Consider the following 142280-nt stretch of genomic DNA (forward strand, 5'->3'; position numbering starts at 1 on the left):
GTTCTATTTCTAGAATGCACGCGTTTTCCACGCGGCTCGTGCCGCGCCTGAGACGCGCGTCTCACACAGGCAGTGTGCAAACTCTAAACTGTTAACATGGATGGGAGCCGAAATAAAAACGGACACGCCACGCAGCTGAGACGCTTACGCCACGCATCCAGTGTTTCACCGGCCTTATCCAGCGGATGTATGGATCGCCTCACATTTGCGTTTGAATAGCGCGGTCTCCGTAGGCGGAGTCACATTAAAACTTAATTAGCTGAGATGAGAACTACTGACATCTCTCTCTTTACATACATATTATATAAACTGTGAATATTTGTTTTTTATAAAAAATACTCCATTTAAAAGAAGAGAATTCAAGCTTCATGCCTGTGTGTTTGTATGCCTGTTTGACTGAGTATTCGCTGAGTTACAGTTCATTTTCGGACGCGTTTCAGAATTGACTTCACTGACGGAGAGTAGGCAGAACTCGCATCATGTTTATTTTTCTTTATTTGGCGAAAAGCACAACACTTTGTTTTTATTATGAGCACACACAAAAAAAATACACACTAAACAGGATCGATTGATGTATAACACAAGCATATAAGATAAAAATGAATTTTTTTTTTTTTTTGCATTCATACGGAAAAAAAACGAGCCTATCGCGCCGGCGCGATAGCCGACCCCAGGGGGTTAATGATAACAGTATTTCTAATACTGAAGTCATATGATAGAATTTATTTAATTTTGTTGTTTAAATAAATTGTTACAAACAGATATGAGACTGTGTTGAATAAAAGACAACACAACACACTCTGACTAGTGACCATTCAGGGCAATAATGTTGTATCAAAAGCATTTGTACAGAAGAATGACACTTATCAGGTTAGCATGACAAATGATAAGTGTGGTAAAATTATGCTGCCATGTCAATTATTCCTTCAGCTATTCTACCTAATTTTCTTACTGTCCTTCTTTTCTTCTTGTTTTTTGCCAACGTCTTCTTGTATGCTTTGTTAATTAACCCTTTACTTGCCATAGTAGCCACTTTCCCGGCTGCAGGGACTCCATAAACAGTGCCCACTAAACCCGCAGCTGCTATTGCAGTGACTGCCAATACAACACCGGTTCCCTTTGCAGCCTGCTTCACGACCTTCTTACATTTTTTCTTCATCTTCTTCTTTTTCATCCTCTTCTTTTCCTCCCCTGTCAATTGCCGTCGCCGCTCTTTTTGCTCGGCTTTCAATGCAGCCTTCTTCAGATTCCTCTTCCGTCTTTTCTTCTTCTTTTCTAATCGCCGTCTCCGCTCTTCCTCACCCTCATTCTCCTCTTCTTCACATGTGGGTGATAAAAGCAAGATAGCAGAAAGTTTTGTGAATAAGACTCAATCTATAGCGAGCTTAAATTATATATAAAGGAAGCAGTTTGTGCTGAAGAGACTGACAGCGACTATGTGCCGGTCCGATTTAACACTTTACACTAAAAGAAAATTTAGAAACAATTTTCACTCAGAAATTGCTTGTAAATTTTGCAAACAATTACAAAGAAAGAGCAAGCAAGCAACACATTCAATCAAACATAAAATGTTGAGATAAAAAAAAAAACTGATAGTTGCACGTTTAAAGCTCCTCTAAGTGATGTTGGGTGACGTCACTTCTTGTTGAGGTTCGATGTCGTTATCAAACAAAACGGAGGTTAGCTCGACCCTCCCTCCACCTCATCTCATCCCCTCCCCCTTTCACTAGTTAAAATGATAATTTTTGATATCAGGAATTACATTTCAACTAGTAAAAATTTCCATCCTTGATATCAACAATTGAATTTTAACTAGTAAAAACTATCATTCTTGATATTAACAATTGAATTTCAACTAGTAAAAACTATAATTCTTGATATTAACAATTTATATCCTGGGAATGGCAATATTCAAGCCGTTTTGACTTTTAATCATTCGCAGGATATGAATTCTTGATATCAACAACTAAATCTTCACTAGTTAAAATGATTGTTATTGATATCAGGAATTAGATTTCTACTAGTAACAATGCCAATTTTTGATATCAGGAATTACATTTCCACTAGTAACAATGCTAATTCTTGATATCAGCATTTACATTTTCACTAGTTAAAATGATAATTCTTGATATCAACAATTTAATTTCAACTAGTATAAACTATAATTCTTGATATCAAGAATTATATTTTCACTAGTGAAATGTCACCATAGGCTGCCATTTAAAATCAATTGTTGATATCAAGAATTGATTTCTTACTTACTAGTTTCATCAGAAATTCCAGTTTTATGGCAAGCCGTTTTAGCTTAAATTGTACCAAGCGTTACTTGTCGTAATTGCATTTTTACTAGTAAGAATTCAAGTAGAGAGCTCTACAATTCAATTCTTACTAGTAGCAATTACAATTAGAGAGCTCTACAATTCAATTCTTACTAGTAGCAATTACAATTAGAGAGCTCTCTAATTCAATTATTACTAGTAAGAATTACAATTACAGAGCTCTCTAATTCAATTATTACTAGTAAAAATAACAATTACAGAGCTCTCTAATTCAATTCTTACTAGTAACAATTACAATTAGAGAGCTCTACAAATGAATTTTTACTAGTCATATATCTCCATTGACTTCCATTCATTTTTAATTACAGAGCTCTACAATTGAATTGTTACTAGTAAGAATTACAATTAGAGAGCTCTACAACTGAATTGTTACTAGTAAGAATTACAATGAGAGAACTCTCTAATTCAATTATTACTAGTAACAATTACAATTAGAGAGCTCTCTAATTCAATTATTGCTAGTAACAATTGCAATTAGAGAGCTCTCTAATTAAATTCGTACTAGTAAGATTGCAATTACAGAGCTCTCTATTTGAATTTTTACTAGTAAAAATACGAATTAAAGATATGTATATTTGCAGAGCTCTGTAATTGAATTAAAGAGCTCTGCAATTACATTCTTACTAGTAACAACTGAATTAGAGAGCTCTCCAATTGGAATTGTTACTAGTAATAATAGGATTAGAGAGCTCTCTATTTAAATTGTTACTATTAAGAATTGAATTAAAGAGCTCTGCAATTGCATTCTTACTAGTACTTACTTACTTACTTACTTAATACTTTATTGTCAGACTGAGGTCTGAAATTTTTCTTGCATGACAGTATCCATGTTTACCACAACATTTAACATACATTCAACATTGACATTCACTCTAACCACACAATTATACATTCAATACAACACTTATCCATCAACCCCAGCATCCCAATACTCTTGATCTCTGATTAGGTTTTTTTGTTCAGCGCTAGAATTGCCTGATGCACAAAAGAGTGTTTCAGTTTCACCTTATTAAATTTGGGAACTCTATACCTCCGCTTTGACGGTAGTAGTTCAAACTCTTTGTGCAAAATATGCATGGGATTAGAAACTATATTGTCAGCCAACCTGAGAATATTATTGTGATAAGCTACTATAGTAACAATTTAATTATAGAGCTCTCTAATTGTAATTCTTACTAGTAACAATTTAATTATAGAGCTCTCTAATTGTAATTCTTACTAGTAACAATTCAATTGTACATCTCCGTAATTAAAAATGAATGGAAGTCAATGAAGACATATGACTAGCAAAAATTCATTTGTAGAGCTCTCTAATTGGAATTGTTAGTAAGAACTGAATTAGAGAGCTCTGTAATTGTTATTCTTACTAGTAACAACTGAATTAGAGCGCTCTCCAATTGTAATTGCTACTAGTAAGAATTGAATTGTAGAGCTCTCTAATTGAATTCTTACTAGTAAAAATGCAATTACGAGTAACGCTTGGTACAATTTAAGCTAAAACGGCTTGCCATACAGTTTCCAGTTTCACATATCAGAAATACAATTCTTACTAGTAAAAACATTTATTTTTGATATCAAGAATTCAGTTGTCACCAGTTATGGCAAGCCGTTTTAACTTTTATTCATTTCCGGGATATGAATTCTTGATATCAACAATTCAATTTTCACTAGTTAAAATTATAATTCTTGATATCAGGAATAATGTTTCTACTAGTAACAATGGCAATTTTTGATATCAGGAATTACATTTCAACTAGTAAAAATGTTCATTCTTGATTTCAACAATTTAATTTTAACTAGTAAAAACTATCATTCTTGATATTAACAATTGAATTTCAACTAGTAAAAACTATAATTCTTGATATTAACAATGTATATCCTGGGAATGGCAATAGGCAAGCCGTTTTGACTTTTAATCATTCGCAGGATATGAATTCTTGATATCAACAACTAAATTTTCACTAGTTAAAATGATTGTTATTGATATTAGGAATTAGATTTCTACTAGTAACAATGGCAATTTTTGATATCAGGAATTACATTTCCACTAGTAACAATGCTAATTCTTGATATCAGCATTTACATTTTCACTAGTTAAAATGATAATTCTTGATATCAATAATTGAATTTCAACTAGTAAAAACTATAATTGTTGATATCTGTAATTGTATTTTCACTAGTGAAATGTCACCATAGGCTGCCATTCAAAATCAATTGTTGATATCAAGAATTGATTTCTTACTAGTTAAAATTCCAGTTTCACATATCACAAATACAATTCTTACTAGTAAAAACCTTTATTTTTGATATCAAGAATTCAATTGTCACTAGTTGAAATGTCTATTCTTGATATCAACAATTTAATTGCTACTAGTAACAATGTTCATTTTTGATATCAATAATTCCATTTTCACTAGTGACAATGTTAATTTCTGATATGTAAATGTAAATTCTGTTAATTTCGTGTTCAGGGGACAGGCAGCGAGCGGATAGTGAGGAGATGTTTGCCGGATGTGACAAAAAATGTTTTGGCCTAAAAAAACGTGTGACATCGCTAAGAGCACCTTTAATCATTTGCATTCATGTATCCACATACCATCATCATCTTCTTCATCATCTTCGTCATCGTAATTGAAATCATAATCTTCACCATCATCATCATCATCATCATCTTCCTCATCATCGTCATCGTCATCATCATCATCTTCTTCCTCATCATCATCTTCTTCGTCGTCATCATCTTCATCATCATCTTCATCATATTCATCATCATCATCTTCATCATCATCATATTCATCATCGTCGTCATATTCATCATCATCTTCATCATCATCTTCATCATATTCATCATCATCATATTCATCATCGTCGTCATATTCATCATCATCTTCATCATCATCTTCATCATCACCATCTTCTTCTTCTTCATCTTCTTCTTCTTCATCTTCTTCTACTTCTTCTTCATCTTCATTTTCATCTTCATCATCATCATCATCATCATCATCATCATCTTCTTCTTCTTCTTCTTCTTCTTCTTCTTCTTCTTCTTCTTCATCTTCTTCTTCTTCTTCTTCTTCTTCTTCTTCATCACCATAATCATCACCATAATCATCTCCTTCAGTGTCCGACATTTCCTCTTGATTCTATAAATATAAAATTTGCACAGTCAAAAAATCAAATGAAAATGGTTAATTCATAAAGTGTTTGTCCATTTCACTTCTGTTTTTTTATTTCATTCAACTTAATTTTGGATTGACACTGGTTTAACCCTCTCGGTCTGAGGGTGTTTCGGGGCCCTTGAGATGTTTTGACATGCCCTGACATTTGTGCTTTTTTCAGTGGCTAATAAACATAGTAATGGAAGAAGTGTCATTTCACAGATTCAGCAAAAACTAGGCAATAAGCGAGCAACATGTATGTACATCCCAGTCAACACGTTGATCTCACAGTGATGTCACCAACAAGGAAACGACATTAAACAACCTCAATACACACCTCAAATCATCACTTAATTAATTACTTATTTTATTTAATTAACTTCAACACAGCTTTAGTGTCAGTTTTAATGCTCTGTAGAGTGAATTTAACACTGGGCATTTTGCTGAGTAAGCCCCTCAATGACTGGGCAAGAGCTTTTGGACCCGTGTTAATATTAGAAAAGCTTTCCAGCACTAGAGAGAGTTAAGTGGGAAGGCCTGGAAACAGACGCAAATGTTGCTTTGATTCGCTCCACACATGAGTAACACTAGGTTTGAGTCATTGTGTGTCTGGAGCTTCTGTGCTGTTGGCAACTTACAACCAACTCTTGTTTGTAATTACTATTGTGTACTGTGTGTTTATTTTTTTGTGTTTCCTTGTCATTCGTTCATCATATGTGCTTTATTTTTAATATTTAATATTTTGTTGCACTTCTGCTATGATAAACAGACATCTACTCTCGGATTGTGTGTGTAACGGAGGCCAGTCAGTGAGAGTCGCGTTCAAGACTGCGTTAGGATTGGAGCGTGAGTTTTGGAGGCGGAGCATTGAAGAGACGGGTGTGTTTGTTTGGGTTGATTTCAAATATCGACAATGTCCAAGTGTATCCACACTGAATCAACATCACTTTTGCACCCGCACTCAATGCTTTGTGTCTGTGTGTGTGTATATAAAAAATAAAGTAGTTCAAACAGTTTTAGAGCAGAATCTCATGCTGTGACATCACAGGGCAGCTGTAATCAATCATGTAAAATGAACACATCACCCATATAATCAGAGACTGATATTAGAATGATATCAGCCACTAAAACATAACACCTGAAGACATTTATTATGTGCTTTTTTTTCTGCATACCAAAACAACTGTTTTATAAACACAGTTACTAAAGCTAGATTTAATCTAATATTATACAATGAAATGCCAAGAACCAGAGGTGGGAGTAAGTCACTAAATTCAAGTCTCAAGTCAAGTCCAAGTCTTAACATTGCAAGTCAAAGTCAAGCCAAGTCATTCTGTTGTAAGGGTCAAGTCAAATCAAGTCAAGTCAAGTCAAGTCATACTCTTTGTCAAGTCAAGTCAAGTCGCAACTTAGTCATCAAGTCATACCAAGTCACACACAGGCTTGTTTTACAGATTTTTTAACTCTGGGACTTTTATTTCTTATTTAGACACAGAGGGCTGATGGGTAAAAAAAAAAAAAAAAAAAAAAAAAAAAAAACTTGTGTGTAATAAATAAAATATTGTTAAGAAGCACATTAAATTCTCTAAAATAAAAATAAATTAAATGAAAACAAGTAAACAAGAATTAATAAAACTTTTCCCATCTTGTGCTAGCCCTACATAGTTATTTTGCTGTGATGTCCTCTATGAAAGTGTAAACGAAACAAAAACATTAAAAATGTCAATTTAATCCAATTAGGCCAACGTGAACACACTCAAAAAAAAAAAAAAAAAAAAAAAAAAAATGTCTAAACATAAGATTTATGTATTTAAATTGCATATAGAATTTCCATTCATTTGGATTACATAGTTTTAACATAAACCAATTAATAATCTGAATGTAATTCATATTTTTAAGTCACATATAAATGAAACAGATAAGAATTATGTAATAGTACACAGAAAAACGCCCATGTTAAATTAACACTTCTCAGTGTTCATATGTGTGCACACTACAGAGTTAAAGTACCATTGAAGCAGTGTTGAAGTTAATGAGATAATTAAGTGATGATTGAGCATTAATTATGAACACCTGCTGTTAACTAGCAGAATCACTGAAGAAGAAAGTCACCATGATGGTGGTTAGCATTTGCTTTAGTTGGACTCTTGACCCTTAACTTTTTAGTATTACATTTTCTTTGGCTGCTACATTTGTGTGTATATAAAGCACATTTGTTGAGGCAAAAAAAGCCATGAGAAGATTAGATCAGGTGATATTGGATGTTTAATCATCATGTAATTGTTTGAATCTCTGATCTTATTCTGTGTCTAATGCTTTGATTATATACGAGTTGTGTTTGTAATGTTGTTATATAATAGAAGCCATGTTAATTTACAGCATGAGAGCAATGTTGATAGTCAAATAACATTTAGTGCATTAAACTTTTTTTCTCTACATTATTACTTCAAGAATCAGTGTATGACTCTCAACAATGGTGACAATCAATGAAATGTTTCATGCTGCAGTGCATGCTGGGTACCACCAATCAAAACTCACCCATATCTCCCAGCATTCATTGCGACATTAATACATTATGCAGCTGGATTTTCTGGATACTTTGTTTGATTGTCACCATTGTTGAGATTCATATGCTGTTTCTTGATGTCTGTGTTTGTCTAAGTAATGCCATAGATTCAAGTTTTTGTGCACCAAGTATTTTTTTTAAAACCTATTTTAAATAATAGGTATTTGATGAACAACACTGCTAGATATACTATAAAATCAAATGACTTCTATTATGAATAAAACAATATTAAAAACACAAGTCCTATATAATCAAAGCATTAGATACTGCATAATATCAGGGATTAAGGAAATTACATAATGATGACGTTTTCATCATCAATAAACAACCAACATCATCTGATCGCATGGCTTTCTTAACTACAACAATTGTGCTTTAGAAACACACAAGTATAGCAACCAAAGAAAAGTTTACATTAAAGAGTCAAGGGTCAAGAGTCCAACTAAAGCAAATGCTAACCACCATCGTGGTGACTTTAAAATATAACTATTGATTTAATTCAAACGGAAATTAAATAAAGTCAATCTGGTTACTAATAGGTGAAGCTGGTAAAGCTGTTTGAGTTGTTTAATCCTCCTCTGCTGAGATCTTCACAGATTTAATGTCTTCTTTTCTCTTCAGTTGATTTCATCTAAGACTGTGTCTGAAGTCAGTTGTAGTTCTTGTGTTTCTCTGTTCTTCAGTGATTCTGCTTGTTAACAGCAGGTGTTCATAATTAATGCTCAATCATCACTTAATTATCTCATTAACTTCAACACTGCTTCAATGGTACTTTAACTCTGTAGTGTGCACACATATGAACACTGAGAAGTGTTAATTTAACATGGCCGTTTTTCTGTGTACTATTACATAAATCTTATCTGTTTCATTTATATATGACTTAAAAATATGAATTACATTCAGATTATTAATTGGTTTATGTTAAAACTATGTAATGGATGGAAATTCTATATGCAATTTAAATACATAAATCTTATGTTTAGAATTTTTTTTTTTTTTTTTTTTTTGAGTGTGTTCACGTTGGCCTAATTGGATTAAATTGACATTTTTTATGTTTTTGTTTCGTTTACACTTTCATAGAGGACATCACAGCAAAATAACTATGTAGGGCTAGCACAAGATGGGAAAAGTTTTATTAATTCTTGTTTACTTGTGTTCATTTAATTTATTTTTATCTTAGAGCATTTAATGTGCTTCTTAACAATATTTTATTTATTACACACAAGTAAATTTTTTTTTTTTTTTTTTTTACCCATCAGCCCTCTGTGTCTAAATAAGAAATAAAAGTTAAAAAATGTGTAAAACGAGCCTGTGTGTGACTTGGTATGACTTGATGACTAAGTTGCGACTTGACAAAGAGTATGACTTGACTTGATTTGACTTGACCCTTACAACAGAATGACTTGGCTTGACTTTGACTTGCAATGTTAAGACTTGGACTTGACTTGAGACTTGAATTTAGTGACTTACTCCCACCTCTGCCAAGAACCCAACTAAATCAAACACTGATCTCCATCATGGTCCATCACCTCCAACATTTTGACTCTTTCTCTTACTTTAACACTCTGTATAGTGGGACCATATGTGCTCTGAGCAGTGTTGATTTAACAATGGAAAAACGTACTGGGAACACAAAAAAAAAAAAACCTGTAGCTGAGAACGTGACTAGAGCAAAAAAAAAAAAAGAAAAGTATCAGTACTAACTAGATATACTATGTGAGTGTCATATTATGTTATTTAGTTTACACTGACCTGTATATCTTGATGTCGTTGTGTCTTTTGCAGTCACTCTGAGTCTCTCAGCATTTGTCTGACTGTATGAACTGAATAAGAGTAACTGAAAGTGTCACACATGAAATATGAGGAAATGCCTCTCATAGTTCAGAGCACATATATGAAGCAGTGTTTTTGTCTATAACAACAAGAGTATGCCAAGAGTTCACCAGAGTTTAGCTTCAGCTTCAGAACAACATGAGGGCCAGCATTCATAACCACTTAATGATATTCATCTCAATGTAATAATGTAACTTAGAAATACTTTTACTATTAAACAAGAGTCCAATTAAAGGGATCAATTTAATGCTTCATCCTTCATCATCTTCACTGATACTGATCAACTGTCTTTAATTACATGTTCTGTACTCTGCGTTACCTCTTAACACTTATCTCTTGTTGTTTTTTTGTTTGTTTGTTTTTTTGTGTTATGTTATGCAAATAAAGTTGCAGCCAAATACTCAAAAATAATGAAATAACAAATTATTTTAAAACTGATTAGAGAGAGATGAACTGAAAATGCCTTTCATTCATTTCTGTAGGTTTTAGGAAATGAAGTCTCACAACATTCTTGAGCTTTGAGGGTTTCAACATATGTCTTCGACTTTTGTCAGGATGTTTCATTTGATGATCTGCTGTCACGGTCGTGTTCATTTCTTTAGGTTTTGCTTTTCTTTCTTTCTGCCATCCACTGTCACTCTCCGCCTGTATTTGTGATATTGTGAACACCTGGTCTGGATGGGCGATGGGTTTTCTTTGCTTTTCATTTCGTAATGTTTTCCCCTATAAATACATATTTTGCAACCATGTCTACACTCTGTATTTTGTCTCGTTTTCTAGTAAAATAATATTTTATATATAATTTTCATAAAAATATCTAAACATTCTTAAATCAAGACGCACTTACTTGAGAAGCAAAGTGACCTAAGATATTAAGTCTAGTTTTCTGAAAAAAAAATGAATCAAATGATGTGAGTTTTTGCTGTGCAACCGATCTCAGGACTGATGTAAAGGTGTTTCTTATCAAGTGACACACATGCTGCAGTGCATGATGGGTACCACCAGCTTACAAAACTCCTTCATGGCTCCCAGCATGCATTGCGGCACATAATAAAATAATGCAGCTGAATTGTTTTGTCGATTGTCACCATAGTTGAGGTTTTTATGAGTATGTTGATTAAATCATTACAATAATTATGGATTTTTTTTTTTTTTTTTAATCATTAATGCTTCAACATACTAATTATTTAGGTCAGTAGTGAAACTACAGAAAAAACAGCTTTTTAAACTACTTTAATGTAGTCATTTAATTGCCACTGAAGCAAGCATCTGCTTTTTCATCAGTCTCTCTTTATCAATCTGGAAATGTTTCCTGAAAACACCATTGAATTGCTGAAAGAACGTAAACTAACAAATGTCAAGGGTCAACTAAAGCAAACACTGATCACCATAATGGTGATGTGAAATGAAACATTCAATAAATCATTAACATCTAAACTAATTCTCAATAAGAACTTTAGTAGACGTCTGACAGAAATAAAATCAAACGTTAATCATTAAATATCTTCAGGGTTGTAAAATTTTCCATTCTATTAATTTGTAAAGATTTTATTTTATTTTTTCTTTATAGGAGGACTTTATTGTGTAGAATATTGAGTTGTTTATAAAATTTGGTGAAAATAAAGCTTCAGGAACATAACCTTGAAAATTATTCCACTGACATTAAGAAAGCGGAACATTTTAAATAACCAACACGGAAAGTTTGGAAAACGTTCTAGAACAAACATTGGTCAGCTGGGTTTTTAAATACATCCCTGAGAATATACATATCAATCAGCATCATGACTCGTCAAGTTCTACAAAGATTTTCATGTCGAAAGTATTTGAATTTTCTTCTAAATAAGATGTACTTGTCAGAGCAAAAAAACACTTTCTGTCCTGAAGCGATGTGTTCAACATGCGGTTCGACCTGTTCGGTCTTCGGAAATTTTGCTTTTCTTAAAAACGGCTGCATTTTCCTAATTTCTTGTAAGTTTACATATTCTTACATGCACCTACATGATTGTTCAATATGCAGATATGTAAATACATAAATATTATTGATCAGTTGACCCTAAGCTCCGCCCTTTAGTTACTGTTGATAATTTAGACAAGCCGTACAGAACATCCCATAGGAATGAACTGGAGATCTCCATGAATCGAACTGCATTATTTTCAGTAAAATGTGCTCATGAAATGATAAAAATAATTAAATAGATACTGGTTCTTTAAGCACCAGAATATGATGTCCAAAAGCATTTAATGAGCTTCAGTATTTCATTATTCTTGTTTCAATCATTCAAAGATACTTTCATCCATTGAATGCTCAAACAAATCTTTTGCTCCCGACAGAGATATATACGATGATGGCATTTTGACATCACATTCATTCATCACTAAGCGATTTCATAAATGTAGAAAATATTGCAGACAATTTGGAAAATAATCCACTGCAACTAGTGTTAACCTGCAGTTGTTACTTTAACAAGGTATTTCTACCTGATTTAACCCTTATAATGTAGTTTCCCTGGTACGAAATTAAGTATTTAGGTTGATTCAGTGACTTTACATAATATTTTTGACTTGAATAATATGATTGAATTTAGATGTTTCTATGTATTAGGTTACCATTTTTTTCCAGTGTACATGTCTGTGTGGCTGCAGAGAGGATGATGCTTCTGAAAGAAACCATCATGTTTCATATACACAGTTTTGGGCAGATGTATTTTATGCTAATTTTAGTTGTGTGAGAGCAGTGGATTGGCTGCATGAGCTCAGAGCGCTCCTGTAGGGCCGTACATATGCAAATCACAGTCTGATCACACAAGATAAAGACTGGTGAAGATCTGATGTCTCCAGATCATCTCGCCGGCTGAAACGAATCAACAAGCGATGGACTCTAATAGAGGCAGAGTATCCTGCAGGAGTTGCTTTCAGCGCTGCAATTACCAATGCAGATGCACTTGTCATAGAAGTCGAAATCCACCCAGAGTGAGAGTGAAAGTCGACACAAACAATGACACGTCAGGCTCGAACGGTGATGATTGTGGCTGTTTAGGAGACATTTTAGACTGCTGTATTCTGTGAGAATTTGTAGAACGTCCTCAGACAGGTGAGAAACGTGTTTGATTGAGAAACATTCGCTTCCTAAAATGTGGATTTTCTTATTTGTTCTGCAGATGAAACTTTAATCAATGTTTATTGTAACAAAAGCAAATTGTGTCAAACATGCTTACATGTGCTCTAGTCACAAAAAATCTAATAAAACTTACTGTACTAACACTTTCTACTGTCCATATAAATAGGCAAGAATCAAATTAACAGGGGAAACAGATGTACACTGCAGAAAAAATGTGCTTAATATATTTAATCTTTCAGCAGAAATATCTAAACATATTTAGAAATTACTTGCATCCTTAAGGAGGATCGTTGATTTGTTTCTGGAGGAAATATCTTGAATTAATTATATTTTTCTCATCCCATTGTTATTAATATTATTATGTTGTGTTACAGTTTTGACTTAAGAAAAAAAAAAAAAAAGCTGATGAAGTAAGAATACAAAACATAATTATATTGATATATTCTCAAAAAAATTTTTTTAGAAGTAAACTAACTTTGTGAAAGGATGCAAGAAGTGAGGATGTGTAGATATTTTTACTAGGGAAATAAAACAACAGTATTTAATGTTAATCTATGTTTTTTTCCTGAAGTGTGTCCGGAGTGAATGGATTTGTGGAGACGCCGCGGCGTTCAGAATGAGTTTCAGATCCAGAACATCATCAACACAAACACAACACAACTACAAACTACAATCAACATCAAGACGTCTTTAGTGTCATTATGAATGTTAAACATAATAAAGACAATGTTATCCATACATACAAAAACATCCAAATAAACTAAATAACAAATCAATGAAAAGATGAAAATGTCTTACAGTAATGTCTCAATATAACTCTAGAGAGAGTGTGTGAGAGGAACTAAAAATGTTTTGAAGGCCAGAATTTCCAAAGAAAATAGTTCACATGGTATTATAGAGTTTCACATGAAAACGAGTCTGAAAACATTCTTTAGCTGTAGTGAGAAATCAATGTCTTCTTCTTTCTCTCCGTTTGGTGGATGTTTCATTTGACACAGATATTTTTTTTTTTATTGTTTAGTTAGTCAAATGTTAGATGGTGTGTGGTATCATTGATGAGCAGAATTCTGCTATAATTATGATAATTTTGAGTTTTCCAGGATAACAATGATATTAAGAGACACTTTTAGCGGATTTGGTGGTGGTCAAATGATGGACAGATGCTGATCAACTCCTGTAAACTTTTATCTGGTGCTGGTGTTTGTATACATTTGCATAAGTGACTTTCATTAAACAGTATGAATTTATTGTTGGTTAATGGCCATTTGTGTGTTATATTGGTTTGCAGAAATAGTATACATACTGTTTGAGTTTAAATTAGCCCATTTTAACCTTTACTGTATATTACAGTGTACCTTGACATTCCACTAAGAAAAAAAATAGTCCATAATGTACATAATTGGCCTATAAACAAGACGAAAACTGATTATATTACATAAAATATCTGGTGTAATTTTCACTAATAAAGATCATTTGTTTGTTTGTGGTGCTGTGGCTTTATTTTTGTTGCGTCCACGAATAGACTCTCGCGGGACGTATAACTTAGATACTCTGTTCTTTCATTCATTTTCAAACTGAGGATAGTTGCTTAATTTATTATGATAGATCTCCACAATATGAGGATGGCTCATATTGTGTAATGGCAAAATTATGTAATGGTTATAAGAGGAATTACAAGACAATTAAACTCAGTATGACCTTTTGGATTTTAAAAGATCAAATTTATTCTCACAGTTTGTTGGTAACATAAAATAGTATTAGGGCCTATATGCCTCATTTCTGTTGCATGACATAACAAACATGTATACTCAAAACAAGGGTTTAATTTGAGTGTGCTATCTCTTTAAGTGTTTTTCATAATGTAATTATGAATGTTGTTTCTCTTTCCTTTGGTGATTCTGCTTGTTAACAGCAGGTGTTCATCATTAATGCTCAATCATCACTTACATATTCACTTAATTATCTCAATAACTTCAACACTGCTTAAGTGTTATTTTAGTGTGCACACATATGAACACTGGGCAGTGTTAATTTAACACTTGAGATTTATAGTCAATATAAGAATATTATATTGTATATATATTATAATATATATTTCCAGTGAATGGTTTGATATAAGGATTTGTTTGTTCAATTAACTGTCAGATTGGATGCATTGTTTGGTGAATATTTACCTTGTTTGATGAAACTGTAGCCTACATGAGATATCTAAAATACTTAAATGTGTTTCTGTATTTAAAGCAATGTAGTTTACATGTCAAACTGCAGGATGGACAGTAAGTTTAAGGAGTCAGGATTTGAGAAAACCCAGTTTAAATGATTGTCATAGTGTAGTGTAACATCATTTAGTTTTCACCTAAAAATATGAACATAGAATCATAAACTGTTATAGAAACCGTTAGAGAAACATGCCAATCATCTATTTGACCTAAATGTAACATTCTTATAGCACTAAATACACGTGATATTATTGTTTATGATCTCTAAAAGATGTTCTTCAAATCAGTCTCGGAATTAATTTACTTTTTGTTCCTTCTTCTCTTTCTCTTTCTCCTTCACTTGTGTTTGTCCTCAGCATTCATCTCACGATCTTCATCCTCCTCCTCCTCATCCTCACTACTTCTGTTTGTTCTTCCTCCATTTGCCCCAAAATAAATGACATTCCCATCCCCAACAAAACCCCACAGCCCACTGTATAGATGAAGCTTTCGGCTTCTGCCTCCTGTTTGGCTCTTATACTTCGGGCCGTTTCTGCTGCTATGGCCTCTGCTTTGGCCGCTGCTATGACCGCTGATATGACCGCTGATATGATGGCTGACACAATTGCTCCAGTTACTCCTGCTACGGCGACCGCAGAGACACCGTTCACACCGGAGATCCACACCACTGCAACTGCTGCCACACACCCGACAGCCGGTAATGCCATCACAGCCAAACTGCCTCTGAAGACGCCCACAGACTGAAGCTCACTCCATAGTAGTGAAAGTCCTCTTTCCCCATGTGCACCATAAGCCAATCCAGCACTGACACCCAGTAAAAGCACTGGAAATCCAATGGCACTTAAAGCTCCAGTCGCCTCAATTACACCGGGAAGACACTGATCTGCCATATCTGTAGCTTTTCCAACAGTTAATGATGATTTTGTCTCTTGTGTCTCTCTTTTCCACCCGAATGCTTCTGGTTCTGGAGCGAGAGTGCGTTCTCGTGTCACTTTTCTGTGTTGTTTACCTGATTAACCTGTTAAAGAGCAAATATTGCCTGTCCCGGTGTTTGTGCAGGCAGATTCTAGAGTACCGATAACTCTCATAAACTGCTGTTGTACTCTCTACTCTCTATTTCTCCTTGCTACAGAGCCATTGAAACTGAAACCGCTGATTCCCTCACGCTGGCCTGCATAGTTTTATATATTTAGACACACACATGGCAGTGGCGCAATGAGGCTACTCGACATTAATGCAGATTATGATTTTGGCTGAGGCACCCTGAGTGTGTACAATTGTTGTAATTTGTAACTCATCAAATCACATTAAACTTATATTTACATTTTGCCATGCCACTGTTACAATCTAAACTAAACTTTTACGGGTAGCTTCTTCCTCCAAAGTTCTTCTTTTATTATATTTTCTTTCCGTAAGGGCTGCCACTGTGTATCTATTTCACATATTCTTTTGAAACGCTCACATTATCACTCACATTGCTGACCATTTGAAATGCATTTTCCTGTTTCTATTATTGATTCAAGTGCTTTACTTTCACTATTTAGCTGGAAGCATTTCAACATGGTGTATGCTGTGGTCATCTGCTGGTCAAAAGCATGAATAGCACCTGCCAAACTGTTGCGTCGTTACACTTTGTGATTAATGTGTCAGTATATCAGGCTTTTCCCAACCGGCTTTTTAAGAATCCTTGTGGACCATAGGCCCTGTCCCAAATGGCACACTCCGGACTTGTGGACTTCCTCAGAGTCCACACTTTGGTGACGTCATGTAGTGCAGACCTATAGGGCCCTTGGCGCGAGTCCACGAGGGCGCATTGAGAGGTATTTTTGGGACAGACTCGATCGTCACGCCAGAAATAACGGTCTGGTTGCTGTTGGACAGGAGAAATCACATTTTTGCACTCCGACGTCTTATCTCCATGTCAGCGACACAGCCTGCTTTTACAGTTCTATATTTTGATATTGTGCATGCCACCTGGGCTTGTTTAAATGATTTATACAGTTGTACATAATAATACATAATGTTCCATTTGAACTAAGATTACAATTTTAACACATAATGAAAATGTGCATGCGTTTCAGATGAATTTACAGGTTTCAATATTCATACTATGTTTACATATGACTCAGTAAAGCCCTGACATTAAGGACTCGTAAACTCGGCGAGCATGTGCAATTTAAGTCCACGAGACCGAAAGTCCACATGAAGTGCGCCATTTGGGACAGGGCCATAGTTGTAAGATCAGGATGGTCCTCTTGAATGTTTATTGCATCAATACCACTAATACCTGTGTTAGCACTGAATGTATTTAGTGATGGGTGGTTGGTTTTAGTGTAACTGAGGCCAGCTGGTTGCGCAGTGCAGTAAACCTCACCTCTGACCTTGAGGCGCACTGTAGATCTTGTTAGTAGCCCTCCTTCTACACTGTAAAATCTAATTAGTTAGACTTACTTAAAAAAAAAAAGCATGCAAACTGATTGCCTTCAAAAAACGAGCAAAGTGAAATATGAATAGTATGTTGTAATGACAAGTGCTTAGTTAGTATAGTTCACTTATGCAATAGTTCTAGTAACTAATAAAGAACTTTAGAGAGTACTTGATAATTGACTTTAGATTTACTCTTGACTTATTGTTACCATTGTTACCATTATTGTGTTTTGCATGCTGAATGTCGAAGTCTGTATGTGATTTAAGCAAAAGCATGATCAACTGCAACATATTGTCATACATATAGAGGGATTGCATCAACCTAATTAAAAGATTCACAAGGTGTTTATGACACGTGCTTACAATAAAATGTTAACATATGATTGTTTGACATGAAAAGTAGTTTAGTTAATGATTTAGTCAGAAGTTAAATTACCTTTTTGAAGCAACCTATTTATTATTTCCTTCAAAAACAAATATCTGTGACTTTTAGCTGCACCGCTGAATCGATAGGAAGAGAATTACAATAATATTAATGAAGGTCAACGTGACCAAACAAAGGAACCATGATCACCATAATGGTGAGTTCAAACTAAAACATTTTTGGAAAACAACATCAATTTATGAAGTCAGCTTATGTGATGTTGTAAAGACCACCCATTGGCCCAAAAACGGGGTCCAGCTGTCTGGGTGAAGGGATAATGTGTGTATGTATTTTCAGCGCTCCAGTGAAGTTCACTTAATTTATTAGAATTTAGTTTCAATATTACTTTAGCTCTACACTTAATCTGACTGCAATTTCACATGATAATCAAATTTAGATTGTGTTTCTTATTTGAAAATAATCATAAATTTTGATTATGATTTAATTTAGATCTTTGATTATTTTGAGTATCAATATTTTCAATTATTCTTTCATTATGGATCCAATGCCACCCAGAGTCACACGCCCCGGGTTTACGTGGATCTCACGGACACAAACTTATCAGTTCTGAAATAGTCAGAGGGTGCAGGGTTTGCTAATGTCTCTTAAGTCGGTTGTCTACTGCTCACTCATACAAACAAGTGTAGTTTATTTTAGACACTTCTGTACAACTTGCCAAGTCAGTGATAGACAGAAATCAAAAGGTCTTCAGATGATGTGCCTACTGCTCCGTTCATATGTGCCTTTAGTTTGACCTACCCTAACTAAGATTTGCGGTAGCACCAGCCTCCTCATAATCTACTAAAATAATGATTTCAGGAGAGTCCAGACTAAATCAAGATGTAACATTTATTTTGTCAGGTAAAAATGTATCATGCCAATTACACAAGTAAATGATTAAATTCAGAAATAATAAATACATGACAGCAATTACTCAAAGATGACTCTAAAAGTAAGCAATGCATTCCTGACAGAGACACACAGGGGTGTGTGAGTGTGTTTCAAGTGTAAGACTGGGGAAAACACTGAAACAGTCAGCTCTGTCACCTACCCTTAAATACCCAGACTAGAACAAAATGGTTATATCAATATTTTTTTTAATTGTTTTGGGTCAATTCATGTACCCCAGGTGGTAACACCTGGTTTCGGGAGATATCTTGAAGAGACATCACCCAAAGAGGAGAACAAGTCTCCTTAGTTTTCAATCTTTCTCATTAAACCAATGACAGACTGCAATGAAATTAAGACCATTTTACCAATCACACTGAGACATTTAAAATAATACCAAACATGAAAAGGAAAAACAATAGATTCACAAGATACATCATATGTGATATATAGACATTCTCAGTGTACTTTTAGTGACTTGAGGAGGGAGAGGGGGATGCAGAGATAAAGATAAGTTTGGACAAGACCAATGTCCTGTGCTCTTTCTTTGTGATCTTCTGTCCAGGGTGCATTTTATTGCTTTTTTGCAAGGGTCAATTTTACCTCAGCTTTTGTTTTAGCAGGAAAATCAGTTCTTACAATGTTCTCTCAAATCTAGACCATTCAAGCAGTCTTAACTTGGGTTTTCCGAGTAAGGCATAGTATACTGTAAAAAAAAAAAAAAAAAAAAATCTGCCTTCAATTTTTAAGTACAATCAACTTGGATGTTAAAGTTGTTTAAATTTAAATTACATTAAACTGTCTTAATAATGAATCTTGTATAACATAAATTTAAAAAAAAAAATGCTTAGCTTTGAGTTAAAGCAATGTAAAAACATATGTTGGCATAACTTATTGACATTATACTTTTTTTTACAGTGTATGAGAATAGTACTAGATTTTACAATTAAGATAAGCCATTAAGTAAAGTTAACTAAAAAGTGTTAGTTAAAACAACTGTTACAGTGTTTGATTAACATGATTAACAACTAACATTCATTATGACACTAAAGCCGTCCTGATGTTGATTGTAGTTTGTAGTTCTGTTGTCTTTGTGTCGATGATGTTCTTCACTGGAGCTGAAACTCGTCCTGAACTCTGCAGGGTCTCCACAAATGATTAAATAAAATAAAATAAAATAAGAATAATTAATAATAATAATAATAATAATAATAATAATAAATATAAATATATATATATATATATATACTCTAAAAATGCTATGTTGGCTTTAATTAACTTTTTTAAAACTAATATTTTTACATTCAACTAAAACAAATAATGCAGTTTCATGAAACTGGATTGTTTTGGGTGAATGTAAAAAAAAAAAAAAATAGGTACTATACGGTTATCCGGACCACACCTGACCACACGTGACCACACCTGACCACAACCGCTCTTGGTTGGTCGTAACGGGTAGGTTTAGGGGCGGGGTTGGGGTAGGTCATCACATGTGGTCCGGATAACCGTATAGTACCAAAAATTATTCAACTAAACAGCATTGGATTAACCTTATGTAATTAACTTAAGTTAATAGAAATAAATAATGTTACATAAATCCAATAAATCCAACGTAACTTAGTTACGTGGGACCTGTTGACATAACAAAGTTAATTAAAGCCAACATAGCATATTTTAGAGTGTATATATATATATATATATATATATATATATATATATATATATATATATATATATATATATATATATATATATATATATATATATATATTAAATATTGTTGTTTTTTTCCCCTATGTAACAATTTCATTCTTAATCCCTTCTTACAGTACATTCTTTCACAAAATTAGTTTACTTGTTCAACTTTTTTTCATTTAATATCAATATAATAATTTCTTGTTTTAATCATAAATTTGACAAAACGCAGTAATGTCAATGCCAAGGGTGTGACAAAAATGGTATATATATTCAAGTTATTTCCTCTTCCTTTTTTTATAAGGATGCCATATGGATGTTAAGATATTTCAGCTGAAAGATTAAATATATTTAGCACATGTTTTTGTACATCTGGTTCCCCTACTAGTTTAAGTCTATTAGTCTATTTAGATGGACAGTAGCAAGTGTTAATACGATAAGTTTCAGTAGATTTGGTCTAGTAATGTAAGCAAATTTTTCTCACCTGCTTATTAACATCCTGCACACACTCACTGAACATTACATCATTCGTCTCCACTGCAGGAAGGTTCAAAAGGTCCACAGCATTCCAGAAGTCCACAACAGCATCTTAAAAATCCACAACAGCATCTTAAAAATCCACAACAGCATCTTAAAAATCCAGAACAACACCCTCCAGAATTTTCATTTTTGCCTTCACTCTTCTCATTGTTTGACTCAGACTTTTGACCTTTGCTAGAATCCATCGCTTGTTGATTCGTTTCAGCCGGTGAGATGATCTGGAAACATCAGATCTTCACCAGTCTTTATCTTGTGTGATCAGACTGTGAATTGCATATGTACGGCCCTACAGGAGCGCTCTGAGCTCATGCAGCCAATCCACTGCTCTCACACAACTAAAATTAGCATCAAATACATCTGCCCATAACTGTGTATATGAAACATGATAGTTTCTTTCAGAAGGATCATCTTCTCTGCAGCCACACAGACATGAAGCTACACAGTAAATTCCCCAGTGTTAAATTAACACTGCTCAGAGCACATATGGTCCCATTCTACATGGTGTTAAAGTAACACTGAAGCAGTGTTAAAGTTAATGAGACAATTAAGTGATTAATTGAGTGATGATTGAGCATTATTAAAGACACCTGATGATAACAAGCAGAATCACTGAAGGAGAAAATCACAAATTGTAAGCCACCGTTATGGTGATGGGTGTTTGCTTTAGTTGGGCTCTTGACCCTTAAATTATTCACTTTAATTTTTGTTTGATTGCTGTATCCGACTTACAACTGCCAGATGAACAAAGAAAAAAAGTGATCTGATGGTGTTGGTTATGTTATGACAATCATCATTTGAACTTTATGTTTTTGATTTATGTTGTTGGTTACAGCATAACTGTGATTCTGCATAAATATCCAGAATTTTAGATATAATATAAAGGATTTCTTAAAGGTAAAAAAAAAAAAAATCTTTCTTTTAGGCACACACAGACATAAAGATTCAGTCTATGCATCTCAACAATGGTGACAATTGGGAAAAGTAAATTACATAGACAATTCAGATCATAATTTATTCATACCGCAATGCATGATGGGAGCCATTAATGAGTTGTGATTGGTGGTAGCCACTGCAACATGCTTTATTATTGTCACCATTGTTGAGATTCACAGGCTGATTATTGATATCTGTGTTTCTAAATTAATACATTTGAAAGTGTTTTGATCAGAACAATGTTTATTAAATATATTGGATTATAAGAAAAATGCTGATAATCATATACTGTAGAATCACAGAGCTGCTGCTAACAAGTTACATCTAACTATCTCGATAAGTTTCATTTTTGGATCACAGCTTGATTATGTCAAAACATAACCAACACTATCAGATCACACTTTTTCTTTGTTCATTTGACTGTTATAAATCAATAACAGCAGACAAACAAAGTCTAAAGTTAATAATATACAGTAAGGGTCAAGAGCCCAACTAAAGCAAACACCCATCACCATAACGGTGGCTTACAATTTGAGATTTTCTCCTTCAGTGATTCTGCTTGTTATCATCAGGTGTCTTCAATAATGCTCAATCATCACTCAATTGATCACTTAATTATCACATTAACTTTAACACTGCTTCAGTGTTACTTTAACACCATGTAGAGTGGGACCATATGTGCTCTGAGCAGTGTTAATTTAACACTGGGGAATTTACTGTGTATCATTCTCCAATTGTAAATTGTAAAAGTACCATTTCGGCAACCAGAACGTTTCTGAGCCAAATGAAGATAAAGATGTGTTCTGTTGACTGGCGTGTTTATTGAACCACTCAGATAAGAGTAAACCTAGAATCAGCGAGAAGCTCATTTGATTGGCTACATGAAGAAGCTGGACCCAGCCTCTTCGCGCTTGCAAAACTCAATGAGTGAGAGAATCGTGCCAAAACTGGAAGCGCAGGTAAAAGAAAGACGCAACTGTACAAATCGGGTTATTTCGGGAACTTTTTTGCTCCATGCACACATTTAGACATTTGCAACAGTTTATTTTTTTACACAAAGTTTGATTTTACGCAGTGAATCTGTTTTGCAGTTCCTAACTCTGTTGTTTTCTGTCGCAAATTGCTGTTCACAGGCCTGCAATGCTTTTGGCCGTATTTGTGCGCAAAAACCGTGCCAAAAGTGTAAGCGCGGAAAAATGGAAGTCAGAAGAATACAGACCCTATTTATTTTGCGTTAGCATGAAGCTGCAGCTTCACAATACATGAATTACACTTACGAATAACAGTTAAATGCTGCAAATATTTTTTTCTTACACTTGAAAGGTGATTTACACCTTTACAAATCTTCTCTTGCGCATGCAAATTTAATTTACGCTTGCAATCTTATGTACACTTTCACAAATCTTACCCTGCGCATGCAATTCATTATGACATCATATTACCTTCATACACTCCAGCCGTTTGTTCCTGAGATATTTGAGTAAGTTTGCTATGTGCGCCCACTGCGCTTGAAAATGGCCGGTGGGCAAGCTAACACTTCAAACAGCTGCTTGGGTGGGGAGACTACTAGAGCAGCGAAAATGTACATTTCAATTTAATTTAAACTTTTCACAGTATTAGTCTTTATTAAATGAATATTATGTTATCACAATTTGTTAAATATATGACCTTTTTGTTGATTAAATGCTTTGAAATGGGATTTTTTAAACAATTGCGGGTGATGACTGTTTGGCGCCGCTCTGAGGTAAAAAAAAGGCAGCACGTCTGTCAGGACAGACGCGGTTTGCCCATCATCCTGCGTGCAGTGATGTTTATTCATAAAGGGTCAATTAAGTTATTGTTAACATAACTTGTTACATTAATTATTTTAACATTATTCAACAAATTAAACATTAACTAAATCTACTATGATGTTATTTCATAGCCAACTTTTCATAAAATGTAACATGTTATTTAACATTCACTTAAAAGTTAACGTTAAACACAATGATAGGATATTCACACATATTTAATAAGACTTCATACATCAAATGATTGTTTATAAATTGTTTTTATTTACACAGTTGAAACATAAATGATATATATTTTGAAGTGAACGTGATTTTAAAAATGTTATAACATATGATAATTTTAAAGGAAACTTAAAAACCAAGAGATGTCAGGAAAGATGTCAGGAAAAAAAATGCTGTACACAAAGGATATCTTAGTGCAGGCAGTAGAGGAAGTGAGAGCAGGAGCAAGTTTGAGGGCCACAGCAAAAAAGTATGGCATTCCCCACACCACTCTACAAGACTACAAAAAAAATAAATATTCCCACAACCCCCATCCTAATTCGGCCCTGACACCCACAGAGGAAGACGCCCTTATTTCTTTTATTTTCTGGATGGCGGATCATGGCTTCCCAGTAACAAGGTCATTAGTAAAAATACTTGTGACTGGGATAATTAAGGAGAGTGGCAGAGCAGACAGCACCACTGTCAATTTAGAGAAGGGACCAAGTGATGTCTGGTGGTCCCGTTTTAAGGCCCGCCATCCGGAACTGACCTCAAGGACGGCAGACTCCCTTGACAGAGCTAGAGTGCATGGTGCTACACCAGAGGCTATTGAGGTTTTTTTTTAAATATATGAGGCCCTTTATGTGACGCACGGCTTGGATGAAAAGCCACAGCTCATCTTCAATTGCGATGAGACTGGCTTTGGGGACAAGCCGCGGTCTAGGGAGAAGGTCCTGTGCCAGACTGGGAGGAAACACGTCTACCAACAGCAAACGACGACCAGGGAGCACATCACAGTGCACTGCTGTGTGAATGCAGCCGGGGACAGCATTCCACCTTTCATTATTTACCCCGGCTGCCTTCCAAGCACTGCATATAGGCTGGATGGGCCCCCCAACGCCCTCTATGGAATCCAGGATAAGGGATATATGGATTCGGAGCTATTCCTGAAATGGCTCCACCATTTTATCCTGTATGCCCCTAAGGAGAGACCACTGATATTAATCATGGACCAACACGAGACACATGTATCAAAAAATGTAATCATGTTCTGTAGAGAAAATGAGGTTGAAATTATTTGCCTTCCTGCCCACACCACACACATCCTTCAGCCGCTGGATATTGCGCTAAAGACTGCATTCTCCACCTTGGCTGCCAGGCTGGGTCTGGTCCGAGGGGATCTAGTCGTGGGGAAGAAGCAGTTCTCTTCTCTCCTCAAGAGTGTGTACCCCACTGCTGTGACAGCCCAAACCATTAAGGCTGGGTTCCGCAAGGCTGGAATATTTCCTTTGTCCAGGGGTGCTGTGGACACAACCCAGGTAATTTTAACATTAATACAACGATAATTAATCCTCTAAGATACATGCTTTTCTTTTAAGTTTGCTAATGAGTTTTACAAATGTTTTACTTTCTTAGGTGGTGAGAATTCTCCCATCTGCAGATTCATCCAGCATTCACGCCACACCATCCAGCACTCACGCCACTCCTTCCAGCATTCACGCCACACCATCCAGCACTCACGCCACTCCTTCCAGCACTCACGCCACACCATCCAGCACTCACGCCACTCCTTCCAGCACTCACGCCACTCCTTCCAGCACTCACGCCACTCCTTCCAGCACTCACGCCACTCCTTCCAGCACTCACGCCACTCCTTCTAGCACTCACGCCACTCCTTCCAGCACTCACGCCACTCCTTCCAGCACTCACGCCACTCCTTCAGCAACACCATCCAGCACTCAAACACCTTGCCCCACTTGCAAAAGAGCAACCCCTAAAAATTACCTGGTGGCAGCAGGTGTAATCCCCGAGAGTCTGGCCAACGTCCTTATGAGCCCCGCCCTGGAGAGGTCAGAGAAAGTGAGGCGTCGCATTCCGCTTCCAGCCCGTGTGATTACCAGTGATGAGTATTTCAACCTGCTGGTAGAAAAAGAAGCAGAGGAGAAAGAAAAAGAAGAGAAGAAAAGAAAGCGGAAGGAAGAGATGGCAAAGAAAAAAGAGGAAAAAAGGCAAGCCCAGGAGGCCAAAAGACAAAAGCAGGCACCACCTATGACTGAAGAGGAAGGAGAACACTGCGCCATATGCAGAAAAGTGGTCCCACCTGGCTCAGGAGATGACACCATAGATGAATGGGTCCAGTGTGACCTGTGCCATTTATGGTTCCACCTGGAGTGCGCTGGGGTGGAGGAAGTGCCAGACACTGACTGGCTTTGCCATAAATGTTGTCTGTCCACATAAATATTACACGTTATACACACAGTTATTCAGTTTGTTAGATGTAAATAGTTAAACACACACACACACACACACACACACACACACACACACACTGTAAATGGTGCACACAAAAAAGGTTTAATGTCTAGTTGTTATTTTTTTAATCAGTTGGTTAGATGTAAATAGTTAAACACACAGACAGACAGACACACACACACACACACACACACACACACTGCAAACAGTGCACACAAAAAAGGTTTAATGTCTAGTTCTGTTTTTTTTTTAATCAGTTTGTTAAATGTAAATAGTTTTAACTTTACGTTAAACACACACACACACACACACACACACACACACACACTACTAATTTATGTTCTTACGTTTTTTCCTTCGGTAATAAAAAGTTTTTTTTTTTAAATCAATGCAAATTGTTTGTCCTTCTTTGTCTTCAGAAAGATATGGTTATTCACTAACGTTTCACGTGGTTAATGCTTAACTCACATGCCATGATTAATATCAGGACACAATCATGTCTAACTTGCATGGTCCTCTAGCTTATTAAAGCAGCAATTAATTAACATTTTAATCAAATAAAAAGGTACTCACCTTTCTTATTCACTTAAATGATGTTTTCTTGATCAGTTAATCGTCCATTTTCGCGGTTGAAATCAAATGATGCCCTCTGTACGCAACACCATTGTATGCATGTACGGAGCATCGTTAACTCCTATCATCTTCCATACACAGGCGGAGGAGGTACTTTCTCCCACTTTTCTCAAAAACTATTGGTCTAAAAGACATCAATCAAAGTGTGGACCAATCAATGGGTATTCCCCAAGCGTGCCGCACAAGCCCTGAAAAGTGAAGCCAAAACATCTCGATCGCCCCCCGGTGACTGGTCCTAGTATAGGTTATAAGCCCCGCCTCCCCGTGTTATTCAACGGGACGTAAAGAGCAACCTAACAATTAAATTACACTTCAAATATATTTTTTCCAAAGGTGGTTTCTTTCATTTGCTGTCGTTTTCATCACGCTGATGTAAGTTCAAGTGTCTGTTTCAAAAATAAGTTGGTTTTTAGTTAGTTACGTGATGCGGTGGTGTAACCTCATGATTGACAGCTGTGATTGACAGGTTCTCTGAGCGAAGTAGTCACTGAAGCACCAACGGACATTTTTTCGGAATCTTCGGAGGACAGAGGAGATTGTATTTACTTTATTTTAACAAGCCTCTTGTCGTACTGCAATCAATTTTTAAAAAAGTGTGCAGAATCCACTCTCCCTCAGTGCATTCTGCGAGGGTGAGGGCGGAGCGTTGATTTCGCGGCTTTACTTCCTGCTCACTACTGCGCAGGTCTGGTCCCGAGATCCCTACTGCGCAGACTCAAGTTCCAATATGTCAGCGCCATATCGGGACTCTGGCGGCTTCAGTTCTCACCAATGGAAGAGAGTGAAGGGGCGTTGTCCATCTTTTTTTACAGTCTATGGTATTCCCCCAGAGAATGCTAACACAAACATGCTAGTCATGCTCTCAGCAACGGAGGGGTGGTCACTGACGTGCGGTGAAAGGTGAAAAGTGTACGGAAGATGGTTAGTCTACGTTACTAGCCGTTCATCCATTTTGATTTGCGTGCTTGTTTGGAAAAACTAGATCTATTTTAATGTAATTTGCCAACGTTTTATTCATATATCAGACACACATAGCAGAACTATAAAGTTTACTCTATTCTTCTCTCAGTTCAACAGCCACTTACTTTCATGTATTTCGGGAGAAACTGGGGAATTCAGGTGCTGTAAATCCGGCTGACAGGACTCTCTGAACTGCAGCGCTCATCTCGTTATAGATCAAGATAATTTATAAAGGTTTTTAAACGAAGAATCGGAATATCAGATAGTTGACATGGTAAGCAAGTTTGTGAATATTTTTTGATAAAAAAGGAAAAACGAAATAAAACGAATAGCGAGACATCTAGTTATTGTGGCTGCGGTGTGTCACGTGACAATCATGACGCGTCGCCATGGAAACAAGGGGTCAGTTAAAATATGTGTAACTTACGCGTGAAAGAGTTGATTTAAAAAAAAAATATTTTCTAAGTAAACAACAATAGCCCAAGTTTAGTAAACATTTTTTATTGAGACTATAAAAAATAATTCTGCATTCATTTTTAGGTGTGCCAGCTGCCACTGTGGGTGGCACCGGCACACCCTGGCACACCCGTGGCTACGCTCCTGCCCAACACACAGTTTATTGTACAAACATAAGTGAAACAATCATGCGAAATACTGAAGATCATTCATATTACTATGAACTGCAGTGAAACAAAAGAACAAAAGAAAAAGTATTAGTTTATAAATATCTTTCAAATTGTAATTGTTTCATGCTTGGAAGCCAATAATTATCCAATAAAACACATGGTGGTCGACAGAAATAAAGCTTTAGGAGTAGGATCATTAGATGAGAGAAAACCATCATGTTCTGGTGCTTAAAGAACCAGTATCTATTTTTTTATTTCAGATTTTTAGTTTTTTAGATCTATTATGTTATCATTGTTCATGAGCACATTTTACTGAAAATAATGCAGTTCGTTTCATGGAAATCTCCAGTTCATTCCTATGGGATGTTCTGTACGGCCAGTCTAAGTTAACAACAGTAACTAAATGGCAGAGCTTAGCAAAGGGTCAACTGGTCCATAATAATAGATAGATAGATAGATAGATAGATAGATAGATAGATAGATAGATAGATAGATTTGTATATTGAGCAAATATATAAACTCACAAGAAATTAGAAAAATGCAGCTGTTCATAAGAAAAGCAAAACTTCCTGAGAAGCTCTTGATAAGATCGAACAGGTTGAACCGCACGTCGCTTCAGGGCAGCATGTTTTTTGTTTTGACAAGGACGCTAGTGGGGTGCTTTTGAAACAAACTTCGTGAAGCTCCAAACCTTTTTATGAATCATTTGTTTTCAACCAACGATTCGGAACACGTATCAAACTCATCAAAATGCTAATATCACATGATTTCAGAAAATGAGGCTTCGTTACATGTCATGTTTGAAATGATTCAAAATTTCAATGGTTCGTCACTAGGGGCGATCTCATGAACCAGTGTCTACAGTATATATGATTTTTACCTGACCTCGAAATAATTTTATAATTTGTACTTAATTAATGACACATTTGTATAAAAAGGAAGAGTTGAAATGAAAAGCCTTTATTGGTCTGATTAACCAAACTCTCCATAAAACAAACAAAACAACCCTAAAATTTTAAATATCACATATTAATAACATGATATCCATATAATCAAAAACTAAACTCTGAATATGATCAGTGAATCAAACACTATATGATGATTTAATCTTTCATAAACCATATTTGGCCTTCTCGTCCAATAAGCTACACAGCAAAATCCCCAGTGTTAAATGAACACCCCTCAGTGGTGTACATATGTGTCCACACTACAGAGTATTAAATGTAACAATGAATCAGTGTTGAAGTTAATGAGATAATTAAGTGATAATTAAGATAATTAAGATAATTAATCTCATCTTGAGTGATGATTGAGAATTATTGAAGACACCTGATGTTAACAAGCAGAATCACTGAAGGAAAGAGAAACAAGAACTACATCTGCCATTTTATTTGTGAAGAACCTTGTGCTGTAAAATCACAGGGCTGCTTTAATCAATAATGCAAAATGAACACATCTCCCATATAATCAGAGACTGAGCTCAGAATAATATCATTTAATCAAGTCACTACATGATAATTTTATCACTATCAAAACCTAATCAATAATTGAAACATATTTTCTCTGTGTTTTCTTTGACATAACAAACCTGTTTTATAAACACACTGTTAAAGCAGCCGGAAAAATAATTATATTTAAAAAGTCAAGGGGCAAGAGCCCAACTAAAACAAACACTTGCTATGTTCCATGCTATGTGATCGAATTAAAAAAACTAATTTAACAGATATGGGTTTTCAACACACTGAATACATAATCTAACATTTGACAAACTGAATGTCAAATGAACGGACAGGGAACTACGTCATCACATTGAAAGGTCACGCCGGCGCCGGCAGAATTACCGCCCCACTGTTTACAATGCGATTGTACGTAAGATACGGCGCCGGCGTGACCTTTCAACGTGATGACGTAGTTCCCTGTCCGTTTGTGTATCAGCTCAATCCGAACTATTGAAAGTAAAAAGTCTATAAATTATATATATATTTTTTTAAATGACCTATCGTTTCGCTAGATAACAACCTCTTCAGCTGTGATCACGTACAGCCCGTTTAAACACTTCAAAGACTTTTGAAACTGCATTGATTTGGACTTAAAAACAATGGTAACCAATGAAGTCCATTGTTAGAAGAAAAATCCAGAAATGTTTTCCTCAAAAAACATAACTTCTCTCCCACTGAGGAAAGAAAGATATCTTGGATGGCATTGGGGTGAGTAAATTATTAGGACATTTTCATTTTGGGGTGAACTAATCCATTTTTCTAGTTAAGTTAAGCCATTAAGTAAAGTTACTAAAAAGTGTTAGTTAGAACAACTGTTACAGTGTATGAGTAACTTTGCTAAAGGCCTATCTACGGTATTCGGCGCTCTCTGCTCGTCTGTCGACTAGTGCAGTTATGTCACTTTAATAGCTTTTATGACAAAGGTTTACAGTAAGAAAAGTAAATATTGCATTCTGCAAGAGATTTTAATAAAAAACATACTCCTCTCTCTCGCTGTTGCTTGGTTGTGTTCTGCGCCATTCACATATTTTGAAGAGTATCAATCATGTAACACTTGTAGCTCATAGCATGAGAATGTGAAATATGGTTTAACAGGCTATGTGCCAATGGCCTTGTAGATTTAAAAATCATGGTTTCCCCTATATGGTTGAATCACGGAAGCTACACCAGTTACCTTTGCCAAGAGATTCAATTTATTATGTATCATGTGTCAGACAGAGAGAAACAAGCATATAAGAACATAAGGCTACATGAGAGGTCTTCATCCCAGATTTCTCTGTTCCCCATTTCTTTATCTTCTCATCCCATCATGCTAGATGTAAATGGTTTCTCTGGCTTTATGTTTCTCTGCCCTCATACCTCTGTTTCTCATGCCATTAAGTTTCTCAGCCTCATGCCTTTGTTTCTCCTATGCCTCTGTTTCTCATGCCTCTGTTTCTCTGAGGTGGAACAGTAAGATAGAGCTTATATACATTACAGAGCAGCTTCCTTTTAAGGTAACAAACTATGTTGCTTAGCTTTAAAAATGGAACGTATATGTCATACGAACACATCGCACAAACCACTTCCATATTAAGAACTATCTTTGTTGTTTACATCTGCATCAGTTGGAAACATGTTACATCTTACAAACCCTCTACAAAATATAGCTCAACCACCTGTCTCATGTGACATGATCTTCACATGGTTCATTCTATCTATAGTCTCCTCATGCACTGAACACATGCACATAAAACTCTGACTTGACAAAATACATTATGAAATGATTATAAAAATTAATAAAGAAAAAAATAATACAGATACATAACATTAAACAGTAAATTTTTAGTCTTCAGGCCTTAAGAAACATTTTGACACATAATAATTCTTGAAGCCCAGTTCAACAGTTCAACTGACTAATTTCGGCGATTGCAGTTAATGATAAGTTCAGACAAATGACGATAATGCATAGCATGAATAAAATGTGTAACATGTTGTATAAAGTAGATATTGTGACAAAATTACACAAACACACACAAAATGGTAAAATTAAAGATTCTGTGTAGTCTATGCAAAAAATAAATCGACAACTATTAGTGATCTTTAATATAGAAATCTTTCATAAACCATATATGGCCTTCTCGTGCAATAGAGACAGAGTGTATTCAGGCCACGCCCTGTTGGTATTCAACGTGTTAAAATATCAAAATCTAAACCTCTAATAATTCTCAATAAGAGCTTCTGCCAGAAATAAAGTCAGTCTGGTTAGTAATAAGTGAAGCTGGTAATGCTGTTTGTGGAGTTGTTTAATCCTCCTCTGCTGAGATCTTCACAGATTTAATGTCTTCTTTTCTCTTCAGTTGATTTCATCTTAGACTGTGGCTGAAGTCAGTTGTAGTCCAGTGTTCTTGTCGCACTGTTTGATTTGAAATCAAGAAACTGATTCTGCTTGTTAACAGCAGGTGTTCATCACTAATGCTCAATCATCACTTAATGAATTACTTAATTATCCATTTAACTTCAACACTGCTTCAGTGTTATTGTATCTCTCTGTAGAGTGGGATCATATGTACTCTGAGCAGTGTAGATTTCACACTGGGGATTTTACTGTGATGATTTAACACTGGAGCAGAGTTGATTTAACACTGGAGCAGAGTTGATTTAACACTGGGGATTTTGCTGTGATAAAATGATTGCTAGTTTGGTGTAGTGAGAAACCTTCTCCACACCAGCCTTCCCAGCTAGAAATGTTTTGTTCTAAAAACGTTCTGAGAACATTACCATGAAGTTCTAATAATGTTTTCAGCGGGTAGTTTTATTTTGGTTCCCAGAATGTTCTCCTAAAACGTACAAAGCAAAAACGTTAATGTAAAAGTTAATGAGATAATTAAGTGATTCATTGAGTGATGATTGACCATTATTTAAGACACCTGATGTTAACAAGCAGAATCACTGAAGGAGAAAATCACTATTTTTAAGTCACCATTGGAGAATAGTGTTTGTTTTAGTTGGTCTCTTGACCCTTACATTTTTTACTTAAGGTTTTGTTTGGCTGTTGTAAGGACACACTTGCATGTTATAACTGACAGATGTTGTTGGTTATGATTTGACATAATCATCACTTGACCTGAGTCACAAAACTCATTTAGAGTCTAATCTCTGACTTAGATTTATATTGTTGATTACAGCATCACAGTGATTCTAAAAAAATTAGATCCAGAATTTTCAATATAATCCAAAGTATTTCTTAAAAGTTGTTTTGATAAAAAAAAAAAAAAAATGTTTAGGCACAAACAGACATCAAGATTGAGTGTATGAATCTCAACAATGGTGGCAAATGAAATAAATAAGACAATCCAGATCATAATTTATTCATACTGCAATGCATGATGGGATGATGCATGATGCATGATGGGAGCCATGAATGAGTTTTGATTGGTGGCACCCAGAATGCACTGCAACATGCTTTATTATTGTCACCATTGTTGAGATTCACAGGCTGAATCTTGTTGTCTGTGTGTCTAAATAAAACATTATTTCAAAATCTTTGGAACATAACTTTTAAGAAATGTTTGATTCTATAGAAAATGCTACAAATCGTATGCTATAAAATCCATGTGCTGCTGTAATCAACGAGGCAAACGTAACTCTCTAAACTTTAGTCTTCTGTAAGTCGCTTTGGATGAAAGCGTTTGTTTAATCACTAAATGTAAATGAGTTTAGCGATTCAGGTCAATTAATGATTATGTCAAAACATAACCAACACCACCTGATCACCTTTTCTCTTTGTCCATCTGACTGATATAACAAGGCTAGAACAGCCAAACAAAATCTAAAGTTAATAGTTTAAGGGTCAAGAGCCCAACTAAAGCAAACACTATTCTCCATAATGGTAACTTAAAATTAGATTTTCTGCTTGTTAACATCAGGTGTCTTCAATAATACTTAATCATCACACAATTAATAACTTAATTATCTCATTAATTTGAACACTCCTCAGTGTTAATTGAACACTCCTCAATGTTAACACTCATATTTTAAGACTTTAACCCTTTGAGTGTGGATCAAATAAACTCCCAGGAGAGTTAATTTAACACTGGAGTTTTTGCTGTGTAGGATAACATTCTCTAAAAACATCCTTAAAATGTTACAGTTAAAACGTTATATCTTAGTTTACATTTAACCTTATAGAAACATTATTTGAACTGAAAAAACATCCTTAAAACATTCTTTGAACATTACATTCAAATGTTTTCTTTAAAACATTAACCAAACTTGTAGGGAATGTTAGCCAACATTCTGAGAACGTTCCCTGCTAGCTGGGTTGCTTTTATTCATTATGTTTTCAGATGCCACCTGTCAAAAGAGCACTTGTTAAATGAGGAGCAGAGCTTTTGTGCACCCATAGTCTCCTCTCTCTCAGGGTTGGTACAGCTGAAAATATACTGCAGAGGTCTAATATACAACCAATGGGCGGCGTCGGGATGATATTCAACGGGCAAGGTTCAGTTTAGACACTTCCAGTTTCTTGATTTCAAATCAAACGGTGAGTCAAGAACAGAGAGACTCTGAATGACAAAAACAAACTGCGTGAGACATTATGGAATCAACACATAAAGGTCAGTTTAAATTGAATTACCTGATACTCACAGACTATAGGAGAATCAAATTATACACTGTGATTTTTGTTTGCTATTGACAACACTAAAATGTAAAACAGGAAATAAATTGTGAATGCAATCTTCATCAGTAATCATATCCCAAACTGTTCTATACATTCAGAATTTACATGTATTTTACTGTGCTTCATTATATATTATATTCAACAGAATCACTCTCACTGTGTCACGGTAGGGATGAGTGCAAAAAGGTGCGAGGACTCAAGTGCAGAAGAATGAATATTTATTAACAATAAAGAAAAACAAACACAAAACAAAACCCACGAGGGGGTAAAACATAACTATTAAATACAACACAAAACCAGAACAAGAAACTTACTGCAGGATCACGGGGAACAAGAAACATTAGACAACGTACCGACACAGACTGCAAACAAGACGGGACTTATAAAGGGAACAAATCAAGAGGGAACAGGTGGAAGAACTCAAACAATAATCAGATAACAAGGGGGAGGGATCAGACAATGACATGAGCACATGGCCCAAAATAACAAAACACCCAAGTGCAGCACAAGACAGGACAGACATGTGACATTACCCCCTCCCTACGGAGCGGCTACCAGACGCTCCATCAGACCAGGGCGGGACGGGAGGGACAGACCAGGGCGGGACGGGAGGGACAGACCAGGGCGGGAAAAGGGGAATGGACCATTCAGAAGGCCAGGGAGGCACACAAAGTTCGGGAGTCCAGGGCGGAGACGACAGTCCGTCGGGCGGCCAGGCGGAGACGACAGTCCGTCGGGCGGCCAGGGCGGAGACGACAGTCCGTCGGGCGGCCAGGGCGGAGACGACAGTCCGTCGGGCGGCCAGGGCGGAGACGACAGTCCGTCGGGCGGCCAGGGCGGAGACGACAGTCCGTCGGGCGGCCAGGGCGGAGACGACAGTCCGTCGGGCGGCCAGGGCGGAGACGACAGTCCGTCGGGCGGCCCAGGAACAGACGCCACCGGCTCAGGAACAGACGCCACCGGCTCAGGAACAGACGCCACCGGCTCAGGAACAGACGCCACCGGCTCAGGAACAGACGCCACCGGCCAGGGCGGAGACGACAGTCCGTCGGGCGGCCCAGGAACAGACGCCACCGGCTCAGGAACAGACGCCACCGGCTCAAGAACAGACGCCACCGGCTCAGGAACAGACGCCACCGGCTCAGGAACAGACGCCACCGGCTCAGGAACAGACGCCACTGGCTCAGGCTCAGGAACAGGCACCACCGGCTCAGGAACAGATACCAGCGGCCCAGGAACAGACGCCACCGGCTCAGACACCACCGGTTCAGGAACAGATACCACCGGCTCAGGAACAGACACCAGCGGCCCAGGAACAGACGCCACCGGCTCAGACACCACCGGCTCGGGCACTGGAACTGGCACCACCGGCTCGGGCACTGGAACTGGCACCACCGGCACGGGCACTGGAACTGGCACCACCGGCTCGGGCACTGGAACTGGCACCACCGGCTCGGGCACTGGAACTGGCACCACCGGCTCGGGCACTGGAACTGGCACCACCGGCTCGGGCACTGGAACTGGCACCAACGGCTCAGGCACTGGAACTGGCACCACCGGCTCGGGCACTGGAACTGGGTCCCCCGGCTCGGGCACTGGAACTGGGTCCACCGGCTCGGGCACTGGAACTGGCACCACCGGCTCGGGCTCGGGCACTGGAACTGGCACCACCGGCTCGGGCTCATGCACTGGAACTGGCACCAACGGCTCAGGCACTGGAACTGGGTCCACCGGCTCAGGCACTGGAACTGGCACCACCGGCTCGGGCTCGGGCACTGGAACTGGCACCAACGGCTCAGGCACTGGAACTGGGTCCACCGGCTCAGGCACTGGAACTGGCACCACCGGCTCGGGCTCAGGCACTGGAACTGGCACCAACGGCTCAGGCACTGGCACCACCGGCTCGGGCACTGGGACTGGCACCACCGGCTCAGGCTCAGGCACCGGAACTGGGTCCACCGGAACTGGGTCCACCGGAACTGGGTCCACCGGAACTGGGTCCACCGGAATAGCCACGGAGGGGTTCTTCCTTCTCCTCCTCCGTTTCGGGACCACCGGACTCGGGACCACCGGAACTGGGACCACCGGAACTGGAACCACCGGAACTGGGACCACCGGAACTGGGACCACTCTGCTGGCGATCCTCTCCTGATGGCGAATGAGACCCTCCACCATCGCCTCAAAATTGACCCCATCAAAGGCTCTTCGGATCAGCCAGTCCATCGGTTCATCAAGCGCATAGTTAAATAAATCCTTTCGAGCCTCCTCGCTAAGGTTCAGCCCCTCAGCAGCGCTGCTGAACCTTTGGCTGAACTCTCTCACCTCCGTCCCCTGCTGACGGAGGGAGACTAGCTCCTTAAATTGGAGAATCCGCTCCCATTGCGGACAGGAGACTAGTTGCGCCCCTCTTCTCTGCTGAGTCCTCATATGGTCGGTACGTTCTGTCACGGTAGGGATGAGTGCAAAAAGGTGCGAGGACTCAAGTGCAGAAGAATGAATATTTATTAACAATAAAGAAAAACAAACACAAAACAAAACCCACGAGGGGGTAAAACTAAGGATGGCTGACGCGAAACAGTCGTTCCGAAGCTTTGCGAGATCCCGAAGCGCAGATGTGTCGAAACACTGATCCGAAGCGTGATTCGAAACACCCACGTCACGTGACTATGACCAAACGAAGCCTCGAAGTGTTTCACTAAGTGTTTCATCAGGTGTGGTCCGCCGAATCAGCGTTTGATTGACACGGTCGGGAACAAACCACACAATCGCACATCTGTATAAAAGTGAAATAAACGCATTTTGACCTCGTGGGTTTTTGTGAGAGGAGTTTGACTTTGAGGTAGCGGATTTTTGGTGATATAGTGACATAGTGCGATTTGATTAGTTATAGGCAATTTAGGCTTACATTTAAATTTACACAACACATTGACTGATGCTAGAGACAGACAGAGTATAGTGACACATTAATAGATACATAGCCTAGATATACATAGACAGATTAGGCTAATAGATAGATACATATAGATAGATTACAGATACATATAAATACATATATTATAGATAGATAGATACATATATAGATAGATTATAGATACATATATAAATACATGTTATAGATAGATACATATATAGATACATAGATTATAGATACATATCTAGATACATAGATAGATTCATATAGATAGATAGATTGATTTGGATAGATAAAATGGAGGCTCCCCAGAAGAGATCCCGTACATCTGTGGTGTGGGAGCATTTCCATTTAGAAACCCCAAATAAAGTGAGATGTGTGTATTGTGATCGGTATCTAGCCTACTGCAACAATACATCATCCATGATGCGCCATTTGAGGAGCACTCATCCTGCCATTTTGCAGGGTGCAGAGGATGGCATTCCCCCTGTAGGCTACCTAGGCCTGCTACTGACACTGTTGGGCCATCTATGCAATGTATGCATTGTTTGAAATATAATTATAATTGAAATATAATTATAATTGAAATATAATTACAAACTTTTGGGACACTGTTTATAAAGTCCATAGCCCAATGCCCTACAACCTAATGTCCCAATCACAACTGCCAATCATGTTAAAAATAGCTTCAATGTGAATATAATATAATATAATATTGTGTGAATATACATTTTATAGGTCTACATATGAGTACCCAATATACTGCAGCTGATGCCACAGTGGAAGTGAAAAAATACATCAACGATGCATATTTGCCCAGAACTCATGATCCACTAACTTACTGGAAAGAGAGAGCAGTAATCTTTCCTCATTTGTATGTCCTTGCTAAAAAATATCTTTGTATGCCAGCAACAAGTGTCCCTTGTGAGAGGATTTTTTCAAAGGCTGGAGAAATTATCTGTAAAAAAAGAAGTAGGCTAAGTCCTTCCACAGCAGAGAAATTAATATTTTTTTAATAAAAATCTCTGAAAAAGTGAGACATTGTGGCTTGAATTATTTTATTAATATTCATTGTTCATGACCAAAATAACATTATGGACAGTGAGGAGCCTATAGGTTACAAGCTTCACATATTAGAAAATTATAATAATAAAAAAAAACGCATTTTTTTAATGGCTCGTCAAGGTTGTTTCAGATCAACACCTGCAAGTGACCACTAGGTGTCACCGTTGAGACGGGTGTCGGATTGATTCGAAGCCTCGAAACAATATGGCACATTTGGTTCAACTGTTTCATTTGCTTCACGAGGCCTCGATCTGGCCATCACTAGGTAAAACATAACTATTAAATACAACACAAAACCAGAACAAGAAACTTACTGCAGGATCACAGGGAACAAGAAACATTAGACAACGTACCGACACAGACTGCAAACAAGAGGGGACTTATAAAGGGAACAAATCAAGAGGGAACAGGTGGAAGAACTCAAACAATAATCAGATAACAAGGGGGAGGGATCAGACAATGACATGAGCACATGGCCCAAAATAACAAAACACCCAAGTGCAGCACAAGACAGGACAGACATGTGACACACTGTCTTAATGAAGAGTATTTTTGTATTGTTTTTCTAAGAAAAAAATATTTGGTTGATATAAAAAAGAGACGTATAGTTATATAGGGAGCACATAATTTTCAGAGTGGCAGACAGTGGATGTTCAGTTTATTATATCATGATATAAGACGTGTCTGTGATTTTCAAATAATCCTAAAAAAAAAAAAACTTGGATTAGCTGTTTCAGGTATTTGGGTAACCTTCCAGGCAAATGGTTTGACTTCCCTGTCCAAGAATTGCTTTATTGGGTGTCATTACCAAACAATCCATTTTATATGCAAGTTAAAAGTTAACTGATATGACTAACATTATGTTCATAGGTCCAAGGTTAAAAAGTTGCAGGACCTGCATGTCCTGACAGCAATATAGTTACATAAACAGACAGAGATTTTATTTCTTTAAAATGAACTAGAGGAAAATATAAATATTTATGATGAATCAGTTGCAGAACAAGACACAGTTTGGTAGGTGGTGTTACCATCAGATGGCACAACGTACAGTGTTTGCAAAAAAAACTTTATTTATACATTGTTTGTAGAAGTCTATTAAATGTTCTCATAATGTTGGGAGAAAACTTTCTTAGAACAACATTCTTGACACATTCTTTAAACATTAGAATGACAATAACTTCAGATTAATAAGGCTGTGTTTGCTCTTTTAAAAGAACGTCCTTGGAACATGTCCCTTAAGCCGAGTTCAGACTGCACGCTTTTCAAAGTAGTCGGGTCACTGTTCTTTTCACACTGCGTGACTATCTGGAGTAACATTCAGTTGCTGGTATGTTCACACTGCACGATGCATCTGCGACAGGAGGTTTCACACTGCATGACTTTCAGGAGGAAGAATTGCCGACAACTTCTGTCTGCTCCGCAAACTACGTTTCACAACCAAACACACGCGAGAAGTGATAAGGAAATAGCGCAAAATCCCGCATGCGTAAGACCGCAGTTCTCGCGCGAGACTGAAATTGTTATTAAAAATGATAGCCTGCAAGAAGCTTGCGATCCAAATTGTCTTTGCACTGATTTGCAGCAAAAAGGAGAAAAAGAAAAACATATTATGTATGAGGAAATGGCTGGAAAGACAAGGGGAGCAAGGACTGTGTGTTCTGCAAAGAGAGTTTGGGGTAAATAAATAATGTTGCAATGTGCTGCTGGTCAAGCAAATGTTTGTGCTTTGTTTCTGTTTGATATAATTGTAAATATATCTATTAAAATACTGATATTGTGGTCTATACCTCCTCCCCGAACTCCCCGCTGCTCTGTATCTTGCTCTCTCATTGGCTGTCGGTCATCGCCGATGTAGTTTTCAGTCAGAACACTTTCACACAGCAGGATTTTGAATCGCCGACAGGTCCAGATATTTAGCATGCCAAATATCTCACGGGTGTCGGCGACTCGTCGGTGATTCTCTCAGATCGCGTCTTTGCTCATTCACACTGCGTGATTGTCACTCGTGTGAACGAGCACCGATTAGCCTGTGATTTCGGGCATTTGTCTGCGATTTCTCAAAACCTGTCGGCGAGCCAAAATCGGGGCTAAAATCATGCAGTCTGAACTCGGCATTAGTTTTTCGTATACACAATTTCCTGTTAAATTTACATAAAGGTTATGCAAGTGTTTTTGAAATTATTCATGAAATCATTATATATTGTCATTAGTATTTGATGAATGTCCTCATAATGTTGGCAGAAAACATTTTTTGAACAACATTCTTTGATTGTGCTTTAAATATTATAGATCACTAACTTTTTCTGCTTGTTATCAGCAGGTGTCCGAATGTTTCAGGAACATCACACTAACCTTTAACATTGAGAAAACTGGACATTTTTTATGTTCTTGGAATTTTACAAATCAACTGTTCTAGAATGTTGAGTTGTAAATACAAAAAAGTTGTATTTACTATTAACTAAAAAAGTTTAAAGAATATTTTAGTAACATAATACTAACCTTTAAAAACATGTTCCACTAACATCAAGAAAACTGGACAGTTTAACGTTTCCATAATGAAAACTGAACATTTGGAAAATGTAGAACAAAAAATTGTTAGCTGGGTTAATGATGATCTGTGATAAACTTTCGGCCATTAAAGTTTTAAATAAACTCGCTGTTTTGTGTTTAAAGTGTTTTTAGATGAGGGAAACAACTCTTGTTAAGACTTGTCATGATTTGTCAAAAGTAATATAAGGAACCGCTTAAGGTCGTTTACAATGAACACTGGTTTCTGGTTTCTATTATTTTTTGTCGCAAAGTGACACGCAGCTTGAGTTCAGTGTAGTTGTACAGCCCTACAAAGCATTGTGTTAGCACCATCTTCAGTGTCCATTTCTATATCTGGTCTAATTCTTACATTCAGTTAAAATGATCTCAATTAGAAACTAGTTTATTACCACAACTTGTAATACCACTGAGTGGATAGAAACCAACCAATTAAAGAAACAGGTCATTGCAAATCATTGCAAAATCATATGCATATATGCACAAAAAACTGTGACTTAGGAATAAAAAACATGCATTAAATTGTGCTATAGGTACACAATGGCAGGCGGCTATAGGTTAATGTTAATAACGGGAGTTGAAACAGAATATCATTTACAAATCATCAAGAGATCCAGCTAATGACATGAACTGTTTATCAGGTGATGCACATGATCTGAAGATTGTGTTATTGGGAGTCTCTGGAGCTGGAAAGAGTTCAATAGGAAATGCAATACTGGGTCGAGAGGTATTTAAAAAGAGCAGAACCAGAGAGAGTGAGATACAGAGAAGAAGAGTAGAAGACAGAAACATCTCCATCATCGACACTCCAGGATTCTTCAACACTCAACTGACTGATGAAGAGATGAAGAAGCAGATGATGAAGAGTCTGGATCTCTCTGATCCTGGTCCTCACGTCTTCCTGCTCATCATCAACCTGGGAAACTTTAAAGAGGACAAGAGGAACATTGTGGAGCAAATTCAGGAGAACTTTGGAGCTCAAGCATTTAAGTTCACAATGGTGCTGTTTACTGGAAGAGAAAAAATATCAAACAGAGAATGGATGGTCTTGATACATAGCAGAAAATGTTTGGACCTTGTCAACCCCTGTAGAGATAAATACTATGAGATCAACAGGACAAATAAGATTAATCAAACTCACATCAGAGAGCTTCTGCAGAAGATTGATGAAACCATCAAACAGAATAATCACCAGCATTACAATAATGGGGTTTACTCAGTGTCTCAAACAAAGATCAGAAAAGAAAAGTAAAAACAAGAGAAAGAAAGGACGTACAGGGGGGGAAAGCAAGGGAGAGAGGCAAGACAAGAGCAAGAAAAAACAACATGGAAGACTTTGCAAATGGAAAGTGTAATGGAAGAGAGAACAACACATACTGTGATTGAACAAGAAAACAAAAGCTTCATTTCTTATTTCAGACAAACAGAAAGCACAACTCATGTATATGTAAACTTTGTTCAACGAGAAAACAAGAATTTTAAAGGGAGGGTGGTAGACAGAATACTGGATTTCTCTAAAAGAAGGGAAGAAGTCAATGTACTAGAAAAAAGTTTGAGAATGATCCATACGAAGACATACCAGATAGCATCAGGAGAAGGTGAGAATCTTTTTAATCTTTTTGTATTAAGGCTAAAATGACTCCATATTTAATGTACACACATTTTGTGGCTCAGATAAGGTCCAGTTCTGGTTTATTTCTTTGCTCTTGAGAATAATGAAAATAATGAGATGGGAAAATTGGATACGTTTATACATTTCTCAAGCGGTTACATATAGAATATATAGGATTCAAATTGTTTATTTGTCCTTCTCAAAAATAATTAAGTGAGTCATAACTGTCTGCAAATTCCTTCTAAGTGAGTCACAACTCTCTGCAAATACCTTCTGGTCATAAACCTTATCCGTCTTCATGTGTTCTGTAACCAGAGACCTGGTTCTACTGTGTGTTAGCTTCATTTGGGATGTTAGTTGCAGTTTTTCGGAGGATGGCTAAGATACCTTTGTTGGGAGAGTGGGTTTGCTGGATTATTTGTTTACATATAATGAATAAGTTGTGTGTGTCTGATTGGTCCAGACGCTACAGCTCACCCAAGATTGTGTTCCCCAGATTAGACTAGGCTAGGACCAGGGATGATAGACCCTAAAAATACCCATGAGGAAGGGTAACTATGCCTTGAAATGGCTTCAATAAAAAGCTGTGCTATAGTCTCCAAGGTTGCCTGAGCCAGAACAGAGTGTGGAGGAAAGAAAGGTATCCCAATAACGGGGAGTGTACCCTCCACAATACCCCCTGTAGTCTGGGGATCATCTTGAGCTCACTTGTGGAAGCAGAGGACCTACTTACAGACCCCAAGGGGGAGGCCCAAGCTTGACCACATTAATGATCTCCGGTGCACATGTGGAATTAAAATAGCCCCACATCATCACATAGCCTTCACCATACCTAGAGATTGGCATGGGGTACTTTCCATAAGATCATCTCTCAATGCAAATCAAACTAGCTATTAGGCTAACTGAAATAAAACCATGCCAATCTCTAGGTATGGTGAAGGCTATGTGATGATGTGGGGCTATTTTAATTCCAAAGGCCAAGGGAACTTTATCAGGATGCATAGTATCCTAAAAAAAAAAAAAAAAAAAAAACTTAAAAAAAAAAATCTGCCTGCCTCTATGGGAATTTAACATAGGGGTGTCCAAACTTATGCACCCTGTATTTTAAGGAAGAACATTTATTTATTTACGATACATTATTCATTCACAAAGAAAATTGGTGTCCTTAAAGGTTGGATTTTTCCTAATTTTTTTAATTAACGCATTAAGTTCAGTTTCCAAAAGATGATTTTTTATTCCTCTTTTTAGTCAACTTTAGTATGGGTGTCTAAACTTATGCATAGCACTGTATATCAAACAGAAAAAAAGCACAAACACCTTGTAGGTGATGCTCTGAGATGTGGATCTGGGACGGCGCGGTTTAAATATTTTAAATGCCACAGACCACGCCCTCACCTCTCTACACTTCTCGACCACCAACTCAATGGATGTGCCGAAAAGCACAGAGAGTGATACTGGAGCATCAAAGAGAGAATGCCTTTTTTTCTCCCTAAATGTCGGCCAATTTAACCCACAGATGTCTCTCCATGGCCACCATCCAGCACCCGATAGCGGCAGCTAATTGTTTGGTGGTCTGGAGAGCAAGGTTTGTGGTATGGCGCAGCTCAGCGACCACTTAAGGGGGAAGGCCCTGGCCATCATCCAGGTCTTTCAACAGGTCTTGCAATACAGCCATAGTGTGCAAAGCCGTACCGGCCTAACCTGCAGCCACGTACGCCCTGCCATTTAATTCAGATGTAACTCATCTTGGCTTTGTTGGCTGGGCTGGAGTCTTCAACATCGATGTCTCTGCCAGATAGCTTGCGAGCGCATCTTCCATTGGAGGCATCAATGCAAATCCATAATCACGCAACCTCTAAACATTCACATAATTTGAACATTGAAAGAGATGAACATGGTTCAGTCCAGGACCTCTCCATCTCAGAGTGAATGTCCCGGAGAAACAGGAGCTGCATTTTTATGGCCAGAGAAAAAACGCTCGTCTTGCAATTACAAGAGAGATCTAGTCTCCTTGTACGCGGAGCATGCAGGCTGAGAAGGCTCCATCAACATTCTAGCTGGAAGCCAAAAGAGTCAAAGTACATCCGCATCAAGGGAACAAGAGATAGACCTCGACTGGGCCTTGGCTGCAGCAAGTCCCGAACCACTGAAGTAGGGCTCGCTGCATCCTGCAGTTGACATCCAACCCCGCCCACATCCAAGTATCTTCTAGAGGACGCAATGCAAGTTCCCATTCAAAAGGGAAATCAGAATTCTGAAAATATGAATTCCATAGCATATAATTTTGTAATGGGTAAAAAAGAAAAACTGAATTCTGAAAATAAGAATTCCATAGCCAATCATTTCAAGGCTGATCATCAAATTAATGTTAATTAATTGAGGAAAAGGAGGTTTTGTGCTGTTGGTCCAATTTGCATACAATTTGCTCATTGTCTAAAGATGTTCTAGAGTACAAAATGCATAAACCTTGATTTAGTATGTTAACATATAGTTTCCATCTGTCCCTTTATCTTCTCTAATTATATCAGAACTCAGAATTGTGATGTTGGGTAAAACTGGATCTGGAAAGAGCGCAACAGGAAATACCATACTGGGACAAAAAATGTTTGGAGAAGGGTTTTCTACTGAATCTGTGACTAAGGAATGCCAGAAACATCAGCAGATGGTGGATTGTCGAATCATCTCAGTCATCAACACTCCAGGACTGTTTGATACAAAAATCATTAAAGGGCAACTGAAGGAGGAAATAGTGAAGTGTGTCTACATGTCTGCTCCAAGTCCTCATGTGTTTCTGCTGGTCATCAGACTGGACGTGAGATTCACAGATGAGGAGAAAAACACAGTGAAATGGATTCAGAAGAACTTTGGAAAAGATGCTACACATTACACCATCATTCTGTTCACTAAAGGAGACCTATTAAAAACATCAATAGAGGAGTTTCTGACGGAAAACAAGCAGCTTAATGAACTAGTTGGTCGGTGTAAAGGTGGTTATCATGTTTTTTAATAACACAGATGAAGAAAATCGATCACAGGTCACTGAACTGTTCAAGAAGATAGAAAGCATGGTGATGAAGAATGGTGGAAAGCATTACACAAATGAGATGTACAAGGAAGCCCAGAAAAAGATCATGATGAAGAAGGCTAAAGACGCAGCTTTAGTAGGAGCAAGTGTAGCGGGTGTAGGAGCAGCAGTAGCTGGAGGTGCAGTACTGGTCGCTGCCACTGGTGGAGTGGCACTGCCTGTAGCTTTAATAGCAGGAGGAGCAGCTCTAACAGGAGGAACAGGTGCTGCTAAAGCAATTGCAGATACATTTAAACATGGCAAGGAAAAGAGAAGTAATTCCACACATCATAAATAAATTGCTACAATTAATGAAAGAGGATCACTGAAATACCAGATTCTTAGTGCATAAAGTGTATAGACGTTTTATTATGTTTCCACACAGTGAAATTTCTGGTGATAAATTTAACACCACTCAGTGTTTATATGGGAACCACCAGCAGGGTGTTAAAAGTAACACTGAAGCAGCGTTAGAGTTAATGAGATAATTAAGTGATTAATTGAGTGATGATTGAGCATTAAAGACACCTGTTGTTAACAAGCAGAATGTCACATGCCTGTCCTGTCTTGTGCTGCACATGGGTGTTTTGTTATTTTGGGCCATGTGCTCGTGTCTATTGTCTAGCCCCTCCCATCTTGTTATCTGATTATTGGTTAATTTGTCCCACCTGTCTGTCTCGTTACCCTCCTTTGTTTGTTCCCCTATTTAGCCTCCTTGTGTTTGTAGTATTGTGCTGGTTCGTTGTCCGAGTTACCTGTTCCTGGTGTTTCCTTCCCGCTGGCTATCTGTGTCTTGAGTTTTGTACTTTGTCTGTTAGTGTCAATTAAATCTCCTCTGCATTTGAATCCTCGTCTCATGTTCAACTATTCCGTGACAGAACGAACCAGCCAAATATGTGGATTCAGCGGAGTGAAATTTTTTCTGGCGAAGATAAGGGATCTTCAATTTCCTTGTTTGAATATTTCGCCAGATGCGCTCAAAGGACTATGGAGGAGGAGAGGACCATGGCAGATGACGGTCAGCAGAAAGGCAAGCCTTCACCGGTGGTCCCGAAACGGAGGAGGAGAAGGAAGACTTCCTCCATGCCTGTTCCGGTGGTTCCTGTTCCGGTGGTCCCGAGTCCGGTGGTCCCGAGTCCGGTGGTCCCGAGTCCGGTGGTCCCAGTTCCGGTTGTCCCAGTTCCGGTGGTCCCGAAACACAGGAGAAAAAAGGCTCCCTCCGTAACTGTTCCGGTGGTCCCGAGTCCAGTGGTCCCAGTTCCGTTGGTCCCAGAATTCCCTATCATCAGTCCTGCCATGGCCAGGAGGGCCGTGCATCTCTTCTATGCAGTAACGGTATTGCATGCGTGGAGGAGACACAGTGGGTCTGCCGAGCCTGTGTCTTCGGACAAGATGGCCGCCGCCGAACCTGTTCACGTCACGTCTGCCCAGCCAGAGACTGTTCACGAGCCTATGTCTTCGGACAAGATGGCCGCCTCCGCCGGGCCTGTTCACATCACGCCTGCCGAGCCTGGGTCTTCGGACAAGATGGCCGCCGCCGAGCCTGTTCGCGTCACGCCTGCCGAGCCTGTGTCTTCGGACAAGAAGGCCGCCGCCGTGCCTGTTCACGTCACGCCTGCCGAGCCTGTGTCCCCTGACAAGATGGCCGCCGTCGAGCCTGTGTCTGTTCCTGAGCCTGAGCCGGTGGTGCCAGTTCCAGTGCCTGAGCCGGTGGTGCCAGTTCCAGTGCCTGAGCCGGTGGTGCCAGTTCCAGTGCCTGAGCCGGTGGTGCCAGTTCCAGTGCCTGAGCCGGTGGTGCCAGTTCCAGTGCCGGAGCCGGTGGTGCCTGAGCCGGTGGTGCCAGTTCCAGTGCCTGAGCCGGTGGTGCCAGTTCCAGTGCCTGAGCCGGTGGTGCCAGTTCCGGTGGTGCCAGTTCCAGTGCCCGAGCGGGTGGTGCCAGTTCCAGTGCCCGAGCCGGTGGTGCCTGTTCCTGAGCCGGTGGCGTCTGTTCCTGGGCCGCTGATATCTGTTCCTGAACCGGTGGTGTCTCTTCCTGAGCCGGTGGTGTCTCTTCCTGAGCCGGTGGTGTCTGTTCCTGAGCCGGTGGTGTCTGTTCCTGGGCCGCTGGTGTCTGTTCCTGGGCCGCTGGTGTCTGTTCCTGGGCCGCTGGTGTCTGTTCCTGAGCCGCTGGTGTCTATTCCTGAACCGGTGGTGTCTGTTCCTGAGCCGGTGGTGTCTGTTCCTGAGCCGGTGGTGCCAGTTCCAGTGCCTGAGCCGGTGGTGCCAGTTCCAGTGCCTGAGCCGGTGGTGCCAGTTCCGGTGGTGCCAGTTCCAGTGCCCGAGCGGGTGGTGCCAGTTCCAGTGCCCGAGCCGGTGGTGCCTGTTCCTGAGCCGGTGGCGTCTGTTCCTGGGCCGCTGATATCTGTTCCTGAACCGGTGGTGTCTCTTCCTGAGCCGGTGGTGTCTCTTCCTGAGCCGGTGGTGTCTGTTCCTGAGCCGGTGGTGTCTGTTCCTGGGCCGCTGGTGTCTGTTCCTGGGCCGCTGGTGTCTGTTCCTGGGCCGCTGGTGTCTGTTCCTGAGCCGCTGGTGTCTATTCCTGAACCGGTGGTGTCTGTTCCTGAGCCGGTGGTGTCTGTTCCTGAGCCGGTGGTGTCTGTTCCTGGGCCGCTGGTGTCTGTTCCTGGGCCGGTGGTGTCTGTTCCTGGGCCGGTGGTGTCTGTTCCTGAGCCGGTGGTGCCTGTTCCTTGGCCGCCCGAGGGGTCGTCGCCGCCCGAGGGGTCGTCTCCGCCCTGGCCGCCCGAGGGGTCGTCTCCGCCCTGGCCGCCCGAGGGGTCGTCTCCGCCCTGGCCGCCCGAGGGGTCGTCTCCGCCCTGGCCGCCCGAGGGAGAGTCTCCGCCCTGGCCGCCCGAGGGAGAGTCTCCGCCCTGGCCGCCCGAGGGAGAGTCTCCGCCCTGGCCGCCCGAGGGAGAGTCTGCTCCGCCCTGGACTCCCGAACTTTGTGTTCCTCCCTGGCTTTCTGAACGGTCCATTCCCCTTTTCCCGCCCTGGTCTGTCCCTCCCGTCCCGCTTGGTCTGTCCCTCCCGTCCCGCTTGGTCTGTCCCTCCCGTCCCGCCCTGGTCTGTCCCTCCCGTCCCGCCCTGGTCTGTCCCTCCCGTCCCGCCCTGGTCTTATGGAGCGTTTGGTAACCGCTCCGTAGGGAGGGGGTAATGTCACATGCCTGTCCTGTCTTGTGCTGCACATGGGTGTTTTGTTATTTTGGGCCATGTGCTCGTGTCTATTGTCTAGCCCCTCCCATCTTGTTATCTGATTATTGGTTAATTTGTCCCACCTGTCTGTCTCGTTACCCTCCTTTGTTTGTTCCCCTATTTAGCCTCCTTGTGTTTGTAGTATTGTGCTGGTTCGTTGTCCGAGTTACCTGTTCCTGGTGTTTCCTTCCCGCTGGCTATCTGTGTCTTGAGTTTTGTACTTTGTCTGTTAGTGTCAATTAAATCTCCTCTGCATTTGAATCCTCGTCTCATGTTCAACTATTCCGTGACACAGAATCACTGAAGGAAAGAGAAACAAGAACTACAACTGACTTCTGGAGATGAAATCAACTGAAGAGAAAAGATGACATTAAATCTGTGAAGATCTCAGCAGAGGAGGATTAAACAACTCCACAAACAGCATTACCAGCTTCACTTATTACTAACTAGTTATTGAGAATTAATAGAGGTGTAGATGTTGATGTTTTATTGGAAATAATAGGTTTAGCCATTATGGTGATCAATGTTCATTTAGTTGGTCAGTTTGACTCTTGGCTTTTTTGTGCAAGTTTGTGGTCTTTGTAACAGTGTTTACCATAACACATAATTTGTTAAATAGGAAGCCAGAAACAAAGATTATTAGGTGATATAGTTTGAACCATAATGAAGTAGAATGACTCACTAATATCATCACTGTTCAAAAATTATTAGTTAGTCATAGATTATTTTTTACCAACGAAAACTTCTTGCCACAGAGCAGACATTCTGAGTTGTGATTTATACATATATTGTGTGGAAAATTATTTTAGACACACATAGATATCAAGAATTAGAATATGGATCTCAACAATTGTGACATGCTTCATGCAGCAATGCATGCTGGGAGCCACCATATTATAAAAACATTGGCTCCCAGCATTCATTGCAGCATGTCACCATTGTTGAGATTCATAAGTCTTGATGTTGGTGTTTATGTCTCTATGTTTTATTTTCTCGCAATGTATTTAGAAATGAAAACTCAGAATGTTTGATCTTTGGCAAAAAAAAATTCTGATGGTAATTTTTTTTTTAATAATAAGTAACCTCTTCTGGTTGTTGATGACATTTCTCAAACATTTTTCTTTATGATGAGGAAATATATATATATATATTCCAGAAGAGGTTACTTATTATTAAAAAAAATGTACCATCAGCAATTTTTTTGCCAAAGATCAAACATTCTGAGTATTCATTTCTAAATACATTGCGAGAAAATAAAACATAGAGACACACACACACACATATATATATATATATATATATATATATATATATATATATATATATATATGATTATCTTTGTGAATGGTTTCCTTTTAAATGTGTTTTGGTAAACACTGTTACAAAGACAACTAACATAGAAAACATAAAGAGTCAAACTGCCCAACTAATGGAAACACTTCAATAATAACATGGAAACATTTTCAATAATACATCAACATCTAAAATTCTGTTAATTCTCAAAAAGAACTTCTGTAGATGAATGACAGAAATAAGGTCAAACTTTTCAGTTGATTTCATCTAAGGCTGTGACTGGAAGTCAGTTGTAGTTCTTGTGTTTTTATTTTCTTCAGTGATTCTGCTTGTTATCATCAGGTGTCTTCAATAATCAAACAATCATCACTCAATTAATTACTTAATTATCTCATTAACTCTAACACTGCTTCAGTGTTACTTTTAACACCCTGCTGGTGGTTCCCATATGAACGGTGAGTGGTGTTCATTTAACACCGGGGAATTTACTGTGCAGGTTTACTTATGGTTATGTCTCTTATACTAATTCAAATATATAAAAATATAAATCACTGATATGAATAGTAATGAAGTGCTCTGATCTTGATCTCAATAAATAAAAGCATCTATCTTCTCCTACATGCGCATTATAAAATTCAGTTATCTATCTCATGTTGCCTTATAAATAACGTGTGCTTTACAAATACAAAAAGGCCTGTGATTTTACTTTGATCCGATGTGTGTCAGCTCAATTTAATAGAAGTAACTTTAACAATTTAGTCTCACAATTCAACTATGCATTGATAAAAATGTTTTTGAATAACATGAGAGTATATAAAAGTATTTGCATGTTTTGTGAACAATTATGATTCAAAGATGTTACAGGTGTGTGTGTGTTGTTTATTAATGGACACTAAAAACTGCTTATTTAAATGTGTGTATTTAGGGATAAACTCTACTGAATTACATTTGGGTAAATAATAAAAGCTTCTACTTTAATGCCTAAATAAATATATAATAAAAACAATACAAATTATCATTACATGTTCCTAGACCACTGTTTCCCAACCTCGGGCCCGGTAAAGATTAACAAGGCATCGTCAAACTCACAGTTTAAGAATTGAGAATGAAATGGTTACCATATTGATGATAAGCCACGAAACAATTCCCGACAGTTAGTATTACTAATATTTAATATTATTCATAGTTAGTATTATTAATATTCTTATCATCATTAAAAGAGTATTTTATGATTAGATAAAAACTCACTGTAAATTGTATTTATTTATAGCATGGTCTGGGTGAATACTCGATTCTGATTGGCTGCAGGGTGTCCATTAAAAAGTGATAGAGGACACCTAGTAAATAAACCGTCAGGCGTAAGCAGGGAAACCAAGTTATTGTTTGTAAAAACTTTAGATTTCAATTGTAAAACTAATTAAAATATAAACTAATGTTTTAAAAATGTGTTATTGGCAAGTGACCATGGTATAAGCGGGTTAATGCCCTTTGAGGTGTCCATTGTCAGGTATTAATGGACTTCGGCAGAGGCAACCGGTTCACGCCTCGCCGTCGTCTATTAATACCTGACAATGGACACCTCAAAGGGCATTAACCCTTACTTATTTTACTGATAAGCAAAGTTAGCATAAGTCTTACACAGGCACAGTATCATTCTGTGAAAACATGGTGGTTTTACAACCTTTACAACCAAGTGCTGAAGGAAATTATATGGATTAAAATTATGAATTAATTATATGAATGTGTTCAATGGAGCTCAAATAAACCTTCATACAAAAGCAGACTGAGTGTTTAATACAATGACGTTAAAACAGAGTTCGGAAATGAGAGAGACTACTTACATTGTCCTGTCAACACGTTGAACTAAATTATGCAACACAGATTATGGTAGGATAGACACCACCCATCTCCTATACACAAACATACACAATACACACCATTACTACAACAATCTTAGAACATCTCTACCTGGCATATATCATAAGACAATCCAGGCCAAAATTATTCACATCATGCACATCTATAATACATCATTCACCTTCATACATATAGGACAAGGGAAATTATTTTAATAATTTCTTTTCAGCATTACAGTCTTGTCAACTTCCTGTATCACTGTGCATAGAACATGTGCATGGCTATGGTCACACATCAACTGGTTAAAATTCCACATATCAAATCTAATTGAGACCTATTCATCAATGCAACTGGTCTTTGGACAAAATGTTTATTATGTCCAGTCGTTAGTGTTGTTGCAAACCAGGAAGGCCCCCTAGTTTCCAACAAATGACTAATGACAATAAAAAATGATCTATGAATATCAGTTAGACTTTAATGTTATGCACTGTAAAATGTAATGAGTTGAGTTAACTTAAAAAAGTGAGGAAACCGATTGCCTTAAATTTATAAGTCATGCATTACTTTTGAGTTGGTAAAACTAAATAGTATTTGTAAATTAAACTTATTCATTAAGTATAGTATCCATTTTAAGTTGGCAAAACTAAATAGTATTTGTAGACTAAACTTAATCATCAAGTACAATTAAGTATGACTTTCTGCTACCTTTCCTTAATTTATCCAGACCAAGTCTAAATTCCACTACCAGATCACCATGGTAGTGAAAAATTTGGTGATCAAATGAGACCGGCTCACTAAATATATGATTCTGAAAAAGAGACCTTTTTTACCACTAACACATTTGACTTTTGATTTTCACACTTTTGAGTACATCATGTCTTGTTATTTTGTGTTCTTGTGTTTATCCGATAACTTTTTTCTCATCTTACAATAACCACAAATACAGCAGTGTTCAATCATTGCATGGTCACTCAGAAGTTGTTCAGGTGTCTTCACACGCAATGGAGCGTCATCAGTGAAATGATTCCTTCAACGATGGAGTTCTGACCTGCCCGGCAAACCAAACCTTCTGCTTGAAGGTGACCAAGGACTTCTCAAAGGGTCAGTTAAAACATCCTAGGGAGGAAGCAGATGTTATAATGACACTGACACTTTCCGATCATGCTGACCAACGCAAACATACTTGATACAACGAGTCATTCCACAGACTGAATACCACCACAACCAAGTTGGAAGCAAACCCGGCCAAGAGGGTCATGTGACACCCTTTCAAGCTGCTGCAGCCTCCAATATTCTGCCATGCTTTCATTTTAATGATCAACCTGTCTTAATGCTGTTATTTCAGGTGACTACTTGATTCCTGCACCCATCGACTAACGCTGCAAACTACAGGGGTCAGCCCTGTGAACACTCAGAAAATAACACTGAAAATGTGGAAACAGGAAAATGTCCAAAAATGTCCCATTAGGCCAATCTACATCTGTCCCAATGGGCCAGCGGCCGTCTAAGAACTGATTTTCCTGATATGACAAAACTCACCCTGCAATAAAGCAATAAAACCCACCCTGGAAAGAAGATAGCAAAGAGCACAGGACATTGTCTTGTCCAAACTTATCTCTTTCCTTATCTCTGCATCCCTCTCTCCCTCCACCCTTCCTCTCCCCCTGAGTCAAGTCACCACCCAGATAGCAACATTGTTTCGGCCCGGATCCGGCCCACATCTGGCACTTGTGGAATGCGGATCTGGCCCACATGCAGCGTGGAATGACGGCCCTTGTGTGGCCCACTACTGTTTGCCAGATCTGGGCCAGAAGCAGGCCATAGCAATGCCACATGTCAGCCAAAAGCAAAGAAATAAACCAGAACTGGACCATATCTGAGCCACAAAGTCTGTGTATATTACATATAGAGTCATCTCAGCCTTAATAAGCCTGTTAACAAGCAGAATCACTGAAGGAAAGAAGAGAACAGAAAAAGAGACAAGCAGAAACACAAGAACTACAACTGACTTCAGACACAGCCTTAGATGAAATCAACTGAAGAGAAAAGAAGACATTAAATCTGTGAAGATCTCAGCAGAGGAGGATTAAACAACTCCACAAACAGCATTACCAGCTTCACTTATTACTAACCAGACTGACTTTATTCCTGTCAGACGTCTACAAAAGTTTTTATTGAGATTTAACAGAGGTTTAACTCTAATGTGTTTCATTTAAAGTCACCATAAGAGTGATTAGTGTTTCCATTAGTTGGGCTCTTAACTCTTAGTATATCTTACCTCTTAGTCTTTTTTGGCTGCTGTGACAGTGTGTTTGTCAAACACATTTGCAGCAGCAAAGAAAGCTAAAGTGAAATGAGATCAGGTGATCATGGTTACCTGTTGATGATTTTATAATCATCATGAAATAGACTGATTCACTGATGTTTTTGGAATCTAACAATTGTGTTGATCCATTAATGCTTTCACATCACAAACCCTGTGTTACTGCAGTATGAGATCTAGCACTATTATAACAATCAGTTTAAAGCTTTTAACAAACATGAGATCAAAAGATTAGCTTATGCTGACACACACAGATATCAACAATCAGCGTATGCATCTCAACAATGGTGACAATCACAAATATTCAGATAAACAGATTAATTCATCACTGAAAAGCTATTAATTCACAACAAAAACAACAGCAAAAAAATAAAAGCAAATATTTAGAATCAAACAAAATTATAGGACAATTCAGCTGCATAATTTATTCATGTTGCAATGCATGCTGGGAATTTTGCACTATGCTGGTACCCAGCATGCATTGCAGCAAAGTACTTTTGATTGCCACCATTGTTGAGATTCATACGCTGATTGTTGATGTCTGTGTGTGTCATATTAAACAGACTTTTTGTGCTCATGTTTGATAAAGTCTTCTAACTGATTGTTATTATATTGCTGGATCTGACACTGCAGTAACACAGGGTTTGTAATGTGACAATATTAATGGATCAACACAATTGTTAGATTCCAAAAACATCAGTGAATCAGGTTATTTCATGATGAATATAAAATCATCAACAGGTAACCATCATCACCTGATCTCAGTTCACTTTAGCTTTCTTTGCTGCTGCAAATGTGTTTGACAAACACACTGTCACAGCAGCCAAAAAAGACTAAAAGTTAAGATATACTAAGAGTTAAGAGCCCAACTAATGGAAACACTAATCACTCTTATGGTGACTTTAAATGAAACACATTAGAGTTAAACCTCTGTTAAATCTCAATAAAAACTTTTGTAGACGTCTGACAGAAATAAAGTCAGTCTGGTTAGTAATAAGTGAAGCTGGTAATGCTGTTTGTGGAGTTGTTTAATCCTCCTCTGCTGAGATCTTCACAGATTTAATGTCTTCTTTTCTCTTCAGTTGATTTCATCTAAGACTGTGTCTGAAGTCAGTTGTAGTTCTTGTGTTTCTGCTCGTCTCTTTTTCTGTTCTCTTCTTTCCTTCAGTGATTCTGCTTGTTAACAGGCTTATTAAGGCTGAGATGACTCTATATGTAATATACACAGACTTTGTGGCTCAGATAAGGTCCAGTTCTGGTTTATTTCTTTGCTTTTGGCTGACATGTGGCATTGCTATGGCCTGCATCTGGCCCAGATCTGGCAAACAGGAGTGGGCCACACAAGGGCCGTCATTCCACGCTGCATGTGGGCCAGATCCGTATTCCACAAGTGCCAGATGTGGGCCGGATCCGGGCCGAAACAATGTTGCTATCTGGGCAAAAGTTCACTAAGAATGTCTATATATCACATATGATGTATCTTGTGAATCTATTGTTTTTCCTTTTCATGTTTGGTATTATTTTAAATGTCTCACTGCGATTGGTAAAATGGTTTTAATTTCATTGCAGTCATTGGTTTAATTAGAAAGATTGAGAACTTAGGAGAATCCTGTTTTCCTCTTTGGGTGATGTCTCTTCAAGACATCTCCCCTCTCCCCCAAAACCAGGTGTTACCCCCTGGGGTAAATGAATTGACCCAAAAATATTGGTACAACCCATTTGTTCTGGTCTGGGTATTTAAGGCTAGGTGACAGAGCAGTCTTTGGGACCCTTTAACCAGGAGCATCCCCCATACAGTGCTGTTTCAGTGTTTTCCCGTTGGAAACCCACCACTGCGTGTTTCTGTCAGGAATGCATTGCTTACTTTTAGAGTCATATTTGAGTAATTGATGTCATGTATTTATTATTTCTGAATTGGCTTTTAATCATTTACTTGTGTAATTGGCATGATCCATTTTTACCTGACAAATAAATGTTACATCTTGATTTATTCTGGAGTATTCTGAAATCATTATTGTAGTAGACTATGAGGAGGCTGGTGCTACCACAGATCTGTGTCCAGGATAGGTCAAACTAAAGGCACATATGAACAGAGCAGTAGGCACGTCATCTGAAGACCTTTTGATTTATGTCTATCACTGACTTGGCAAGTTGTAAGGAAGTGGCTAAATAAACTACACTTGTTTGTATGAGTGAGGGCTTAGTGGCCACATACGTGGACAGCACATTTTAGCTCTTATGTCCACAATTGTGCTCACTGCTGAATTGGTGGTGTTATGGACACGTATGGGGGTACTTACACTGCCATCTGGTGTTGTCAGAAGTTTATAACACACTACGGTCAAAATTCAAAATGGCGGCAAACACAAGGGAAGATGCAAGTGGTAGCTCCATACACAAACGTCGACCAGGTAAGAAGTTCTGTCATATTTCATGGCTTATTCTGATTTAGATATTTATAAAAGCCTTGTATATTTGTCATGACATGCAAATTTGAAAAAAAAGTGTAAAACTAGTAACTTTGTAGGTCGCTAAACATGAAGTACACGTAAGTGTACTTATGGACTGATGCTCATCGAAACAGCTAATATGCTAGTAAACATGCGCACACATAAAATGGGAAAAAAGCTAGCTCTGATGCAGCTAAAAATCTGTACATGGTCCCAATGAAATAAATAACAATTAAATCACTAAATACATACATACAAACTTAAATTAGTTGGGTTGAAAATGTTAGTAAAAATGTAATATGCTAGTAAAAATGTGCACATGTAAATTAGCTTGCATATTATCCCATTGGAATAAATAACAAATAAATAATGCAAACCTACATACATAAATGAAATTAAATTGTATTTGATTTTATCATGTTTTTATTTCCAGAGCATTTTTCTGTGCAAAGAGCATTGGAGCTACTTGGGTTAATTGATGGAGACAACTCAGATTTGGACGTGTCTGACAACGATGATCCCATCCTGGATGGCAATTACCAACCATCACCACAGGAGGAAAGCAGCAGTGAGGACAGTAGTGATGATGAGGACCCCATTCCTGAGCCTACTGACCACAGCAGAGGACGCAAACATGCAGAGAGTGCAGATAATGGTTAGCCAAGACCCAGTAGATATTTGTTTATTTTATGCAGTTAGGGCCTTAGGGCTATGTGAAGCAAAATGCTTATTTACAAAACTTGTTGACAGGTTCATGGACAGGGACAGGTACAGGTTCATCACACACTCTCAGATGTCGCCATCAAAGTCAAGAGATAGAGGCTAATAGCTCAGAAGATGACTTGGAAGAGCCAACACCAAGACCAAGCCAAACAAAAAAAAAAAGAAAAAGGGAGACTCTGAACAAGGTACTTGTTATTATTTTTGGCCTTCACACCTTGAGGGTAAATCTTAAAATTTCATATAAACTTCCACACAGATTCAAGTATTTTATGCACCAATACACCTCAATTGCTTACATGGGTAAAAAATGTTTATTATATTTTTATTCTGATTCTGGTTGTGCAGGACGTGGACTACGCTGGAAGGCTACAGTATCAGCATCAGGACGAAACTGATCTAGACAGACATGGCTGGACCCCACTAGACTATTTTGAACAGTACATAGATAGAGATTTGATGATGACGATTGCAGAATGCTCTAATATTATGTCACTGTCTAAGAGTGGGGAGCCACTTAACATGACAGTAGATGAGGTTTACCACTTTTTTGGTGCCTGTATTTTGATGTCCTGCATCCGATACCCAACCATTAGGATGTACTGGTCCAAAGCCTTGAAAATCACTGCCATCACTGACAAATTCACACGTGCTAGATTCTTCAAACTGAGGGGAGCAATAAAAGTGGTTATTGATCATGATGTGCCAGAAGACCTGAGAATGTCTGACAAATTCTGGAAGGTGAGGCCTTTTCTGGATCGGATTCTGCGAGGCTGCTTGTCTCTGAATCGACCTGATTGCGCATCAATTGATGAGCAGATGATTCCTTCCTTATCTGCCAATGAAGCCAAACCCAGTTGGCATAAAGAACTTTGTTTGTGCAGATGGCATTGTGCTTGACTTTTAGCTGTATCAAGGCACAGGTTCACTGATTGAGAAGGTCGAAGAACCAAAGGGCCTGAGTTTGGGAAGCTTAGTCATCAAGCGTCTGTGCCAAACTCTGCATCGTGGCACAAAGGTGTATTGTGACCGGTTCTTCACCACCCTCAAAAGTGCGCAACGAATGATGGAGAAAGAGCTGTACATGACTGGTACAATAATGAAGAACCTACTCGCTGAAGCGAAGCATAAGTTACCCAGTGACAAAGCCATGAAAAACGCAGGAAGAGGTACCTCATCAGAAGTTTCCGCTGAAGATGGAAAGTTGTGTGTAGTGAAGTGGTATGACAACAAACCAGTATTGCTGATGTCTGTTGTTCATGGTACACAGCCAGAAGACACCTGCCAGTGCTGGGACAAGAAAATGAAACAATATGTCACTGTCTCGCGACCAAGCATTATCCGTGAGTACAACATCAAGATGGGTGGAGTTGATTTGATGGATAGAATGATAAGTTACTATCGCATGAGCACACGTACTAAGAAGTGGACAATCACCTGATCTCATTTTCTCATGGCTTTTTTGCCACAACAAATGTGCTTTATAAACACACAATTATAGCAGCCAGAGAAAATTTTATACTAAAAAGTCAAGAGTCAAGAGCACAACTAAAGCAAATGCTAACCACCATCATGGTGACTTTAAAAAACAAAATATTATTTCTTTAAACCGGAAATTAAATAAAGTAAATCTGGTTAGCTTTAAGTGAAGCTGGTAATATTTTACATTTACATTTACATTTATTCATTTAGCTGACGCTTTTATCCAAAGCGACTTACAATTGCTATATATGTCAGAGGTCGCACGCCTCTGGAGCAACTAGGGGTTAAGTGTCTTGCTCAGGGACACATTGGTGTCACACAGTGGATTCGAACCCGGGTCTCTCACACCAAAGGCATGTGTCTTATCCACTGCGCCACACCACCCACTAGGTCGGGTTAATAAGTGTACGGCCATGCATTTCACCTTTTTGTTTGCTTTATTCCAACCAAAATTCAATGACTGCCCAACGTTGGAGCTTGACGTCAAACAAACACTGGATTTAGACGTCAACCCGACTTTCATTTTTAACCAAAATCCAATGTCTGACGGACGCTGTAGTCTATATCCTGTGCCTGCTGGGATCAACATCATGACATCTTGACGTCAAATAAATGTTGAACCGACATCAAATGCCAACAAAGCATGACATCAAAATAACATCAAAATGACATCAGCAGAGGTCAAAATCTTGACATCAAATTGACATCGACACTTTGACGTCAATATGACTTTCATTTTTGACCTATTTCGTGACGTAATTTTGACATCAGTGTTTGATGTAACATTGATGTTAAATTGACATCAAATGCCCATTGGGATCACTGCAACCTTTTATGTGATGGGAATAGATCTAAATACTTAACCCCCTGAGGATGACACGCGGGCGCGTCAACTCGATGTTTACTAAATGTTTCTATTAATATCTCCGCGATTGTGCAGCACACATAAATGGTTCTGATTTTGCCGTAATTGATAGATTCTCAGCTTCAACGTCCTTATTCTCGCGAAATCGTATGTGACTCATACAGAGAGCAAGAGGGAAGACAAGATGACCGTTCGCCTTGCGTAATTGGTGGGCTAGCTTGCCTGTCTGCATTTTGTGTGAAACCAACCAATAGATGCAGTTGAAATCCCTAAGTTCCCTCCCATCTCCTCACAGTGAGGAAAATACCAAGCTGACATGGAGAGAGAAAGAGTAAAAAAGTCCGCGAAAAAACATGGCAAAAACATAAAGAAGAAGACGATGAAAGATAATGGCGAAGACATTGACAGACGTACTTGCGGCGGTTTTGGAGAACAGCGACGAGGATGAAAGGCGAGTTTCCGAGCCTGATGGATTTTCTTCTGATGAAGATGAGGATTATGATCACAGAAGAGATCCAGTTGAAGACGGGTAAGCGTATTTATTTTATAAAAACATTGTTCGCATGGTGCACTTTCTCCTAGGCTAACTGTGACCATATTGGCTAAAATAAGGTGCTCTGTGCTGCTTTGTGTATCTGAACTTTGACAAATTAACTGCACCTTTAGCAAAGTGTTTACTTTATGTTAAAGTTATTTTCTTGTGTAAAACTGGGGTACACTTACAAATAGTAACGTTGTGTAGGCATGTAGGCTGTTCTTGGTGGTCTCCTTTTGATAACTAATGTAATATTTCTTCACCTCAATTCACAATTTGAATAACATTATCTCTTGTAGTGATGAATCAATATGTTTTGGCCAAATTGATAATGCAAGTCCTAACTTATTTGTTTTTGTGTTTTTTTTCAGAGAGGATTCACAGCTACCAGGGCCCAGTGTAACACAGGCAGCCTCACCTGTGCCTGCCACCAGTCACCAGGTCACCACCAGACCTTACACAGCAACCATCATCACCAACCCGGCCAGCCAAGAGGTCCCGTACCCCCCAGGATCAACCAGCACTATTTCTAATATCTAATATATAGTTCATCTTTGGTTTGAAAAAAAAAATTTGAAAAGTTGACATGTCATAGACAAGAAAACATGAAAATGTGTACATTTTGTGAATATTGTTAGTAGTGAGCTTTTTTCACAAAGTAAACATTTGCTTGAAAGAAAGACCTGTTGTAATGCTACTTTTTCATTTGCACACATCCCATAAAGCTTGATATGTAGTAGGAAGTTATTTTAGTCCTATTTTATCTCAGTCCCTCTAACATTTGGTGAAGGTAGAGTCACAGACAAAACTTGTACTAAAAAACGATTTTTCAAAATGTCTCTTTAGACAATTATTATTCATTATCTACTATTTTATTCATATATTACACTACTTTTGTGACCCTAAGACTTTGGTAAACCCATATCAGGGGCCAAAATAATTCGTCCACATGAGTAATGGTATGTTTCCACAAGAGATTTGAAGAATTTCAAAAATCGGACTTATATTTTTCACCTTTAAGAGCCAAATTATCCCTCTCTCTCTCTTTACACAATGCTCTAGGACAAGTGGTGAGCTCATCAGTGAAAGAGCTGGGTTTTCTCTGCACATTTTGATATAAAACACATGGGATTATGTTATGTAATTGACTTTAAAAGGTGAATTTAATAAGATATGTAAAATCGAAGAAAAAGTGAAAAAATGCCCTTAGACCTCAGAGGGTTAATACACTTCTCACGATTCGTTAATCTCGATAGCTGTAATAGTAAAAATGTATAATAGCTGTAATAGTTAATGGTTTCGAAAGAGTTTCACATGTAATGCTAAATATTTCATATGCAAGCATGTCAGCCAATCACAGCAGAGGGCGTTTACACTGAAGTCTCACAGCAGCCAATCACAGCAGAGGGCGTTTACACTGAAGTCTCACAGCAGCCAATCACAGCAGTAGGCGTTTACACTGAAGTCTCACACAGACAGAGGTGGGTACACTGTAAAAAATAAAATCGTAAAAAAACGGTCAATGACTGTCAGCTACGGCTGCCAAACAAAAACCGTAAAAATAAAGTAAAATATCCTAATTTAAATGAAGTGCAAAAAAACTTTTACAGAAATTTTCCTTAAATGTTTTACAGAAAAACACTCTTATTTTACAGCTATTTCCTGAATTATTACGATCAAACACTTTCATTGTAAAATAATCCCATAAAAAAACAGTCAAATGACTGTCAGCAACGGCTGCCATACAAAAACCGTAAATTTAATGTAAAATATCCTTATTTAAATAAGTGCAAAATACTTTTACAGAAATCTTCATTAATCTTTTTTTAACAGAAACACACAGTTTAAACATTTACATTTATCACGTTTATTTTATGATTTTTTTACTGAAAAACATGCAGTTAACTACACACATGATTTGCTGTGACTATACGTCACTGCATCAGCAACTACACAGTTACTGTCAGTCAAATAAAGCAACATGCAGCATTTCATCAGTGTTTCTCTGCTCATCCTGGACTGAAGCTCAAGCTCTACTCTTCAACACAATGGTGACACACGAAACACACCATACAGAAACACTTTAAACCCCAACAGATCATTAAACACTACCAGATCTCTCAGGATCTCAGCATCTTCACTTATTACAATCCAGACTTTATTTCTTTCATACTAAAATTCTTATTGAGAATTAACAGAGGTTTAGAAGTTGAAGCTTTATTGAAAAGAATAAAGTTTGATGCCACCGTGATGGAGATCAGTGTTTGCTTTAGTTGGGCTCTTGACTTTTTAGTGTTTAACTTAAGTTTTCTCTGGCTGCTTTAACTGTGTGTCTCTGATGCATATTAGTTATGGTAGGAATCCAAGAGAAACTCAGATCAGATGATGTTGGTCACTTTGTAGTGATAATAGTTGTCATGTAGTGTTCTGCTTCATTGATACCACCTGAAGTGTAATATCTGATTAAGTCGTTAAATATAAGTTGTTAATTTTTGCATTATAAATCTTCTATAGAAGATCCTGCAGTGCTGTGATACTCAGATTTTATGAAGTCATTATACAGAAAATGTTTTGACAGGATCATATAGACTCACTCAGACAATAATCAGCGTATGAATCACAACCATGGTGACAATGAAAAATAAATCTGAACTACTATAAAGTCATAAAAAGGCTTTGTTGGTTGTCACCATTGTTGAGATTCATATGTTGATTCTTGATGTCTCTATACTACTACAAAAAAAAAAAAAAATAACCAGCTCAAACTTTTTTCTGTATAATTTTTTTTTTTAAATTTCTGATTTTTATAATACTGATGTCAAAGGTCATGTGAGAAATTTTGACATTAATCACAGTATTGTTATAAATCTTAATTCAAGCTATATATTATGTAACCTCTGCTTATATATTCAGAGATTTGACTGTCATATCAGTGAATCAGATCGTCATATGATAATTATAACATCACCATTGATTGACCAAGATCATCTGATATTTTCTCTTGCATTTATTGCTATAACAAATGTGTATCAAATACACAGTTAAAGCAACCAGAAAAAACTAAAATTAATAACTCAAGGGTCATGAGCCCAACTAAAGCAGACGCTGATCTCAATCATGGTGACATCAAATTTATTTTAAAGTTTTTTACACTTTATTTAAATGAGAATATTTTACTTTAATTTTATGGTTTTTGTTTGGCAGCCGCAGCTGCCAGTCATTTGACCTTTTTTTTACGATCTTTTTACAATGAAGGTATTTGATCATAATAATGCAGGAAATCCCTGTGAAATAATAGTGTTTTTTCGGTTTATTTAAATTAGAATATTTTACTTTAATTTTACGGTTTTTGTTTGGCAGCCGCAGCTGATAGTCATTTGACCCTTTTTTTACGATTTTTTTTACAATGAAGGTATTTGATCGTGATTATTCAGGAAATGCCTGTAAAATAACAGTGTTTTTCAGTTTATTTAATTTAGGATGTTTTACAGTTTTTTGGGGGGCTGACAGTCATTTGACCATTTTATCATTCAACGGTTTTGTACTGTTAAATTACAGATTATATTTGTAATTTTACATACATTTTTATGTAATTTAAGAAAACAGAAAAAATACTGTATGAAAAATACAATCAATTTTCTGTATAAAAAATGTGAATTACTGTAATTTGTCATTAATGTCACAATACCTAAAATAACAGCTGAATTTTTATTTTACAGATATTGTTTGTAATTTTACAGTGTTTTGAGTACAATTTAAAATTAAAGAAAATTATCGTAAAAAAATCACAGTTATTTTCTGTAAAATTAGGATTTTTTTTTACAGTGTATTTTATTTGCCAATTTCTGTAAAAATGCTCTCTGTTGCAGTCACATACATGTGTGTGTTTGTGTGCGTGTGTGTGTGTGTGTGTATGAGATAGAAAGTTCGTTCTACTTTTTATTTATGCTCTAGGTCCAGACCTTGGTTTATTTGTAAAATCTTTCAGATTTATAATGGATTTACTTTTATTTTTTTGACAAACAAAATTAAAAAAATCATTTTTTTCATTTTCCCATTCATTTTCAATGTGGGGTCATTTTGACCCCAAACACCTTAAATGGTAACATTTTTTTTACACACCTTTAGAACAACCAAATCAAGCCCAGTTTTTTTGTGCATGTTTAGATAGATTATTTAGGAAAAGTCACAGAGTTTCATGCCCCTGCGATGAAGGTAACACTTTTAAAAAATGAAGGAAAAGTCCATTGGGGTCATTTTGACCCCAAACAGTGATTAAGGGTTAATTTTACAGTTTTTGTTTGGCAGCCGCAGCTGCCAGTCATTTGACCCTTTTTTTACGATTTTTTTTTACAATGAAGGTTTTTGATCGTGATTATTCAGGAAATACCTGTAAAATAACAGTGTTTTTCAATTTATTTAATTTAGGATGTTTTACAGTTTTTTGGGGGGCTGACAGTCATTTGACCATTTTATCATTCAACTGTTTTGTACTGTTAAATTACAGATTATATTTGTAATTTTACATACATTTTTATGTAATTTAAGAAAACAGAAAAAATACTGTATGAAAAATACAATCAATTTTCTGTATAAAAAATGTGAATTACTGTAATTTGTCATTAATGTAACAATACCTAAAATAACAGCTGAATTTTTATTTTACAGATATTGTTTGTAATTTTACAGTGTTTTGAGTACAATTTAAAATTAAAGAAAATGATCGTAAAAAAATCACAGTTATTTTCTGTAAAATTAGGATTTTTTTTTACAGTGTAGAGTACCCAAAAACTGTACTCAAGTAAAAGTACAAGTACTTATAGAAATATTTACTCAAAGTAAAAGTAAAAGTAATAATCTTAATAGTTACTTGAGTAAGAGTAAAAAAGTATCCAATGAAAAAACTACTCAAGTAACTTACTTTGGATTATATATATACAGTGCAATGCATAAGTGAATACACCCATGCTAAAGTTGACTAAAAAGAGGAATAAAAAATAATATTTTGGAAATTGAACTTAATGCCTTAATTTAAAAAATTAGGAAAAATCCAACCTTTAAGGACACCAATTTTCTTTGTGAATGAATAATGTATTGTAAATAAATAAATGTTCTTCCTTAAAATACATGGTGCATAAGTGAGTACACCCCTATGTTAAATTCCCATAGAGGCAGGCAGATTTATATTTTTAAGTATTTTTAAAAAAAATTTTTTAGGATACTATGCATCCTGATAAAGTTCCCTTGGCCTTTGGAATTAAAATAGCCCCACATCATCACATAGCCTTCACCATACCTAGAGATTGGCATGGTTTTATTTCAGTTAGCCTAAAAGCTAGTTTGATTTGCATTGAGAGATGATCTTATGGAAAGTACCCCATGCCAATCTCTAGGTATGGTGAAGGCTATGTGATGATGTGGGGCTATTTTAATTCCAAAGGCCAAGGGAACTTTATCAGGATGCATAGTATCCTAAATTTTTTTTTTTTTAAATACTTAAAAATAAAAATCTGCCTGCCTCTATGGGAATTTAACATAGGGGTGTACTCACTTATGCACCATGTATTTTAAGGAAGAACATTTATTTATTTACGATACATTATTCATTCACAAAGAAAATTGGTGTCCTTAAAGGTTGGATTTTTCCTAATTTTTTAAATTAAGGCATTAAGTTCACTGTTAGACCTTACCGGGTTTTTTTACAGTAAAATACTGGCAACACTGTTGCCAGTAATTTACTGTTAATTGTACAGTTCTTTACTGTAATCTACAGTATGTTACTGTAAAAATGCACTAAAACTCGAGTTAACTAATTTCACTTACAGAAAACGACTACCTTAAATTGACCAACTGTCATTTAAATGTATTAACTAATATGTATAAAGCATTACTAACATGAGCAAAGTATTACTGTGAACTTCTTTCATTTGAAACCACAACAAAACTTTTGTAAATAAAGAGATTTCCACTGGACCAGCAACTACACAGTCACTGCTTTTTAAATAAAGCAACATACAGCAAATCATCAATGTTTGTAGATCTTCTCCTGGACTGAAGCACAGGCTCTACTCTTCTGCACAATGGTGACCCAAAAAACAAGATTTTACAGTAAACTACTGGCAACAGTGTTGCCAGTATATACCTGTTTTATAACTTACAGTTTATTACTGTAAATACATTTTAAATACATTTTGTGGGTGTGACTTTTTTTATCTTACACTGTTAACCCTTTCAACCCCACAGGGAAATCCACACTACAAAGAGTAAAAGTAACATTGAGACAGTGTTGCAGTGAGATAATTAAGGGAATATGTAAGTGATTGTTGAGCATTAGTGATGAACACCTGCTGTTAGAACAGAAAATAGAGAAACACAAGAAATACAACTGACTTCCAGCCATTACACATTATTACACTTATTATTAACCAGTATGACTTTATTTCATACATCTACAGAAGTTGTTATTAAGATGTTTAATTGAAAATGTTTGGTTTGAAGTTACCATTATAGAGATCAGTGCTTGCTTTAGTTGGGATGCTGATGCTAAAACATTAGTGTTTCTTTTGCTGTTTGTGCTGTTTTTGTGCAAGTCACACTTGTGCACACACACAGTTTATGAATGATTGTAGTTATAATGGTTATGATGACAAAATCATCATATTGCCTGTTCATTCACTAAGGAAATTCATTCTCACTTGTTCAGAGTTTAATCCTCAATCAAAAGTGTTACATTACCACCACTGTGAAACCACAGCAATAAATTACAATGACTCTTTTTAACACATCATGCATAAACAAAAAAAAACAGAGCTACACTGTCTTAAAGAAACACAGAGATATCACAATTTAGCACATTAATCTCAACAGTGGTGGCAATATTTTTTTATTTTTTATTCATGCAGCAGTGCATGCAGGGAGTTTTATATTATCCTGGAACCCAGCATGCATTGCGACATGAATCTTTTGATTGTCACCATTGTTGAGATTCATGTGCTGATTGTTGATGTCTGTGTGTGTCTGAGTCAAGCAGGAGTTCAAAATGTTTTAAAGCTCTATATGATTTTGATATTCTTCAGAAGACCTGTTTACAGAAATATTAATTTAATGTTGTAGATTCACAGATATATGCTAAATATGAAATTCCCATAAATTCAAAAAATATATGCAGAAAAGATCAGAGAATCAGACATGTCCAGGATGATTGTGACATCATCACAAAATCCAAAAACACCTGATCATCTTCCTCTTGACTCTTTCTTGCCATAATAAATGTGTTTTATAAACTCACTGTTATAACAGCCAGAGAGAAATTAATGGTATGAAGTCAAGGTACAAGAGACCAACTAAAGCAAATACTGATCTCCATCATGGTGACAACAAACTTTATTATTAACTAAATCTCTGTTAATTCTCAACAAAAACTTTTGTACATGTACGAAATAAATAATCGTAAACTGTTTTCACACTCAGTGTCTGGAAGTCAGTTGTAGTTTTTGTGTTTCTCTTTTTTCTGTTCTTGTTTATCTGTCCTTCAGTGATTCTGCTTACCAGGTGTTAATCAGTGTCTCAATTCACTCTCTTCTTTTATTCACTCTGTCAAGGGGACTATATTAGTGAACTAATGTAGGGAACGGTTAATGAGGGTATAGGGTGTGATTGTGAAAACAGCCTCTGAGTGTCGATTTTGAGCACTGTTAATTCACAGTATATTCCTGTAGGCTATTTTTGTTTTCTACGGTATATTACTGTTTTAATGGAAAATGGTATGATATTGTCAGAATTTGGCCTTTTTTTACAGCAAGGGTTAACAGTGTTCAATTTCCAAAATATTATTTTTTATTCCTCTTTTTAGTCAACTTTAGCATGGGTGTATTCACTTATGCATTGCACTGTATATATATATATATATATATATATATGAAGAAGACTTCAGATGCAAAAGCCTCTGAGTGTCATCTGAAACTTTCTTCTAAAACAAGCATTTTTATCAAGCTTGTATATTTAAGTTCAGTAATTTCACTTTAATGACAATTAATAGGTACTTTTCATTGCCATTTAAGTGAAATAACTGAACATAAACGTACAAGCTTGATAAAAATGCTCTTTTAGAATAAAATTTCAGATGGTACTTAGAGGTTTTTGCATCTGAAGTCGTCATATATATAAAATTATATTATTTCGATTTTTTTATTTTTATTTAAATGACTATTATTAAAAAGAAAATCATTGCCTGTCCTTTGGTTTGTATAATAGTAATATAACTTATACAACTACATTTGGATTATTAGACAATGTCGAAATAAAGTGAATCGGCAGAGTGTTGCATTCAAAGGCATGCAATTGACACAGAGAAGAAAGAGTTAAAGGTGCATAGCGCAAGATTCTGAGTTTTTGCAGAACTATGCCACCTCTGGCGGCAAGCGAAACTGCAGCCAGAGATGTGCACGCTCTTGGACCACACGCACACGCACGCTTGCACGAGCACGAGCAGTTCATAACCAAAGGAGCATCAGCCGCAAATCTTTTGTTTACAATCATAATGTCTTCAGAGGTAATAAAGTTATAAATCTGCAAGTCATTTTATTATATATGATATTATATTTATTTATATTTATTATATGTGAAAGGAAAGGCAATTGAGTAAATTACACACTTATGTGTGAGGGAAAAACGGGGGTAGTAGAAAACTTTTTTTATTTCCATCTATCTCCATGTTGAACTGTGTTATGTGTTTACTGTATCCACTTTTGATTGTATTATTATGGAAACACGTCGTTCATGAACAATGTAAGTTGTTACTTTGTAAAAGCTCAAAGCTACACAGTCGGTCAAAAAAGTACACTCAATTGTCTCAAGGTAATAAACAAATAAATGGCACTATGACGTTACCATATACCAAACAGGCTAATCCGCCGAAGATTTTCGGGGGGTTTAGCCTGTTTTATTGATCTGCTAAGTAGCATATTCCAATAGCAATACATCCTAATTAAGCAGTAATTTGCTCAAAATTTGTGTCTAATTATCTAACTTATATATCAGCATTTTATATCACACTCAAGATATTTGAACTGTTTTAATCGAATAGCAAATCATTAAACTACATGTAGCCTAGTGCAGATTTATTTAGTAGATATTTTGCCAGGGACAATACACACTGATGAACATTTATGTGAAATGTGTCAATACTTTTCAACTGCTGTCCCTGGGCAAGGTCACAGTAGTTCATACATTTATAAGACAAAAAAAGGGTAACTATACACAACTGAGCATCCCGTTTGAGCCCTAGAGCAGACCGGAGATCTCTCCATTTGTTGAAAGCCTTCCCTATGTTTACTCTCGTCTTATTCCGACGCCTGTCTGAGTCCAATTTGGCCCTTTTGGTTGCACTAGACAAAAGTTTTCTTTTTTTTATCTTACGTGGAGTTTGCGTTGGTGTTTGAAATGAACTACAAGCAGGTCTCTTACAATCCATCTTCTACGGAGAATGCCGGCGAATACACAAACCTGCCAGACATAGCTATGTGAGCGTGCCGTGAACGCGCATGATGTCACGCCCAGTCTAAAATTCCGGCCCGAATCCCTCTTATTTATTTTACTGTACAGGATTATAGAGACAATCTCAGTGATCAGAGAAGTGCTCATTCAGCCCATCAGGCAATTGGTTAAGCATGTATGGGATAGAAAACGGGTATTTTTAACATGAAAAGTTGCTTAATGCACCTTTAAAACTCTTCACATGTGCTCGCGCTCATGACTGCTACTGAATATCTGAACAAAAAAAACTCGTATGTATAAATGTATAAATTAATGTATATGTCCAAAAAACGGGTAATGTCATACTTTCTAGTAGTGCTATCATGGCGTAATAATCTGTTTGGTTGTAAAATGTATTACCTGAGTGAAATGAAATTGAATATATCGTCCATATATCGTCCTGTGGAATCATTCATTCACAGACAGCTTACGAAGATGTTCAACTAATAAAGATCTTCATCGCTGGCAAATATATGATGCATTTGCAGATTTGCTCTCACTTCACTGTACTGTAGGTCCACGGCCACTTCATCCAACGCTCTTGATGTCCTTAAATCTTCCTGTTACGACTCCGAGTCGAGTGTGAAATGAAATCGCTTCAGACGATTCAGTGCGTGCAGGAACTGAACAGTTCATTCAAACTGATTCGCGAACCGATTTAGACAGATCTGCCAACTTGTTCGATGAAGTCTTTGAACAGAATCGACTCAAAAGAATGATTCATTTGTGAACTGAGCATCGCTCAAGCCCAGAAAAAGATACATCGAACTTACGCATTTAACAACACATATTGCATTAAAATAAAGTAACGAGAGGAACGTCGCCCAATGTAACAAAGTAAAAGTACAGTTTTTTCATTAGAAATGTACTCGAGTAAAAGTAATAAGTACCCACATTAAAATCTACTCTTAAAAGTACAATTTTTCCCAAAAACTACTCAAGTAAATGTAACGAAGTACATGTCTGTACATGTACATGTCTACCCACCTCTGCACACAGACACGCCCCTTCAAACAGAGCGTTCAAATCAGATGCTGAAATCAGGCTATGAAATATGCCTTTTATTTCTAAATTATAACAACTTTTGATCTAAAAAAAACGTACCAAGGGCACCCCAGGAAACATTCTAAAATAATAAAATAATCTATGCAATGGGACCTTTAAAGAGTTTCTGTTGAGTTTTGTGGGTCACCATTGTGCTGAAGAGTAGAGCCTGTGCTTCAGTTCTGGATGAGCAGAGAAACACTGATGATATGCTGCATGTTGCTTTATTTAACAGGCAGTGATTGTGTACTTGTTGATGCATTGATGATCTATTTGTTAAGGTCTTCAACTCATTCATGTGTGCTGTTGTTAACTAACACTTATCTCCAAGTGAGATAAGATCTCAGTATAAATATGAAATGGCAATTGATCAATTTAAGATAGAATCAGTTAAATCAGTTTACAACATCATGACATCTTGACGTCAAATAAATGTTGAGTTGACATCAAATACCAACAAACAATAGCCTGGCAAGCCAGACCTACATCAAGATGTTAGGTCTGGAAACTCACCATAGACGCTGTTTAATCCAAGGGGCGGGATAAACGGCTGTCTTTCAAATTCCCTCTGCACGCAATAGGACAGTGCTTAAACCAACCAGAGCGTTTTCCCAACGGAGCTTAGTTGATAGATTCAACTTTTGCCATATCTGGCCGGCAAAACGACGAACACATCTTCTTTTTTTTAAGAATGACTTAAGTGCCGTTCTTTGCTCTTTTCTCAAAGAAAAACTTAACTCCAAGTCCTCCAGAGTCGCGGCCAAAGCCGATTCGAAAGACTGTTCTCCAGCAGCAGCCGTCATTCTTTGTTTTCAAGTGGCAGCCGTCGCAACTCTGTCGTCATATGTTAAGCCCGCCGCGCCTACTCTATACACGACGTGATTGGCCTGACCCAATTTAGGTTTTTGCAGCTAGAAGGTCTATTGTACGGTGGCCGAGAGAGCTCAACGCGCTGCAAATGAAGAAAACACATGCAAACAGAAAAAAACGCATGCAAACAGAAAAAAACACATGCAAATAGAAAAAAACCCACCAGCGAATAAGAAAACATCTTCATCAGTTTTACAACTCACGTGCGTCCCAATACTCACAACAAAACCAAATACGGAAACGCGCTGCAATTACAGAAACGTGCTGCAAAAGTTCACAACAAAACCAAATACAGAAACGCGCTGCAAATAGAACAGAACACAACGGAAATGTTTCCGGGGAACCCAATAAGTGACGGACGGACGGCTAGGACGTGCTTACAGCCATAGATATCATATGCCTGCTGTCTACTTTTATTTTTTTTTATTATTTTTTTTGCAAAACATACAAAGATGACACGTTTATGACATACAACTTTGTATACAATATACAAAATGTATTTGCGATATGTTCAATGTCATAAGAATACTAAAAGAACAATGAGCTGAAGACTAAAATAAATAAATAAATAAAAAGATAGAGAAAAAGAACGAGGAAAAGACATTAATCTATACATCAGTTACATTGAACACATTTTGTCATGTTATGTTATAATAAGTTTCATAAGAAATGTTAGAATGTAGCTATAGGTCCAAATATGAGACGGCAAGTTTTAAAGTTGAGACACTCACACAAAGATATAACACATATTTTAAAAACTTTGTTGTATAAAATGTATATTTATTTGCAACAGTTATGTTAACAGCATTAATACTATATTTCTGGTAAGAACAGCTATTCAGCTGATGGACACGCGCTGCGTTGTCATGGGAACATCCCAGGTGAAAATAATGAGGAAATTACGTTGTCTTTCGTTGCTCCCTTCATCAACATAATGGCACACAAGTGCCCTGCTCCCTTCAAAGTGCCCAATTCAAGGGCTCTGCCGTCTGCCCTATTTTTAAGAGAGTAACGTTAGGGCATAGGTAAAGCCAGAGCCCGCGTCTCTCTGGTAAAGCTCGCGAGCCGTCCGTCCGTCACTTATTGGGTTCCCCGGAAACATTTCCGTTGTGTTCTGTTCTATTTGCAGCGCGTTTCTGTATTTGGTTTTGTTGTGAACTTTTGCAGCGCGTTTCTGTAATTGCAGCGCGTTTCCGTATTTGGTTGTGTTGTGAGTATTGGGACGCACGTGAGTTGTAAAACTGATGAAGATGTTTTCTTATTCGCTGGTGGGTTTTTTTCTATTTGCATGTGTTTTTTTCTATTTGCATGTGTTTTTTTCTGTTTGCATGCGTTTTTTTCTGTTTGCATGTGTTTTCTTCATTTGCAGCGCGTTGAGCTCTCTCGGCCACCGTACTATTGAGAGTTGCTAGACCCCCCTGGCTGTGAAATACATTTTGCTGCCGCTAGGGTGCGTCTAGATTTCTAGGCTAAACAAACAAAGCATGACATCAAATTGACATCGACACGTTGATGTCAATATGACTTTCATTTTTGACCTATTTCGTGACGTAATTTTGACATCAATGTTTGATGTCACATTGATGTTAAATTGACATCAAATGCCCACTGGGATATAACCACAATTATTAGATTTGAATAGCTCTTAAAGCCTGATCTCTTGTCAAAAGGCTCAACGCGACCGCAGACTTTGATGAACACTGCTGGCAGCAGCGACGTCTGTGTCTGTACCATTCTAATCAATGACAGCGTAACCTTGTGTTTTTGGAGATACGAGAATTCTGCCTGACAGCGCCGATGAGGTATTTGGCTTCGGGAACACACCTAATCTACTCCATCTGGAGGATGACCCACCCACAGTTTTTTTGCTTTCGACACCCATGATGAAAACATCCTGCAATTGAATGCGAACGACTGATATATATTGTGGGAAAACCCACTTTGCTTACAGAGCAAAAGAAACTTTATGTGAAAACAGACTGTTGAAAAGCAACTATGAACAAAATTCCTCTAACGACAAGTGATTCAGCCGAAAGGAGTCTAAAGAAGACCACGGTATGTATCTAATATGAGTCTTTGCATTTTATTGTAAGCTTTATTGTAAGCTTTTTGATGCAATAAAAAACTTTTTTTAATTGCATTTATATGCACAATTTGTCACCTTTGGCTTTTGGCTTGATACATATATATACTGTATATATATATATATATATATAGTGAAAGTGACACGTGACGGCCAAGTATGGTAACCCACTGGCTGACACTGGGTAAGTGTATTCTACATTCATCAACCTTGAAGAATAAAAATAAACTTGAGAAACAGATTTAACTTGAACTTTTCATTTCCAAATATTACAGTCAGTGTTGAAGGATGGATGTATCACTCAGATAACACGACAATGACCTAGAATGAGACACGGGAGTGGTGTCAAAAACATAACACAGACATTGTAGTGATTCACAATGAAAATGTAACACATTTCCTTAAAAAACATTTGGAAAGTAGATCCTTGAGTCCTAACTATTGGATTGGACTCAGAGGGATCAATGGCAATTGGACATGGGTTGCCAATGGACAGATCATGAACTATGAAAACTGGGCAGTCGATGAGCCCAACAATGCTGAATCTGGTGAAAACTGTGTGGAAATGCACGGCAGAAAAAACAAACTTGGCAAGTGGAACGATGAACACTGCAGTAAAAAAAAGTATCCTGTGTGTCACAAAGGTAATGATTCTGAGTTAGTTTTTCAATTTTTCAATTTCATTTATTTCCAGTTAGAGCACTATAGTCTGTAAGACATCTCTGTGAGAGAAACATTGAGTTATTTACAGTCCATAAAGGATGTTTCTTATAAATCTATATTTTTTTTTCTTTCAGCACAATGTCTAAACAATTCATGCAGTAATAATGAGCTCTGTAAAGAACAAGTCAACAACTTCACCTGTGTATGTAAGCCAGGTTTCTCTGGGGCACGGTGTGAAACAGGTCAGAACTAACAGTATTTAAACAAACGTAAAGTGGTGAAATATCTATGTATGAAGTCAAATATATTGTAATTTAAATGAGTGGGGAAAAAAACAAAGTTAAATGGATAAAACTGTGTAATCCTAAATAGTTTACATTACGAAAATCTTTACTTACGACATTCCTTAAACATGCCTTCTCTGATGCTCCGGTCTGTATGGGAATCGTTCCCTCAACTCAAACTGTAAGTTTTCCTGTGCTGGTGGTTATAAGCTGGGCGGCACATCTGAGCTCAAATGCAGTTCATCAGGTGCATGGAACGCTCCTCCACCTTCATGTGCAGGTACAATATATTTCAATAGTAGGATTCTGTGTTTGCACTGATATATCTCTTAATAGATATCAATATATGCATGCAAGATTGAGTTGTCTTCCGCTTGCAGTGGAGTGTTTTCCCGTTCTTTTGTTTGGTGGTGAAATGATGAACTGCACTGAAGGACATGACAGCTTCAGATCTGCCTGTAGAGTACAGTGTCCACCTGGACGTTTGCTTCTGGGCTTTACTGAGTTCACCTGCAGAGCTGATGGCATGTGGGAGTCTTCCTTTCCATTGATGTGCGCAAGTAAGGAGTTCACACCTTTCAGTTGTGCCCCACAGATATGGTGTATAATGAGAGCATGTTGGTCTTAACAGTGTGTGAATTTTTACAATTTAATTTGAAAAGGATTGGTTATTTACTCATTTTAAAATATCATATCCTAGAAATATTCACCCTACCAACCATGGGTCTATATTCCTACCAACCATCTTATATTCCTAATCATGAATATGCAGCCTTGGAAATAACCAAATTTTTTTTTTTTTTTTTTTTTTTTTTGGATTGTTACTAAACTCATAAAAAATTAAAGTTCTAAAAGTTGTTTTTTTTGTTTTTTGTTTTTGCTGCAATGCCATATAGAAGAACCATTTTTTGTGGCTTCCCAAAGATAATTTCTGTCAAAGTTCTTACATGAACCATTTTTTATTAGTGTGAAGAACATTTTAATAATCTGAAGAACATTTTAAAGCATCTTTTGTGTAATGGAAAGGTTTAATGGATGTTAAAGGTTCTTTATGGAACCATCAATGGCAATAAGGAACCTTTATTTTTACCCTAAGCCTCTATTTCAACCCCATTAGAGTATGTTTTCATATTTATTTAATACGCATACTAATACATTTATATTAACTGATTTAATTCTGAATCATTAACACAAACAATTTCCATTACATTTAAAATATTTTGAGGTTTTTAATTAACATTATTCTATATGATGTATGAACCCAATGGTCAAAAATATTATTAAATGAACCCATTATTTATTTATTTACACACTAACATAATAAGGACAATAAAACAAACAAACAAGGAAAGAAGATATCTGAGTACAAGTATTACAGCAACTGAGATGCACTTACACAATCTGGAAATTTGCCCATCAAATTAGTAAATGACTCCCACTTGCTCAACAAAACTTGCTCTTTCCTTAATAAAATGAATCCTTTCCAAATGCATAATCTTAACTCTGTTATTTTTAAAGGGAAGAAATATCAGGAAATAAAAAAATATATAAATGTTTATATAAAAAGAATACTTTAAATTTTAAAATCTTTTTATATTTTTCCTCAGGTCTTGTCCATTTTCACATTGCTCTTTCGGCATCTGTTGTCATCTCAGTGTTTTGTGGCTGTTTTTGTTGCAGAATGAGTGAGTATAGTGTGAAGTTTTGAAGGATTTATCAAATCTAAAAAAAAGTAATAATTATTATTCCAAAGAGAAAAATATATATATTTTAAATGTTTTATTTTTCCTTTTTAAATTTGGTTGTAGATAAAAAGGCAGTGAGATCGAGGTAAATTGTGTTTACTTAAAATTTTCTTGCCAGTTTCACTGATTTAGATGATTTAGATTACAATTAACCTTGGATAAATTTTACTCCGCCATGTTTTCTTGCAGAACTCAAGAGGAAATGCTGAATCCAGCATTTGAAGCTGAACACACACCACTTGATAGACCTCTATGTTCAGCATAAAGATGTCTGACAATAACATTGTTATCTTTTGCTCAAAAATGCTTGATGTATAGCTGTAAAAAAAATGCTTGATGTATAGCTAGAAAAAAAAAACATTATTCAGTGTGAGCTATAGAATGACATTAAAACTATTTAATATCTGGTATATAAGAATAGCAGCGTATACACTGTTGTGCTGTAACTTTTCCTTCAATGGCAGCACTATTACACAATTTCCCATCACTTAGTTCTCATGCAATTGCAGCTGTCTGAATATTGGCAAATCATATTTGCCAGCAATTTCGTATGCATTAAACTGTGAACGTCCTCTCAGATTTCCTCTCAGAATAAATTAAACTGCATAGAAGAACCGGGAGCGGTGGATTTTTGTTAAAAAAAATAACAGGCTCCAGGTGGAGGTAGAAGCGCAGGTTTTTTCTAAAACCGGCTGATTTAGGTTGTTCTGTCGGAGCAAAGTGTTGGTTTCAGTGAATATGATAAAAAACATCTTGCTGAAGGCAGCTTTAAGAGAAACTGGGATAAGAAGACAACAAGAAGAATATGGGGCCAGAAGAAACAACAGAACAACATCTGTCCAAAGCAGGTGAGAATGTTTAATATTTAATTATTTTAGTTTTTCCCAAATGTCAAGACACTTTTCTTGAAAACTGTAACGCATACAAACTCAAAACAGAAGAAATGAAAGCTCAGCCTTAATTAAACAGTTTCTCTACCAGGTTTTCAAAACAATCTCTACAATTCACAACAATTCTATACAACTCTGCAACATCAGCACTGTCAATACATAGACTGCAGATTATTTATAAATGAATAAATGACCCTTGTAGAAGATGATATAATAGCGGAAATACATTTTCACAGACGCAAGCTTGGCGACTGCACCCTAGATGAGGCTTTCGACTGCTGACTTCTGTTTCGCTCTATGTTTCGGGTCGTTTCCCTGATAGCAGACCAACATTGAATCAAGGTTGAAACTTAAATAACATTAATTCAGGGTGCAAACCTGATGAAAAGTCAATGTTAAGTTTCAACCTTGATTCAATGGCACTTAAAACTCCAGTCGCCTCAATTACACCGGGAAGACACTGGTCTGCCATGTCTGTTGCTTTTCCAACAGTTAATGATGATTTCGTCTCTTGCGTCTCTCTCTTTTCAACTGAATGCTTCTGGTTCTGGAGCGAGAGTGCGTTCTTGTGTCACTCTTCTGTGTTGTTTACCTGATTAACCTGTTAAAGAGCAAATATTGCCTGTCCCGGTGTTTGTGCAGGCAGATTCTAGCGTACCGATAACTCTCATAAACTGCAATAAACTAGTGGTGTAATTTCTCTCTATCTCTCCTTGCTGCAGAGCCATTGAAACTGAAGCCGCTGATTCCCTCACGCTGGCCTGCATAGTTTTATATATTTAGACACACACAGGGCAGTGGCGCAACGACATGAATGCAGAAGTATAATTTTTGGCTGAGGCACCCTGAGTGTGTACAATTGTTGTAATTTCTAACTCATCAACTCAAATTTAACTTATATTTACATTTTGCCATGCCACAGTTACAATCTAAACTAAACCTTAACTTGTAGCTTCTCTTCCTCTAAAGTTGATCTATTATTATATTTTCTTTCCGTAAGGGCTGCCACTGTGTATCTATTTCACATATTCTTTTGAAACGCTTACATTATCAAACTCACATTGTTGTACATATGATGTGCTTTGTCCTGTTTCTATTATTGATTCAAGTGCTTTACTTTCACTTCTATGCTGGAAGCATTTTGACATGGTGTATGCTGTGGCCATCTGCTGGTCAAAAGCATGAATAGCACCTGCCAAACTGTTGCGTCGTTATGCTTTGTGATTAATGGATCAGGATCACTTTTGCCATATCAGGTTTTTCCCAACAGGCTTTTCAGGAATTCTTGTGCACCATAGTTGTAAGATCAGGATGGTGCACTGGAGAGTTCATTACATCAATATACCACCAATACCTGTGTTAGTAGGCATTGGCAATGCAAGGCAAGTTTATTTATATGGCACATTTCATACACAATGGCAATTCAAAGTGCTTTACATAGAAGAAATTAAAATAATAAAAAGAAATAAGAATAATTAAAACAGTTTAGAAAAAAAAATAAAATAAAATACAGTACAGTACAGTACATTACAGTTGGACGAACATTGGCACAGTGCTCATTCAGTAAATGCATAGTTAAACAGAAGTGTTTTGAGTCTGGATTTGAATGTGATTACAGTAGGAGCACATCTGATCTCCTCTGGAAGCTGGTTCCAGCTGCGGCTGGCATAATAGCTAAAAGCGGACTCGCCATGCTTAGAGTGAACCCTTGGTATTTCTAGCTGATATGATCCTAGTGATCTGAGTGATCTGTTGGGTTTATATTCAGTGAGCATATCTGCAATGTATTGAGGTCCTAGACCATTGAATGATTTATATACCAGTAATAATACTTTAAAATCAATCCTAAATTTAACTGGGAGCCAGTGTAAAGACCTGAGGACTGGTGTGATATGTTCATATGTTCTGGTTCTGCTCAGAATCCTGGCGGTAGCGTTTTGTATGAGCTGCAACTGTCTTATGGTCTTTTTGGGAAGGCCAGTGAGGAGTCCGTTACAATAATCCACCCTGCTGGTGATGAAAGCATGCACAAGTTTCTCTAAGTCTTGTCTGGAAACAAAGCATCTAATTCTTGCAATATTTTTCAGATGACAGTATGCTGATTTAGTTATTGCTTTGACATGACTACTGAAACTAAGGTCTGACTCTAGTGTCACACCGAGATTCCTGACTTGATTTTTAGTTGTTTGACCCCTAGAGTGAAGGTATGCGTTCACCTTGAGAACTTCATCTTTGTTTCCAAACGCAATGACTTCAGTTTTGTCTTTGTTTAATTGAAGAAAGTTTTGACACATCCAACTGTTGACTTCGTCAATGCATTGGCACAGGGAGTCAATGGGGCTGTAGTCATTAGGCGATAGGGCTATGTAGATCTGTGTGTCGTCTGCATAGCTGTGGTAAGCAATTTGGTTCTTTCTCATTATTTGGCTCATTGGGAGCATATACAGGTTGAACAGGAGTGGCGCAAGAATTGAGCCTTGAGGGACTCCGCATGTCATGGATGTCCACTCAGACTTATGGTCTCCTATACTCACATAATAACCTCTCCCATCTAAGTATGACCTGAACCATTTTAGGACTATCCCAGAAAGCCCCACCCAGTTTTCCAGCCTGTCAAGAAGTATGTTATGATCGACAGTGTCAAATGCAGCACTGAGGTCGAGTAGTACCAGCACTGATAATTTGCCTGAATCAGTATTTAAGCGAATATCGTTTATTATCTTTATGAGCGCTGTCTCTGTGCTGTGGTGCGGTCAGAAACCAGATTGAAAATTGTCAAAGTATCCATTCGAGCATAAGAATTTGTTCAGCTGGTTGAAGACAACTTTTTCAATGATCTTGCCTATGAAAGGAAGATTTGAGAAGATTTGAGCCTATACCCAGATAGCAACATTGTTTCGGCCCAGATCCGGCCCACATCTGGCACTTGTAGAATACGGATCTGGCCCACATGCAGCGTGGAATGACGGCCCTTGTGTGGCCCACTACTGTTTGCCAGATCTGGGCCAGAAGCAGGCCATAGCAATGCCACATGTCAGCCAAGAGCAAAGAAATAAACCAGAACTGGACCTTATCTGAGCCACAAAATCTGTGTATATTACATATAGAGTCATCTCAGCCTTAATAAGCCTGTTAACAAGCAGAATCACTGAAGGAAAGAAGAGAACAGAAAAAGAGACAAGCAGAAACACAAGAACTACAACTGACTTCAGCCACAGTCTAAGATGAAATCAACTGAAGAGAAAAGAAGACATTAAATCTGTGAAGATCTCAGCAGAGGATCAAACAACTCCACAAACAGCATTACCAGCTTCACTTATTACTGACCAGACTGACTTTATTTCTGTCAGACGTCTACAAAAGTTTTTATTGAGAATTAACAAAGGTTTAACTCTAATGTGTTTCATTTAAAGTCACCATAAGAGTGATTAGTGTTTCCATTAGTTGGGCTCTTAACTCTTAGTATATCTTACCTCTTAGTCTTTTTTGGCTGCTGTGACAGTGTGTTTGTCAAACACATTTGCAGCAGCAAAGAAAGCTAAAGTGAAACGAGATCAGGTGATCATGGTTACCTGTTGATGGTTTTATAATCATCATGAAATAACTTGATTCACTGATGTTTTTGGAATCTAACAATTGTGTTGATCCATTAATGCTTTCACATCACAAACCCTGTGTTACTGCAGTATGAGATCTAGCACTATTATAACAATCAGTTTAAAGCTTTTAACAAACATGAGATCAAAAGATTAGCTTATGCTGACACACACAGATATCAACAATCAGCGTATGCATCTCAACAATGGTGACAATCACAAATATTCAGATAAACAGATTAATTCATCACTGAAAAGCTATTAATTCACAACAAAAACAACAGCAAAAAAATAAAAGCAAATATTTAGAATCAAACAAAATTATAGGACAATTCAGCTGCATAATTTATTCATGTTGCAATGCATGCTGGGAATTTTGCACTATGCTGGTACCCAGCATGCATTGCAGCAAAGTACTTTTGATTGCCACCATTGTTGAGATTCATACGCTGATTGTTGATGTCTGTGTGTGTCATATTAAACAGACTTTTTGTGCTCATGTTTGATAAAGTCTTCTAACTGATTGTTATTATATTGCTAGATCTCATACTGCAGTAACACAGGGTTTGTGATGTGAAAGTATTAATGGATCAACACAATTGTTAGATTCCAAAAACATCAGTGAATCAGGTTATTTCATGATGATTACAAAACCATCAACAGGTAACCATCATCACCTGATCTCGTTTCACTTTAGCTTTCTTTGCAGCTGCAAATGTGTTTGACAAACACACTGTCACAGCAGCCAAAAAAGACTAAAAGGTAAGATATACTAAGAGTTAAGAGCCCAACTAATGGAGACACTAATCACTCTTATGGTGACTTTAAATGAAACATTAGAATTAAACCTCTGTTAATTCTCAATAAAAACTTTTGTAGACGTCTGACAGAAATAAAGTCAGTCTGGTTAGTAATAAGTGAAGCTGGTAATGCTGTTTGTGGAGTTGTTTAATCCTCCTCTGCTGAGATCTTCACAGATTTAATGTCTTCTTTTCTCTTCAGTTGATTTCATCTTAGACTGTGTCTGAAGTCAGTTGTAGTTCTTGTGTTTCTGCTCGTCTCTTTTTCTGTTCTCTTCTTTCTTTCAGTGATTCTGCTTGTTAACAGGCTTATTAAGGCTGAGATGACTCTATATTTAATATACACAGACTTTGTGGCTCAGATAAGGTTCAGTTCTGGTTTATTTCCTTGCTCTTGGCTGACATGTGGCATTGCTATGGCCTGCTTCTGGCCCAGATCTGGCAAACAGGAGTGGGCCACACAAGGGCCGTCATTCCACGCTGCATGTGGGCCAGATCCGTATTCCACAAGTGCCAGATGTGGGCCGGATCCGGGCCGAAACAATGTTGCTATCTGGGTAGTTGCTTAATATGGTCTTATCCAGATTGTTCTTTTTCAGGAGGGGCTTGACAACTGCAGTTTTCAGGGAGTTTGGAAAACTCCCAGAGAGAAGTGAAGCATTTACCACTTCTAGAAGATCTGCTTCTAAACTGTTTAACACACTTTTGAAAAATGATGTGGGAAGTGTGTTGCATGTTGATGTTTTAAGGTGCTGTACAGTTTCTTCCAAAATTTTGCCATCAATTTCTTTGAAATCAGACATAGTAACTACTTTCTCAGGTGGTTTGATCTGACTGACCTCAGTGCAACTCAAGGATGTGCTGATCACCTTTCTGATATTATTGATTTTCTCAGAGAAGAAAGAGGCAAACTCACTGCACTTGTTCTCTGAGAGCATTTCACTGGGAATCTGGCTTGGGGGGTTTGTCAGTCTCTCTACAGTAGCAAAAAGAGTGCGTGTGTTGTTTAAATTGCTGTTTATAATATTTGAGAAGAAAGTCTGTCTAGCTTTGCCTAGTTCCATATTGAAAGCATGAAGGCTGTCTTTGTAGATGTTATAATGGACTACAAGTTTAGTCTTCCGCCACATGCGCTCTGCTTTTCTGCATTGTCTTTTCATATTTTGCACTGCTGTTGAGTTTCTCCAAGGTGCTTTTTGTCTGCCACTCTTCTTCCTGACTTTAACAGGGACAATATCATCAATTATACCTTTAACTTTTGAGTTAAAAGAATCAAGGAGAAAATCAACAGAGTCTGCAGATATGCTTGGTGTTAAGGATATAGCCTTCATAAATAGTACACTAGTGTTCTCATTTAAGCATCTCTTCTTGACAGACACAGATCTAGCTTCAGTGGCAGGAGAGATCAATATATCAAAGAAAATACAGAAATGATCAGACAGTGCTACATCCTTAATAACAATCAATGAATAGTTTAGACCCTTACTGATAAGTAAATCTAGAGTGTGTCCACGATTGTGTGTGGGTCCATGTACATGCTGAGTCAGATCAAAAGTTTTTAAAACACTTTTGATTTCTTTTGCCATATTGTTTTCTGCACTATCTATGTGGATGTTAAAATCTCCAGCAATGGCAAAACAGTCAAACTCTGAGGTAATTGCTGATAACAGTTCTGTAAAGTCCTCAGCAAAGGCTGGAGAGTATTTTGGAGGCCTGTAAATAATGAAAAGTAAAATGCGTGGAGCACCTTTTAACACAATACCCAGATATTCGAAAGACGGGTAATTCCCAAATGATATTTGCTTACATTGATAGATATCTTTAAAAAGAGCAGCTAGACCCCCACCTCTCTTAACAGCTCTGCAGACACTCATAAAATTAAAGTTAGGGGGGGCTGCTTCATTGAGGATTGTTGCACTGGGGGTGGTGTGGCGCAATGGATAAGACACATGCCTTTGGTGTGAGAGACCCGGGTTCGAATCCACTGTGAGACATGTGTCCCTGAGCAAGACACTTAACCCCTAGTTGCTCAAGAGGCGTGCGACCTCTGACATATATAGCAATTGTAAGTCGCTTTGGATAAAAGCGTCAGCTAAATGAATAAATGTAAATGTGCACTGCAGATGTCTTCTAGCCAGGTTTCATTTAGAAGCATAAAATCCAGGTTGTTTGTGGTTATTAAGTCGTTGACTAGAAGTGATTTATTTTTAAGTGACTGAATGTTTAAAAGTGCTAACTTAACAGTCTTACTTTTCCCCACAGCAATATTAGTTTGACGTGTACCAGATTAGTTGGGTTTGCTGTACGGCTATTGAAGGCCTTAGACTTTCTATCTTGTAATAGAACAGCAATAGAGAAAGATACAGGCACACTGGGTTCCTGCTTGTTTTGTAAACATTTGAGAAAGTTACTGTTATCAGAGCGGGGACCCAACACACATCACTGAGAACTGGTACTGAATGTATTTAGTGATGGGTGATTGGTTTTAGTGTAACTGAGGTCAGCTGGTTGCGCTGTGCAGTAAACCTCACCTCTGACCTTGAGGCGCACTATAGACCTTGTTAGAACGCCCTCCTCCTTATCTGACAGGTCATGTTCCCCCAGCAGGCACAGGATGTAGACTCAAATGTCGGTCAGACGTTGGATTTTGGTTGAAAATGAAAGTCGGGTCATGATCCAACGTATGATGTCTAAATCAAACGTTTGTTTAACATCAAGCTCCAACGTTAGACAGACGTCGAATTTAGGTTGAAATAAGCATACACAAAGAAAAAGGTTAAATGCACGGCAGTATAATTATTACCAGATCACTACTAAACAGTTTGTCTGAAATCAGTGTTTGCTTTAGTTTTGCAGTTTGACTCTTGCATTTTCAACACAAGTTTAGGTATGGTAAGAACTCCAAGAGAAATTGCTTTCAGATGTCTTTGATAAATTGAATATATTCTTGACATTATGTGTCTTTTCTTTTGTTTAGACATCATGTTATTATTTTCACATTATTGATTATAAGAGTCCTGTGATTGTTCTAAACATGCACGCAGACATTAAATAATCAGCGTATGGATCTCAATAATGGTGGCATGCTTCATTCTGCAATGCATTTTGGGTGCATCATACAAAACTCATCTATGGCTCCCAGAATGTGAGTCTACTAGATGCTGGAGTTTCATTGTCAGCTCTTAAAAATATACAGAGGTGGGTAATCCAGGGCCAAAGAGTAAAAGTCCTTGCCATATGTTCATTCCACCCATAAACTCAGTCAGCTGATTTCACTAATTAGTTCTCTCTCCTGCTGAATTAGCAAATCCAGGTGATTGGAACAAAATACTGAGGAGGACTTTTACTTTCTGAACCTGGACTTTACACCTCTGCATAGCAATGCCACATGTCAGCCAAGAGTAAAGAAATAAACCAGAACTGGACATTATCGTAGCCAAAATAATCTGTGTATATTAAATATGGAGTAATTTCAGACACAGCCTCAGATGAAATCAACTGAAGAGAAAAGAAGACATTAAATCTGTGAAGATCTCAGCAGAGGAGGATTAAACAACTCAAACAGCTTTACCAGCTTCACTTATTACTAACCAGACTGACTTACGTCAGACTGACGTCTACAGAAGTTATTATGGAGAATTAACAGAGGTTTAACTCTAATGTGTTTCATTTGAAATCACCATAAGAGTGATTAGTGTTTCCATTAGTTGGGCTCTTAACTCTTATTATACCTTTTGTCTCTTTTGGCCACTGTGACAGTGTGTTTGTCAAACACATTTGCAGCAGCAAAGAAAGCTAAAGTGAACTGAGATCAGGTGATGATGGTTACCTGTTGATGGTTTTATAATCATCATGAAATAGACTGATTCACTGATGTCTTTTGAATCTAACAATTTTGTTATCATATTAATATTTTTTCACAACACAAACCCTGTGTTACTGCAGCATTAGATCCAGCAATATTATAACAGTAAGTTAGAAGACTTTAACAGACATGAGCACAAAAAAGTCAGTTTAATATGACACACACAGACATCAACAATCAGCGTATGAATCTCAACAATGGTGACAATCAAAAGTACTTTGCTGCAATGCATGCTGGGTACCAGCATAATACAAAACTCCCAGCATGCATTGCAACATGGATAAATTATGCAGATGAATTGACCTATAATTTTGTTTGATTCTAAATATTTGCTTTTATTTTTTTGCTGTTGGTTTTGTTGTGAATTAGTAGCTTTTCAGTGATGTTCTGAATTTATCTGTTTATCTAAATATTTGTGATTGTCACCATTGTTGAGATTCATACGCTGATTGTTGATATCTGTGTGTGTCAGCAAAGGCTAATTTTTTAATTTCATGTTTGTTAAAAGATTTAAACCAATCGTTATATTTCTGGATCTCATGCTGCAGTAACACAGGGTTTGTGATGTGAAAATATTAATGGAACAATATATTTGTTAGATTATAAAAACCTCAGTAAATCAGTCTATTTCATGATGATTATAAAACCATCAACAGGTAACCATCATCACCTGATCTCATTTCACTTTAGCTTTCTTTGCTGCTGCAAATGTGTTTGACAAACACACTGTCATAGCAGCCAAAAAAGACAAAAGGTATAATAAGAGTTAAGAGCCCAACTAATGGAAACACTATTCACTCTTATGGTGATTTCAAATGAAACACATTAGAGTTAAACCTCTGTTAATTCTCAATAAAACTTCTGTAGACGTCTGACAGAAATAAAGTCAGTCTGGTTAGTAATAAGTGAAGCTGGTAATGCTGTTTGTGATCTTCACAGATTTAATGTCTTCTTTTCTCTTCAGTTGATTTCACCTGAGGCTGTGTCTGAAATTACTCCATATTTAATATACACAGATTATTTTGGCTACGATAAGGTCCAGTTCTGGTTTATTTCTTTACTCTTGGCTGACATGTGGCATTGCTATGCAGAGGTGTAAAGTCCAGGTTCAGAAAGTAAAAGTCCTCCTCAGTATTTTATTCCAATCACCTGGATTTGCTAATTCAGCAGGAGAGAGAACTAATTAGTGAAATCAGCTGACTGAGTTTATGGGTGGAATAAACATATGGCAGGACTTTTACTCTTTGGCCCCTGGATTACCCACCTCTGAAAATATAATGTCTACAAGAAAAGAGCAGTGTTATGGAAGGTCCGGGAAAGGAAGAACTAATGATCTCTAGATCAAGATTAGGACACACGGGATTAAATTCAACACTTGCAATAATGGGGAAGAATGAAAATGGTATGCATGATGAATGTGATGTTTTAGAAACAGTAGAGCATGTATTTTTTTTTAAATGTAACAAATATGATGATCACTGAAGTACAGTAGTTTATTTAAAGGAGTGGTATAATGCCCTTTTCACAAGATGTAAAATATGTCTTTGATGTCCCCAAAGTGTGTATATGAAGTTTTAGCTCAAAATACCCCACAGATATTTTTATATAGAATGTTAAAATTGTCACATTTTGAGGGTGAGCAAAAAGGCACTGTTTTGTGTCTGTCCCTTTAAATGCAAATGAGCTGCAGCTTCAACAGATTGTGTCCTTTTACGTCAAATATCTCCCTTTGCTTTGAACTTTGAGCGTCGTAACTTTGCAGATGTTGTTTATGCTCAAACAGCAACAATACACACTAACTAAAGTTAGAAAAAGTGAAATCAGAATCAACCACCCATTTAATAATAAAGGATAGACCAGTAAATGTCATTGGGGATTGAGAGATTCTCAGATATATGGGGCTGTTTTAACCTTTTTGAAGAATTCAGGATTAGAGAATAGGATATAATGTATGGGGATTGTGATGCTTCTGCCCACCTTGAAGATTGAGAAGCCCAGGGCGGACGTTGGAGGAGCTGAACACGCAGCACCAGCAGAAGGTGGGTGAGGCATTACATCCACAAAGAAAAAAAAGTAAAAAAGAATATACAGATGCATCACCCATGTAGACTGTACAGTAGGTGGCGGTAATACTCCTAAGGAGTGAGCAGCCAATAACAAGAAGAAGAAGAAGAAGAAGAAGATGCTGGAGTTCAAAATGTTTAATGGACAATGAATCAAAGCCTTGCTGTAATAATACCAAAAAATTATAAAAAATTAAAAATAATAATCCAAAATTACTCCAACTCAAACATCAGTAAAATATACCACTATATGATGATTATATTTTTATCATCAAGTAGACAATATCATCTGATCACATTTTCTCTTGCTTTTCTTGCCAAAACAAACAGATACAACAGCCAGAGGAAAAAAATAATGTAAACACTGTTAACACTCAAACCAAACTAATATTTTCAATAAAACATCATCAACAACAAAAAAAAAACTATTTTAATTCTCAAGAATAGAAATAACTCAATCTAGTTAGTAATACGTGAAGCATGCTGTTTGTGGAGTTGTTCAATCCTCCTCTGCTGAGATCTTCACAGATTTAATGTGCTGCCATGCATTTTATCCTTTTTTGCTTATTCCAACCAAATTTCAACGTCTATCTGACGTTGGAGCTTGACGTCAAATAAGCATTGGGTTTAAACGTCAACACAACTTTCATTTTCAATCAAAATATGACGTCTGACTGACGTTGGATTAGTTGGAGTCCAACATCTTCCTGACGTCACATTGACATACTGTGGCTTGACATTGTAAGAAATGAAGAGTGAGGTTAAAAAACATTTGAGAAGGTTTTGAATGCAGTAGAACAGCTTTGAATCAACAGATCACCCACTGGCCCATTGGTCGCCCAATATATAAAAAAATCAGTTAACCTCATGGTATTTATCTTATATTTTATGCTTTCGTACAATGCATGCTGTATGAAGAATCTATTGAATGAAAATCACTTCGATCTCATTACAATACCCAAAATATAGTTAATACATTATTTTAATACGAAGAGAATAACGTGCCACAAATTTAAACTACCAAAGCACAAGTGATTGCTTAAAACTCTGAGTCTCAAATCTGTGCACTGCATTGAGTAAACATAGTGTAAACATTGTACTAAAACATGATACAATTTTGTTTTTATTTTATTGTTGAAACCATTTACATTAGTTTTTGTAGAAGTATTTAGGGTGTAAATACACACTTCTCATTGTGTTGACTATCTATAGTTTGATATCAGTTTGATAGTGATAGTAAATGATAGTGAAATGACAAGTGGACCCAGGAACTGCACCAAACGTGGCTGGATATGTTCGGTACAAACAATTGTAGGATATTGCATGCATTTATTTCTGGTAGATGAACAGAATTTGTTGATCATTTGAGGCTAGCTGAATAGGTAAATCATAGCTTTTTTTTTTTCTTCTCTTTTTTTTTTTAAAGTGTGCACTACTAAATTTGTTTTGACAGTTCTGGATTATAAGAATGGCAATACCAGTTTGCAACAAATTGTGTATTTTGTTAATCACTGTTACAAAGAACAAAATCTCAAACTGCCCAACTTAAAGAAAGACTGATCACCATAATGGTGACCAAACATTTTCAATAAAACATCAACAACTAAACCTCTGTTAATTCTCAATAAGAACATTTGTTGACATCTGACAGAAATAACGTTAATCTGGCTAGTAATAAATTAAGATGGTAATTTGTGGAATCCTCCTCTGCTGAGATCTTGAGATATCTAATATCTTCTTTTCTCTTCAGTTGATTTCATCTAAGGCTGTGGCTGAAGTCAGTTGTAGTTCTTGTGTTTCTTCCTTCAGTGATTCTGCTTGTTAACAGCAGGTGTTCATCAATAATGCTCAATCATCACTTAGCTAATCCCTTAATTATCTCATCAACTTTAACTCTGATTCAGAGTCACTTTAACACTCTTTAGAGTGGGACCATATATACTCTGAGCAGAGTTAATTTAACTCTGGGGATTTAGTTGCTTTTAGTTTAACATGATTTCTTGGTTCCAATGAAAGCAGCAGGTAGTGATGCTCCACTATTAACAGAGGCCAGTGCAGCGTTTCCAGCAGCTATGACTCCTGCCATTAAAGCTTCAGATAGTGTGGCTCCTTTAGCAGCAGAGGCCAGTACTGCACCTCCAGCTACTGCTGCTCCTGATATTAAAGCTGAACTCAGTGTTCCTCCAGCAACTGCTGCTCCTGCACACACTCCGGTTCCCACTAATGCCACTCCTTTAAACTTAGTAAACATCTTCATTCTTTCATCCTCCCTTATCTTTTCTTCTTCTTCTAACTTCCGTCTCTCCTTTACCTCTCTCTCCCTTTTCTCTATTTCCTCTATGTTCCTCTGAGCTTCCTTGTACATCTCATTTGTGTAATGCTCTCCTCCGTTCTCCATCACCATTCTCTCTATCTTCTCCAGCAGTTCAGTGACCTGTGATCGATTATCTTCATCTGTGTTATTGAAGACATGATAACCTCCTTTACACTTTCTAACTAGCTCATTAATTTGCTTGTTTTTTGTCAGAAACTCCTCTATAGATGTTTTTAACTGATCTCCTCTAGTGAACAGAATGATGGTGTAACAAGCAGCTTCTTCTCCAAAAATCTTCTGAATCCATTTCACTGTGTTTTTCTCCTCATCTGTGAATCTCACGTCCAGTCTGATGACCAGCAGAAACGCATGAGGACCAGGAGCAGACATGTAGACACACTTCACTATTTCCCCCTTCACTTGATCTTCACTGATTGATGTGTCACACAGTCCTGGAGTGTCGATCACTGAGATGTTTCGACCTTCTACCGTCTGCTGATGTTGTTGGCATCTCTCAGTCACAGATTCTGTAGAAAATTCTTCTTTAAACTCCTTTCGTCCCAGGATGGTGTTTCCTGTTGCGCTCTTTCCAGCTCCAGTTTTACCAACCATCACGATCCTGAGATCTGTGTGCTTTCCAAGTTTCTTATGTCTGTTCTGTATGGACTGTGACACTGAGGTTTAGAGCAGACAAATAAGAGATTAAGTTTCATTTACTTTTCAAGAAACATGTCATGATATTTGTCAAAAAGTTCTCACCTGCTTGGTTTGGATGTTGTTCTCTTGCTGTATGTTGTTTCTTCTGGTCCCGGTTTCCTGTTCCGCTTGTTTTCCAATATTTTGCTGGGTTCTGGACTGTATTTGTTTCTCCCATATTTTCAAAAGAGTTTCTCTGTGATTTTACTGATTGTTTTACTGCCTCCTCTTCATCATTCCTGTTTTCGTGTGGAACTTTGGAGAGTCTGTCTTCATATAATTCAGTTCTCTCAATTTTTGTCTCTATTTTTGAAAAAGAATCTTTCTTTTCAGTCACACAATGTGTTGTGCTCTTTTCCTTTACACTGTGCACGTGAATCGTCTCCCGCACTATTTCTTTCAGCTCTTGTTTTGTCTCTTGCACTTTCATTTCTTTCTCTTGTTTTATCTTTTCTTTTCTGCTCTTTAGTGGAGTTCTTAAGAAAATGGAAATGTCATAATGCTGGCCATCATTCTGTTTGACGATTTCATCAATCTTCTCTAGAAGCTTTGTGATGTGAGTTGGAATAATCTCACTTTTACTGTTGATCTCATGATATTTACCTCTGCAGTGTTTGATGAGGTTCTGAAACTTTCTACTATCCATAACGAGCTTCCATTTTCTAAGTGTTATTTTTTCTCTTCCAATAAACAGAATCATGGTGAACTTCAAAGCTTGAGCTCCAAAGTTCTCCTGAATTTGCTCCACAATGTTCCTCTGCTCCTTCTCAAAGTTCCCCAGGTTGATGACGAGCAGGAAGACGTGAGGACCAGGATAACAGAGGTACATACTCTTCATCATTTCATTCTTCATCTCTTCATCAGTCAGTTGAGTGTTGAAGAATCCTGGAGTGTCGATGATGGAGATGTTTCTGTCTTCTACTCTTCCTCTCTGTATCTCACTCTCCCTGGTTCTGCTCTCTTTAAATGCCTCTCGACCCAGCATTGCATTTCCTATTGAACTCTTTCCAGCTCCACAGACTCCCAGCAGCTCAATCCTCAGATCATGTGCACCACCTGTCAAACAGTTCATGTCATTATCTGGAGCTCTAGATGATTAAACATGCCTGCTTTTCATCCCCATGTATATTTTGCTATTTCACCCATTTATTTACTCATGTGCTGAGATGTTACTTTTGTTATTGTACAAAATGCATTTTGTTGACCCTTTGTGCACGTGTGCCGCACAAGTCCTGAAAAGTGAAGCCAAAATGTTTTGATCGCCCCCCCCGGTGGCTGATCCCAGTATAGGTCACAAACCCCAGCCTCTCCATGGAATCTAAGCTGACGTGAGACAATCAAATTACACTTCAAATAATTTTTCCCAAAGATGGTTTCTGTCATTTTAGGTCGTTTTTATCACGCTGATGTAAGTGTAAGTTTAATTTAAAGTGTAAGTGTAAGTGTAAGTTAAATAATTTGCTCTAGTTAGTTATTTGATGCTATAAAAGAGTGTGACGTCATGATTGACAGCTGAGATTGACAGTTTCTCTGAGTGAAGTAGTCACAGAGTCACCAACAGACTTTTTCCGGGATTTTTGTGAGGAGAATTGAGCTTCAACTTTAATTTCTACATTTCCATAACTGTTTATTTCACACCGACATGAGTTGTTCTGCAGTAAACTGTACTAACCGTCGGTTTCTGCGGGAGTGAGGGGCGGGACCTTGATATCGCGGGTCGACTTCACGCTCACTACTGTACAGACTCCGAGATGTCAGCGCCATATTGGGACCTTGGCGGCTTTACTTTTCTACAATAGAAGAGAGTGAAGTTGTGTTGTCCAATTTTTTTTGCTCAGTATCTCAGTACAACTTAAGCACCAATGCAAATTGTTAATTCATCCAGTGCTTTATAACATTTTCCTGCATGTTTAACTAGCCAACTAACTATTTAACTAAGTAGTTAGGGCTTAATGTTTAATGCAGGTTTGATTCTCAATACCTTCAGGAAATGACTGAGGCACCTAACCCCCAATCGCTCCCTGGGCACCATCTTAAACTTAGTGATGGCAATTTCAAAAACACTGCTTCATGAAGCTTCGAAACCTTTACGAATCTTTTGTTCTGGATCAATGGTTCGGTGCATGTATCAAACTGCCAGAGTCACGTGATTTCAGTAAACAGCTTCATTACGTCATAAATGTTTAGAAACACTTAGAAATTTCTATGGTTCATCGCTGGGGGCGATGATCTCTGTGAACCCATTAATATGAGGAGTCACAGAGAACCAGTGAACAAGACAAATAAACAAAACGAACCTTGACAATTGTATTAGATGATTAGATAATTGCATTTAAAAGATTTTACTTAAAAAAAATTTGCAATAGATTTGTATGCATGCATAGGTGTTTTATGCATGTTTGGCCTGGGTTTTTGTTGCATTTACACTTTTCTGGCCACTAGGGGTCACCGTGGAGAAGGGTGTCGGATTGTATTTCGAATATGGCACATTTGCTTTTAACTGTTTCAGTGTTTCACAAAGCCTCGATCTGCCCACCACTACTAAAACTAACTAACTAACTATAAACGCACTCGAGATTGTTAAAGTGTTAAAATAAGAGTGTTAAATGAACACTGAAGCAGCGTTAAAGTTAATAAATAATAATTAAGTGATTAATCGAGAGATGATTGAATATTATTAAAGACACCTGATGCTAACAAGCAGAATCACTGAAGAAAAACAAATAAATAATCACAATTTAAGTCACCATTATGGCGATCAGTGTTTGCACTTGGTGGGCACTTGACTCTTCAACTATTAACATTAGATTTAGTTTGGAGTTATAACAACCTGGTGAACAAAGATAAAAATGTGATCTGGTGGTGTTGGTTATGTATTGACATAATCATCATTTGGAGCCTAATCTCTGATTTAGGTTTAGTTTAATAATTATAGCAGCACTGTCTTTGTACAGCATTTTAGCATTTTCAATGTAATCCAAAGGATGTCTTAGTTTTCTAATACAAAAACTTTGAAAAAATAAATAAATTCTTCTTTAGTCACTCAAGAATCAGCCTGTGAATCTCAACAATTATAAAACATGTTGCAGTGCATTCTGGGTGCCACAAATCAAAACTCATTCATGGCTCCTATCATGCATTGTTGTATGAATAAATTATGATCTGAATTGTCTTAGTAATTTCCTTTATTCTTAATATTTTCTTTTATTTCTGTGACTTTTAGTAGCTTGTTTTCTAATATTCAGTTATTCTGTTTGAATTGCTCACGCATCATATTATGTAAACTGCATTTATGACAAAGAACTACACAGATGCAGATATTAACAAACTATCAATAAATGCACACACATTGTCCTCTGCTCTTGACACTGGCGCTGCTGCAGATTGAATAACACGTTGAATAAACGCAGACTCGGGGATGAGCCAAAAACTGCTGCTGGTTTCATGTAAGTTTTAATGGAGTTAATCACTAATTTTTGAGGGGGACTGGGTGGGAATTTAGGGGGGTTAAAGCCCTCCAAAAATGGGCCTGGACACACACACCCTGCCCATAGATTAACTGTATCGCATCATTACTCTAAACATTTCAACACCACATACGTTTTGGCCATCTGGTGGTCACACAGATGCACAGCACCTACACTTTCTGACTGATATACATCACATTGACTTCATTGCTCATTAGGCTTTCCACTATTAGGAGTTTATTAGCATTTTTTATTCTCCAAGTTGCAGCAAATATGAGCAGCCAACACTTACATCCCTGTAAACACTAGAAATATCAACAACAGTGTCATAGATTTAATAATAGATGATTAAAGTTTAGCTTTTCTGGTTATGTAACATTGTGAGAACTGACGTATGAATACAAACATTGTGACTGACGCTAAAATAACTTTTCGAGCCACTAACAGGTCGTGTCACATTCCTTTTGTTTATTGATGGTGATTCAAACTTGGCATAGAAGACAGATGACGTTACCTCACCATTATTTTGGTAACATCATACAGTATTTTAATCATGATACTCTTTACTTGTACATAAATATATTTTATAAAATGAATTAGTAGAACTGAACAGTAGAAATTTAAGGTTATAACATGGCGACTAAACACTAATGTAGATTATCTTCACTATTTACTTTATGATTTACTGTTTAATGCTGTCAACTACCAGCAACAAAAAGTATATGATTAATTTCTCAGTATGGTCTTAAACAAGCAGTTTCACATTAGGTTATTTAACTTAGACTGACCTTTATATGCTGATGCCATTATGTTTCACGCAGTTAGTGCTTGTTGTTCAAAGTCTGTGTTGTAAACTGGACCCAGGAAGTGTCTCTACACTCCCTCATACTGTAAAAAAAAAAATGTATGGCAGCGTCACACATTGGCTTTAATTTGACACGTTAAGACAAAGATCTTGCAGAACTACTGTATGTTTTGGGCCGTGACCAATGTTTACTCTGGCTTATAGTGCTTTGTCATATTAGTCATGGCAAGTACTCGAATGAATGTAAAAATAAGTTAATTCAGTTTTAAAGGTCAAGTATCAGACCAAAGGTAGAAAATGTGACCCTGGATCACAAAACCAGTCACAAGTCGCACGGGTATATTTAACCAACAATACATTAAATGGGTCAAAATGATAGATTTTTCTTTTATGCCAAAAATCATTAGGATATTAAGTAAAGATCATATTCCATGAAGATATATTTTACATTTCCTACCGTAAATATATAAAACATTTATTTTTGTGAGTTAATGCAGCACAGTAGTGAACATAAATGGACAACTTTAAATGAGATTTTCTCAATGTTTCGATTTTTTTGCATCCTCAGATTCCAGATTTTCAAATAGTTGTATTTCAGCCACAGCCTTAGATGAAATCAACTGAAGAGAAAAGAAGACATTAAATCTGTGAAGATCTCAGCAGAGGAGGATTAAACAACTCCACAAACAGCATTACCAGCTTCACTTATTACTAACCAGACTGACTTTATTTCTGTCAGACGTCTACAGAAGTTTTATTGAGAATTAATAGGGGTTTAGTTGTTGATGTTTTATTATTAGATGTTGATGAATGACTGTTTCGTTTGCCGTTACCATTATGGTGATCAGCGTTCACTTTAGGTTGTCTCTTGACCCTTGACATTTGTGAAGTATTGTTTTCAGCTATTGTAGATTTAAAAAAAATATATATATATTGATAAAGTTGATCAACTTGAATGCTTGATTCATTTTTCTTCAGTGTGTTGTAACTTCTATATATGTGAACACATATGGACACTATTAACAAATTACAGGGGATTTTGTTTTATAACATCCAACCTAAAGATGTATTTTAGGCAAGGCAAGTTTATTTATATAGCACATCTCATACACAATTCAAAGTGCTTTACAGAAATGAATTAAAATAATCCCAAATTAAGAGCAAGGAAAATTAAAACAGTTATAAAATGAATTAAAAGTGTAAAAAGATGATACATAGATAAACTTCTCATCTGGCAAAACACCGGTGTATCATATTTTTCACAGCTGAGATTTTCCCATGATTACACTGTGTCTGTGGTGTCCTTTCGGCGCCTAATACATCTATTGGACGTCTCCGATGGACCCGAGAACCCCCTAAAATCAGACCGGAGGAGCTCTAGGACTGACTCACTGACTGGGTGTGTTGAAGTGAAAGAAATAATTAAAGATTACTGATTATAACTGAATTCAACCAACCTGAAAAACAAGGTTTTACTGAAGCCTAGTTGATATAACCTGATTTCTTCAGCTAAGAAAAAAATATTTGCTATTTTTGATATAAACTTTTGCTTTATGTGATGAAAGTTATTTTCCACCTTGATATATATATATATATATATATATATATATATATATACACCACTAATATATATATATATATATATATACACCACTTTTATGTATTTGAAGACAGAAATAAATACATTATGACCTTAATTTCTTCAAAAATAAATCAGTTTGGTTGGGTTAACAGTATTGTTCATCATAATATCCAATGTATATTGTGAATTACTAAATAAAGACAAGTGTTAGTAACATTAATCATTGAGTGTCCACATCCTGAGCACAAGCTTCAGCACAATGGTAACCAGAACATTTAATAACAGAAACTCCTCTAAATGTCCAACATAGCTGAACATTAAACATTAATATAAACTACCAAAATATTTCCCGTTTCTGTAAAACACATAAAATAACGCTTAATACCTAAATGTACTCTCCTAATGCAGTCCATTGCAAAGATTGATGGGAACTACATCTCCACTGCCCAGAGGTGCGTTTCTCAAAAGCATTGAGAGATAAGTTGATCATAGATCAGTACATTTATGGATTAAGTGTTATTGTAAGTGTTTTTCAGTAAATGGAAAGATGTTGGTAGTTGATGTTAATGTATGTTACCATTGCGCTGAAGAGTAGCGCTGCCAGTTGATTTATTTTATTTATTTTTACATATTTATTTATATATTTATTGCTACTTAATTAGTAAAATAAAAAAAAAATTAAAAAAAACACAATATCTCATTGAAGCAAAAATGTATTGAGCAGCAGGTGCACATGTGTCAAATGTAGCCATGCAGAGCTTTATTGGAAATTGCATATTGGATCAATGTAACTCACTTAAGTTATAACAGCGTTCTCGTTTTTTATTACATAAACCTGATTGAATTAGGTTACAACAACTAAAATAGAATTTTTAGGTAAAATCAGGTAGAAATACCTCCTTAAAGCAACAACTGCATGTTAACTTTTTACAGTGCACATCTATTGGCAGAATATTCTTTTTTTCTTCTTCGTTTTTTTTTTCTTTTATTAGAGTACCGTGCCTTAGAGTTTCATGCCAATCTTAGTGCTCCTAAAGCTGCTGCTCCTACTGTTGTTGCCGCTCGTTCTGCTAGTGCTCCTCCTGCTCCTGGTCCTCCTGCTCCTGGTCCTCCTGCTCCTGGTCCTCCTGCTCCTGGTTCTCCTGCTCCTGGTCCTCCTGCTTCTGGTCCTCCTGGTCCTCCTGCTGCTGTTACTGCTGCTGCTGTTACTGCTGCTGCTGTTACTGCTCCTACTGCTGCTCCTTCTGTTGTTGCTGCTCATTCTGCTAGTGCTCCTCCTGCTCCTGGTCCTCCTGCTCCTGGTCCTCCTGCTCCTGGTCCTCCTGCTCCTGGTCCTCCTGGTCCTCCTGCTGCTGTTACTGCTGCTGCTGTTACTGCTGCTGCTGTTACTGCTGCTAAAGCTACGGCTCCTCCTGCTGCTGTTACTCCCGCTGCTGTTACTGCTGCTGCTGTTACAGCTCCTAAAGCTACTGCTCCTTCTGTTGTTGCTGCTCGTCCTGCTGCTCCTACTGCTGCTCCTGCTGCTGCTCCTGCTGCTGCTGTTGCTGCTCGTCCTGCTGCTCCTAAAGCTGCTGCTCCTGCTGCTGTTGTTGCTGCTCGTCCTGCTGCTCCTACTGCTGCTCCTGCTGCTGCTGTTGCTGCTCGTCCTGCTAGTGCTAGTGCTGCTCCAGTTCCTCCTGCTGCTGTTGCTACTCCTACTGCTGTTCCCCCTACTACTAGTGTTAGAGCTTTTTTCCCATAATCTTTAGCTTTTTGTTTCCAAGCCTCCCATTCAATTTTTCTCTGGGCTTCTCTATACATCTCATTGGTGTAGTGTTGTCCTCCATTCTTCCCCACCATCTTCTCAATCTTCTCCAGCAGTTCAGTGACCTGATCGCGATTCTCCATGTCTTCATTGTTGAAGGAGTGAAATCTGCCGCCGCACTCATTAACAAAAGCCATGAGATCATTACTTTCACTGATATACTTATCTAAGGGTTTCTTCTTCAGTTGATCAGCGTGAGTGAACAGAATGATGGTGTAACGTGCAGCTTCTTCTCCAAAGTTCTCCTTAATCCATGTCACTGCACTCTTCTCTTCTTCTGTGAATCTCCCCACTTTGATCACCAGCAGAAACACATGAGGACCAGGAACAGACATGTAGACACACTTCTCCATCTCAGTCTTCATTTCTTGTTCTGACATTGATGTATCAAGCTGTCCTGGAGTGTCAATGACTGAGATGATCCGGTCACCAATCTTTACTTTTTGACTCTCAGAGGTTTTAGTAATTGACTGTGGTGAAGCTTCTGTTTTAAAATGCTTATCAGAATCCTCTGGACCCAGGATGGTGTTTCCTGCTGAACTCTTTCCTGATCCAGTTTTACCCAGCAGAACAATCCTCAGATCTGAAAGTGAGAGGAGAAATTATGTTATTTTTGACATTGTGGAGACATTTGGCTGGGCCACACAAGTGTATCATAGAAATGATACTGTTAAATACATGTATCATTAAGTACAATTCACACAAAATGGTTCATTTACATATATTTGGTGTGGCTGCCTGATTGAAATGAGTGCTTTCCCCTTTAATTGTTGTGATGTCATGAGCATATATATATATATATATATATATATATATATATATATATATATATATATATATATATATATATATATATATACACAATTAAAAAAAGATTAAATAAGATTATCAGAAGTAAAAAGAAACCAATTTATCTCATGAGAGATTACAATGCAAAAGGGAAGAAGACAGAACAGGAAGTTAATTTCCTGTTCTGTCTTCTTTTGCATTGTAATCTCTCATGAGATAAGTTGGTTTCTTTTTACTTCTGATAATCTTATTTAATCTTTATTGGAATTGTTGCTTTTATATCTATATTTTCACTCCTATTTATGTGTATACTGATATTTTACGTATACCTGTTTGATTATTTTTGTCATTGTACCCTTTTTGAGTTATATTTTTGTTTTTTGCCTTAATATGTGGAAATGAAAGCACATGGTGATCAGTGTGTACATTTCTATTTATTTTATAGAGAATATTGAGGGAAATTTACATCTAAGAGGCTGATTATTTGCTCTTTATATCATGTATGTTTTCTGCTGTGCTATTGCTCTTGTCCTTGTTTTTTCCTTAGTCTTGAGGCAGGATCATGACAGACCCATGTTTTGTGTACAAGCACATGGCCTTGTGTTTGGGCTGTGTGCTTGTGTTGTCTCGTTCCCTTACCCCACCCCCTTGTTCTCCTCGTTTGTCATTATTTTTTAATCTGTATCACCTGTTGTCTAGTGATACAGATTTATGATTTATCATGATTTATCTAGTGATTGCTGTCTGTTAATTGTCTAGTCCAAGTCTAGTTTTGTGATTTGTATTTTTCCCCAGTCTATGTTATTTGCCCCCTTGTGGGTTTTGTTTTCCCTGTTTTTCTGTCTATAGTAAACTGTGTGTTTTGAAGACTGTCTGCACTTGGGTTTGTTTCTGAAAGTCATAACACTATTTCCTTGTATAATGTGATTTTTCTTTACTCAAGTTGTTTCATGATTTTGTTCCTTTTGCATTGTAATCAGATGGGAGAGGAACATTAGGAACAATTCACATCTACACAGCAAAACTCCAGTGTTAAACTCTACTGGGAGTTTATTTGGCTCCAGACTCAAGAGTGTTAGTGTTAACATATGAGTGTTAAATGAACACTGACGAGTGTAAAAGTTAATTAGATAATTAAGTGATTAATTGAGTGATGATTGAGCATTATTGAAGACACCTGATGATAACAAGCAGAATCACTAAAGGAGAAAATCACTAAAGTACACGTATAGTCACCATTATGGTGATCGGTGTTTGCTTTAGTTGGGCTCATGACCCTTAAACTATTAACATTACATTTTGTTTGGCTGTTTAACTGCCAGATGAACAGGGTGAAAATGTGATCTGATGGTGTTGGTTATGTTTAGACATAATCATCATTTGACCTGAATCACTGAACTCATAGTATCAAGTTTCTGATTAAGGTTTACTTTACTGTTTATAGTACTGGCGTTATATTTTTAGCATTTTCAATGTAATCCAAAGGATTTCTTACAAGTTGTTCTAATACAAAAACGTTGCAAAAATATATTTCATCTGGACACACAGACATCAATAAACAGCCTGTGAATCTCAACAATGGTGACAATAATAAAGCATGTTGCAGTGGCTGCCACCAATCACAACTCATTCATGGCTCCCATCATGCATTGTGGTATGAATACATTAGGATCTGAATTGTCTTAGTAATTTCCTTTATTTGTAATAGTTTCTTTTATTTCTGCTGTTTTTATGTGACTTTTATTAGCTTGTTTTCTAATATTCAGTTATTCTGTTTGAATTGCTCCCACATCATATTATGTAAACTGCATTTATGCCAAAGAACTACACAGATGCAGATATTAACAAACTATCAATAAATGCACACACATTGTCCTCTGCTTTTGACACTGGCACTGCTGGCATAGAAGACAGATGACATTACCTCACCGTTATTTTGGTAACATCATACAGTATTTTATTCATGATACTCTGTAGTACTTGTATACAAATATATTTTATAAAATTAATTAGTAGAACCGAACAGTAGAAATTTAAGGTTGTAACATGGCGACTAAACACTAATGTAGATTATCTTCACTATTTACTTTCTGATTTACTGTTTAATGCTGTCATCTACCAGCAACAAAAAGTATACGATTCATTTCTCAGTATGGTGTTAAACTAGCAGTTTCACATTAGGTTATTTAACTTAGACTGACCTTTACATGCTGATGCCATTATGTTTCATGCAATTAGAGCTTGTCGTTCAAAGTCCCTCTGTGTTTGTGTGTGAGCCGGACCCAGGAAGTGTCTCTACACTCCCTCATACTGTAAAAAAATAAATAAATGGCAGCGTCACACATTGGCTGCATTTCGACACCTAAAGACAAAGATCTTGCAGAACTACTGTATGTTTTGGGCCGTGACCTATGTTTACTCTGTCTTATAATGCTTTGTCATATTAGTCATGGCAAGTACTCAAATGAATAGGTTTAAAAATGTAAAAATAAGTTAATTCAGTTTTATAAAGGTGAAGTATCAGACCAAACAAATGTGGAGGTGACAAGCCAAATCTATAAAAAACTTTTAAAGAAACAAAATCATTGTAATGTTAGTTGCTTTTATCTAACTCTGCAAAATACTACACTGTTAGACCTTACCAGGTTTTTTTACAGTAAAATACTGGCAACTCTTTTTGAACAAATCTTTTAGGTGAACGAATCGTTCTCGTTCACGTAATCCATTGACTCATATTTCTCGTTCACTGAAATCCCTCCCTCCACAGCCGCGCGGCGCTATTGCAGCGCATGCGCAGCTCAGTGAACAGGGTAGCTCTGTGTTTTCAACCTGTCAAGAATGACTAAACCTCAAGCCAATAGCGTTCGAGTATGAGATGTGACGGAGCATGTGATTTGCTGGATGTAGTGAACGAATATGCCCTTCACTGACTGTGACCGAGTTGCTTTTGAGTCTGAACGAGAGAGAGATATCTTCTCGTGAACTAACTGGTACATGTCGTTCGTGAACGAAAAGAACCAGTTGTTTGAACGATAATGATGGCGAACAGATAGAGCTGGGTTTGTGTAGTCAGCATATTTGCATCAAAGAATGAAATTTACACTTTACCATTGTAATGAAATCAGTTTAATAACGCAAGCTGATGGTTAAATATAACAAAGACAAATTAACATTGTCATTTTTTACTTGGTTTGAGCTAAGTGGGCGGGGGGCACTTGACTGTTTACTTGATTTAAATTTACACTTCTCTTTACCTGCTTTTCTTATATTTTGTTTGTGTGTTTTAGACTTAGTTTTGTGGTATTTTGCACTTTGAAAAATTTACTTTACTACTTGTGTTCATTTTGTATTATCAAAAATGAATTAATTACGTTTTATTCATGTCATATGCACTTCTCTAAAAACTAAAACAAACCAAAAAATATGACAGTATTGGTTAGGTCTCATTTGTGTAACGTCAGCAAATAACATTTCAGTTCGGGCTGTGAAGGGGCATGTAATTGGTTGGATCTACTGAACGAATACACCTATCACTGAACGAGATCGCTCTGTTTCGAGTCTGAACGAGAGAGAGAGAGATCTGGTTCGTGAACGAATTGATCAAACTGGTACATTTTGTTAGTGAATGAGAGTAGGCCTACTGGGTAGATCGGTCATTTAGCATGTGATTCAATCTCATTCAAAGCGCAGTTATAGGTGTGCATATAATTGTTTATCATATTTAACATACATAACATAACTCAACGTTTAATATAATCCCAGATTTATGAATGTGTATGTCTGACCAAACAATTAAAATGTTAATTATGCAAGAAAACCTTGGTTTGGTCATCTGAACCTCTTATTTAGACTTATTTTATTAATTTAGTAAATAAGGCACACATTTTAACAAAGCCAAATCAGTTTTTTTGTAACAAGTAAATACGTTCGTTAAAACATAGCATAAAAGACACTCTTTTTTGCCACCTGCTGCAGTATTTATGTAATATATATTATATATAATATATAAAATATTCTCCATCACCATTCTCTCGATCTTCTCCAGCAGTTCAGTGACCTGTGATCGATTGTCTTCATCTGTGTTATTGAACACATGATAACCTCCTTTACACTTTCTATCTAGCTCATTAATTTGCTTGTTTTTTGTCAGAAACTCCTCTAGAGATGTTTTTAACTGATCTCCTCTAGTGAACAGAATGATGGTGTAACGAGCAGCTTCTTCTCCAAAGTTCTCCTGAATCCATTTAATTGTGTGTTTCTGTTCCTTTGTGAATCTCACGTCCAGTCTGATGACCAGCAGAAACACATGAGGACCAGGAGCAGACATGTAGACACACTTCACTATTTCCCCCTTAACTTATTCTTCACTGATTGATGTGTCACACAGTCCTGGAGTGTCGATCACTGAGATGTTTCGACCTTCTACCGTCTGCTGATGTTGTTGGCATCTCTCAGTCACAGATTCTGTAGACAATTCTTCTTTAAACTCCTTTCGTCCCAGGATGGTGTTTCCTGTTGCACTCTTTCCAGCCCCAGTTTTACCAACCATCACGATCCTGAGATCTGTGTGCTTTCCAAGTTTCATACTGTATGTCTGTTCTGTATGGACTGTGACACTGGGTTTTAGAGCAGACAAATAAGAGATTAAGTTTCATTTACTTTTCAAGAAACATGTCGTGATATTTGGGAAAAGTGTAATAAAGCACAAGTTCTCACCTGCTTGGGTTGGATGATGTTCTCTTGCTGTATGTTGTTTCTTCTGGTTCCGGTTTTCTGTTCCGCTTGTTTTCCAATATTTTGCTGAAATAAGAAAAGAAGAAAAGGGTGTTGGAACCAGCCCAGAATACTACGTTTCTGGGCGTGGTATGGAAATTCGGTTATGATGTGGGCACATATGTCTCCCGCGCGTATCGAGTCCATCCTGGCCATGGTGTCCGGGATAAAGCTAGGCCAGGCCATCACTGTAAAGCAATTTCAAAGACTGCTGGGCCTCATGGCAGTGGCATCCAACATAGTACCTTTGGGCCTTCTACACATGAGGCCCCTTCAGTGGTGGCTGGAAGCCAAGGGGTTTTCTCCGAGGGGAAATCCATTCCGTACAATCAGGGTTACGAGCAGATGCCTTCGTTCCCTATTAATATGGAAGAAACCTTGGTTCTTGTCCCAAGGGCCAGTGTTAAGAGCGTCATGTCGCCGGAGAACTGTTTCGACAGACGCCTCCCTCACTGGCTGGGGCACGGTCATGGACGGCCGCTTTGCCAGGGGTCTGTGGCAGGACCATCATCACTCTTGGCATATAAATTGCCTAGAGATGTTGGCTGTGTTCAGGGCTCTGAGGAGCTTCCTCCCAGACATCAAAGGCTATCACGTCCTGATAAGTTCAGACAATACATCAGTGGTAGCTTATCTGAACCGACAAGGGGGACTCAGATCGCGCCCTCTATCAAGACTGGCGCATCAGATTATTCTATGGTCCCAGGGGAAAATATTATCTATCAGAGCAATATATGTCCCGGGGGTTCAGAATCAGGGAGCAGACATCCTGTCGAGACAGGGGCTGAGGCCCAGGGAATGGAGACTTCACCCAGAGGTGGTGGAGTTGATATGGAAGAGGTTTGGACCAATGGAAGTGGATCTATTTGCGTCTCGAGAGAGGGCCCACTGTCCACTTTGGTTCTCCCTCACACATCCAGCCCCACTGGGGTTGGATGCCATGGTACAGGCCTGGCCAAGGCTTCGCCTGTATGTTTTTCCCCCGATCGCTCTGCTCCCGGGGGTCCTGGAGAGGGTCCGTCAGGAGGGCATCAGTCTTCTTCTGGTAGCCCTGTTGTGGCCGGCCCGAGTATGGTTTTCAGACATAATTTCACTCCTAATAGCTCCACCGTGGTAGATTCCTCTGAGGAGGGATCTGTTGTCTCAGGTGGAGGGCACAATATTCCACCCTCGCCCGGAGCTGTGGAAACTGTGGGTCCGGCCCCTGAGGGGGACCAGTACCTAAATGCTGGTCTATCAGCCGGGGTGGTTGAAACCATTCTTAGCTCTAGGGCTCCGTCCACTAGGAGATTATATGGCCTCAAGTGGAATGTCTTTTCCACTTGGTGTAGAGAACATGAGTTAGATCCAGTTAACTGCCCGGTGGCTTCAGTTCTGGAGTTTCTCCAAGATCGTTTCTCTGCGGGTCTCACCCCTTCCACACTTAAGGTGTACGTGGCTGCAATTGCGGCTTTCCATGCACCACTAAGTGATGGGCCGCTGGGGAGGAACCAGCTAGTCATACGTTTTCTCCGTGGTACATGGAGGATGAGACCGACAACCAGGACCAGAGTTCCTGCCTGGGATCTGGCGGTGGTTCTTGAAGGGTTATCCCTGGCCCCCTTCGAACCACTTCAGTCGGCTTTACCTAAGGACTTGACATTTAAGATGGCATTTCTCTTAGCCATTACCTTGCTTAAGAGGGCGGGAGATCTCCAAGCCCTGGCAGTTTCGCCAGCTTGCTTGGAGTTTGCCCCAGGAGGAGTTAAGGCCATCTTGCATCCAAGACCTGGCCATGTGCCCAGGGGCGTAGCAACCGGGGGGGGACGGGGGGGACACGTCCCCCTCACTTTTAGAAACCGGTGATTCTGTCCCCCGCATTTTTTTTTTTTCGGACAAATGCCCTGATTAAAACAATTTTTAATATAAAAATAAAAAATAACCAGGCAATCACCGAAAACGTGAGGAATGGATGATTCTGTTTAATTTCATTTGATGTAAGTGGCGATTGATAGCCTATAGTTGATAATAATATAGGCCTAATGTGCGCTGTCGAGGCTCGTGAAGTTATAACATTTTAGAAACAATATAGCCTAGTTAAGAAGCAATATATAGCCTAGGCTACACACGACCAGCTGTTTTCCTGAATGCCATCAAGATTGAAACCGTGACTGGTTTCATAACAGTTCAATAAACAAACAGTTAAAATTAACTTACATTAATTTTACTTGATGTACTCAAAAATGTACTCACTTACATTTTAGTCGCAATGACTGTTTTTGCTCTGTTTCAGCAGCGAAAATAGTCCCAAACAAAGATCACAGCAGAACGCACATCTCACAGCAACACTCGTTGCATTACTGAATGATTCAGCGTTTTGAACAAATCGGTTGAGTCAAAGATTCAATTAACTATTCATAAACTGCTTCATTCTGAATAAATCAACCGATTGAGCGAATCGTTTGAATGAATGACTCAATGACTCGCTCATTAAGACGGTCGCCTGCCGCCTCCTACTGGCGGTTTAGTTTCATAAAGTCTCATTCTTTTCAACATTCCTTATTTGTATATTCAAAAATATTTAAAATAATCTAATTTAATACAGTTATAATTTTTCAATGTAAATTATTTAATTTGATTGGTAACAGCCTAGTGTCTTATTATTTTAATTGAATATATTGATCAAATTTAAGAATTTAAAATGAAAGATGGAGCATAAAATTAGGGGGGAAATGCCTTTATAAAAGGTACAAAAAAAATTGTGTTTTCAAACAGTGATGTAATGAAACATTGACAATTTAAGTTTGAAGGGAGTAAAGCCTCTGTTTAGGCTATAAGGAAATGTAATTTTGCCAAAAGAAGAACTTTTATTTTAAATAAATGTTCATTTTAAATCAGCCTACTTCAGTGTGATATGTTACCATAATTTGAATAATTTTGTAGGATTGAGTGCGAAACAAACACAAATGAATCTTCCAGGTGAATTGTTCAAACATAATTTCTCACAGAACTGAACATTCCAGACACCAAATCACCAACCCCAGAGCCATAAAAGAAGGCTCCAGCCAGCCAGTCTCCGTTGACCAACGAAAACCCCCAGCTAAGAACTTTATGGCCATGCAAGCTTCAAAGAAGATGAGCCCAACTAAAGGAAGAACTGGTCAATGTAAGATAGCTTGGAAAAGAATGATTGGCTAAGAGATAGCACAATTCAGCCCGATCAAGATAACAGCAGAAGCTGCTCGAGCCCACAACATTCCAGACTCCCCCTCCGTAAGGACCTCTGATAGACCTCAGGGTGTAAAATCGTTTCAAACCACAGAGCTGAGATTTTTACCTATAACATAAATAAAATCATTCAAGAACAATTTTCAATGGACTTATAGATCAAGCATCATGCAACGACATGATTCTATATTGTTCCTACAATAGATGGGTGTATCTGATATGCTTAGATGCCATACAATTCATGTAATTGTTATAATTGTTAGATTTTTGAATGAAAATGTGTTGCGTTTCATATCGATATGATCGTATGTTCTTAATTCAAAGGATGGCTTGATTGAAATCTGTGGAAAATGTTTCGGATTCTTATAATAGTAATAATGTCTTAGCTGTGGCCTCTGTACTCTTTGCTAGAGCTTAGAGAGTAAGGAGAGCACAGATAAGCTTGATTTATGATAAGAAGTGAAGAGAGCGCCACCTCCTAAACAAAGACAGTGTCTAATTGGTTAGAACTGATCCAGGAGGCTGGGCGGACATTTGAGTTTAAAATCTTAACACCAGAACAAAGTTTAGAGTTTTAGTGCAGAACCAAAAATGCAGCGGGAGATGAAGATCTAAGACAGACCAGTAACCATGTAAAACGCGCAGACGAAATAACCCAAATCAAGATCTGAAGAACATGGGTTAAACAGCTTCATTCAAGCCATCATCTACTCTTCTCAATTTCCTTTCTTTTCTTAGTTTCCTTTCTTTTCCGTTGTGAGTCTCGGTTCTAAGTTAAGTTTTGCGACAAGATTTCGAGCCACGTTTCTTCTGCAAAGCCAGCTTCAAACAAAGACTTTCATTCCGCCAGCACGCCACGTGACTGACCACGTGACCCAGACATCAGGCACGCGGAGACCAGCCAACGAACGGACCGGGAAAACCCTTTACACGCAACAAAAGGGAATCCCCAAAAGCAAAGACAAGCAAGTACTGCCTCCAGACTCTTAAACTGAACTGGTGTATTTGATACTGATTTAATAACCTAGGAAACGATAAAAGGGTTAAACTAATGATTGATGGTTCATTCAGGTTGTGTTTTATAAGTGCATAGAAACTTGGGATTACATCATCTCACTCTTAAACTCACTCTTAAAACTTAATCTTTCCTTACTCTCTTTCTTCCTGCAACGCGTATGAATGTGTGTGTGTCTGTGTTAGATATTAGTCTTATGTGTTAGAATAATCAATAAAGTCTTTGTATTTTAAAGAGAAATATTACTTGTGTTATTGTGCTTACAAATTTAATGTCTTAAACTTCTGATCTAAGTTACCTTGCTAACTATATAGTGTTTCACTATAGTTCGGATATTTATATCCGTTGCAGAGTTGATAGTTACAGCCAGTTCAAATGAACCGCGAACGAGTCATTTGCTCGGTTGTAATAAGTGACTCTTTTGAATTCCCTATAAATTAATTAATAAATCCTTTGAGCTAAATTGTAATCACTACAAATTACAAATATCCTACAATTTGATACCAGAATTTGAATAATTGTAATGTGATGATCAGATGCAGATATCTAAATCAGAGAATATCATCGGGCGGTTTGTGGGTGGATTATTTATTTTTAACAGTGGATTCGGGTGACTCAAAGTGCACCAGATTAATGAATTTATCTTTAAAATGTACAAAATTTTCTTCCGGGGGGGCATGCCCCCGGACCCCCCTAGAGGTACCAAGCTCCACCAACAAAAATAATGTGGGAAACACATTAGGGTATATGATGATCTACAAAAAAATACACATTTAATTATCTTATTATTAAACATTATTAGGATTTTACCACCTCCGCCTCGTTTTGAGCCAGGAAAATGAACATCACCTTTGGGTCACGTCCTATGGTCACATAAAGCTTTTGTCCCCCCCACTTTTATAATGGCTGCTACGCCCCTGCATGTGCCCAAGGTGCCTTCCAACATGGCAAGGTCTACAGTCCTGCAGGCATTTCATCCTCCACCATATGTGTCGGCAGAAGAAGAGAGACTCCACGTGCTTTGTCCTGTCAGAGCACTGACTATTTACCTTGAGAGGTCCTCTTCTTGGAGGAGGTCGGACCAACTGTTAGTGTGTTTTGGGTCACCTAAGAAGGGGATCCCTGCATCCATTTATGTCATAAATCATTCAGCCTAATTCATTCCTCTACACTCTCAGAAAATAAACAATCAGTAATTGGATTGTTCAGGCTATTGCCTCGGCCTACAAGGTGCGCAATTTGCCTTCACCTTTGGCCGTAAGGGCTCATTCTACTAGAGGCATGGCGTCCTCTAGGGCCCTCCTCTCGGGAGTGCCCCTCCAGGAGATTTGGGAGGCAGTCGGTTGGGCTAGCCCACACACTTTTATCAGGTTTTATAATCTGAACCTCCCTAGTACGCCTGGCGCACAAGTGCTCTCGTCCTAGCTTAGACCAAACTGAAACACATTAGAGTTAAACCTCTATTAATTCTAAATAAAACCTTTTGTAGTAGACGTCTGACAGAAATAAAGTCAGTCTGGTTAGTAATAAGTGAAGCTGGTAATGCTGTTTGTGGAGTTGTTTAATCCTCCTCTGCTGAGATCTTGACAGATTTAATGTCTTCTTTTCTCTTCAGTTGATTTCATCTGAGGATGTGGCTGAAATTACTCAATATTTAATATACACAGGTTTTGTGGCTCAGATAAGGTCCAGTTCTGGTTTATTTCTTTGCTCTTGGCTGACATGTGGCATTGCTATGCAGAGGTGTAAAGTCCAGGTTCAGAAAGTAAAAGTCCTCCTCAGTATTTTGTTCCAATCACCTGGATTTGCTAATTCAGCAGGAGAGAGAACTAATTAGTGAAATCAGCTGACTGAGTTCATGGGTGGAATAAACATATGGCAGGACTTTTACTCTTTGGCCCCTGGATTACCCACTTCTGGTCTCTGGTAACAATGCAACATGATCAGAGCAATCCAGTATTTATATAGCATGAGTTCTTTCAGCATTTTAATTAGTCTAATCTGGAGTATTTAATATGAATAACAAAATCTGTGTACAGTAAGTTTCAAAAACACATCATTGTGAAAGTGTAGCACTGTGATAATAGTTTTACCTTGATTCCTTGATTATCTTGCTTTCATAATCATTGGAAACCAAAATGAAAATCGAAATCAATTATGATTACAATTAATCGCACAGCCCTTATCTCCCCACATGACAGCTCTACTATTTATGGCACATTTTGTTTTTTTTCTCGCCGTTTAAGTTTCAAACTCTGTTTTGCTCTGTTTGTTCCTCCTCAGGATATGGCCTTTTTACTCTTGGAATTTTTTTTTTCAACATTCATGTGGATTAAAGGAGCAAACATTCAGCGTCAGAGTTAAAGAAGTGTATCGTGCAACCCTCCACAACCCCAACTATATTTTAACGTTAGCTTAGCTGTCCTTAGTTGCTAGGCCCCTGACATGCTTGCAAATAACTTATTTGAAGACTGAGGTCTCCGCGTTGACGGCATTGTGTTGAGAATATAGATAAACTCTTATCAGGGAGTTTTGAACAAAGTTGTGCAGGTGACCGACTTCATGATACTAACCATTCGTGAAGTCCTGGTAAACTCAGTCAGCCGTCTTCTCCATCAGTAGCATCTGTCAATGATGACATTTTCATGGGAATAAAATATTGATAAACACTCAGTGTTTATTTACACAGAGGATTCTTCACTTTTCAACGTAGAAAGTGTTCATTTAAACACTTCAAATGCGGTTTATATGGGAGCCACTGGCTGTGTTAATTTAACTAATGGTGTTAATTTCCGGATTTCAGTTTTGCTGTGTGCCGCATCCATATCACCCTGTAGCCCAAGACTGGTCACCCACTGAATCTGAGCAGGGCTGAGTCTCAGTATCTGGATGAGAGACCTGGGAAAACTAGGTTGCTGCTGGAAGAGGTGTTAGTGAGGCCAGCAGGGGGCGCTCACCCTGTGGTCTGTGTGTGTCCTAACGTCCCAGTAAAGTGATGGGGACACTATACTGTCAAAGAGCACCGTCCTTCAGATGAGACATTAAACCGACATTAAACTCTCTGTCATCATTAAAAATCCCATGGCACTTCTAGTAAAGAGTAGGGGTATAACCCCGGTGCCCTGGCCACATTCCCTCCATTGTCCTTTATCAGTCATGGCCTATATATACTGTATGCTATATATATATATATATATATATATATATATGCCTCATTCATACATTCATTCAGTTAAATTATTTCTGCTTTGAATTGATGTGTTATTTAGTTTATTTTGAGCTTCTGGCTGGAAGGGTATTTGTACAGATTACATTTGCTTTAGGAACCAGATGATGTTTCCCATTGGTGCCGTAACCCGTCCCGACTGCTGCATCACCGCAGGACTCCATTCACTTTTCAATTTCATTTTCACTGAAAAAAATATAAAATATAAAATGTTTGATATGCCTCAATAAACAAACACACACACACACACACACACACACACACACATGTCTGGTTTACTATCTTTGTGGGGACTACATAGAGGTAATAGTTTTTATACGGTATAAACTGTCTACCCATCACAGAATATATACATGTAATATAAAATGTAAAGATGTTTTATGGGGTGAGAAAACTTAACATAATTCAAGATGTATTATTTGGAATCTGGAATTACATATATATGTATATTTTTGTATATATCTGTATATATTTTGTATATATTTTCCCATTAGTGTTATTGTAACTATTGTTACGTTATGTTTATTTTTCTTTGTGTTAGGTTATTTACGTTGCTGTTTAATTTAGTTAAATTGGGTTTTGTTTGTTATGGGCCTTGGGTCTCTCTGACGAGAATACCACTTTATTAATTTATCTTTTTTGTTCAAATTAATTCTACTTTGTTATATCCCAGATAGCAACATTGCTTCTGCCCACATCTGGCACACATGGAAAGATGATCTGGCCCACATGCTGCGGTCCTTGGGCGGCTCACTCCTGTTTGCCAGATCTGGACCACAAGTAGGCCATAGCAATGCCACATCACCTGATCTCATTTCACTTTACCTTTCTTTGCTGCTGCAAATGTGTTTGACAAACACACCGTCATAGCAGCCAGAAAAGACAAAAGATATAATAAGAGTTAAGAGCCCAACTAATGGAAACACTAATCACTGTTATGGTGACTTCAAATGAAACACATTAGAGTTAAACACCTGTTAATTCTCAATAAAAGCTGACAGAAATAAAGTCAGTCTGGTTAGTAATAAGTGAAGCTGGTAATGCTGTTTGTGGAGTTGTTTAATCCTCCTCTGCTGAGATCTTCACAGATTTAATGTCTTCTTTTCGCTTCAGTTGATTTCATCTACACTGTAAAAAATTTCTAACCCTCCCAAATCAAAAATTTCAAGTGACCGATAACATCTAAATTTTTCAATTGGCCCAAATGAAAATCTGTAAATTTAATTTTTTAATTTACAGAATTTCACTTGGGCCAATTGAACAATTTTGATGTTATCGGTCACTTGAAATTTTTGATTTGGGAGGGTTAGACATTTTTTACAGTGTAAGACTGTGGCTGAAGTCAGTTGTAGTTCTTGTGTTTCTGCTCGTCTATTTTTCTGTTCTCTTCTTTCCTTCAGTGATTCTGCTTGTTAACAGGCTTATTAAGGCTGAGATGACTCCATATTTAATATACACAGACTTTGTGGCTCAGATAAGGTCCAGTTCTGGTTTATTTCTTTGCTCTTGGCTGACATGTGGCATTGCTATGGCCTGCTTGTGGCCCAGATCTGACAAACAGGAGCGACCCGCCCAAGGGCCGTCATTCCACGCTGCATGTGGGCCAGATCATCTTTACACGTGTGCCAGATGTGGGCCAGATCATCTTTACACATGTGCCAGATGTGGGCCAGATCATCTTTACACGTGTGCCAGATGTGGGCCAGATCATCTTTACACGTGTGCCAGATGTGGGCCAGATCATCTTTACACGTGTGCCAGATGTGGGCCAGATCATTTTTACACATGTGCCAGATGTGGGCCAGATCATCTTTTCACGTGTGCCAGATGTGGGCAGAAACAATGTTGCTATCTGGGTATCATTTTCATTTGGGCTGTGGGTCCTTCTTAACTGAGTTATTGTTATTTACTTTTGTGAATCACAATAAATTTATATTATAATTTATTGTATTTGCCATGGTCCTTTTGATCTGACGGCCTGTGGAATGTTTCTTTAACTTATTGCGTCTTACCCCTAACGGACGTAATACTGTTAAATGGCCTGTTAAAGGAGTCAGCATCACTCATGATTAGATGCAGATATTGCTTTCATTTGTAATAAACATTTATTAAAGTTTCACAAGCTGAAGGGAATTTCAGAAAATGTTAATTTTGTAGGAAGCAGTGATAAATATAGTAATTATAAAGATAATGTTACTCACATTTCTGGACAGCATTCACAGCTTAATCCCAGATTGTCATAGATGTCTTTCAAAAAGTCCAAACATTTGCAGCACATGTCAACCTTTCCTTCCACATCCACACTGGTGCTGTCGTGACATCTGCAGCTGCATCCGTTACCGCAGTTGTCCTGGCAGTTCTCACATCCGTCTCTGCTTTTCCCACAACCCATAACTCGCAAGTTTAACTTCACAATCTGAAGCAGTGAGCAGATCTGGAAATATTCTCAATATATGAGTGATCAGAATGTCATTGAAGTAAAAGGTCCTTAAGGAGGACAATCAGCATGTGTGTGTCTGACCAACCTTAAATATTCCCAAACTTTAGGCCTATTTATAATTATCACATGGGTTCAGGGAGTTCACAGACTTGCCAACCCGATGGTGATCATTAAGTCGAATCTTCATTTCGATAATGTACTAACATGTTTGGTTTCAATGTAAAGGAACATCATGTTTAGTTAACATTCCTATAGGCATTTTTATCTCAGTCCAGTTTACAATCACATATCTTATGGGCTGTAACTGACAGTAAGTTTATTGCACACAGAAAAAACAAGCAGAATCACCAAAGTGAAAAAAAAAAAAAATCACAAGTTTAAGTCACCATTATGGTGATCCGTGTTTGCTTTGGTTGGGCTTTTGTCCCTTAAATCTTGAAATTTAGATTTTTTCTGGCTGCTGTAACTTAGTTATAATAGCCAGATGAACAAAAGAGAGAAGGTGATCTGATGGTGTTGGTTATGTTTTTGACCTGAATCACTGAACTCATTAGATCCTAATCCATGATTTAGGTTTACTTTATTGATTATAGCTGCACTGTCTTGGTACAGTATAATATTTTAGCATTTACAATCTAATTCAATGGATTTCTTAAAATTTGTTCTGATTCAAAACCCTTAAAAAAAATTATTTAGACCATTTTTAAAAACCTGCACTTTGAAACACATTTTTAAAACTGTGTTTTCAGGCACCCAAAATACTGCTGTCATGTAAATGAACAGCCAAACAGATACATGTTTGTATGTTTTTAGTTGAAAATGGTGTTGTGTAAACAGCCTCTTACACTGGGGTTTTGCTGTGTACCTTTTAGGAAAACGTATTGGAAACAAAAAATAAAACTTTGTTGAGAACCACTGAGAACATGACAAAAAAAAAAAAAAAAAAAAAAAAATATATATATACATATTATATATATATATATATATAATCTAGCTGCAGTATTCAGTATTAACTAGATGTATGTGAGTGTCATATTAGGTAATTTAGTTTACACTGACCTGTATATTTTGATGTTGTCGTGTCTTTTGCTGTCACTCTGAGTCTCTCAGCATTTGTCTGACTGTATGAACTGAATAAAGAGTAACTGAAGGTGTATGAGGAAATGCTTTTGTTTTTGATTACGTTCTGTACTCTCCGTTACCTCTTAACACGTACCTCTTGTTGATTATGTACATCATTATGCAAATAAAGTTACAGTCAAATAATGAAAAATAACAAATGAATTTAAAACTGAAATTCAACAAACATCAATGCTTCTTAGTTCACAATATGAAATGATTGTTTATTGTCATAAAGCCAAAAAGACCAAAATGAAAATAAAAAAAACAAATAAAATAAAATAAAATAAAATACCATATTCTTTAATTTCTTTAGATTGTAAATCTAGATAGAGAGAGATAGATCAACTAAAAATGCCTTGAGGTAAATTTCTGTAGGTTTTAGGAAATTAAGTCTCACAACATTCTTGAGCTTTGAGGGTTTCAACAAATGTCTTTGGCTTTGTCTGGATATTTCATTTGATTTTGCAACCGTGTCTATTTTGTGATCAGCCTTTTTTGTTGCAGTTATGAGCCGAACTTTAACAGTATGTTTTTCATTTAGTTCCCGAGATCAGTTACACTGCAAAAATGATTTTACTCTGTATTTTTGTCTTGTTTTCAGTAAAAATATCTAAACATTCTTAAATCAAGACACATTTACTTGAGAAGCAAAGTGACTTAAGATATTAATTCTAGTTTTCTGAAAAATGAATCACATGATGTGAGTTTTTGCAAGGCACCCGATCTCAGGACTGGCGTTAAGTTATTTCTTATCAAGTGAAACAATATTCATCACAGTCAGAATTGTAGTTGCACAAAATATTTAAGAAAACTTAAATTTTACACATTTAAGTTTTAATTTATTTAATTAGCAGATTTAAATGGTAAACTGTAGAAGCATGTCAGAAATAATCATTACATCAACAGAAAAGCCTGTTTATGGATATGTTTATCATGTTTGTGAGGATAGACATTCCTCAGCTAACAGGGATCGTTCTCATAACTTTGGCTTACACAAAGTTCTCTCATAAGAAATGAATTTAAACAAGTTGAACAAGTTTTGAACTAGTTTTGAACAAATGTTCTTCCAGTAATGAGTGTTTGTGCATCATTATTTGGTCTTTAACAGGGGCGGACTGGGACCAAAAATCGGCCCTGGCATTTTGGCCCAGACCGGCCCACCACCACATAAGATCACAAATACCACCCGTCCTTGCGCTCCCCTGAATATGTATACCAACTCCTACTCTGTAAAACTACTAACGCCATGTAATGTGTAAGCAAGAATCAGTGAGAGTTGACACATTCAAAAAATTGGTGTTGAATAAATTGTAAACTTACCCAATCAAAAAGGATGCATGTGAAATCTTAAAAAAATCCTTAAAAAAAATCAGGAGAGGACATATTGTCTGTGTGTGTGTGACAGAGAGAGAGAGAGAGAGAGAGAGAGAGAGAGAGAGAGAGAGAGAGATAGAGAGAGAGAGAGAGAGAGAGAGAGAGAAAGAGAGATACAGAGAAGTATGGTAAAAGATTGATCAGTGATTGATAAAAGTAGCAGTTTATAAACTGACATGAGAAATGATTGATCCGATGATCACTGTTTTCCAAACAAATTGGTGTTGAATAAATGTTAAACTCAGAAAAGTCAAAAGGAGCCCTGTGAACCCCTTAGATGAATCCTTAAAACTCAAGACTGTGACAGAGAGAAAGTAATTATGATAAATTATTGATCCTAGGATAAGTGTCTTTAGCATTAGATAAACTGCCAACTTACCAAGTAAAAAGGATGCAGGTGAACTCCTCCTCCAATAAAGAACAAGTGATGGCATCCTGTGTGTGAGGGAGAAAGAGAGAGAAAGAAAATACACACGATAAATGATTGATCAAATGATAAATGCTTTCCAAAGTATAACACTGAATAAACTGTAAACTCACTTAGTCAAAAGGATGCTTGTGAACTCCTTGGATGAACCTTTAAAAACAAAAGAGCATTGTGTGTGTGTGTGTGGGTGTGTGTGTGTGTGTGTGTGTGTGTGTGTGTGTGTGTGTGTGTGTGTGTGAGAGAGAGAGAGAGAGAGAGAGAGAGAGAGAGAGAGAGAGAGAGAGTAGTAGTAGTAGTAGTAGTTATGATAAATGATTGCTCAGATGATCAGTGTCTCCTAGATAAAAGTAAAATTGAATTACTGTAAACTCACGGAGTGAGAGAGAGAGGGAGAGGTTCAGGCTTAAAGGAAACATAAGACAGCTGCTACATTGCAATGCATATTTTCATAATTATTTCAAAAACATCTTACCTTATTAAGCTACAAGAGCAGCTTTCTCAATAATTCACTCTTCTCAGCGACCCTATCGAGTCCAATGCCATGAGAATGTATTTTTCAGTGGCCATCATCATAAATGCCTCCAGTTTGTTTGCTGACAAAGTGCCCCTAAGTCTGCTTTTGATGAATTTGAGTGTTGAGAACGTTCTTTCACAGGCCACCTGAGTCAGGGAAACTGTAAGCAGGAACTTATATGCATATCCACCTGACAACATGTTGAACCGCCTGAGTATTTCATTGCAGCACAGAATTGAGTGGTGTACATTGACCTCGTACGCTCTCTCTGCATCACTTAGAGGCTCATCTTGAGCCATCTCTTCAGCCCTGCTTTTTTTTTTTCTTTGCTCTTTTCTGAGGCAATGCAGTCTCTACCTTAATGTCTGTTCCTTCCTCCCTTTCTTCAATGTTTTTATTTGTCCATTTCACAAACGTGTCCGCCGCTGCCTTCACACTTGAGAAATCCCTTGCTATGCGTTTGAGGCTCTCTTGTGTGGAAATCATCATTCGATGGGTCCATCCTTTCTGTCTGGAGGTACTTGGAGAGTGAAGTGGTTTGGTCAAATGGCCAAATGGCTTCCAGTGTGAACCATACATCAGTGAAAAGGCCATTCTCTGGCTTTCCAAAATGTCCAAACACTTTTTTGAGTGCCTCATGTTTGGCCCACCATCTTGTCTCACCAATGGGAGAGAGGCGCCTGTGGCTTTTTTCTTGACTTTGCTTCTCCCACAAATTAACCCTCTGGTAAGACTCCCTGATGAACACCGCTATGTCGTTTAGAAAATTAAACAGTGTTCCACTTTCAATGACTGTCTGAGTAGTGTCAGCAAGCACAAGATTGAGTACATGTGCATAGCACCACACATGCACATGAGTGGGAGATTGGTAGGTGAGGAAGTGCGGAAAATCCTTTGTATTGGCCCTGCATATTGGACGCCCCATCAGTTGAATTGCCTATACATAGGGCCTTGTCTAAACCAAGTTGCTCCAAGACCTCTGAGAGTAGGTTGACAAAGTATTGCCCAGTGGATGCTTGACACCTCACTAAAGCCACAAGCCTCTCATGCACAGTGTCAGTAACATATCTCAAGATCACTGAGCATTGATCCTGAGTAGTTATGTCTTGTGTGGTATCCAGCTGAACAGAGAACATTCCAGCTTTCCGGACATCATTAGCAATGAACTCTTTAATAAGATGCCCAATGGTATCAATTGTATAATTGATAGTGCTTTTAGAAAGTAGGGTGATTAGTGACCCTCTATCCCTCGTTCCACTTGATTGGTGCAATTTTTTGCTCTTCTCTATACAATCATTGAGATGCTCTTTGAGGCAGATATCACACTTCCCTAACAAATGATTAATTCCAAGAAGTTACCATGATCTATGGAGCTAAGACATCTGATTTCCAGCTAACATGCTGCTGATGTCTGCTTTGGAGCACCTCAAGAAAAAAGCTTCGGCACAGTTTTGATGTGCTACACTTTTTTCATGCTCCTCTGTGCGCTGGTGCTTATGTCTCCATTCTGACATTCCAGTCATAAATATGCTGGTGTCAGTTGTCTTCCGAAAAGCCATACACACATAACAAAACAATGCATGATGTCTCTCGGAATATGTGAGCCACTTCCTGTTGGTTCCGTATTTACACGTGATTACCTTCTGCACTACAGGTTTTTTGCTATCTGCTATCTCAACCTGGCTCAACAAGAAATGAGGAGAAACTAGGGTGATTTTTTTTAACATAACGATGCAATCATGTCCAGCATTATTGGATCTTCTGACAAAGAGGTACACAAAACTGCACTGGCATAACAATATGATGTAGGAAACAGACAAATAATTGCTCATTTAGTAAACAAATACAGCTGTGTAGATGTCTCAATTTCATTTCTGTATACTGTCAATGAACACCTACCTAATAAATAAGGAACAGAACATGAATAGGCTACTGCAAGCTGATTCACTGTATGTTGATGAATGATGATTCTAAATAATCCCTAAAAAGGTCTATATTATTTATGTTAAGTCACTTATGTTATAGCCTATTCTTGTTTCTGATGCAATATATATATGTATATATATATATATATATATATATATATATATATATATATATACAGTGGGGAGAACAACATACACTGCCGATTTTGCAGGTTTTCCTACTTACAAAGCATGTAGAGGTCTGTATTTTTAGCGCAATTTTCCACCGGACAAAATTGCGATTGTTAACTCATGATTTCTGTTCTGTCTGTGCGCACCAAACTTGTACTTCTATCTACTCCTCAACCAGACCACCTAGAGACTTCGGGTTTTCGGCATTATGTTAAGGAAGGTCTAATCTCGGGAACGCACAAAAAAAATCCTGGAAAAGATTTACTATCTCTTACGCCGCCTTCACACTGGCAGTTGAAATCAGCTCCGTAATATGCAATACGCCCCCAGCGGACGTCGTACACAACGGTGAAAAGCGTCGGAAGCACTGATCTATATAGAATGACATTATATATATATGTCATTATATAGATCAGTGGTCGGAAGCCTCGGAAGCGAGTATATTTAAATATTGAATTATTTAATTGTATTAACTGCCCTAATAACGTTAAAACATCATGAAAATAAAAAAATGACATGACAACTAATCGTTATAAAATCATTATTTATTTTATTAAAAGTTAAGAATCCAGGTTTGTTTATCAGTACCATAGCAACGCTAACTTCCGTTGGGATTTTCAGATAGAAACCGTCCGTAGCCTTTCGCAAGAGTAAAATTTTTTGAACGCATCCGGATGGCCAACGGACACGATTTTTTCCGCACCGCACTCGTTCGCACCTGGTTCGGACCCATTCGCATGCAGTCTGCGAATCTCCATAGGAAATGAATGACTTCCGGTCGTTTCGCTGCCGTATCGGAGCTGATTTCAACTGCCAGTGTGAAGGCGGCGTTTGTGTTGTGATCCCATGACGTCAGAAAATTGCGCTAAAACACTCACTGAGTTTTTATTACTTGTTTATCATAGGTACTCTTCAACTGTGAGTGACAGAATCTAAAACAAAAATCCAGAAAATCATGTCACCGGTCGAGGGTGGGCGCCAGATGACCAGCCGCTTCAACCCCCGACTCACGTGCCATCGCGAGGAGCCGACACCACAGAGAACACAGGAGGCAGACAACAATTTAAAAGTTAAAATACAAAGTCTTTATTGAGTAAAACACATTAAAACAAACTCGGATGCAGCCGTCGTGCCCCTCCCCCTCACAGAGCTTGAACAGGGGAAGTAATGATTTCACAGCGAGGCCAGCTCTCTTCACAGGGCTCAGGCGGACAGAGAGGAAGCAAGGAACTTCGCAGTAGAACTGGCTCTCTTCACAGGGCTCAGGTGGGCAGAGAGAGGTAAGGATTCAACAGCGGAGCTGGCTCTCTTCACAGGGCTCAGGCGGGCAGAGAGAGGTAAGGATTTCACAGTAAAACTGACTCTCTTCACAGGGCTCAGGTAGACAGAGAGAAGTAAGGATTCAACAGCGGAGCTAACTCTCTTCACAGGGCTCAGGCGGGCAGAGAGAAGGTGAGGATTCAACAGCGGAGCTGGCTCTCTTCACAGGACTCAGGTGGACAGAGTGAGGTAAGGATTCAACAGCGGGGCTGACTCTCTTCACAGGGCTCAGGCGGACAGAGAGAGGTAAGGATTCAACAGCGGAGCTGGCTCTCTTCACAGGGCTCAGGCGGGCAGAGAGAGGTAAGGATTCAACAGCGAAGCTGGCTCTCTTCACAGGGCTCAGGCGGACAGAGAGAGGTAAGGATTCAACAGCGGGGCTGACTCTCTTCACAGGGCTCAGGCGGGCAGAGAGAGGTAAGGATTCAACAGCGGAGCTGGCTCTCTTCACAGGGCTCAGGCAGACAGAGAGAGGTAAGGATTCAACAGCGGAGCTGGCTCTCTTCACAGGGCTCAGGCGGGCAGAGAGAGGTAAGGATTCAACAGCAAAGCTGACTCTCTTCACAGGGCTCAGGCGGGCAGAGAGAGGTACGGATTCAACAGCGGAGCTGGCTCTCTTCACAGGGCTCAGGCGGACAGAGAGAGGTAAGGATTCAACAGCGGGGCTGACTCTCTTCACAGGGCTCAGGCGGGCAGAGAGAGGTAAGGATTCAACAGAACTGATACTTTACAAACCCACGCAGGTAATAAGGGAAAGAAGATCAGGATTTCACCACTAGTTGACTTCCTTAAAGGGGGGGTACAATGGTGTTTCATGTATTCAGAGTTGTTTACAGTGTTAAAGAGATGGATTCTCATGCTAAACATGGGCAAAGTTTAAAAAAAATATTTTGGACGAATAACGGAGAATTTCTGTGCCGAAAATCTTACTTCCGGGTTGGTACAAGTTTCGGCTGGTTTTTTTTCGACCGTGGATCTAATGACGTAGACCAGAGTGGAACTCCTTATATGAGCATTTCTCCCGGGAAAAGCTCGCCCGCGCACACGTCGACTAGAGGAGAGCGAGACCGCGCACATCAACGCGCTTCAACAGGAAATCATCGGCAGCCAGCGCTGCATAGGATTTGTTCAAGAATGTCTCCAAAAAAGTGTGTTTTTGGATGTGAGGGAAAGCTTACCGTGTTCAGTTTTCTAAAGAACCCAGTGTTACAGGAACAGTGGATGCAGTTTGTTTTTCCGGGGCAGCAACGGAGTGTACCAAGTGCGGTTGTGTGTTCTGGTCATTTCAGTGACGAATGTTTTATTAACAAGGCCCAGGTCGACGCTGGATTTGCAAATCGTTTGCTATTAAAACGTGGAGCGGTCCCAGTGATAAAAGACCCCATTCATGTAAGTACAACTGGATCAGATTTCTGTCTTTTGCTGGAAATCAAGCACTACCGCTTGACTCTATAGCTCCGCCTCCAGGACCTCGGCTTTTTCCGGAGAGAATCGGAAAGCTGTATTTTTCTATTATAAATATAATAAAACTAAACACTTTTTGGATATATTAAGGATGCACTACTACTCTATAGGTACTCAAGATTAACATGAGATTAGGTGAAACTGTGCATGTTATGTACCCTTTAATAGGCCTCAAGCAGACAAATATACGGACGATGTTTCCACAGCCAGGACCGATTCCCCAATGCCGCCGCAATACACTTCCACTCGTGTTCCACTGTAACCCACACAAATCATCACACGTGATTATATCAATATACAGCACTGCAAAGTCTCATCACTCACAGAATAGGGCGTTGGCATGGGATCTGGTTCACTGTGCGTCACTACAGTCTCCTCGATTTTTCCCAATGAAGCGTGGGACCTTCAAACCTTCTCCAAAAAGACAATTTTATATGCCATGAAGTCTCATCACATTCTCCAAGATATTCCTCATATCGAAATTTAAACATAGAAAATTTAAACATCCTTCTCCAAATGACAACGTGTCCAAATCGCTGTCGCGTTCACTCTCTCCTGCACCTGTTTTGAATTATTCATTAATAATTCTCCGTCTTTGCCTGGAGTTCCCGGAACCGGAGTCTTCCGGGTCCCATACCGGAAATACTTCCCCTCGGAAACCTCGGCCGCGATTAAAGGTTCCGCCTCTCCTATATTCGTCACCCCGGTGACAATCACATTGTATGATTTTTAAATAATTACTTTGCATTTTATTGCATGACATAAGTATTTGATCACCTACCAACCAGTAAGAATTCTGCCTCTCACAGACTTGTTAGTTTTTCTTTAAGAAGCCCTCCTGTTCTCCACTCATTACCTGTATTAAAGCAACACTATGTATTTTTTCAACCTTCATAATATATTTCCAAGACCCTTGTGATGGTACATCGACTTACAATAGGTTGAATGACACGTCTGCCATAGCTTGACGGGGTCTGTATCGCTTTTACTGGCACTACGTAACTTCGGCAACCCGAGCACAAAAAGAACTACAAAATTCGACTGCTTTACGGCATATGTCACTTCCCCCACCACTTCCTCAAATACGGATGTGAGAGGCTAACCAGCGTTTGTTTATTGCTTGATATTATAATATTGACGAAAAATGGCTATTACCTACCACAAAAACATTGAATTGAATTAGCATTCTGTAAAACATTAGCCAATAGGCTACTATAATGACGCTGGCTTAAAAACGTGAACTACGCGATCTTTTGGCGTTTGAAAAAAAATAAAACCCATGAAAATATATTCATATGACATGCTGAAATATATGCCAATGTACCTGGGATGAAGACATTTCACACGCAATGCAGGCAGTCTGCCCAAGACGTGAGAACTCCTTCTGCAGAGTTTGGGGGTATCGGCTTGTCAACAAATGCACGTGTATCCCCTGGTGTAACCAAGACAGATTTTACGACAGTAGTAGAAGACAATACTGTTTCCCAACTGTAGGGGGACCCCGAGAGCAAAAGTTACCTGGTGTTGCTTTAACTGCACCTGTTTGAAATCGTTACCTGTATAAAAGACACCTGTCCACACACTCAATCAAACAGACTCCAACCTATCCACAATGGCAAAGACCAGAGAGCTGTGTAAGGACATCAGGGATAAAATTATAGACCTGCACAAGGCTGGGGTGGGCTACAGGACAATAGGCAAGCAGCTTGGTGAGAAGGCAACAACTGTTGGTGCAATTATTAGAAAATGGAAGAAGTTCAAGATGACGGTCAATCTCCCTCGGTCTGGGGCACCATGCAAGATCTTACCTCGTGGGGCATCAATGATCATGAGGAAGGTGAGGGATCAGCCCAGAACTACACGGCAGGACCTGGTCAATGACCTGAAGAGAGCTGGGACCACAGTCTCAAAGAAAACCATTAGTAACACACTACGCCGTCATGGATTAAAATCCTTCAGCACACACAAGGTCCCCCTGCTCAAGCCAGCGCATGTCCAGGCCCGTCTGAAGTTTGCCAATGACCATCTGGATGATCCAGAGGAGGAATGGGAGAAGGTCATGTGGTCTGATGAGACAAAAATAGAGCTTTTTGGTCTAAATTCCACTCGCCGTTTTTGGAGGACGAAGGAGGATGAGTACAACCCCAAGAACACCATCCCAACCGTGAAGCATGTAGGTGGAAACATCATTCTTTGGGGATGCTTTTCTGCAAAGGGGACAGGACGACTGCACCGTATTGAGGGGAGGATGGATGGGGCCATGTATCGTGAGATCTTGGACAACAACCTCCTTCCCTCAGTAAGAGCATTGAAGATGGGTCGTAGCTGGGTCTTCCAGCATGACAACGCCCCGTAACACACAGCCAGGGCAACTAAGGAGTGGCTCCGTAAGAAGCATCTCAAGGTCCTGGAGTGGCCGAGCCAGTCTACAGACCTGAACCCAATAGAAAATCTTTGGAGGGAGCTGAAAGTCCGTATTGCCCAGCGACAGCCCCGAAACCTGAAGGATCTGGAGAAGGTCTGTATGGAGGAGTGGGCCAAAATCCCTGCTGCAGTGTGTGCAAACCTGGTCAAGAACTACAGGAAACGTATGATCTCTGTAATTGCAAACAAAGGTTTCTGTACCAAATATTAAGTTCTGCTTTTCTGATGTGTCAAATACTTATGTCATGCAATAAAATGCAAATTAATTACTTAAAAATCATACAATGTGATTTTCTGGATTTTTGTTTTAGATTCCGTCACTCACAGTTGAAGAGTACCTATGATAAAAATTACAGACTTCTACATGCTTTGTAAGTGGGAAAACGTGCAAAATCGGCAGTGTATCAAATTTACTGTGTATATATAGATATTGAATAAAGTTATCAAACAGTCTGCACTGCATAAATTATAAATTACATATAGATTAATCCTTATTAAAGCTACGAAAGTTATTCAGTCAATAGCAGTAAGTAATTCTCTCTGTCCCCTTTGTTCTTTGATTAATTTTACTGACAGACAGCATCTCACTCGTGTCTCACTCTCTCACAACTCTTTACGTAAATTTTAGACTTTATTTACCTTATTTTCCACGACAACAAGGGTGACGCCATTACGTTCGTTTTGTCATCTTACTTCCGGCTGAGAGGGACTTCAACTTCCGGCTGAAAGGACCTACTCTAGTTTCTAGAAGTAATTCTATAGTTGTAACGGTAAAATATGTCAAGTATTATATAGCTGCCATAACAATTGGATTAAGAGGATAGAACAATTTTTATGTAAGCAGGCCAGCTACACTGTTAAAAAAAAAACTGTGAAATTTACGGTAAAAAAACGGCAGCTGTGGTTGCCAGTATTTTACCATAAATAAAAATATGGTGGCAACCTTTTATGTTTTACAGGACTTAAATTTACGGGCAAAAAAACACAATGTAAAAAAAACTGTGAAATTTATGGTAAAAAAACATCAGCTTGGTTGCCAGTATTTTACCGTAAGAAATATGGTAGCAACCTTACTTTGGACTTAAATTTACAAAAAAAAAAAAAAAAAAAAAAAACATCAGCGGGATTTAAATGTGTGGTAAAAAAACATCAGCTGTGGTTCCAGTACTTCCATAAAAAATACAGTACAACCCTTATATTTCATAAACCGATAAACATTATCATTCAATTTCACTAAAGTATTAAAGTCTGCTTTATATCTTTGTAATATACTGATAACCACCATAATAACACACGTGGTAAAAAAGAAAAGCACATGATGATTTAAAGTATACCATTAGTTTTCCATAAACTGAGGCACATGTTAATGTAAAGAAGGTGCACAGTCTCATACACACAAATACAAAACACCATCATGGTGACACACACAGGACTCCAAATAATGCCATAAACATTCATTAATCAATATATGATGTAATATAAACCCCAAATGTATACTGATAACAAAAACTAAGAAGAATTCCCAGGGAATTCTGGGAATGTCAATTTAGAGAAACAAGAAGAAAAAAACAGAACAGAAAAAAAGAGAAGCGACGTGCAGAAACACAAGAACTACAACTGACTTCAGCCACAGCCTTAGATGAAATCAACTGAAGAGAAAAGAAGACATTAAATCTCAGCAGAGGAGGATTAAACAACTCCACAAACAGCATTGCCAGCTTCACTTATTACTAACCAGACTGACTTTATTTCTGTCAGACGTCTACAAAAGTTTTTATTGAGAATTAACAGGTGTTTAACTCTAATGCGTTTCATTTGAAGTCACCATAACAGTGATTAGTGTTTCCATTAGTTGGGCTCTTAACTCTTATTTTAAACTTTTGACTCTTTTGGCCACTGTAATAGTGTCAAACACATTTGCAGCAGCAAAGAAAGCTAAAGTGCAACACGATCAGGTGATTATGGTTATCTGGCTTTCCACGTGTCCCAGATGTGGGCCGGATCTGGGCCGACACAATGATGCTATGTGGGTGCTGCTCCTTTACACACTGCCACTCCTGTTCCCACTAATGCAACTCCTTTAGCCTTAGTCAACATCCTCATTGTTTCATCCTCCCTTATATTTTCTTCCTCTTTCCTTATCCTTTCTTCCTCTTAACTTCTTTCTCTCTTCTTCCTCGCTCTGCTTCTTCTCTTCTTCCTCTATTTTCTTACTCTGTGTTATTGAACACACGATAACCGCCTTTACACTTTCTAACTAGCTCATTAATCTGCTTGTTTTTTTTAAGAAATTTCTCTATAGATGTTTTTAACTGATCTCCTTGTAGTAGTATAGGATTTTCCCTTTGTGTCGGTTACCCTTATATGGAAATGTGTAGATGGTATAATTAAGGCCTGTGTATTTTAATGCGTAGACATGAGGCACTAGAACGTAGGCTTTGTCATGCCCGCCCCTCTTCCGGTCTCCAGTGTCACTATAGTTGAGGAAGGTGGCGGAGGTTATGCGTGTTTTTCGTTTTTTGTGTGTTTTAAAGTGTCTATAAGATGCGTGTTCTTTCTATTTTGAAGTGGTTGCTGTAGCCGTTCCGGTGACGTATCCTGGGAGTTGCGTCGAGCACTCCCTGAGCACTACCTAAGCTTTTAGGTACGTAGGCTATCGCAATGTGTTATGATGTTTCTGTTTTGCTTAGTCGCATTTAATGTTTGTTAGTGTGTGTTTTTAGTGGAACATTCGTGATTGCATGCGAACACCTTGATATGCGTGATTTTCTTAGGGGTATGTATGAGTTAGTGCTTGCTTTATATTCCTTGATTGGAGCATTTCTTTGATCATTATGTTTTGTTTTGCAGTCTCCAGCGTATCACGTGGTGGTTGACTGCAGGTAGCGCTGCTGTTTCCCTTAACTTGGGTTATTTTTCCTGTTTTGAAATTTTATTATGATTGTTTTCATTAGGTTATTTCTGTACTGAAGTTTTGATTTGATCAGTGTAACTTGGGCCGTAAGGACCGAGAAGTGAGACCTATCACTTCTGCTACTAAAGATTGCTTTATTAATAATCTTCCTGATCAGTTTCATCATCTCAGCATCCCAGATAGCTTAGAAGAACTAGATATTACAACAGAAACGTTTAACTCTCTCTTTTCCAGCACTTTAGACACAGTTGCTCCGTTGCGCTTAAAATAGTCCAACACCGTGGTACAACGAGCACACTCGGGCCCTTAAGAGAGCAGCCAGAAAAATGGAGCGCAACTGGAAGAAAACAAAACTAGAGGTATTTCGCATTTCATGGAAGGAGAGCTCAATTACTTACAGAGAGGCTTTAAAAGCTGCTAGATCTGCTTATTTTTCAACCCTGTTAGAAGAAAATAAACATAATCCTAGGTATTTATTTGAAACGGTGGCTAAACTAACGAAAAATAAAGCTTCAAGCCCAGTAGTTTCCAAGCAACACAGCAGTAATGATTTTATGAAATTCATCACTTATAAGATTGATAATATCAGGGACAAAATTATAACTATGCAACCGTCTACTACAATATCGCATCAGGCAGTGCATTGTAGTCTCCCTGAGGAAAAATTTGATTCATTCGTTGCTATAGGAGAGGAAGAATTTACTAAACTCGTTAAATCATCTAAATCTACAACATGTATGTTAGACCCTATACCGACTAAGCTACTGAAAGAGATGCTTCCTGAGGTCATAGATCCTCTTCTTAATATCATTAATTCATCTTTGTCTCTAGGATACGTACCAAAAAACTTTAAGCTGGCTATGATTAAACCGCTTGTTAAAAAAACGCAACTTGATCCTACAGAATTAGTCAATTACAGGCCGATCTCGAATCTACCTTTTCTGTCAAAGATATTAGAAAAGGCAGTATCCTCACAACTGTGTTCCTTTCTTGAAAGAAATGATATCTGCGAGGATTTCCAGTCCGGATTTAGACCGTACCATAGTACCGAGACAGCTCTCGTTAGAGTCACAAATGATTTGCTCTTATCATCCGATCGTGGTTGTATCTCGCTATTAGTGTTACTCGATCTTAGTGCTTCATTTGACACCATTGACCACAACGTTCTTTTAAATAGATTAGAACATTATGTTGGCATCAGTGATGCGCGGGTTGATCCGAAATGAGCGGTCACCCGCGGTTACGAGTCATCCAAAAATATTTTTAATTATATTCGGGTTGCGGTCGGTCGGGTCGTTTGAAATAAAGATGCCAATTAAACCTTTGTAATTTATATAGTACTAGAGAGCATATGAGCGGAGTGGAGCGGTGAGAATCTCCGCTCATCACTCACGGAACTGTTCACCCCTCCGCTCCCCCGCTCAAAGCTACATCAGGCCGCTCCGCTCATTATCGCTCAGCGCTCAACGCAGTTTGCTCCGTGCTCCACTCAAATCGACCCCGCTCGCTCCAAAAAAGGAAAAAAAATCTACATGTATATCACTTTTAGCTTAGACCACAGCCTTACCTCCTAAAGAACTAATGAGCAACAACAACATTTTTCAAATAGAAATGTTTTATTTCAAATTACAAATTAGGCCTATGTAAGAAGGAATAGCCTACAAAGTCCTGTAAAATTAAACGAATAAATGGGCCTCATAATATAAATAACAATTATATAAACAAAAATATAACTTACATAAAAATTTTAAAAGTAAATTTACTATTAGGCCAGAATTTTGATAAGTGAACTTTTGCGCAACGCGCACGATTAAAATTTAAATGGGCCTATCCTATATCCATTGTAGGCCTACACACAAACTGCTGTAAAATAAAACGAATAAATGGGCCTAATAATATAAATAAAATTTATATAAACAAAAAATATATATAAAAAATATACATAAACGTTTTAAAAGTAGACTAAATTAACTATTAGGCCAACATTCTTATAACTGAATTTTTGCGCAGCGCGCAGGATTACAATTTAAAAATGGGCTTGTATCAATTGTTTGAATATTACGCTATATTTAATTTACACTTTGTTACATGTTACCGTACTCAATTTGCTAACCTTTTGCTTTCTTCCCAGCGTGTTCACATAGCACACTGCATGTTTTCGAGAGATGTGTCTTTTTAGATTCCAAAATGAATCTTTACTGACTGAAACGATTTCTCCACATTCGTTTTCTTCTACAGTTAGTTTTATATTATAGTACACCTGTATGACTTCTTATTTTCCTTTTTGAAGTAGGCTACTTTTTGAACTCCATTATTGAGCCGAGTTTTGACTGAAAATAGAATCCATCTTGCAGTCATCAACAGTAGACTGAGTCAGGCTAGACTGAGCATGCTTCAGAATCGTGGTGTGCGCTGAGCGAAATTGGAGGGGGAAATAGGGCGACGCTCCGTCCTTTTAAAAATGCCGCTCTGCGCTCTGTCCAAGTTCCGCCCGCTCGGGCTCCCCGCTCGCTCCCTCTCCACTCCGCTCACATGCTCCACAATTTTCTATGAAATACATAGGCCTACACTTTATTGGCTGAATAACTGGCGCGAAGATGACGCACGAGCTCAGTCTGCAGGTAGAGATGGAGGCGGCAAGAGAAAAGGTGAAGACTGGGGAGTGGAAGCTCCGCAAATACACACAAAGTGTGGGAGACATTTGCCGAAATAATGAAAGATGATGACCAAAGTGCTGGCTTTGTCATGTGTACTTCTTGCTATGCATTTACTACTTTTAAAAAATGCGGGTCAGGAAGCGGGTCGGGTACAATATTTTCTTCTTTTTTTTTTGCGGTCCGAGTTGCGGGCAGGTTAGTTGAAAACGTTGGTCGGGTGCGGGTTGTTTATACATTGACCCGCGCATCACTGGTTGGCATTACGGGAAATGCACTAGCATGGTTTAAATCATACTTATCTGACCGTTATCAGTTTGTAGCAGTAAATGATGCTATGTCTCATCGATCACAAGTTCAGTATGGCGTACCACAAGGCTCAGTACTAGGACCGCTGCTGTTCACTCTGTACATGCTACCATTAGGAGATATCATTAGGAAACATGGAATTAGCTTTCACTGTTATGCTGACGATACTCAGCTGTATATTTCTTCAAAACCTAACGAAACTTATCAATTCACAAAATTAACAGAATGCATAGCGGATATAAAAAATTGGATGACTCGTAATTTCCTACTTCTAAATTCTGAAAAAACAGAGTTTCTAATTATTGGACAAAAAACTTCCTCACGTAATAACCTAGAATACTGTCTAACACTTGATGGCTGCTCTGTTAAGTCTTCGTCGTCGGTTAGGAACCTGGGTGTGCTCTTTGATACCAATCTTTCATTTGAAAGTCACGTGTCTAGTATCTGTAAAACTGCATTTTTCCATCTTAAAAATATATCTAAATTACGCCATATGCTTTCATTGACAAATGCGGAACAATTAGTTCATGCGTTCATGACCTCAAGGCTAGATTATTGTAATGCTCTACTGGGTGGTTGCCCTGCACGCTTAATAAACAAACTACAGCTGGTTCAAAACGCAGCAGCTCGAGTTCTTACCAGAACCAGGAAGTATGACCATATTAGCCCAGTTCTGTCAAAACTGCACTGGCTCCCTATTAAACATCGCATAAATTTTAAAAAAATTGCTGATTACTTACAAAGCACTAAATGGTTTAGCTCCGCAGTACTTGAGCGAGCTCTTAACGCATTATAGTCCGTCACGTCTATTGCGATCTCAAAATTCCGGCCAGTTACTAATACCTAGAATATCAGATCCTAGATCCTAGAATAGATCCTTTTCCTATTTAGCACCAAAACTCTGGAACAGTCTTCCTACCATTGTCCGGGAAGCAGACACACTCTGTCAGTTCAAAGCTAGATTAAAGACACATCTCTTTGACCTAGCATTCACATAATACATTATAGACTTCTATAATTTAATGTTAGGCTGCATAGATTAGGTCAGCCGGAACCGGGAACACTTCCCATAAATCCTAATGTACTCGTTACATCATGAGAAGAATAGCATCTATGCTAATTTTAGTGTTTATCCCGAGGTTTTCCTGCAGCCTGCCGGATCCAGGCCGTATCCAGATCTGACGCAGGACCTTCGCCTGGACCGATGACAACGCAGTGCTGAAGTGCCAACTAGTGTCTCCCTATGGAGGATCCCTCTACCACTATACAGATAAGGCGTTGTCAGGAAAATTCGTTTCGTGTTCCTACCCCAAAGCAACAAAATAAAATTCTTTATCAAAATTTATAAGGAAAGACAAGTACTTTGTTTAGGCTTGGCTTGTAGGGAATTCCAAACCTGCGTATTGTCAAACGCACATAACTATAGAACCCATTCTAAATGCGCATGTGAACGCCATCAGTGTTTCTCACAGGTTCGCGTTTAAAGTCTGTGTAGAGGGAATGGTGTCGTCTTAGCGGCCCCTAATTTAATAACAAATGATCGTTGCGACGGAAGCGAATCAATCAAAACTAACTTTAGATGGAAAATAACTTAACTCTGCTATAAAGCCAAAACAATCTCTGTTACCTTAAATTATACGCTTATCTCTGTAAAGCTGCTTTGAAACAATCTACATTGTTAAAAGCGCTATATAAATGAAGATGACTTGACTTGACTAGTGCGTCCATCTACCATTTTGTAGTGCGTCCATCTAACCGTCACTCCTGTTGAGTAATCTGGGCTGGGGGTTTTGCCAGTGAGGTAGGACGTGTTATTCATGCAACTGAATCTGTCAATCATTATATTTTGTTTCTTATGTGAATGATTTGATTATTTTTTATTTGTACCGGACCCACTAAATTTCTCCTTTTTCCCTAGTTTGAGCCAAGGCTGGGTGCGCTGAGGGGGAGGCTAGTCCCCTGGGTGAAGCACATTGCTGTGAGTTTGGAGCACCAGGGTATGAGCACCTCTTCCTATTGTTTGCTGTGCACGCACGTGGTTGAGAGCACAATTTATTCCAGCTAGTTTGCCACCCCTAAGGTAAGCTTTAGCCTTGCAGTTTCTTTCTTTTTGGTAAATGAACTCATTTTGTTATATCTTTTGGTGGGGAAGGTACAGTATTTTCTTTCAATTTTGAGGTTGGTTTGACTTGATTTGGCCTCTTCATTACGGATGTCTGGAGAGGTGTCCTTTTAACGTTGTGATTTTTTTCTCCAAAGTTCTCCTGAATCCATTTAATTGTGTGTTTCTGTTCCTTTGTGAATCTATCGTCCAGTCTCATGACCAGCAGAAACGCATGTGGACCAGGAGCAGACATGTAGACACACTTCACTATTTCCTCCTTCACTTGATCTTCACTGATTGATGTGTCACACAGTCCTGGAGTGTCGATCACTGAGATGTTTCGATCTTCTACCGTCTGCTGATGTTGTTGGCATCTCTCAGTCACAGATTCAGCAGAAAATTCTTCTTTAAAAACCTTTCGTCCCAGGATTGTGTTTCCTGTTGCGCTCTTTCCAGACCCAGTTTTACCAACCATCACAATCCTGAGATCTGTGTGCTCACCGGGTTTAGATACATTATAGACTTCTATAATTTAATGTTAGGCTGCATAGATTAGGTCAGCCGGAATCGGGAACACTTCCCAAAAATCCTGATGTACTCGTTACATCATGAGAAGAATGGCATCTACGCTAATTTTAGTGTCTGTGTTTATCCCGAGGTTTTCCTGCAGCCTGCCGGATCCAGGCCGTATCCAGATCTGACGAAGGACCTTCGCCTGGACCGATGACAACGCAGTGCTGAAGTGCCAACTAGTCTCTCCCTATGGAGGATCCCACTACCACTCTACAGATAAGGCGTTGTCGGGAAAATCCGTTTCGCGTTCCTACCCCAAAGCAACAAAATAAAATAAAATTCTTTATCAAAATTTATAGGGAAAGACAAGTACTTTGTTTAGGCTTGGCTTGTAGGGAATTCCAAACCTGCATATATTCAAACGCACATAACTATAGAACTCATTCTAAATGCTCATGTGAACGCCATCAGCGTTTCTCACAGGTTCGCGTTTAAAGTCTGTGTAGAGGGAATGGTGTCGTCTTAGCGGCCCCTAATTTAATAACAAATGATCATTGCGACGGAAGCAAATCAATCAAAACTAACTTTAGATGGAAATAACTTAACTCTGCTGTAAAGCCGAAACAATCTCTGTTACCTTAAATTATACGCTTATCTCTGTAAAGCTGCTTTGAAACAATCTACATTGTTAAAAGCGCTATATAAATGAAGATGACTTGACTTGACTAGAGTGCACAGACAGCTTTATAGCAGAAAAAATAAGATCAAATTTACATTTCAAGAAATGTGTCATGATATTTGGGAAAGGTGTAATAAAATGCTATTTCTTACCTGCAGGCTTTGATTGTTGTTCTGTCGCTGTCAGTTGTTTCTTCTGGTCCCATTTTCCTGTTCCACTTGGTTTCCAGCATTTTTCTGGTTTCTGGACTGTTTTCTTCGTTTTTTTTTTTTTTTTTTTTTTTTTTAAATGTGTTTCTCAGTGATTTTACTGATTGTTTGACCCCCTCCTCTTCATCATTCTTGTTTTCTTGTGGAACTCTAGAACATCTGTCTTAATCTATTTAAGTTCTCTACTTATGATAAATAAAACATTTCTTTTCAGACACAACATTTGTTGTGCTCTTCTCCTTTAATATTTGCATTTTATTTATTTCCTGAATGTCTTGTTTTGGTCTTGTCTCATGTCTCTGTCATGTTTCCTGTTGTGATGTGATTCCCAGTTATAGTCATGTGATCCGGCCATGTGTTTCCTTGTCTGATGTGTCATGTTGTCATTGGTTCATTGTTCACAGGTGTCCCTTGTCTTGTCATTAGTCTTGTGTGTATTAAGCCCTCATGCCACGTGTCCTTAGGCTTGTTCGACTTCATGCAGCTCTGCGCAGACCGATCGGCGGCTGACTTGAAGCAGTGCATGCCGGTTAGAAATTTTGTCCGACTTGATACAGCGCCGACGCCACGTGATTGTGACGTGTGCCATCAAAGTACCGCGAGAGCGATTTGAGAGTAGCCGGAGAACTCAGCCAGCGCAGCTTCTCAAGAGCGGCTGCACGAGGGCTGATGACGGCACAGCTGTTCTACGATTGGCCGGATTCACCGCATGACAACGATCATGTGTGTTTTGTGTTTATTCGAACACCTTTAGTTCCTCTAAAGCTCTCAAATCAGTTTTTTATAACAGTAAACACTCTTTTCATGTAGTTACGATGTTATATTGTGTCATGTTTATCAAATTAAAACTGATTAAAAAACGTAGACTACACTTCATTGATAGTAGCTTATGTTGAACTTTATTCTTGTTGAAACATACTCTGTATAAAACCGTACATAAAGTATTGAATGAAAATGTCTCTGAAACATCTGTGCATTATTAGGCAAATATTGCATTTATTTCACTTCAGCTGTGGTAAAGTATGCAAACACCACGTGAGCGGTCACTACGGGAACCAGAAAGTGTCTGACTTCACGTCTCCGTTTGCAGCTCCTCCCGCCTGCACGCGGCAACTCTCGCCGATCGGTAACATCCAGCCGCAGCCGATGTCCAACACATCTTGTCAAGTATTATTTCCCTGTAACCACTGTGGTAAGCACCATGTACATGTCCTTGTTTTATGTTTGATCACATGTTGTAAATAAACTGAACTTGGGTTCTCTACAAACTTGCCTTCAGTGGATGAACATTACACTGAACCAATTTTTTGCTTGCTGTATTTTTCTATCATTTTCTTCCTCTGTTTGTTTTTTTCTTTCTTTTCTTTTCCGCTCTTTATTTGGTACTGAAAGTAAATCTTGTTGACATTCTGTTTGATTTTATCAATCTTCACAATAAGCTTTGTTATGTTAGTTGGTAGTGATGGGCAAATTAAGCTTTGTTGAAGCACTGAACCACTGAGAAGAATTGTTTTGAAAATGGGTTCATTACTCGAAGCTTCAGTAACTGCGACAGAGGATGTGCTGGGAAAATATGGCACAAGTTGGGTGTGCTTGTGTACAGTGGCGGATTTAGGAAATTGGGGGCCCAAGGCGAAAGCATGTTTTTCTCAAGAAAAAAAAACTCACATAATGCTGTAAACATGTATACAGCCCTATCAGCTGGTAGTATTATTTAAGGTTAAAAATAGCTCAAATTAAACATAATGCGTTTTATTATAATAACAACTTTAATAATACAAGTAAAAAATATGCCAAACATGTAATATTACACATATTTATCAAAATACTCTCTATAGCTCTTTTGTCTAGCCAACTAACATGCTATAACATATATTATAGTCATTAAACGGCTTTCCTGAGGTAACGTAACGTTAAATGTTATGTGACAATTGTTCTCCAGCTGTTTTATTGACGTCTTTCTGCGGTTGAAAAACACAGATGTATTGAACCGTAGCCTATTATGTATGAGGAATATACATTTCGGTAAGTTGTACTGTATCTTTCAACATTGTTCATTCGTGTTTATTCACTATTAGCTAGTAGAGATGATCGGTTCACGTGCCGCTAGGGATCTGTCGAGTCACATTTACAAGCGCCAAAACAGTATTTATAGTAAGGGGGTAACGTAAGAGGGGCGAACTGGGGAGAGGAGATGGCTCTAAAAATCCACGTATATCCATGTGAGTGTGTTAATGTTATCCTCACCTAGCGCCACTTCACAGCTAGCTGCTGCTGTAGCGGCATGTTCAACGCTTTGGACGTTGTTCTTCCTGTCTGTATCCCCCAACAGTAACTTAGCTGTAAAAAAGTATGTAATCTTTGGCAGCGTTGCCAAATACTTATCGGCGTCTTTTCGCTTTTTTCTTTTATTTGAGCCGGTTGGGTAACTTCGTTTCATTTTCGCGTCTAGACTCATCTTGCTTCGTCTCTGTTTGTGTACGTCCCAGTCCTCCTGTCACTGCGTGTTTATCTTTCGCGCCGCGCACCGTTACGGGCTAGTTCATTTCATTGTGAAAGTCAGGGGTGTATGTGTAGAGACGGATAACCATGAACTGGACATTTTAACTACTACTTCAACGTTTCAGCGTATTTCTTAAAGATATTAATACAATTTGCCATGCTTTTGAAGCGTTCATAATGATAAGGGGCTTTTTCTTTTCTTTTTTTTTCTTTTTTTTTGAGGTTGGTTGGGGGCCCCCCTACTACGACCGCTGGTAGGGGGCCCCAAGCAGCCGCCTACCTATGCCTCTATGTTAAGACCGCCACTGCTTGTGTAACTATGGCCAGGGGGTATGTGGGATAGGGAACACTTAATTTTTATTAAGGAACAATATTTTTTCCACACTTTTTGGACTGAGTCTGTTTCTTTTTTGCTCACAACTATAGCTATTACTATAGGCTACTGATAGTTACAGTCCTATAACTCTACTTTTAACCTAATATGTAATAATAATATTTAACAGCCAGCGCACATACCTTATCAGGAGCGATCAGAATAAAGTTTTCACACATGTCAGAACGACCTCTCTTCCTAGATGCTTCCATAGTAATTAAAATAAATATGAACAAACTAATGCTTGTCATAGTAGAGTCTACTACGAACCAAACACAATGTTGTGCATTAAAGTTTTTATGCTTTGAGCGCTACAGTTCAGACTGGAAACGATGCGATAGTTGCATTGGCAGCACTGACTGGTTAGTGTGTGGCAGTGGTGCTGCGAACCACTCAGAAGATTCATTCAGAGAATGAAGCAGTTGCTGCTTCGGACGTCATGTCACGTGATTTTTCTGTACTAAAGCAACCTTCGGAGCAGTGGTTCAAATGGGACTGTAGTTAATAGTTTGAAGCACGTATCAAAGCTTCAGTGTCAGACTGCCACCACTATTGGTTGGATCAATCACAGTTTTACTGTTGATCACATGATAATCATTCATGCAGTGGTTGACTAGATCCCAAAATTTTAGACTAATCTGAAAATCCATCCATTCTCTCTTTGACATTTTTTTTCTCTTCCAGTAACCAGCACCATTGTGAACCTCAAAGCTTGATCTCCAAAGATCTCCTGTATCTTTTCCACAACATCCCTTTCATCCTCTTTAAAGTTCTCCAGGTTGATGACGAGCAGGAAGATGTGAGGACCAGGATCAGAGAGATCCAGACTCTTCATCATCTGCTTCTTCATCTCTTCATCAGTCAGTTGAGTGTTGAAGAATCCTGGAATGTCGATGATGGAGATGTTTCTGTCTTCTACTCTTCCTCTCTGTATCTCACTCTCTCTGGTTCTGCTCTCTTTAAATGCCTCTCGACCCAGTATTGCATTTCCTGTTGAACTCTTTCCAACTCCAGAGACTCCCAATAACACAATCCTCAGATCAAGTGAATCACCTGTCAAACAGTTCATGTCATTAACCCGATGTTGTTGCCATCTGTTGGTTACAATGATGAACAGCACCTACTACTGTGTTCCGTTACACTTTCTGATTGATGTACATCACATTGCTTTCATTGATCATCAGGCTTTACACTATTAGGAGCACCACATCTGTCAGATCATGATTACACCGTGGAAAGTTAATTGGCATTTTTTATTCTCCAAGCTGCTGCAAATAACACCAGAAACATCAGTAGTGCCAGTTCTGAATAAATGTAATGGATGATTCATTTTAGCTATTCAGGTTCGCTAAGTTAGTGAGAACTGACATGTGAGTTAGTGAGAATACAAACATTGTGAATGATGCCATATCCACTAACAGGCTTTGTCACATTCCTTTAGTTTAAGGATGGTGATTCAAACTTGCCATTGAAGACAGATGACAATCCCTCATCATTAATTTGGCAACATCATACAGTATTTTAATCATGATACATAATTAAAAACCCAGATAGCAAGCAACCATTGAAATAATTTTAAATCAATATGAATGTATCAATGTTAAATGCACTGATTAAACATCACTTGAAAATAATCTTGAAAATGAAACACATTTCTGTGTGGCTTTAAGTCAGTCGTAATTGTTGTGTTTCATTTTCTGAGAGTGCAAGCATGATATTGAACCAGCATTACATTGTAATATTAATTTAATGCCATTAACATTGATTTTTTTGATGACATTTCAACATTTTTTTTTCAACATTAATTGCAGGTGCAAAAGTGATGTTGCTTCAATGTGGTTAACATTGACATATTAATATTGATTTAACGTTATTTCAATGGTTGCTTGCTATCTGGGATACTAATGTAGATTATCTTCAGTGTTTACTTTCTGATTAACACCAGCAACAAAAAGCACAGTATACAGTATGATTAATTTTACTCATACTGTAAAAAAAAAAAAAAATTCAGACATCACACATTGGTGCTCCTCCATGAGAGATACGAGACCGGTGCGTCTCACTGTGTCGCTCATTAGTAATCACGCCACCGGCCTCGCGCCGTTCTCCCACAGCCCTCAGCCTCGTCCTGCTCGCCACACAGACCAAAGGTAGAACACTTGTCTCTCGAAACAGGTAGAAATACACATACAAATGTGGGGGAAACAAGCCAAATCTCTTTCTATATAAACAACGAGCCAATTCTATAAAAACATTCTTTGATCTTTCTGTATATTTGACTTTTAAAGTGCATATGAGTCATCATGCGTAGATAAAATGGATGAAATAGTTTTTGTTGTATTTGTACAGTTACAAACACAACAGCACTGTAAACTAACAGATTAAAATGTTTTGGACTGCAAGTAAATAGTGAAAAATTGGAAGGAAAATATTGGTTTTCGATCATCAAAATAATAGCAAGTTGCATGTGATTGAAAAAGGACATATTGTGCCCCTTTTCACAAGATGTAATATAAATCTATGGTGTCCCCAGAATGTGTCTGTGAAATTCCAGCTCAAAATACCCCCCATATCATTCATTATAGCTTGTCAAATTTGCCTCTTTTTGGGTGTGAGCAAAAACGCTCCATTTTGTGTGTGTGTCCCTTTAAATGCAAATGAGCTGCTGCTCCCCGCCTCCATTCAGGAGAGGGCCAATCCTTAAAGCAGCACTCAGTAGCTTTGGGATTTCTTCGCTGTATTCTCGCTTTTTGCTCGCAGGTTTCTCTCTAGAGCTCCCCCCACAGCTTCGGAATAGATATTTGACAACACTGTTGTAAAAACTCGTTGGCGATTCTCAGACACCAGAGGCTAGTATAGATCAACGACATCAAAGCAGATGGGACATTCTTTAAAACGTCTTCTTCATTCGGGTTCGGACAGTGTGAGGGAGCGAAATAATGACAGCATTTTAGCAGATTTCTTTTGCCGTAAAGCAATTGTTTACATCACGAGACCTGATAACACGCGATACTTCCTGAGGCGGCGGCCGCCCGGCCCGCCGGCTCAAAGTTGCAAGTGCGTATTTTCCGCTCACGGGCACCAGGGGGGTGCGAAACGACCACCATTCAACCCAAAATAAGTAATATAACCATTCCAATGACTCCGAAGCTGTTCAGTTAACCCCCTGGGGTCGGCTATCGCGAAAAAAAAAAAAAAAAAAAAATAAATAAATAAAAAAAAAATATTAATTTTTATCTTATATGCTTGTGTTATACATCAATCGATCCTGTTTAGTGTGTATTTTTTTTGTGTATGCTCATAATAAAAACAAAGTGTTGTGCTTTTCGCCAAATAAAGAAAAATAAACATGATGCGAGTTCTGCCTCCTCTCCGTCAGTGAAGTCAATTCTGAAACGCGTCCGAAAATGAACTGTAACTCAGCGAATACTCAGTCAAACAGGCATACAGTCACACAGGCATGAAGCTTGAATTCTCTTCTTTTAAATGAAGTAATTTTTATAAAAAACAAGTATTCACAGTTTATGTAATATGTATGCAAAGAGAAAGATGTCAGTCGTTCTCATCTCAGCTAATTAAGTTTTAATGTGCTCCGCCCACGGAGACCGCGCTATTCAAACGCAAATGTGAGGCGATCCAAACAAACCTGTGAAACGCCCACATCAGCTGGATAACACACACCGCGAGTTCACTTTCAGACTTATGTACTTTACGATGCTGTGAGGAATAATACTTGATAATAATCCTGCAAAAATTTACCTCAGAAGTTCTGGAAGTATCATTTCGAGGAGCAAACGGATCCCGCTGAGGAATAGGTCAGTTCTATTTGCTTTGTTCTAATCGGAATGAATGAACGCACAGATGCGTGCTGTTGTGGAGCTACTACAGCTGGCAAAAATACTGTTTTAATATGAATCGCGAATACAAAGAAAGATTACACTGGAAATATAGTTACAATTTTAAATGTTGTTGTAATTGTATAACCTTAAAAAAAAAAAAAAAAAAAAAAAAATATATATATATATATAAGGATAGATGTAAACAAAATCTTAAAAGGTCATTATAAGCCTTCTCTTTAAATAATTTTATTATGCTTTATTAGTGACACATTTGGGAAGAGAATATATTCCAAATCTGAAAATACAGTATGAGAACAATTAACTGCACAATTACTGGAAATGTTTACCTTGGATATTGTACAATTTGCAAGCAAAATTTGTGGAAAAAAAACAACAAACCAGTTATATATTGTCCTTGCATTCTTGTGGCTCAGTCACACACCTGAATGAAAGGCTCATTACGTATGCAGCCTCATTATGCGGGCCCCATTGACTCTGCAGGTGTGAATCACGCCCACCCGCATATGGCCTTTCCAAACAAAAAGTGTTTTACAAGATTTAAATCAATGTATTGTGTTATGTGAATGATTAGGCAGGATGATTTTCACATCATTTTGAAGAAAAAATTCTAGGCAACGTCATCCATTAGTCAAAAGTCTTATTTACATATATTTAGAATGTGTTTTATGGCCTTATTTCAGAAACTTTAGTTTAAACTTAGTTTTTTGTTTTTGAAAAAAACATACATAAACATTATTCTATCAAAGATACAAACATGTACATGCAAGTTGTTCACATATTATGGTAGCCCTGTTTGTGCTAAATAGAGTGAATTTACACCTTTGCCATTAATATGTTTATAAGCAACTGAAAAAAGCACAAATGTCAGGGCATGTCAGAACATCTCAAGGACCCCAAAAACCCCTCAGACCCCAGAGGGTTAAGGTAAAAAAGATACTTAGTTCACCTTTAACACGAGCTTTGGATACTCCGACAATAACAAAACATGCAAATCTCACTCATCCAAAATCTCAGAAATAACCAGTAGCCTTACGGAGAGACTCAGGAAGAGTTTGCAACTTTTAGACGCACCTGGGCATTTCTGAATGATTAGTGGATTATTTATGTACTGTAGTTGTTGTGGAGTTACATTGATTCATTTCATCATTTC

The 142280-nt window shown here is 38.1% G+C and overlaps 5 protein-coding genes, 3 long non-coding RNA genes and 2 pseudogenes across 11 annotated transcripts; 4 read left to right on the top strand and 6 right to left on the bottom strand.

The window, feature by feature from the left end:
- Positions 1–901: 901 nt before the first annotated feature.
- On the bottom strand, positions 902–5476 carry LOC307152568 (uncharacterized protein; the record flags this gene model as incomplete). The annotated part of the gene is made up of 2 exons (XM_079861338.1): positions 4936–5476; positions 902–1317 (listed from the first exon to the last, which is right to left on the bottom strand). The coding sequence occupies exons 1-2, from the start codon at positions 5468–5470 to the stop codon at positions 902–904; spliced, it is 951 nt and encodes a 316-aa protein (XP_079717464.1). The 5' UTR covers positions 5471–5476.
- A 9066-nt stretch (positions 5477–14542) lies between these two features.
- On the bottom strand, positions 14543–16397 carry LOC307152831. Its single transcript, XR_013820061.1, has 3 exons — positions 15815–16397; positions 15371–15778; positions 14543–14601 (listed from the first exon to the last, which is right to left on the bottom strand). It is a non-coding gene; the product is annotated as an uncharacterized lncRNA (long non-coding RNA).
- Positions 16398–18915: 2518 nt separating this feature from the next.
- LOC307152839 lies at positions 18916–21463 on the bottom strand. 2 transcript variants are annotated; one of them, XR_013820065.1, is made up of 2 exons: positions 21152–21463; positions 18916–20109 (listed from the first exon to the last, which is right to left on the bottom strand). It is a non-coding gene; the product is annotated as an uncharacterized lncRNA (long non-coding RNA). The 2 variants fall into 2 exon arrangements; XR_013820066.1 differs by having other exon boundaries at positions 18916–20118; positions 21152–21459.
- A 20453-nt stretch (positions 21464–41916) lies between these two features.
- On the top strand, positions 41917–42543 carry LOC307149111 (GTPase IMAP family member 4-like; the record flags this gene model as incomplete). Its single annotated transcript, XM_079855194.1, has 1 exon — positions 41917–42543. The coding sequence occupies one exon, from the start codon at positions 41917–41919 to the stop codon at positions 42541–42543; it is 627 nt and encodes a 208-aa protein (XP_079711320.1).
- Positions 42544–42849: 306 nt separating this feature from the next.
- On the top strand, positions 42850–53719 carry LOC307149118 (GTPase IMAP family member 9-like; annotated as a pseudogene). Its single transcript has 3 exons — positions 42850–42889; positions 45432–46242; positions 53688–53719. The product of its transcript is annotated as a GTPase IMAP family member 9-like (transcript).
- Positions 53720–60495: 6776 nt separating this feature from the next.
- On the top strand, positions 60496–61257 carry LOC307149127 (uncharacterized protein; the record flags this gene model as incomplete). Its single annotated transcript, XM_079855215.1, has 2 exons — positions 60496–60711; positions 61089–61257. Exons 1-2 carry the CDS (start codon positions 60572–60574, stop codon positions 61255–61257), a joined length of 309 nt encoding a protein of 102 aa, XP_079711341.1. The 5' UTR covers positions 60496–60571.
- Positions 61258–75486: 14229 nt separating this feature from the next.
- On the top strand, positions 75487–77214 carry LOC307152870. The gene is made up of 4 exons (XR_013820075.1): positions 75487–75755; positions 76803–76880; positions 77004–77025; positions 77130–77214. It is a non-coding gene; the product is annotated as an uncharacterized lncRNA (long non-coding RNA).
- Positions 77215–89334: 12120 nt separating this feature from the next.
- LOC307152353 (GTPase IMAP family member 8) lies at positions 89335–95482 on the bottom strand. Its single transcript, XM_079860910.1, has 3 exons — positions 95420–95482; positions 91228–92220; positions 89335–91142 (listed from the first exon to the last, which is right to left on the bottom strand). The coding sequence occupies exons 1-3, from the start codon at positions 95436–95438 to the stop codon at positions 90142–90144; spliced, it is 2013 nt and encodes a 670-aa protein (XP_079717036.1). The 5' UTR covers positions 95439–95482; the 3' UTR covers positions 89335–90141.
- A 2526-nt stretch (positions 95483–98008) lies between these two features.
- Positions 98009–101889, bottom strand: LOC307152506 (GTPase IMAP family member 9-like). The gene is made up of 2 exons (XM_079861215.1): positions 101813–101889; positions 98009–99405 (listed from the first exon to the last, which is right to left on the bottom strand). The coding sequence occupies exons 1-2, from the start codon at positions 101829–101831 to the stop codon at positions 98276–98278; spliced, it is 1149 nt and encodes a 382-aa protein (XP_079717341.1). The 5' UTR covers positions 101832–101889; the 3' UTR covers positions 98009–98275.
- Positions 101890–102534: 645 nt separating this feature from the next.
- On the bottom strand, positions 102535–138339 carry LOC307149131 (GTPase IMAP family member 9-like; annotated as a pseudogene). Its single transcript has 4 exons — positions 137975–138339; positions 134339–134403; positions 103636–104174; positions 102535–102564 (listed from the first exon to the last, which is right to left on the bottom strand). The product of its transcript is annotated as a GTPase IMAP family member 9-like (transcript).
- Positions 138340–142280: the final 3941 nt, after the last annotated feature.

The sequence above is a fragment of the Squalius cephalus genome, assembly GCF_949319135.1.
Source record: "Squalius cephalus genome assembly, chromosome: 2".
NCBI lineage: Eukaryota > Metazoa > Chordata > Actinopteri > Cypriniformes > Leuciscidae > Squalius > Squalius cephalus.

Coding starts and splice junctions, on each gene's coding strand:
- LOC307152353 (XM_079860910.1), bottom strand. Junction 91,143..91,227: donor ACAACATCCAAACCAAGCAG/GTGAGAACTTTT, acceptor TCTAAACCTCAG/TGTCACAGTCCATACAGAAC.